The 133,229-nt window shown below is 37.9% G+C and overlaps 1 protein-coding gene and 1 long non-coding RNA gene across 7 annotated transcripts; one reads left to right on the plus strand and one right to left on the minus strand.

Moving 5' to 3' along the window:
- Nucleotides 1-515: 515 nt before the first annotated feature.
- LOC134221059 (peptide transporter family 1-like) lies at nucleotides 516-94,246 on the minus strand. Of its 6 annotated transcripts, none has more exons than XM_062700243.1 (6): nucleotides 94,171-94,246; nucleotides 93,343-93,765; nucleotides 11,083-11,161; nucleotides 10,787-11,015; nucleotides 9,246-10,599; nucleotides 516-1,168 (listed from the first exon to the last, which is right to left on the minus strand). In XM_062700243.1, exons 2-6 carry the CDS (start codon nucleotides 93,376-93,378, stop codon nucleotides 692-694), a joined length of 2,175 nt encoding a protein of 724 aa, XP_062556227.1. In that variant the 5' UTR covers nucleotides 93,379-93,765; nucleotides 94,171-94,246; the 3' UTR covers nucleotides 516-691. The 6 variants fall into 6 exon arrangements, with proteins under 6 accessions (XP_062556227.1, XP_062556225.1, XP_062556223.1 ...); XM_062700241.1 differs by having other exon boundaries at nucleotides 94,013-94,204; XM_062700239.1 differs by having other exon boundaries at nucleotides 93,916-94,204.
- Nucleotides 94,247-95,953: 1,707 nt separating this feature from the next.
- LOC134221061 (uncharacterized) lies at nucleotides 95,954-96,538 on the plus strand. Its single transcript, XR_009982185.1, has 3 exons — nucleotides 95,954-96,106; nucleotides 96,209-96,286; nucleotides 96,362-96,538. It is a non-coding gene; the product is annotated as an uncharacterized LOC134221061 (long non-coding RNA).
- Nucleotides 96,539-133,229: the final 36,691 nt, after the last annotated feature.

A 133,229-nucleotide genomic window follows, 5' to 3' on the forward strand; every position in this document is an offset into this window, starting at 1 on the left:
TCGAAAAGTGGTAAAGTCTCGCTATTGAATTTGATAACGATCGGTCATTGCGTTCAAAAGTAATAAACAAAATAGAAAACCCAACAGAAAAGGTTGGTGTCTTGGCTAAATACGTGAGAGGCCATATTACTACCAGGTGGCTCAATTTGGGTTTTTTATATAAGGAAAGGATACTCAGGGACGAAGTCCGAACACTTACAACTCATACAACACTTTACGGTCTCCGTATAAAAAGTACGTTAGCAGACATAGCCTTTAAGTACATTACCAATACTAAACCGTGCTACCAATACGTCAAACTGGGAAATCAAACTGTAGGAAAATGTGAAACAATTAGGGATTGAAGAGTGAATTAGGACTCTTTTATCATTGTAACATAATCATCTATAAAACTAATGAAAAACTATATTAAATACTTTGTTTCAAATTTAATTAATCTCAGCTACTCAGAGAAAAAATAAAGTACAAATTTTGTTGGGAAAGTGTGATAAAGCTACGATGCAGAAGAGAAAGACTAATTGAGTTTTTATTTATTCGTTTCCTAAACATGTATTTTCTTTAAATTAAAGAAATCCTAATACAAGCAAATTACATCGACAATTGTAATTTAGATATTTTCACATAATTAGACAGGTTAAAATACTGTAAACAAAAAGAGAGAACATTTCCTAGATACTAAATTTCACAGCACTCAGTCTTCCCGGTACGCCTCATTCGTGTAGGCTGCTTTGGGCGGTTCCAAGCCTCTCTCCAGTGGACCTTGGTCGAGCTTCGACGGAACGCCGTCCATCTTATCCAGATCTGGTTTCTTAATATCACCCGTTTCAATATCCTTTGCGTCGTGTTCCGTATACTGATAGCGTGCTGCCAGGATCATAAAGAGCCCCATATCCAGGAACATCAGCACCGCAAACAAGAAGAACTCGACCGATTGAGATTCGACAAATTTCGCTTCGGCAATGAACACGACCAGCATGTTACCGATGGCGACCGTTAACAACCAAAAGGCCTGAATAACGGACTTCATACTTTCTGGCGCTTGCGAGTACGAGAACTGTAGACCAGTGATCGAGAACATCACTTCTCCAGCGGTAATGACCACGTACTGGGGCACCAGCCAGAGCATGTGCAGAGAGTTGGAGGGAGTTACGGTGTGTCTTTGAAGTTTCTGAAATAAAGAATACATGGAATTTATTATTGAATTGAACTCTTGTTTTATTTATAAAAAACGTAAATGCATACGCAGGTCTTCGAGGAACCTAAAAATGTCTCCTAACACTAATATCGATTCAAAATGTATCCACCCATAAAAAAATACCCTTCTTTGTGTGCTACGCTCTTATTCTCGCAGTCTATCAAGTTCTCCAGATAAAAAAAGTATGCGTGATTCCGCTGTCACATGCCAAATTTATTCAGAAATTCGTTACTTAGAAATTCGTGTTTCAATTGTACTTAGGGTCTAGAACCACCATAAGAACCATTCTCGTCTCTCAAAACTCCTACAAAGCAAATTGATTTTTCGACATAACTGGAGTAACAGTGAATGTCGTAGAGAGAGTTTTCTTTACCGACTTCCCCTCTTTTAAATAAAAGTTACAAACAGGAAATTAATTTGAGGTTTATCACCTTAGAACCCCTCAGAGCGATAGAGTACAATTAGAACTTGCATTCTGTGTAGCCCTTAATGGCTGGAACGAAATGATAAGACCGCGACACTCCTTGGATGCGTGTGCACGTCCCCAAGATCTGACTGGAAGAGGCAGAGTCATGGCTTGCTGCTCGCCGATTGACACGCTGAAGTGTGAATTTATGAACACACGCTAAAGGCATTTTATTCAAACTACACATTCCCTTCCTTCTCTCATTAAAACGCAAAAAAAAAACTTCTAGCATAGGATGCAATGCTTGTTTTTCTCCTGGGTTATTTAAATGATACCTACAAAGGTGAACATCTGTTGCATTTGAGAAACCGATTAACTCCTTTGAAAAACTGCACACAAAAATAAACTTGCCTTAATATCATAGTTTAAATACTAGAACAATAATATAAAATATGGGTTCCCAAACTGTGGGTCGCGACATTCGCGGATTCATACTTTCATCCCTATTCTGTCCCACAAATATATACAAGCTTTTAGATTAGGATCTCAGTAATGAATGGATGATTAGAGAACAACAAAGTTTACGAAGTCAATGGCCTTCTTTTGTTATGCGAGATTTTAGCAAATACAATGAAGTCTAATACATTCCAAATCCAATTTAAACCTAAATCTAATCTGAATAAAATTCAAAATTGATGATATTTTGGCAAATACAACGATGGGGTATGAAGCAATTTATTATGATTTGTTCAAACTAACGCGAATTCATTTTTATTCCAATTTCTCAAAATCATTGCATTTGGTACCTGGTGGGTTGCAGGCAATATGGGATTCTGCTAGGTGGGTCGCATATCCAAAAAAAAATTGGGTGCTTCTGAATAGAAGTCAATAACTTTATAGTTCTTGCAGATTACGATATATCGAACAACTGGTAAGCTTTATTTTACACAATCGAGGCCATTCATTCAAATGTTAATCTAAACTTGTGTTCAGTGTTATGTTATTGAAGTCTCGCGAAATACATATTATAGTTTGCTGTAATATTCAGAATATCTGATTCGGTAGATTTAATCCAACCTTAGTACACCATTAACCTGAACTTCAAGATATCGATGGTTACCTTTCGAGCAAACGCCTTGAAAATGTCATTTATCTAAAAATTTCTCAAATTCTGAGATATTATACCCAAATAAGAGACGTGTAAATTAATTCCAAACAGTTACTAAACTTACGCATAATAGCTTTGTGAAATGCGACAACAGATAATATATTTGGCTTTCCGAGCAGTTTTGCAGCATAGAATATTTCTCCATATCTATCAGATTTCGTTATATCTAGCTCAACTGGTAGTCTCATGTACACTAACGCCGCCAAGTGGCTACATGAAATCTAAATTTATTTTCACCAAAATCAATGCTCGCAGGGTTCGGAGACGAGCCAGCCTCGGGCTGAAAGTCTCCTTAATAAAGACAAAACAAAAAAAAAAAAAAAATGCTCGCAGGGCTCCAGGATCTGGCAGGATCGCTAAAATGTGTAGCCCTTAATGGCCAGAACGAAATGATATGACCGCGACTCTCCGTGGATGCCCGTGCACCAACGCCCCCCCCCCCCCCCCCCCCGAGATCTGACTGGGAGAGGGAGAGGCCTGGGTGGGAAGGGGCACTGCTGGGAAAGGGGGACTCTCATAAAAAAGAAGAATACTTTTTCGAATAAATCGAGAACTAATCAGAGAATAAATCAATTTTAGGCGAAACGAAGTCCAAAATTTATCCATACTGAAGCCCAAAATGATCTCGTTCGAAAGCCCGGAAGAATTCCATTAGGGTGCCTAAAAGATATCCGTTATGTGAATTTACTAACGGAATCCATTCGAGTTTCTGAACAAAATTCTTTTGGGCTTTCGAAAGTAATCACTCTGGGCGTCTCAAAGAAATCCTTTTGAACTTCCAAACGGAATTCTGATGGGATTCTGAACATAATCATTCTAGAATCCCGAACGGAATACTTTTGGTCTTCCGAACGGAATCGTTTTGAACTTTCCAAAGAAATACTTTTAGACTTTCGATTGGAGCGTTCTGGGCTTCTGAACGGAATCTTTTTCTGCTTCTGGACAATGGATTCCCATTAGAATACCCTTAAAGGATTTTGTTAGGAACCGCACTATTCTTTCCGAAAACCAAAAAGAAAATCAAAAAATCTCGGTTCGTAAATCCAAACAAGTCCTTTCTCTGGGTTTCCGAACGAAGTTATTTGGAATACTGGAAGGAATTCTTTTATACAGGGGTTAGACAAAAAGGTTGAGATAGGAAAAAAATTGTCGAAGCTAAAATCAGCATAACATTGCGTAGAATGATCCAATTTTGATCAAACTGGGACCATCGGACGCGGAAACTCTTCTAGTATACTGGCCCTATGCGAAACCTCTGATTGGCCCTTGACCACCGGTGGTGTTCCGGGTTTTCCGAGGGTATGTTAAAAATGCATTTTTTCTGCTGCTTGTCATTTTATATGACGTTTGCTGCTATTTTGTTTTATGTTTTCCCCAGAAACTAGAACTAATATGCTGACCAATGCTGGCTGCAGATCGAAAATCCGTTAGGTATACGCAGAGATATGGCCATTTTCGTGAAAACGATACGGGATACACCATACAAATGGCTATACACCCTGAACAAATGTCACTTTCGCAGAACTTCCGGAACCTGTTACAAATTGGCCAAAGAGTCTTACAGTCCTCAAAATATATCTCTAATAAAGATCCTATATTCATCGTCTTAGGAAAACATGAATTTTGACACCCATATATGCATGGTCCAGATGGTGCCAAAACCGGCCCCTCATGGAAAGCCCATGGAACCGGCTATAAGGGTGGCAGTGGACACTATCATTCTGGAAATGTTTCTGTAATCATCGTCTCGCAAATCCATGAAGTTAGATACTCATATTTGCATTATTCCGATCTGCAGAGCCGTAGCGTGGACTCGCAGCGCCCTTGGCGAAACCATTATTGGGCGCCCCTTACTTTCATGCATGTTCAAAACAAATGGCATGATAAGAGCTGGTTTTTATTTCTTAAAAAAATCAACATTTTTTGCGTGGTGGGTTTAATAAATGTTTGCTTTATGAATTCCTTAAGCCTCTATAACTTGCATGTGTCCCAATAGGTAGAAGGATTATAAAAAGGCCAGAACATTTCTAAAAATATCTTTTATAGAAATTTTAACGATTTTCTGAAAGATTAAATAAACCTACGCAAATAAAAAAACTAAATCCAGTAGTGCGTGTGTTACCGACACAAAATCCAGACTTCCATGTTGTGAATTCACGCACTAGTGGATCTAGCTAGGCCAATAAAATCTCAAGTGTGCCGGTTAGTGGTTGGATCACTTTAGGACGTAGTCGAAACAAGAAGAATCCTACTTTGGAGTGGATTGAATGACCTTCGGAATTGCCATTAGACCTTGGTCGGTGGTTTGAAAGAACTACTGGACTTACGGTGTTAGGTTAGGGTATCTTTCGACTGGATAAGATGTAATACTCGAAACTTGGCTTTCTCAGTCTGAAGAACCAGGACGATGTTTTTTTTACTTGCCACACGTTTCGGCCGCCTGGGAAGCAGTGTTACGATAGACGGGGATACCTTCGAGGTGGTCGAGGAATTCGTCTACCTCGGATCCTTGCTAACGGCTGACAACAACGTTAGTCATGAAATACGAAGGCGCATCATCTGTGGAAGTCGGGCCTACTACGGGCTCCAGAAGAAACTGCGGTCGAAAAAGATTCGCCACCGCACCAAATGTGTCATGTACAAGACGCTTATAAGACCGGTTGTCCTCTACGGACATGAAACATGGACAATGCTCGAGGAGGACTTGCAAGCACTCGGAGTATTCGAGAGACGGGTGCTTAAGACCATCTTTGGCGGTGTGCAAGAAGACGGTGTGTGGCGGCGAAGAATGAACCATGAGCTCGCCCAACTCTACGGCGAACCCAGTATCCAGAAGGTAGCTAAAGCCGGAAGGGTACGATGGGCAGGACATGTTGCAAGAATGCCGGACAGCAACCCTGCAAAGATGGTATTCGCTTCCGATCCGGCAGGTACGAGACGGCGTGGAGCGCAGCGAGCGAGATGGGCAGACCAGGTGCAGAACGACTTGGCGAGCGTGGGGCGTATCCGAGGATGGAGAGATGCGGCAGATTCTCGCGAAGAATGAACAATTGAACAAATTATATACTGCTGTGTAGAAGTTTCATAGGTCACTTCACTTTCCATGGTGAATCCCGATCTATGTTACTGATTACCCCACCCAACTAACACTACTTCCTTCCCGTGGTAAATGTGGAGATGCAGAGGTATTCTCGGTCTCTAGTAGCAACAATTACCTTACACTCACATTCCCTCCCTTTCCCAACTGACTGTAAGGACTTGGCCGGCGCCGTTATTGATTTTGCGAGCTTCTGAAACGTGCACTTCGAGAATAGTTGGTAAATCCCAACCACTATTCACTTGAATCGTAGTGCAATTTGCACCAGTTCTGATCAATCACGGAGTAGCAACCATTGATATGTACAGTCAGTCTAAGCTAAGCTAAGCTTAAATCTGAAACACTTTGAACCGATAAATTTGAGAATATGGGGGAACTGTTCCTTTTTCAATCTCACTGAACATCTATTCATCTCATCGCAAAACAGAGAAATACAGCACCAATCTTGTCGCTTCTTTTTGCTAACATGCAAGCTCACTGCTGAAAAAAATGGAAAAGAAATCAAATTCCAATTCATTGCTTTGTTATTGATGGGATGGATGAAGTGCCGAACCGTTCCCCTATCAAGGTTTTCTACACGGTTTGATTTTAGCCTATTGAGACCCTCAACATCAATAAAACAATGAATTAACCTCACCGAAAAATTACAAAAAATCGAAGAAAATTCAAGTGGTATCCATATCCAACGCGTAAAAAACCTTGATGAGATTTGTCATCATTTCGTATAGTTCAATTCGGAATTTCGGCGCCCCCTTTAGCCCTGGCGCCCTTGGCGGGGGCCAACCTAGCCAACCACACGCTACGGCGCTGCCGATCTGTTATCATTTCATCATGTTCCCGGTACCGTTTTTACGGAAATGGCCGTATCTCTGTGTAGTTTAGATGGATTCTCTATATACAGCCACCATTGGCCGGCATATTAGTTCTAGTTTTCGGAGAAAGCATAAAACATGATGAAAGTTAACGTCACATAAAATGACAAGCAGTGGAAAAAATGCATCTTGAACATACCCTCGGAAAACCCGGAACATTTCCGGTGGCCATGGACCAATCTCAGGTTTTGTAGGGGGACAGTATACTAGAAGAGTGTCTGCTTCTTATGGTCCTGGTTTTATCAAAATCGGATTATTATACGCAAAGTTATGCTGACTTGAATTTCGACTTATTTTTACCTATCTCAACCCCTGTATTTCTGAACGAAGCTCTTTTTGAGCTTCCAATATATAATTCTTTTGGGTTTCCTTGGTGAGCAGCTGAACGACATTATTTTGGGCTTCACATTCAAACGGATTCCTTTTAGACTTTCGATAAGAATAATTTTGTAATTCCGAGTGGAGTCGAGATTTTTTCCTCATTCTCTACAAGGGATATCGTTCTGGGATTCCGAAGTCCGAAGTTTGTAAACCCAAAAAATGTCCGTTCCGTTCTTTGGTTATTCAAACGGATTTATTCCTTCTGTGCCTCTCCTTCGAATCAAACTCTTTCAAACTTCCCAACGGATTCAGTTGGGAAATTACGTAAGGGGTCGTACACATATTACGTAAGCATTTTTCCTGGGTTTTTCGACTCCCCTCCCCCCATGTAAGATTTTTTTCATACAAATAATTTTTAATTTATATGGTGCGTAAGAAAAAGACAGGACGAGCTCGGTGGTCTAAAGGCTACCGCTTCTGCCTTATAAGCAATCAATTCCAAGCTCGTTCAATTATAACCTTATAAGTTCAATTCCAGTTTGCATTTATTTCGTTCAAAGTAGGAGTTGACAAAGATTTGAAACAAATGGCCCTCGATCCGAAGGGAGTCTTCTTTATAGAGTTCAAGGACATACAAACTGGCCGGGATTTTTGGGGACCGACGAAAATGCCACGAATCGAAAATGGAACACCATCTACTCCGTTAAGCAACGTACACACCAGTCAAGCAGTTCGACGAACATTGACTCCGCCCCCAAGAAAACGCTTCGGTTGCTGCTTTGTTTGAACGTGTGTGAAGTTGTTCGAACAACCATTTGACAGTTGGTGGCTCGGTTGGAAAAAATTAAAACGTTTTGATTTTGGTTTGAGTTGTGGGGGTGGAGTCAAGGTTCGCCGAACATGTTTGAGCATTTGAAGTTGCACAAACCCCCATATATTTTTTGATGGTTGGTGCTCAAGTTGGCGCTTCGGTCGTTCGTGTGTGATATTGTTGGTCAAATAAATTGATTGTTCGTGCCGCTGTTGGTAAAACTTGATGGATGTTTGAATAAACGAGAGGTGGAGTCAATGTTGGTCAAACTGCTTGACCGTGTGTACGTTCCATTAGTTATCCCATCTACTCCAATCGACGTAACTCCAGTGCTATGATAAACATGAGTCATCGACAGAGTTTGCAGATGACGGAACGCACATCAACAAGCATTTTGGAAGCCCTCAAGTCACCCGTCACAGTCGAGCAATTCAGTTCTACATCATTAGCAGTCTGTTCCAGCCATCCAAGTCGTTCCGTTCCTGTGTACGGCACCGGTGAGGGGGCTTTTCAACTTGCTCACTCAGGCAAGTACGAAAAAACAAGAGTTTCTTCGAGCGTTCAATTCCGTCATATTTGCAGCACTACATCAAATGTTAATCTTTCGACCGCTTCATCTAATCAAAACAAACACGATGCTACGCACACCAACATATCCAATGACAGATGGAACTGAAAATGTTTTTTTATTCAGGGTTCGGGTTGGCACTGACCCAGGTTTAAAAACGAATTCGACATGACAAACGACAACGAAACAAATGTCGTTCCTTGTAGTTGATGTGTTTGTTATTGCCCAAAGATGGTCTAGTAGTCTAGAAATTTGAATAAATCGACTTAGGGAGGTGAATCCTGAGCAAAATATTATTAGAGCACATCGAGAGGGAGGTTATCGAGATGCAGAAAACAAAAATGTACTTGGATTAAAAGGAACCGAGAAAATCATCGAAAAAAGAAATATATCGAGATATGGAACATCGAGATGTAGAGAGTCGACTGTATACAGAAAGGAGAGATTTTAAAGAAGGATTTTTTGTCTTAGACCAGGCGGATGCAAGCTTTTGAGAATAAATAATAACCCTTTGTTTTCCACTAAGAAGACGACAGCTAAAAGTAGGATATTAGGGGAAACTGGGGTAATATGCACCCCCGGGGCAAAACGACCGTTTGGCATTTTTGAGTATATTTTCGGCAGTTTTTCGATAGTATTTACTACGGAGCATGTAGTTCGGATCTCGAACTACCAACTCAGTAGTAAACATTCTTAAAAATATTCCTGGAACACCGCTAAAAAAGCCAAAACTTAAATTATAAAAAATGGCCCAGCATTACCTGAAGCATTATTAGTGATGTCAAGGGTTACAGATGCAATACTTACAAATTCGTTCTCCAAAACTTCATGCAGTAGAACTGTGTAAACTCCTCCTAGTTCAAGCTTCACAGAAGCAATTTTTCTAGTTCCATTATCACTGTACAAGTCGTACTCGCCATCCGCAACTGAAAACTGATCGTAGGTGTTCAGCGAAACGTTGTACTGGAAGTCGTCATTCCAGTTATTCTTCAGCAGCACCTTCCTAGTGGCTTTTATGTTGGCTAAGATTCGCAATCGGGGTAGTCCTCGTTTGTCTTTTTCCGCCGTATCCGCATACTCGACGAGATTAACTTTGTTCGCTTTTTGAGTTATGAAGTAACTGACTGCATTTCCCGGATTCAGATAGAAGGTGCCGGAAATGTTCGACATGTTGGCTTTTACGCAAAAACTCTCAGTTGTTTCCGCCGTGAAGTGGAATGTCGTGTTCTGCATGGTGTTTACGTGAATGGCCTCGAAGGCGCCGATTGATTGCACGGTGAAGTTTTGGAAGTCTGGTATATCGGACTTGAAATGATAATCACACGGTAGACCGTTGTATATTCTAAGTTGAGATTCCATAGGAGTGGGCATAATTGCGTTTGTTTCGTTCAGCGCGATCTCCACAAATCCTGATAAAACAAATGCTGCACCTGCTAAAATTCCTCCGAACGAGAGCTTTTGCAAGGGAGTGCGAATGCCGATTTTTTCTAGGACAGGATAAACTAAGCCTTCAAAGAAGGGAATAAATGCTAGAATCAGCAATGGATTGATGACTTGCATTTGATCGGGTTTAATTGTAAATGCTCCAATTTCACCGTTCATCCTCGTAGCCTGGAATGTCCATCGAGATCCCTGCTGATCAAAAAGTGCCCAAAAAACGGGCAGTGGAATGTACAAAACCAAAATCTTCATGAGTGATTTTATATCTGCCACGATTTGTCTTCCATACTTTGTTTCGGCATAATCCAACCAATGAGACTTTGGATTATCTTCCTGTTCCTTAACTTTCGTTGACAGTGCATTCCCAACACATTTGAATACTAAAACAACCATGTTACCAGCCGGCTTTTTGATGGAGTACATTGATTTACCACTCACAAATATCAAGATGGAGAAGATCATCAGTACCGCCGGTACGCCAAATGCAAGCGAGAAACAATCGGTTTCTTTGAAGCAATGGATGTCTTCTCGAAGAATTGGCGTTAATGTGGTTGATATCAGAGAGCCAGCATTGATGGCGAAGTAGAACAAAGAGAAAAACTTTGCCAGTTGCACTGCCTGCTCAGGAAGTTTGAATTGATCACCTCCGAAAGCCGATACACATGGCTTTATACCGCCGGATCCGACCGCAATGAACAACAAACCCATGACGGTCATCGATCTGGAATGCAATAAAAAAATATAAATAAATTATGCATTAATTTTCAAATAATAACTATTGAGATAGAGAAAAGAACTACACGTTTTTAGAATAAATTGAAATGGCGGAAAAAACTGAAATTAAATTAAGAAATTAAGTTATTTCAAAGGGTTTCGTAGAGTTGGTAAGACTCAAAGTTACTACTTACGTGGCGGGGAGGTTGAGAGGCGGTATTGCTCCCATGGCAATCAGCGTACTTCCTATGCAGTATACGATAGACAGGTACAAGATCGTTTTAAATTTGCCCAGAAAGCTGTCGGCAAGGATGGCTCCCATCAGGGGAAAGAAATAGGCTAAACTGGTAAAAACGTGATATATCACGGTGGCCGTATCGTCGTCGTAGTTGAGCTTTTGGGTGAGGTATAGAGCCAAAACAGCTGGAAGAAAAAAAAAGTTTTAAATTATTTTTAAATTACCACCAATTACACGACTGCTGACACTTACTTCGCATACCATAGTAGTTAAACCGTTCGCTAAATTCATTGCTGATAATGAAAAATATGGATTTTGGGTATCGTATAGGCTGCAAAGAAAATTTACGAAATTAGAATTTATTCAGATAAACAAGGCACCTACACCAATAAGTTTGTATTTTTAGACTAAAATAAAATATTCTTTATTAACTTGGTAGTCATATGGCTACTGCTTCTGTCTCATACGTAGGAGGTCGTGGGTTCAATACCAGGTCCGGTTCCATTCTCCAACTTTGTATCTTTCTCTATATTTCTCATGTTCTCTAGCAATCGTTTCCTACATCCAATAAAAAAATTTACCAGTTGCTTTCTCTTGTCTGTCACATTGCACATTGGTCCAGGGAGGAAACAAAGTGGTAATAAGTTTTTCAAGCCGAACATAGCAGAGATAGAAAAAAACTTTGTTCTACAAAGTTGCTCCTAACGGTAAGGGGCTTATTGCGGTTTTCATAAAAATTTGATTTTTGTCAATTCTTGATTCACCAAAACTATATGTATGTGTTATACAATATCAAAGGCAAAACATAATTATTTTTCGTTTTGTATTAAAATATCTGATAATGTTATGCCTAAAGTATTTATTTTGGATATTAATTTTTGTTATTATTTTTTGTCATGTTACCTCTTATTCATATCAAGTTCATAAGAACTGTTGTTTTCAAGATATTAGCTTCTACTCAGGCTCTTAAGCAAAATGGTGTGGCGTTTACCATATCACGAAGTAAGCCATGGAAGCAAAACACTTAAAAACAGCAAATTAGTCCTTGAAAATGAAAAAACGGTAATTTTTCATTGCAATAATATGGGGTTATTTTCAATTATCCCCACGATTTAAACACCCTGAAATGAAGCCTGAAAGTAGTAGAATAAGGTCGAGAAAACAGATTGAAAAAATGTTTGCGTTTTTTTTTCGAAGAAAAACCTCAATAACTTTTGATCCGCATGAGATATGGCAACGCATAAGTCCATGAAAAGTTGCGCCCTGCAAAGCACAAAAAGTGGTCTGAACATAACATTGCTGAGAAATTTGAAACAAAAAGGTTAAAGTAAAAAAACTGTTTTTTAAGGGTCACCCTAAGTAAACTTGGGAAAATTGCTCTAAATCAGTCAATTTAAGAGCTAGAGAAATAATTTTTTGAGCAAAATTCTTGGAATCTGGCTGAACTACAACTTTGCGGAACATTGTATACTTGTATCTCTGCAAATGAAAAAGTTTAATTTTTAATTTTTTTTTCAAATGAGGCCCACCCTAATTTTTATGAAAACCTCAATAAGCACCTCACCGTTAGGAGCAACTTTGTAGAACAAAGTTTTTTTTTCTATCTCTGCTATTTTCGGCTTGAACAACTTATTACCGCTTTGTATGCTACCTGGACCACTGTGCGTCCTCTAGCACAGCGGTTCTCAACCTTTTTCTTGAGAGGTACTCCTTCGAACTTTTGCATTAATGGAGGTACCCCCTTTCGAAATTAGGCTTTCAATCCTCTTGAAAGAATAACTCCGAGCCCTTTGAAAGGAAGCTCCTTTCAGCTTTTGAATCCGTTTAAAGTATGTTTCCGCGCCTCTTGATTAGAGGCTTTTGAGCCTCTTGTAGAGAGGTTTCCGAGCCTCTTAAAAGGAGTCTTCCTTTGCATCTTAAAAGGACGCTTCCAAGCCTCTTGAAAGAAGAATTCCGAGCCTCTTGAAAGGAGGCTTCCGAACCACTTGAAAGTAGACTTCCGAGCCTCTTGAAAGGAAGCTTCCGAGCCTCTGAAAAGGAGGCTTACGAGCCTCTTGAAAGAAGGCAACCTAACCACTTGAAAGGAGGCTACCTAACCTATTGAAAGGAGGCTTCTGAGCCTTTTGAAAGGGGGCTTCCGAGCCTTTTGAAAGAAGGCTTCCGAGCATCTTGAAAGAAGGCTCCCGTGCCTCTTGAAAGGACGCTTCCGAGCCTTTTAGAAGGAGGCTTTTGAGCCTCTTGAAAGGATGCTTTTGAATCTATTGAAAGGAGGTTTCCGAGCCTCTTGAAGGGAGCCTTCCGAGTCTCTTAAAAGGCTTCTGAGCCTGGGAGGAGATTTTTGAGCCAATTAAAAGGAGTCTTCCTTTGCATCTTAAAAGGAGGCTTTTGAGCCTCTAGAAAAGAAGGCTTTTGAGCTTCTTGAAAGGAGGCTTCCGAGCCTCTTGAAAGGAGGCTTCCTAGCCTCTTAAAAGAAGGCTTTCGAGCCTCTTGAAAGGACGCTTTCGAGCCTTTTAGAAGGAGGCTTTTGAGCCTCTTGAAAGGATGCTTTTGAGTGTCTTGAAAGGAGGCTTCCAAACCTCTTGAAAGGAGCCTTCCGAGCCTCTTAAAAGGAGGCTTTTGATCCTCTTGAAAAGAGGCTTCTGAGCCTGGGAGGACGTTTTTGAGCCACTTAAAAGGAGACTTTTGAGCCTCTGTAAAAGAAGGCTTTTGAGCTCCTTGAATGGAGGCTTCCGAGCTTCTTGAAAGGAGCCTTCCGAGCGTCTTGAAAGGACGCTTTTGAGCTTTTGAGCCTCTTGAAAGGATGCTTTTGAGTCTCTTGAAAGGACGTTTTTGAGCTTTTGAGCCTCTTGAAAGGATGCTTTTGAGTCTCTTGAAAGGAGGCTTCCGAGCTTCTTGAAAGAAGCCTTCTGAGCCTCTTGAAAGTGCGCTTTCGAGCCTTTTAGAAGGAGGCTTTTGAGCCTCTTGAAAGAATGCTTTTGAGTCTCTTGAAAGGAGGCTTCCGAGCCTGGAAGGAGATTTTTGAGTCACTTAAAAGGAGTCTTCCTTTGCACCTTAAAAGAAAGCTTCCAAGCCTCTTGAAAGAAAAACTCTCAGCATCTTGAAAGGAGGCTTCCAAACCACTTGAAAGTAGACTTCCGAGCCTATTGAAAGCAGGCTTCCGAACCTCTTGAAAGGGGGCCTCCGAGCCTCTTGAAAGAAGGCTTCCGAGCCTCTCGAAAAGAGGCTTTTCAGCCTCTTGAAAGGAGGCTTCTTAGCCTCTTGAAAAGTGGCTTCCGCACCTCTTGAAAGGATCTTGAAAGGAGACTTCCGAGCATCTTAAAAGGAAGCTTCCGAGCCTCTTAAAAGGAGGCTTCCGAGCCTCTTGAAAGGAGGCTTACGAGCCTCTTGGAAGAAGGCTTCTGAAGTGCCCAGGAGGCTTCTGAGCCTCTTGAAAGAAGGCATTAGAGCTGCTTGGAAGAAAGAAGAAGGATGCTTCTAATCCTCTTGTAACGAAGCAACCGATCATTAATGTAAAAAAAAAATCATTTTGTTCATTCGACGTTTTGCACGTTTGATCTTTTGTTCCGCAGCCTTTCATACATTGTGCTGGTTGTGGAAGGCAGAATTCAATTGGGATTTATTGATCGCATTGCATATTATGTACAATATAAATTTTTGAAATAAAAATACACTATTATCAAAACTGTATCAATGAGTCGGAAGTCGAGTCAAGTACAAGACACTGAAGACGACCACACAGTTGTGGTCGAAATACGTATCTGCAAAGATAACGAAAATTAACTGGTGGAATTAAATGGACAGTACTTAATTCGTCTTAGACGGTTTTGTATCAATGAGTTTTGATTGGAATTGTAATACGTCCGCCATTACGCATTTTTGTCTGAGGTACCCCCTAGGGCCAGCGAAGGTACCCCCAGGGGTACATGTACCCCAGGTTGAGAACCGCTGCTCTAGCATATTCTTCTGTTGTATCACATTTCAGGCAGGCGTACATTTCTGCCGCTGTAACACCCGGCTCACCGCATGACACCTTCTAGCGCAATGCTGAACAACAGGCACGAAAGTCCATTACCTTGTTTTAATTCCCTGGCGCAATTTGAACGAACTAGAGTTTCGCCCGAAATCTTCACACAATTTTGCACTCCATCCATCGTTGCTTTGATTTGTCTTGTAAGATTCCTGGGAATCGTTCGATGGTGCTATTCGATGGTGTGTTGGGACCTGATATTCGCGACGTTTTTTGAAGGTTTTGGTTATAGTAAAGATCTGGTCCGTCATCGAGCGGCCATCAACGAAGCCGGGTTGATAGCTTCCCACAAACTCATTGGTGACAGACGACGGAAGATAATCAGGGATAGGACTTTGTAGGCGGCATTTACGATAGCAATTGCTCGAAAGTTCTCACACTGCTTTCTTGTAGATGGGGCATATTACCCCTTCCTTCCACTCCTTCAGTAGCTGTTCTGTTACCCAGATTCTGACTATCAGCCTGACACCTCAGTAAAACTAACAATTGAATTAGAGTAAATTCATAACACAGCTGAAGCTTGTTCTCACATGGAAAATGCTACTACCTAGAACTGTGGGACAGTTGTTCTGATACCGAAAATCATTTCAGACTGTATTAACAATTAACATAAAATATCTCAACTGTCTATCGCTTCTCGGCCTAAAGGCTAAGATCAGGGTGTAGTATCTCAACTGTCTAAAACGAGTTTGGTACTTTCCGTTTAATTCCACTACGTTTTGTTATCTTTACAGATACGTATTTCGACCTTAACTGTGAGGCTGTCTTCAGTGTTTCGTACTTGACTCGACTTGGTCTCAGACTCTAGTCGAGTCAAGTACGAGACACTGAAGACGGCCTCACAGTTGAGGTCGAAATACGTATATGTAAAATAACAAAACGTAGTGGTATTAAATGGAAAGTGCTATACTCGTCTTAGACAGTTGAAGACATTCCACTAAAAGAGCTTAAATATTTTTTCTGATAAAATATCTAACAAATCATGATCGTTTTCCAAAAGATAACTAATTTTTATCAGCTGTACTAAGCAAAACCGAACTTAATTCACCGAGTGGTGATATTGCCTTTCTCGCATTTAGCCGAGACACCAACCTTATGTGACGCTAATGTAGTTTAAAGTATAATTTTCTTAATAACTTCTAAACGCAATTGTCGATCAATGCTCGGTAACGCACGAGAGTAAATAACGAAACACATATGGTGTCCTCTTGGTTCCATCACATTCAAATCACTTTTCAAAAATCTGCATGTTCAAAAAAGGTTTGCGTTGTCCTATGAAAAAATGAAATACACAGTACTAACCTTGATTACTCTCCATATCAATTTATTTAAAAATACAATTCGCAACGATTTCTTCTTACTTTGAAATATTAGGTAATTTCACGGAAGAACAGCCCGACAATTTGTTTCGGTTTGCGGCAAAGTTGATGCCCGTTATGGATATTATTGGTTTACATCAAAGTAGGCATACCTACATAAATGTGTACGACTGTTAATTTTACCTCGAACAAAAAAAAGTGAAAATTGAATTTTGTCTAGGTAGGTACTGATCAACGGAACGTGGCTAAACAGGTCTTGATTATTGGAGAGAGCCTTGCACTTGCTAGTATCTAAAATATAGTGATTCATTTCATTTCATTTATTTAGTTAACATCTAAACAGATAACACTGAATCAACAATTTGACGCCACAATGCACGGTTCGAGGCCGCATCTCTCCATCCTCGGATACGCCCCACTCTCGCCAAGTCGTTCTGCACCTGGTCTGCCCATCTCGCTCGCTGCGCTCCACGCCGTCTCGTACCTGCCGGATCGGAAGCGAACACCATCTTTGCAGGGTTGCTGTCCGGCATTCTTGCAACATGTCCTGCCCATCGTACCCTTCCGGCTTTAGCTACCTTCTGGATACTGGGTTCGCCGTAGAGTTGGGCGAGCTCATGGTTCATTCTTCGCCGCCACACACCGTCTTCTTGCACACCGCCAAAGATGGTCCTAAGCACCCGTCTCTCGAATACTCCGAGTGCTTGCAAGTCCTCCTCGAGCATTGTCCATGTTTCATGTCCGTAGAGGACAACCGGTCTTATAAGCGTCTTGTACATGACACATTTGGTGCGGTGGCGAATCTTTTTCGACCGCAGTTTCTTCTGGAGCCCGTAGTAGGCCCGACTTCCACAGATGATGCGCCTTCGTATTTCACGACTAACGTTGTTGTCAGCCGTTAGCAAGGATCCGAGGTAGACGAATTCCTCGACCACCTCGAAGGTATCCCCGTCTATCGTAACACTGCTTCCCAGGCGGGCCCTGTCGCGCTCGGTTCCGCCCACAAGCATGTACTTTGTCTTTGACGCATTCACCACCAGTCCAACTTTTGTTGCTTCACGTTTCAGGCGGGTGTACAGTTCTGCCACCTTTGCAAATGTTCGGCCGACAATGTCCATGTCATCCGCGAAGCAAATAAATTGACTGGATCTGTTGAAAATCGTACCCCGGCTGTTACACCCGGCTCTCCGCATGACACCTTCTAGTGCAATGTTGAACAACAGGCACGAAAGTCCATCACCTTGTCTTAGTCCCCGGCGCGATTCGAACGAACTGGAGTGTTCGCCCGAGATCTTCACACAGTTTTGCACACCATCCACCGTTGCTTTGATCAGTCTGGTAAGCTTCCCAGGGATATAGTGATTAGTCTCAAATTAATATCTGTGGGAACGGATGGAAGTGAAGCTACTCTTATACAACAGTCTAGGCTTGTACCACCTTCGGATTTGTGTGAAGGCTGATGCTTATTCTTTCTCTGACAATTCAAAAGAATTTATCGAGGACACACAGATGATTGTTCTGTGGAAATACGGAGAAATTTCTTGTGTAAACTTCGAAGAAATTATTAAAATAGGTCATCAAGCCATTTGGGCCGTATCCCCTATTCCCGTCCGCAACGTTTACTACTCGGGTGCATCACAACCGAATTACTTGGTACTTGGTAATCCAAATGGTACTTCTTCCTATTGGTGCTTGAAGAAGAAGAAGAAGCCATACGAAGAAGTTTTTAAAATTCTTCTCAAAAATTCTAAAAGCAATTTAATTAAAAACGGTAAGCAGTAAGCAGGGTTGGATTTTTCTTATACTGTGTTTTGCGTGTAATATTACAAAATAAAATTTCGAATAGAAATACAGTCGCCTCTCCACATCTCGATATTGAAGGGACCATCGAGATAGGGAGAGATCGAGGAATGGGAGGAAAATTGGAATGGGTACTAGATCCAAAAAAGCTCGTTGCTATGAAAAACGACAACAAAACAAATGTCATTTCTTGTTGCTGATATGTTTGTTTTTGTCCAAAGATGGTCTAGTAGCCTAAAAATTTGGGGCCGTCCAGAAACCACGTGGTCATATAGGGGGGGAGGGGGGGGTTTGGAAAATGACCACGATAAGCCACATGGGGGGAGGGGGGTGTTGCTCTCGAACCACGTGGTTTTTTTTAACACGAAAATTTTTGGTAAATAACAATAGCGGTGTAAAAAATACAAATCATCAAAATTTAATGATTTAATCATTAAACGCAAAGCGCATCTTAGGGCCGATGCCCACGTAGCGTCTTTTCAACTCAGTGTTAAAAAGAATTTAGCATTAAGCATCGAGAAAACCCGGTAACGCAGCGTCGGTCGCAACGCCGATGCATATCTGAGTTATTTGGCCAACTTAGCTTTAGATCCTTTTTCCATAAAAAAAAAATAAACGAAAAAGCAGGTTGCGTTTCAGTCTCAATTTTCACCAAAAAAAATTGGGAAAGAAAAATGAAAAAATATTTTTGCCTTTCTCGTACAACAAAATTGTACCGAAAGGCTATCATTTCACTCCAAAATCGAACTTGAAGACCCATGTTGTTATATTCCAATCGACTCAGCTCGTCGAGCTGAACAAATGTCTGTCTGTCCGTGTGTATGTGTGTGTGTGTGCACACGAAAACCGAAAAACATTAGCCACTTTTTCATATAGTAATTCTTAACCGATTTTCTCGCAACAAGTTGCATTCGACGGGGGACAAACTCTAGTTGATCACTATTGAATTTGATAACGATCAACCATTGCGTTTAAAAGTTATTAAGAAAATGGTATCGAACTATGTAAGCGCCATATAAGGTTGGTGTCTTGGCTAAATGCGAGAAAGGCAGTGTCACCACTCGGTGAATTAAGTTGTTGTTTTTTTAAATTCCGCCGCAGATGGTTTTTGGCATCACGCCGCCGACACTTTTGCATCAGCGGACTACAGCTACAATTTTGAAAACTGTTCATGTTTTTACAATAATTCAAGAAAAATCTTCAAAAGAATGTCTTGTGGATATTCAGGAAAAATCCAGTAAAAAAATTTCCTGTAAAAACTTTGACCTTACTTCATACAATCCTGATAAAGTGCTAGCATTCAGAATGTTTTTTGAACAATTCTCTCTGGAAAATTTTGCTTGTAAATTTTGCTACAAATTGGTCATGAAAAAAACAAAATATCGCCAGTGTAAATGCCGAAAAAAATTCTATGTGAATTCTGTCTGAAAATTCAAAACAGTCTCGTGGGAAATACATATAATTTTCGGTGGAAAAAAATGTTCATATTTTCATATTTTTTTTACATTCTAATGAATTTCTTCGACAAGTTCTTCCGAATCTTCACCAGAAATTCTATTTCATTTCCAAAATAAGTTTTTCGAACATTTTGGGGAGTGCACTTCAAAATGTTTAGTCTCCAGTTATCCTTACGACCAAAGGCATAGGATTGCCAATCAGGAGATGACGAGTTCGATTCTCGATCCTGTCTAGGATGTTTTCGGGTGTCAAACATTGTCGACATCCTAGGTATAATGTATCCTTCGTACTTGCTACACAAGATATATAATCGTACAATTGCTGGCATTTAAAACTTTCAATTTATAACTGAGGAAATGCTAAAAGAATAAACTAAGTTGAAAAGCAGACCAACTTCTAGTTGGAATATGGAGCCATAGAAGAAGAAGAAGACTTCTAAATTTTTCAAGAAAAATCTTCTGAATTTTCATGAGAAATTAAATAGCCAATGCCACATGAAACACTTTGATACTACCGTTGATTTTTGTTTTTGGATTTTTGTTTTCAAATTTGGAATTTTGAAATGAAATTTTTACGCTCTTTGTGAATTCTATCACATTTTTTAAATTTTCCAAATATTTTTTATTCGAGGCATTATTTAGAATTTCCACGGAAGAGTCTATGGATTATCTTCAACAAATACTTTGGATTTTCAAAGAATAAATATTTAGAATTCACAAGGTTCGTGTTTTTTTAATTTGCACCATAAATTCTTCCAAAATTTCATGGGAAATTCATTCTTCTTCGGAAAGTCATTTTGATTTCTTTGTAGGTTCAGCTAAACATTGCTTTAAATCTTTACCATGCAAAGAAGCACAAGAAATGATTTAAAAATTTTAAGGAATTTTCATATCAGAAAATCTTTAAAATTTTGATTTAATTTTCTAAGGAATTCCTATTGGAATTGCTTCTAAAGTACAACCTTCACAAGTACTACAAAAGTGCAATTTTTTCGTTATTTCCACTTGTAAAAACATCGGAATATCCTCGAAATTCATTATTGGTGTTTTAGATGAACTTTTCATCGATTTTCTACTGGAAAATCTTAGGAATTTCCATCGGAAATATTTTGGTATACTCCAAATAATTTCTTTTGGAAATTAAAAAACTGCTGAAAATTTCTAAGATTATTTTTGAAAAACGAAAAAATTCCATTGAAAATTTAGAAGAATTTCCTTTGAAGATTCATTAAATTTGCCCAGGATTTTGAAAAAATCTTTAGAGATACTGTAAAAAAAGTATACCGGAAGTTCTTCGGAATTTGATGTTTATTGAATTTTCATCGTAAATATGCATTTAGGATCCTTCTACGGATTCTTCTAGTTCTTCAAAATTTCTACCGAACCTTTTTAGGAACTTTTCCACAGAATTTCGAAAAAAAAATCGTTGAAATACTGAAGATTTTTCCGTGGAGACTCCGAAGAATTTCTTCTAACTATTCTGAAGGGTTTCCATTGCAACTCCAGAATAATTATTCTTGAAAATTAGGAAGATCTTGGAATTTAAAATTCATCCAAGCAATATATGTAGGCAATTATTTAGGATTAAGAAGCCTAGTTCTTATGATATTGAATAATTAGGCTAATTGATCGTAATGCACCTAATTAGAACATTTAGGTGCATTTTTAAATTTTTCGATCAATAATGCACAAAATTCTAGTAGTGCGTATGAAAAAGGTTATGACATAGAGAAGTTTGCATTTAAAAAATCAACATGAAATTCTAAATAAAATGCTTTTAAATTCATAAAAGGGTCTTAGAACTAAGAAGAGTCCGGCGATATGAAAAAAAGTGGCAGTGTTCCAGAAAAAAACACTCCAATTCCTAAAACAATCTAGGTAATAAATAGTGTTATAATAACGATTGAAATTGAATTCCAAAACAAATCTCAACCCTTTCAGGACGGATGGGTCATATATGCCCAGCGTTTTAGATTGTCTATTAAATCACAAAAGAGAGCTAGACCACCATTTTCTTCAGTAAAATTGTTCATCTAGATATTGGTTTTACAGAAAAAATATGGGAGCTCAAATTTGACTGACCCTGAAAACTCAGTTATCCGAAACTTTGGGAAGATTTTGATTCTAAGAGCATGCAAATGAAGTTGAAATGTTTGAATCATTCTGAACACTCAGATAAGATGGGTCATCCTGAACGTTAAGCCAGTGATTGCTCTCAAGTTCAGCCCACGACTTCTCGGGTGATCAATCATGACATTTGTAATGTCCTCATCATCGGTATGTACCCAATCCGATGAAATAAGCATATGATCCTAATTTCCATTAACATGAGATCTAAGAGACAAGGTACCCAAAATTATCTTGAGTCAACATCAAGCTGCACAATGACTATGCCTTTTTTGTAGGGCCTTAGAAGCACTGGGTTCACGGACTTGATTAAGTAGTTCAAACATTACGACTTCCAGGACGTTTTTTAAAACCTAAAAGTTTTGTATAACCTAAGTCGAGTCAAGTACGAAACACTGAAGACCTTACTGTTGAGGTCGAAATACGTATCTGTCAAGGTACAATCAAGTGGTGGAATTAAATGGGAAGGTACAAACTCGTCTTATGACAAGTAAAGACATTCCATTAAAAAGCTCAACATAATTTTTTTAACTAAAAAGTCTGTAGTAGCTTGTACAAATAACAATTGTCATATCAACCCAATGGACCTAATGGGATATTATATCATACATCATTCATAATTTGGTTAATTGGATAAATCGAATGATCCGAACTCCAAAATGATAATTGATCTATAATAAATTCATTCTTTTATGAGTCGCTTATGAAAAGACCATTGACTGAAGCATATTCGAGATATGGAATAGAAGTTCCTTGGGAAATTATTCGAAAGACATCAGAGTGACCGAGAAAATATGTTTAGTATCAAAATAAAATTTCAATGAAGAATTAGAAATTTTGAGAGATGAGCCAGCTCTAGATTATTTATCAGAGAAAAAATAGAAATTTTCCATAATAGAATTGGAAATTGCCAAAAAAGAAATCAGGGTATGAGTATTAAATAAATATAGAATTACTGCAAATAATGCAAAATTTCCATAAACAGTTGAAAATTTTCCACAAAACAATAATAAATTAGCACTTGTAAAAGCAAAAATTGCAATTATGTATTTAAAAAATCACCAATAAAGAAATTAAAAAAATAGGGATATTTTGGAAAATTCCTAAACCATTACAAATTTTTCTCGAAATTTTTATAACATATTCATGAGTCCGCATTTTTGGTATCCTCCTGATGCATCGAAGGTATGCGAGTTCTAGATAACCTAATACCTGATACACATTACAACATGATAACATCATAAAAATCTTCGAAATAATGAAAATTTATAATTTCCATGCTGGGTTTTAGTTTTATTTTGAATCAGTTGAAATTGTCCATCTTCAAAATTGATCGGATTAACCATATGTTTTAGTTACATAGGTTTTTTTTTTAATTTTTGTGCTTGAAAAAAAAAACCACGTGGTCAAAGGGGGGGGGGAGGGGGGGTCTGCCAAATGACCACGATAGACCACAGGGGGGGAAGGGGGGGGGGGTGAAAATCTTCAAAAATATGACCACGTGGTTTCTGGATGGCCCCTTTGAACATATCGACATAAGGAGAGTGAATCCAGAACAAAATATGATCAGAACACATCGACATAGAGGGATATCGAGATAGGGAGGTTATCGAGATGTAGAATGCCCAAATGTATATAGATTGAAGGGACCGAGGAAACCATCGATATAGGGAGAGATATCGAGATATAGAACATCGAGTTGTAGAGAGTCGACTGTACCATGTTTTACAGTAGAAGAAAAGTCCAACTCCGTACTGCTTACCGTTTTTAATTAAATTGCTTTTAGAATTTTTGAGAAGAGTTTTAATAACTTTTTCGTATGGTTTCCCGTGGAGATTTTTTCGATTATCATCTTTCTGCTTCTTCTTCATGCAACATTAAATCGCCAATCGAAGAAAATAATTTGGAAGATTTTTCAGTGTGTGTGTTTTTTATGAAAAGCAATTTCCGATGTATGCATGTAAAAATGCCGCCGCAAAACTACGAAGTGCCGACTATTTTCGGACGGGTACACATTTCAACTTATATGTCAATCTGTTGGAAATAATTACATTAGGACATCAGTAAGGAACCCGTATATGACTTTTTTTGTTCGGGATGAACCACTGCGTCCATTTCATTGAACTTTTGTAGTACAAGTAATCTGCGATATAACGTACCCCCGATATAACGTACGCTCGATATAACGTCACTCGATATGGCGTATATTTTCCCCGAAATAACGTTCACTTCGAAAAAATATTTCAATTTGGGCAGTTATACCGAAATAATTTACTAAATTGTTATGATTATTAATGTCTAATTATATCACCCAGAGGCATTACTGTATTTATTTTCTTCAGTTCACATGATCCTCAGAATTCTCCCGAGGTATTGGAGAATATTAAGTTAATGAGATTTCATTCAGCATATTCATTGTCGGACAAATGTCTAGTCGATATTGGGCAATAGTTCTCCCGAAAGAATTTCTGGAGGATTTTGTGGAGGAATTCATGTAGGAATTCCTAAAAGAGTTCCAGAATGAATTTCCGAATCAATTCCTGAAAAAAAAAATCAGTTTGAAATTTTCGTAACGAATGCGTAAAGTAATTTCTGGAGGAATATTTTGAAGAATTTCTAATAGACCTTTCGAAGGAATTTCTGAAAGAATTTCCGAAGGAGTTCCTAAATGCATTTTTGAAACAATTCCCTAAGGATTTTGGGAAGAAATTCCAAATAGAATTTCCGTAGAAATACCTATTGGAATTTCCGAAGAACATTCTAGGTTTCTCCAGGAATTCTTCTAGGAACTCCTTCCAGAACTCTTTCTGTAATTCCCCAGGTAGTTGTTCTTCCGGAAATTTCACCAGATGTATTCTAAAATTTATTTATTCTAAAATTCCTTTGAAGATTACTCCAGAAATTGCTTCTGAAATTTCCTGGATATTCCTCCAGAAATGAATCCAGTAATTCTTTCGAAAATTCTTCCAGGAATTCCTTCGAAAATTCCCTTCAGTTCAGTTCGATACTTCCAAATCGAAGTTTTTTCTTTAAGAAAATCCTAAGACCTCTGATAATTCCTGCAAGAATTCCTTTAACAATTTCTTGAAAAAATTCTAAATAGATTCTTCTTTCTTTCAGGAATTCATAACAAATCCTCAAGAATCCTTTAGATTATTCTCCAGCAAATCTTTCAGAGCTTTCTCCAGGAAATCCATTAAGGAATTACTTACCTCAGTATTCTTTAAGCAACCCTTTAGAAATTTCTTTGGGAATTTCTCTTCAAAATTTCCAGAATTCATTTAAACATTTCTTAGGAAATTCCTCTAGATTTTTTTCGGTAGTACCACCGGAAAATCATTCAAAGAATTCTTTTAATTTGATTTAGGAATTCCTTTGGGAAATTCCATTTGATTCGATGAAATCCCTTTAGAAAATCATTGGAAATTCCATTAAAAACCCTTCAAGCGTTCTGTTGGAAATGCCTTCACAAGCTCCTTCCGATAATCCTCCGGAAAGTTCTGTAAATACTCCTTCGGAAATCCCGTAAATATCCCATCAGAAAATATTCCATTCTTCAGTAAATTTCTGGAACAGTTCTTCCAACAAAATATCGGATAGAATTCAGTTTTTTATATGGTTTTACAAAAGAAAGAAAAAGGAAAAGAAATTTCTGAAGAAAAATCCTACATTTATCCAGAATTTCCTTCCTTTCCAAAATACGATTGCTATACAAAAAACACGCTAATATAATGTACGAGAAAGGCACAAACACCGATAGGTGGATGAATCAGGGTTTTTGCCTTTCGCGTATACTAAGTATACTTAAAGGCTAAAGGTTCACTCCAAAACCAAACTTTTGATAGGAGGCTCGGAGACCCATAGTGTTATATGTATACCAATCGACTCAGCTCGACGAATTGAGGTTATGTCTGTATGTGTTGCACCCTCCGGGTGCAAAGAAAACAATTTTGGAGTATATTTCCAATAAACTCAACTGAAATATATTTACTAACATTAATAACACTTAAAATACAAACATAATTAACTTACAATTTAGTTTTCCACTTTCCCAAACACTCCCTAGCTTCGCCTCTGGTGATGAGCAAGAGTCCTAATAATTTATACATTGAAAACATTACAAACATTACTTAAGAGGTACAAACTATCACTTACGGTAAGTATCACTACAAATTCAATCTCCTCCGGAGAACATAAACGGTTAACTTGACTTAATCTGTAATATTCACAATTATACGATCAAAACATTTCTACAAACTCGTTAATAACTTTCCCTTACAGCGCAACAAACTACACATATTCCATGATGGAGACTTTACATCGCTTATGTACTTAGTAAACAAACAACAAATACAACATTACAACGATCATCTGTTTCTTTACTCATATTATTGACACTCACACAAACGCACGCATATCCGTATGTAAATTTATGCTGCAGCAAGAAACGTCAAATATAAGGGTGCGTTCACAGCTTTCTTGTCGGGATGATGCCTTGACCCTTTCGCGACCAGGTATTTATTTACCGGCGGTAACATTCCCCCACCCGTAAACCCTGTGGCTGCTTCAGGCTGTGCAGGGATTACCTTTACTAATCTGCTTTCTAATTAATCAGTTCCGCTCTACTGATACTATTCTGCAACTTGCTTCTTCGTTGGCTGTAGCCTTCTTCCGCTTTGGCCAGGCGTCTTCCCTATACAGGCTGAAGACCCTGTCGAATCAAAATATATTACTGTGCGACATCATCACATTTCCGCTCTCCGAGCGGTCTCTCAGCGCCTACGCTTTTATAGCTTCATACGGGGCCCATATACCGTCCAGCCAAGTTGGGACCGAACAGCTACTGGTTCTCCAGATTCTCCTATTCTAGATTCCAGCGGAGCAATAAGGTGAATGTTGTCGATCCCTATCAACATTTGAGGTGCAACTGAACTGTAACTCGATACATCCAAGCCATTCAAATGATTAAAAACACTCAAGTGCTCCGCATCTATTTTTTGGGCAGGGAGCTCCAACTTCTGAACAGTTCGAGCATCAACAAGATCGAATAGACATGACGAACCTTTGGCAGAAACTTTGATCTTCAAAATCTTCGATTTTCTTTCCTTTTGCTGAACACCATTCGTCCAATACATCTGCAACGGTTGAACCGGTCCATCTGCTCTCAACAATTTTGCCAGCTTCCTATTTATCAAGGTTACCGCAGATCCTTCGTCTATCAATGCTAGGGTATCGACTTTTCTCCATCCGTTGTACAGGGTCACTGGAGCCATTCGAAACAACACCGTTGGATTCAGTTGACGATGACTATGGCATTGAACCTCTAGCGTCGTACATTCTGACCCAGATCCACTGTGCAGCAAAGGATTGTGAAACTCAGGGCAGCCATCCACCGTACAGCGCTTCCTTATACGACATGGCCGATCCCCGTGATCGTACATACAACACGGACACAGATCCAGCCGCTCTACCGTCTTCCATCGTTCTTCCATGCTTTGTGACACGAACTCCGAACAGTTTCGACCAAAATGTCCCAATTTCTGGCATACGGAGCACCTCATGTCCCGATGTTGAGCTTCGGTTGACTGATCCGGATTCTTCGCCACACCCTTCTGACTAGACTGACTGTTCCATAGAGAATTCCCTCCATTCATCGTATGAACGAATCCCTTTGCTTTGAGCTTATCTTTCTTCTTGACCTTCTCATCCACATCCACCTTTTCGAAAGTTGCTTCCAACGCTTTCTCCACAAGACTTTCCATAAAAGCTCCAAACGTTTCCAAATCGACCAACTGTGCACGTCGCTTGAATTCCACCCACTCCATGGCATAGTACGAAGGCAACTTTTGGATCAAACTTTGCATGAGAATGGGATTTTTGAGATGATCGGCTAATCCCGCAGCTTTGAGATGCTGAGTGAATTCCTCAACTGCACTCCCAAACTCGATTACCGACTCGAGGCTCTCTGCCTTGGGTCCTTCCAATTCCTGGATCCGGTTAGCCAATCTTGTCGACAGAATCTCCGGATTCCCGAATCTCTTCCGCAGCTTCTTGATTATCAACGGCACATTTTCAGGTAGTAAGAGGCGATTTCGTACTGCATCCAATGCCTTGCCCTGCAAAGCTTCTTGCAGACGGACCAAGTTCTCAGTTTTAGTAAATCCACATGACTTATTCGCCTGCTCATATGCGCTAATGAATATTGGCCATTCTTCAGCAGCACCGGCAAACTTCGGAAGACTTCTAGGAAACACTTGCCGGGATGCAATCTGCAACTGCGTTGGAGCTTCCTCAAAGCCACTCGAGCTCCGCTCGAAATCCTCTTCATCAAAGTCAACTGTATGGTCGAAATGCGAACTATAGTTTTCTGTATGAGACTCGAATGACGGTCGAGGGAGGCTTGCTCGTCCTACCCTATTCGACGGTCTCAGACTGCTCTGAGACTTTGGTAGACGAATCGAACTGTGATGAGGCAGATTTGCAGTTGACAGCTGCGACCTTTCTTGAACAAATTCTGGAAATTCATCCCCGCTCAATCCCAAATCGTCTTTGACAGTTCCATCTTCTATTATCTGCTTCAATTCCAGACGTCTCTGCATCATTTTTTTCTGCCGAGCAATCCGCTTCTTCTGTAGCTCAAGAATATTTCGTTGATTCTCCTCCTCAAGTTCTTCTAAACGGTTCCATTCGTCTAGTTCCTTCATCTCCTTTAGCGCCCGAGTTCGCGTCGACTCCGCCGACGATACGCTGACTGCTTTCTTCACACGCTCACGAACACAACTAGTTCTCTGAACCGGAACCGACTCGGATCGCTCAACACGCTTACGATAATGACTCAATACTTCTGCCAGTGCATGCAACAAATCTTTCTCTTCGCTTTCTACTTGCTTCTTGTCTGACTCTGTGTACGCCTGATCTCCTGTCTCAATATTGCCATCGTCTTTATTCACGACCTCCTGCGCTTTAGCCCTACTCAGCTGACTTCTTTTGTAAAATTCTCCTTAGCTGACTTACCGACTCCCGAGCTATTACTCTCCATTTTTCCAGCATGCTCAAGTGCCAGTGGATGAATAGCTGTGTTACCTGCAGCACCCAGTGATGTACGGATGGATCTATCCTCTCCCAAACAGGTCGCGCAATACCAGACGACTTCCGCTACGCTCTCGTCTACGCCGACACACTGGAAGTGGTACCACTCCTGACATCTCTCGCACTGAACACTGCCATCGAACTCCTCATCTTTATCACAGCACGGGTACAAGTAGGTCATGGTAATAAATTTTGAGAATGTTGCACCCTCCGGGTGCAAAGAAAACAATTTTGAAGTATATTTCCAATAAACTCAACTGAAATATATTTACTAACATTAATAACACTTAAAATACAAACATAATTAACTTACAATTTAGTTTTCCACTTTCCCAAACACTCCCTAGCTTCGCCTCTGGTGATGAGCAAGAGTCCTAATAATTTATACATTGAAAACATTACAAACATTATTTAAGAGGTACAAACTATCACTTACGGTAAGTATCACTACAAATTCAATCTCCTCCGGAGAACATAAACGGTTAACTTGACTTAATCTGTAATATTCACAATTATACGATCAAAACATTTCTACAAACTCGTTAATAACTTTCCCTTACAGCGCAACAAACTACACATATTCCATGATGGAGACTTTACATCGCTTATGTACTTAGTAAACAAACAACAAATACAACATTACAACGATCATCTGTTTCTTTACTCATATTATTGACACTCACACAAACGCACGCATATCCGTATGTAAATTTATGCTGCAGCAAGAAACGTCAAATATAAGGGTGCGTTCACAGCTTTCTTGTCGGGATGATGCCTTGACCCTTTCGCGACCAGGTAACCTTATCCGAATGCAACAAGTTGCATTCGACGCGGAATTCTTCCTAATTTTTCGCTATTGAAAATTAGTCCAATCGGCCATTGCGTTCCGGAGTTATAAAAAAAAACATTGGAAAAAAAACAAAATCGAACATTTTGTTTTTCAAAAACTGCTGCAATGCATTCAAATAAACGCAAATAAATGTGAATTGATGGAAATAACTGAATCTATCTCCCTAAAGTGAAATTTTGACCTCTCTTATGTGCTTTTCATGTTACGTGTTATAATACACGAGAAAGGCATCATCACCGCTAGGTGGATTATTCTGCGTTTTTAGAATAATCTTGGCGTATATAATCGAATTTCAGTAAACAATATTTTGATGAGTAACGTGCCCCTTCGTGCCCTAGTTTATTCATTGCAAACGGCGTAACGAAAAGCAAGCCCTGTGTTGTCAAACTATTTCCTATTCTTTCCTATTAGTCATCTAAAAGCAAATTACAGTCATTCACACTTACTTAGGAGTGTATCAGACTTACTTAGGAGTGAGTGTTCCACAAAAAAATCCTATTATAATTTCAGAATGAGCAATGCGAATTTGATTCCTAAATATTCCCTATAATATTTTTTTAGAAATCTAGATTGCTTTTGTATTTATTTCGGCTGTTTCCTATATCCACATTGCAGCAAATTCAAAGCTACTTCAACATACACTCGTCATGATTAGGATGATCATAAATTTTCACGTTCTGAAGCAAGACTTGAATTTCAAACAAATCGGTTTGCCTTCACCTTCTTACCAACAGCAAAAAAAAAACTTGCAATAAGTTAGTAGGGTAAGATAGCCCGTTGTGAGTTAGCTGATAAAAGCTATCTGAACTATTCAAATAGCAAGTGGTTGCACATGAGATATTTGTTTGATTGCATGTCTTGTTGTTTTCTTTCCAAATTTATAAGGCATTTTAAAACATTATACTTGAGGGGGTTAGAAGTAGAGGGGTGTAAGTGACATTTTGGTCAAAATTGAGTTAATTAATTGCATATTATTGGGCAGCTCGGCCGTACGAAAATCATTTATTTTTATTAAATATCTTGGCTGTACACAGCCAAGATATTTAACAAAGTTGAGTTGACTGCAGCAAAAATTGCTTTGGTTCTCAAGCTTTGCGGCAGTATGTTGATATAGTTTGTACGATGTTTATAAAAAATGTGAAAATTCACAGAAAATTAATATTTTTTTGAACTTCCATACAACTTGTATGAAACGCAGAAATATGGGAAAACTTTGCACCCATTTTTTTAACTAACTTCTAGTCACTTACACCCCTTTGCGTTTGACCCCTTCACTTCTTTTTTCTACACTATCCTCAATTAAAATTATATCAGATGTCATAGCTATTTACTAATTTGTACACAGTTAAAACAGATAGCGTAACTGATTTAGATAATGTATAGTCACACTGATGCGCGGAGTTGTTTCCCGGAGAGACTTGGAAACTTCACATTTTTTTGAGACTATTCTGTATATTCTACTGCAATTGCCATCCAATACCTATAATATTTTGTTGTATTCTAGATGAATTCATAAAACTAAGTAGAGACTATAGAGTGAGTAAAAAACTTCTAAACAATCAGTATTTTTTTTTAGAAAAAGTGAAACTGTTATGAAAATGTTCTGTTATTTCTGGAAAATAGTGAAAACTTCATTCAAAAACCTTTTATGGTTGAAGTAAAAAATGGTATGCTGGAGATCAGTTTGAAGCTTCATTTGGATATTGAATTTTACACTTTCTATCATCTTTTTTCTGCTTTATTAGAGGGATTTTTTTCGCAAATAGAAGTTCATCCCTTTCTATCATCATTGAATTTGATCACGACGAGTTATTGTATTGTTTAGATATTTTTGCTGAACTTATTACATTTTTGATACATAATTAGTTCTATCACGTAAGGGGTCGTAAACATTTTTTTTAACTTTATTAATGTGTTTTTTAAATTTTAGGATCAAGTTCAACACAGGGATGAAAGGGAACTGGAGGAATTCCCTTTGCGGGCCAACCTTGGGTCCCGCCGATGGTGATGCAACAGTGTTGTAACGTATACTAATTACGTAAGCATATTTTCCGGGTTTTTTGAACCATCCTCCCCCCAAGATTTTTCCCATACAAAATGTGTTTTGTTTATATGGAGCGTAAGACAATGACAGACCCCAACTCCCCTCATAAGGCTGATATTATGCTATACCAAATTATATTCATCTCACGCAAATTTTTCAGCAATACTGTAGAAACGTGTAATTAATAATGAAGCTCATACCCTACACCGGAGAGGTACATATATGTTCCAAGGCAATTAGTTTGATTTTATTTAAATAACAACGTTTTAGAGTGATGATCAAATTGTTCTTGAACTACGGTACATGCATTATAAATTATACTTAAACATGTTATTCGATTAAAATAAATAACACCATGATCCATCAAACTGAGCCGAACCCTATGCAGTATGCAACATAGACATCAAGCTTTAATCGGTGGTTACTGGTTAGTATTTCTCGTATTGACTTTAATCTATTTGTATGTGTAAGGTACACTGGGGGAAGTGGAAAAAGGGGGTAAGTGTAAAAATCGACTCGAAAAATTGGAATTGTACATACTTTACAGTTTTTACCACATCATAGCATCATGCAATGTTATACTTTGATGCTCACACTAATCCTATGTTGAAATTTGTATAACACATACACTAACACGGTTAACGCTTAAACTGTAATTTTAGGTTTCGCGAAAAATTGATATTTGCATTCATAAAATCAATTCTTATTTGCACCAATTGTTCTTTTTACAAGTGAATTTATATCACAGGTGACCATTACAATACAATTAAACTAATCCCATTCAATTGGTAGTGGTTTGTACCAAGAAAGCAAATAATTCAAAGATTTTACACTTACCCCAGGTATCAAACACTGTGGGGAAAGTGGATAATGTTCTAATCACGCAATTTTTTCCTTCCTTCCAGGGTTTATTTCGATAGCTGTGAATCTTAATATGTTCCTTCTTTGTTATCATTGTGATTCCAGTGGTGATTGGACTCATATAAATGAGAAAATGCCTGATTAATCCACCTATCGGTACTGATGCCTTTCACATGTTTTCCATATGAAAAAAATATATAAGAAAGTTAAAAACAGCACTGATAGGTAAATATATTGTATAATTCACATTAATTTTTATTCCTAACAAGTTTCGCCATTGAATGCAATTTTTTTTTGCGAACAAATCGGTTAAGGACAAGTGCTTAAGAATAGCTGATAATTTTGTATGTGCTTTGCGAACACACATACATACAAATACGTACATACAGACATCATCTCAATTCGTTAAACTAAGTTGATTAGTTTATAACCCTGTAAGTCCCATTTTTCCTTTAAAATGTTCATCTTTGGGGCGAACATATAGACTTTACGTACACTTAGTGTCCGAGAAGGCAAAACCAGCCCTCTTCTAGCTATTACGAGAATTCCTTGAGGATCTATTTCGTTAAGGTAATGAAATTATTCCCCCAAAGATACTCAGAGCAATTATCGTATTGATTTTAGTTATATGTAACTACTCATCACTATTGAAGGTCAAGGCAACATGGGTTTTCCACTTACCCCATCCCACTAGGGTAAGTGGAAAAACAACTCCTCATTTTAAAATCTATTTCCATAAGTTTCAAGCGACCAAAATGGTATGAATTACCGCACAGTTGGTGCAAAATTGACTGTTTTTGATAGCCCATTTTGATTGAACGCATTTAAATCATTTAAACTGGTTTTACACTAATTCAAACATGCACTATCGATTTTTCCTTTTCCACTTCCCCCAGTGTACCTTATATGAACCGTATCCGAGGCAGCAGCTGATTTGAAATTTGCCTCGAATGTTGGATGGCGTGCGACGAATAAGCTCAACTGCTATGGTCCGACTCATACTGAGCCACAAGGTGGCGGTCAAGGCGAAAAACAAGTATCCAATCGATTAGTAGTAGGAGATGCGACAAAAACACGACGAAGTGTCTTACTCGGGGATTGAGGTCAATGTCAAGTTCAAATTCGGCAAATGTTACGGAAGTAAGACAACCCACACACAAACACACAAGAGGTCTTCTGCGGTGAATTTGAAATGCTAACCACATAGTGAAAAGATAAACACGAGCCTTGATTTTATAAAACAAACAAACAATTTCAATGACTGGCAAGTGGAGAACCTGTACAGTGCGTGCGCGATGAGTTCTGATCGCATGCCGTGACTTAAGGCAGTTGCGTTTCACAGAAAAGGCAGTCGGCATAAAATAAGTTTCATTACATGATGTTAGGTATTTATACACCTAAAAACCAAATCTTACATTTATTGTAAAAAACTCTGCAGGATTTTAATACAAAAAATGTAAGCTTTTAATACAGATACTGTATTTATATAATATTAATATATATAATTGTATGATTCAAAGGATTATTTAAAATCTTCGCATGGCAGCTTCCACTTGAAGAATAAAGGCTCCCCCAAACACACGCGATGCGACAGTCGCGACGCGATTCTATCGCTTGGCGACTGCGATTCTGTCGCCGTTGGTATGGAAGCGTAAATAGAACATTGCCTGCAACGATCCAACGATAGAATCGCGGCGACTGGTTGTCGCCGTCGCGGCGATGAAATCTCTTAGGTCTGGGGGAACCTTAATGTATGAAGTCTTCGTTCTTCGGTGTCGTCAATCGTCATGGCGATTTGGTTGCACGATGAAAGCAAACGTCGTGCGCGTCATCGACGATGCGTCGAGTAGCAATGCAGACACTACAATTCGTCGCTACTGTGGCATTTCGTGCTGGGACGATTACTATTGTGGGAATTTGGAATAGAATGTAAGAAATTTAGCTGGAGTGTCGACACGTGTCAAATGATGTCTACGTACATATTTTAATAACTACAACTCAAAGCAGTAAAACATTTTACTATTCTAAATTAAATATTTACGCATGTAATAGGAACTTGGTCATATTTGAACATGATGCAATAGTTTTCGGTACGGGGGGACACATTTCTGAATCGTGAAATTTTCCACCAAAATTCATCATTAAAATACATCGTTGAAAAACGTGTTAAGTTGCTCAAATTTGGTTTGTATTGATCATCAATGATCATATTTTGTGTATGGTATACCATTCAGCACAATCCGGATTGTTAAGAGTTTTTTTTTGTCAATGGCTAATATAGGAGTTAGACAAAAAGGTTGAGATAGGATTTTTAAAAAATTCAAATCACAATAACGTTGCTCAAAATACTCCGATTTTGATAAACCGCGACCATTGGACGCAGAAACTATTCTGGTTCTAGTTTTCTGTCCTTATTTTAAATCTGAGATCGGTTCACGGGCACCGTAAATGTTCCGGATTTTCCGGAGGTATGTTAAAAGTGCATTCGTCCCTTATGCTTGACATTTTATTTGACGTTTATTTTGATTACGTTCATGCTTTCTTAGAAACTACAACTAATTTGTTGATCAATGCTGACTGCAGATTGAGAACCCATCAGGAATACGCAGAGATATGGCCATGTCGATTTTCCTAAAGATGCGTACAGTGGCCTCTAACAAATAAGAATAACATAACAGCGACTGCCAAGATAACCCCCACCCCACCCCTTAAACCAGGACTGTAGTCATTCGCAGGGGGATGTCTTCATTAGTCCATTAGCGCCCTGAGTATGTATGTATGAGTATGGGCAAAGCTTGATAAACGTTCACAAGAGCTGTCCTATTCATAGGACGCTGGCATAATATGGGTTAAAGCTCTTCCACATTTCAATACCAAATTTTCAAAACGACTTATCTGCTTTCGTAAACAAAGATTCAAACGTCGATTTGACGAATCTGATAGCACTCCCACGCAAACCAACAACATCAACACGTAGGTGAAGGCTTCAGCTACCTGTTGATGGTATCGGTTTGCGTGGGAGTGCTATCAGACTCGTCAAATCAACGTTTTAATCATTGTTTACAAAAGCAGATAAGTCGTTTTGAAAATTTAGTATTGATTTATTGACTGCGCGGTTTCTAAGCCATTTGTGCATTCGTATATCATGCGTCTAACACGATGATACTTTTACGCCCAGGGAAGTCGAAAAAAAATGCCATAGTGTGGTATGCGACAAAAAACGGAAATAATAAAAATGTTTACGCACGTGCTTAGCTTTACGTGCAAAAACGCACATTTTCTTTAAAAGGAATGTTTTGTCTTAAATATGTAGAACAAACGAATCTGTATGCATCGAATTTTATGTAGAGGTTGAACATGAGCTTCTGATGCGACTACAGTGGAGAGTATACCTATCCAGAAATGGGAACCAATATAGCACTTACTACGTATCACAGAGGGACGAATCCCTACAAAGAGGGTCAAAAGGTCATTTTTCAAAATGAAGTATTTCAGGTAATAAAACAGTGTAAATTACTTTGGTTGAGTCAATTTGACGATATTGGGCCTATTGGGGTACGTTTGAAGTTGGCATAAAACTGTTATCCAATCGAATTTCAAAATTTGGAGTATGATATCTTTGCAATATACTTAAAATTTGTGATTGAATCATTTCAAACTCAACACGTCTTCAAATATAACTTAATCAACTATCAATTGCATACATGTTATCACAATTTCATGAAATGTTCATCATTAGCATGTGGAGTTGAATTTGGGCTTATTTCATAATTTACTCATTTCGTGGGGTTTTCATATGATCAGAAAACAATTTACCCATCCTTACCCAGCGCTGTAAAACGCAAGGCTACTAGTTTACATTATATATTTTTTAAACTGAACCAAATTCAGGGACCGTCAGGCCCCGCCACGGCCCGCAGGTTTTTCCGAGGCATTTGAAAATGACGTGAAATACATGAAAATGGTGCGTCAAAGTATGTACGTATGTATGTATGTATGTATGTATGTATGTATGTATGTACTGAATGCTACAATCACAAAAATCGTTATGAAAGTAGTTGAAAATGATAATATTTCTTTATGATAACTACAATAAACCCATTTGTTCTCATTTTAAACCATGTTTCCCGTAACACGGTAGATCACTTCGACCTAGTGTGTTGCGTTGTAAGATCTACCAAACAGAGCCCTAGCTTAATCCATTTTTCTAGCTAGGGCAATAAGTTGTGGTAATTAAGGACTCATCGTCTTTAGTCCCCGCTACCAACAGCAGTCTCAGAAATAAAACATAATTAATGTTACCATGCAGACAGTGGAAAGACTCGAATTCCTTTTGTTTGAGGCTAAACTGTATGCAGCGGAAACAACTTTTCTAGCAATTAGTTAAAAAACCTCGGTTTAAATACGTACTAACTCTTCTTGAACTGGTGAACAATGGTAGTGAGAGGAACACACGGAAGTTCTTATTACTGAACAAATTCTCTTGCTTGAAATGGTCCTGTAGACAGAGCTAAATCCCGGGTTTCAAGAGTTTTAATGGTGATATTCTAGAAGCAAGGAAGGATGTGGCTAGGGCTCCGATGCATGGCCAAAAACAGTATTACTGTTCTGTTTTCAAGATTGATTTCCTATCTAAATAGCGGGACCTTGTCATGGTGGTCTTGAGAAAACAAAACAACAACTGTATCGAAATCGATACTGCATTGCTTCTTAATAGCACTTGAGTAATTCGACATGCACTTAAACACTTAGGATACGGGTAACGCTACAATACATCTAATAATTGGTTGCAGTGGCACACCCGAACAGGAAAAAAAACATGTTTGTACTTTTGACCGTCTTTTTTTGAATTCGTCCCTCTGTGCTTGTGGGCGATGTGTACACTGAACCAAAGCTTCCTCACATAATCGACTGACAAGTATATTGGTCCAGCCCTTTAACGAATGTCATTTACTTATCGAATGATTTGCATTCGGTCGTTTTCGGTATCGGATGATACGCATCTGAATGAGCATCATCCGATGACTAAATTAATTGCTAGATGCTAAATGAATGAAATGAAAATAAAGAATAAAATGGTAGAAATATAATAAATAAATGCATTTCGTTCATATTTCGAAAAAAATAGCAATGAAGCAGGTGTAAATTTACTGCGAATCCTGGTGGGTTGCAACAATATATAAATAATAGGCTATTTTAGGCACGCATTCATGTGATTTATTCTGTAAATAAGCCTAAATAATTTCACAAAATATTACACAACAAAAGCTTGTCTGACCCCCATCGTCCACCTAGCGGCAGCGGATCCGTATTCCAGCGTCGAATAAGACCTTCTGGCAAACAATGAATGGCACTCGAAACATCCAGGATAAATTCTTGCGGCTACGGATCTGTACATCGCGGACAAGGTTCCGGTTTTCAGCAATGATGAGAATGTGGACAAGATACACTGACAATCATTGTGCGGGACACGGAACATCTGAACGATATTGCTGCGATTCCGGATTATAGACCTTTATGCTATAATAGGTACATAAATTCTGCAGAGTGTGGAGCACGGAACAACCGGAACCTTCGCTACGGAAATTTTATGAATTAACAGTTTTCGTCTGCTATAGAAATGTTTTGCGAGGAAATCGGACTATCCAGCTAAAAAATAAAACGATTCCACAATTAATCAATGGAATGAATCAATAAAATTTGTAGTTTTTATTTATACTCACGAGCACTACTCAAGTATATCTAAAACGCGCAGAAATTCTGAGCCTATAGGCCCTATATTTTCTAATGCAAAAACCTGTTCACTAAATTCTCAACAATTTGTTTTAGAGTCAGATCTGCTCCACAATTAATTCGAAATGGTAAATATCGACTATCACGCTAGCAATAGCACCAACAACATCCGAAAACCATTCAGCAATTGAATGACAATCGTAGTAGGGCAAGCTCGAACCATTTTTCATCCGCGCCTAGATTTATGATCTGATGAATAACGTGCTATTCGAAAAACAAATGAAAATATGTTTTCAAACCAAAACACAGTCATCTCAAAAGGAGATGATTCTCCTTCAGTTCTTCTTCTTCTTTTTGGCATTACATCCCCACATTGGGACATAGCCGCCTCGCAGCTTAGTGTTCATTAAGCACTTCCACAGTTATTAACTGCGAGGTTTCTAAGCCAGGTTACCATTTTTGCATTCGTATATCATGAGGCTAGCACGATGATACTTTTTATGCCCAGGGAAGTCGAGACAATTTCAATCCGAAAACTGCCTAGACCGGCACCGGGAATCGAACCCAGCTACCCTCAGCATGGTCTTGCTTTGTAGCCGCGCGTCTTACCGCACGGCTAAGGAGGGCCCCCTTCAGTTACACGTAAGCAAAACATATGGTGATTTTCATCATTTGAAAATCAGTGGATGCTTTCTGGAGATAGCTTGACAAATCTTTCATTACGAGGATGATGATTGTGTTCAGTGTAGGAAAAGATGTGGTGAAACTGCTCTCGCGTGTCATCAGAAGAAGTGAACTTCTGAGTCGCTGAATAAAAAGTTTCGGTTTCTAGTACAAATGGAGTCAAATAAACGCAAATGATTTTGGAAAAGGTAACATAACATAATATTTTCCAGGCTCGACTCAGTTAGAAGTTTGTTAAGACCATAACGGTAATAATAGCAGGTGGACATCCATATTTTGCAGGGGCTCTACATCTTTCAGTCGCAAAGCTAACAGTGCTCAACATAATTCCACCCGGAGCAGCATTTCAAGTATTGACAGGGTGAAGGACCATTTAGGCCGCATCCCACGTCTGCAACAATTACTCGAGTGTATTACATCCGAATTATTTTAAGTTTTTAGTATATAGGGGAACGGTTCACACTTCATCGCATAGCTCCCATTTCCATCTCATCAAAAACAAAGCAATGAAAAGGAATTTGGTTTGTTTCTCATTTTTGTGATTTTTTTCACCAGTGAGCACGCGTGTTAGACGCGTGTTGTCAGTGAGCGACAAGATTGGTGCTGTATTTCTTTGTTTTACGATGAGACGAATATATGTTCAGTGAGATGGAAAACGGAACAGTTCCCCTAGTTAGTATCTGTAAATTTCCAATGACGTACAAAAAAACCAAGTTATTTGGTTGGAATGCGGCCGCATCGATCAAAAATGTGTTGACCCCCTAAACGGCATTTTTTGTGCCGCGGTGTCTTCCTAGGGTAGTCTTATATTTTTCCCTGCATCAGTAGAGTCTAAAATTCAAGGGTCAATTCACATGGAAACTCGAGCAAAAAAATCGAAGAATTTGGACCGATTTTCAATCTAGTATTATGAAATGAAAGCTTGAGAATGCTTCGTTCAAGAAAAAATATGAGATCCTACTAATTCTTTGATTTTGCTTGGATGATTCACGAAACAGTTTGTTTCCCTTGAGTTTTTGAGACATTTGAAAATAACAATTGAATGAAATGTACCTTATGAGATCCGATAACTCTTTATCTACTACCTTATTCTAGAAATGATAGGCTAACACATTATTCAAAATGTTGGTGCCAAGAAGTCCCAATTGAAAAAGTAAGCATTAAATAAAACAGTACCTATTTAACTTAATAATCATTATATCATCACATATTCCCATTATAACCGTTAGTTTTATCTCAAACAAATTAAAAGAACAAAAGTTGAACTGTTGAGCATCTTTGGAATGCTTCCTAATAGTGGTAAAAACATTGCACCAAGATAAAACGTAACGCCTGCCTGTGAGTAATCCTCGCTGAAACCGGGCCACTATTTGCACGAGGTTCTTAAAAATGCCTAAATTTATATTCTTTCGAAAGCTTTCGGCGAGTATATTAAGGATTCGAGTTAAATTCTTCAGAAAAATGAACCCCTCGTTAGTTATACACGAAATAATTTGAATGGACCCCTCGATTTTTGTCAATTCTTGACTCACCAAAACTGTCATAACTGCAACATTTCTCAGCCTATCATAGAGGTCAGCATATCGTTGGAAAGAGTGTATCCTCAATTTGCAATAATAAAAATATAAGTAGCCATATTGAATTTGGCCGCCATCTTGGATTTCTTTTTAAAAACTATTTTTTCGCCAGGTTCGCAACCACCGATTTTGCATATCAATACATCGATGGAAAGCTTAGCTTATATTGTTCATTGTGTCCGAAAATCTCAGGTGTATGTTTTTCATATCAAAAGTTATGTACGATCGCTCGGCTGCGCGAAACGTTAGCCTAATTTTTGACATTTTGTTATTAGACGAGTTCTCTCTTAATCTCTCAACTGGATGACAAGAATTAGCCAAGAATACTAATTCAGGCCTCTTGCAGTTTGGCACTCGAGATAACAAGGCGTAAAATCAGAATACGAGTGGGAGAAAGTTTTAAGAAATTGGTCACTACCGGGCGAACTGTAGTGATATTAAAGGTAATTAATATGAAATTGTATGGTGTTTCGAGATAACCAACAGTGATTTTATGCCGTTCGAAGGATAAACCTTCGAACGAAGGTTTTTTTTGTTGGGCTAGGAAGACGTCGTGGTTGTGGTCTACATCGATAACCTCAATCTGCCCACCGCACACGTGTAACCGGAGTCGACCACACCAGGGGCCACACCAGCATTAACATCATCGCAGCTTCGAACATCTCGCCGACCCGGTCACGTTCCGTCGTCAACGGAAATTGCCAACCCTGTTCCGGCACCCAGCGGTTGACTGTGCTCCCGCGGCCGGATTGATCGCACGTGAACAGCACAAATCTCAAACCGAATCGTCATCGTGTGCATATAAAGTGGTCGATAGGGGTTCCCACAACGCTTTGCTCGACGGAGCAGCTCACCATACGAAAGCAAGTGAAATCAAGTCCCGTTCCGGCACCCAGCGGTCGACTGTGCTCCCGCTGCCGGTTAGGAAGCTCGTCGTCAACAAAAATCAAATCTCGTTCCGGCACCCAGCGGTCGACTGTGCTCCCGCTGCCGGTCAGTAAGTTCGTCATCAACAAAAAAGCAAAGCCCGTTCCGGCACCCAGCGGTCGACTGTGCTCCCGCTGCCGGTTAGGAAGCTCGTCGTCAACAAAAATCAAATCTCGTTCCGGCACCCAGCGGTCGACGGTGCTCCCGCTGCCGGGTAGAAAGTTCATCACCAGAGTAATCAAGCCTCGTTCCGGCACCCAGCGGTCGACTGCGCTCCCGCTGCCGGATAGAACGTACGCATGCAGACCACTCGAGTGGCGCGCAAGCCGTCATCCGATCGCCGAGTCTTCGCAGCAGCGGTAAGCAACGACGGTTGCCAACGATACAGGTCAGACCTTTTTAGTTTTATTCATTGAATGCGCATATCAATACCTAGGTTAAGAACATTTCTAAAATTAAATCGAAAATGTATGGATCCACACAAACTCAGAATAGCTACTTTTGCTAAACGCAACCGCACACCTAGCCAAACGATGTGAGCGAATGCCAAAACTGCAATATCCACCTGAAGTCTTTTTTTAAATAAATAGTTTGAACATGAAAACTACTTTGTTGTTCCGTTGAGTTATTTTTGGAGATTGGATCGCGATCGATAGACTCGCCCTGAAAGAGTTAGCCGGAACGACTTCACATACGTTTCCGCATCACGCTCTAGGGTGTGTTGGCGCTTAAGCGGAAATTGTTGGTAAATTGTAGGGTATCGGTCGAAGCCGGTCCGAGACAGACAAGTAGTGCGGAACCTTGCGTGCTCCAGGGTACCAAACTTCCGTTTCAAACTTTGCTCCAGTTCCACCTGCTCTCCTTTGATTCGGACCTCATGTTAATGGTTCATAGTTAATCCCAACCTGGTAAAATCTGTTTTGGTTCCGTATTGTTCTGTATCGTATCATATCGGTCAGGCTCGGGGTCGTACGCTAAGTCACCATTACATTTGGCGCCCAACGTGGGGCCCGAACCCACGACCCTGAGATTAAGAGTCTCATGCTCTACCGACTGAGCGCCTCTTTCCGCACGACTAAGGAGGGCCCCATACAAAATAATTGAAAAACCAAAAAATCTGTTTGAAGTTTTCACTTGCCTATTTATTACCCATATTTTTCACTTGCCTTCACTTATTTATTACCACGTATCACTCTAATAACCAAAAGGCTTCGAATAAATTTGAATTGGTATCATTTGTTCATTTACGCCCAATAGAAATTCACCCTTATTCTTGTTTACGTACGAACGCGCTTTCGAACGAAAGCTGATGCGCATTCTCGTTTACGCCAGCAAAATCAAATGGGGAAACGATTCGAACGAACTGCATTCGTTCGAAAGTTTCGTTCGTCCGTAAACAAGAATAGGGGTGATTATTTATGTTTACAAAAAAAACCATTTACCCACTTACCCGACTGTATCTTATTTACTGTAAATATTGTGTGGAGAATCTCCCAGAGTCCGATAAAGCCACCGAAACCTGGATTGTCTTGTTATCTAGTTACTGGTTGAAATATATATACAGATATTCCACTAAATAGCTCCAAATAATTGAATGAATACCCTACTTCCCCGTTACGCTGAGATATGTATACTCTAAAATAGTGCGTAACGATGTAAATCCGGTCATATGGCCAGGCTCGGTACAACATGGAAGCTGACAATATGACGTCCCTAACCCCGAATCCCAGGTTGAGGATCAAAGGCCGGGTGTTCAACTTCAGCATAATCAACGTCCATAGCCCACACTCCGTAAGCACTGATGATGATAAGGACGCATTCTACGCGTAGCTGAAAAGTGAGTACGACAGCTGCCCAAGCCACGACGTCAAAATCATCATATGAGATTTGAACGCTCAGGTTGGCCAAGAGGAGGAGTTTAGACCGACTATTGGGAAGTTCAGCGCTCACCAGCTGACGAACGAAAACGGGCTAAGACTAATTGATTTAGCCGCCTCTAAGAATATGGCCATTAGGGTGGCTCAAATTAGTTTGGCAAAACATTTTCCTCTTATTCGGTTCTGTTTGATGCCTTGATGCTCTGGACAAAATTTCAGCCAAATCGGTCAACGTTTGGGCGGTGCTAAACTCGTTGGAAGTTTATATGCAAAAATGTATGCAGAAACATCCAAAAACAGTGATCTGCAGTTAGACGGCACAATTTACGACGGAGACTAAGACAAGGTGATGGACTTTCGTGCCTGTTGTTTAACATTGCGTTAGAAGGTGTCATGCGGAGAGCCGGCTGTAACAGCCGGGGTACGATTTTCAACAGATCCAGTCAATTTATTTGTTTCGCGAATGACATGGACATTGTCGGCCGAACATTTGCAAAGGTGGCAGAACTGTACACCCGCCTGAAGCGTGAAGAAACAAAAGTTGGACTGGTGGTGAATGCGTCAATGACTTGTGGGCGGAACCGAGCGCGACAGGGCCCGCCTGGGAAGCAGTGTTACGATAGACGGGGATACTTTCGAGGATGTCGAAGAATTTTTCTACCTTGGATCCATGCTAACGGCTGATAACAATGTTAGTCGTGAAATACGAAGGAGCATCATCTGTGGAAGTCGGGCCAGCTATGGGCTCCAAAAGAAACTGTGGTAAAAAAAGATTCGCCACCGCACTAAATGTACATGTACATGGCCTCGAACCGTGTATTGTGGCGTGAAATTGTTGATTCAGTGTTATCTGTTTAGATGTAAACTAAATAAATGAAATGAACCCCGAATCCCAGTTGTCAGGCGACCCATGTCGAGGGGATGAATGGTCTGGAGGTGAAACAAATAGCCAGGAGTTAACGGAGACTGTAATGCTGGGTAAACACTTTTCTTGTGATGCATCACGGAGTAACAGCTGTCACAATATGCTCTAGTTCTAGAAATTCGAAGAGCGGGAAATGTTTGACAGCCGGAGAACTGCAAAATAATTCTGCTTATAGGATTGATCTCAAAATATCCAGCTTCTTGCTTAAGACCAGAAAAGCGGCTCTATCCGCAGCATCCTGGTTCTTACTATTCTTGTGAATACTTATGAGTGATGGTCGGAAGAGAATGGAACGCCTATAATTTGCTTTTAGATTACCCATCGTTTGCACCTTTTGGAAAGGGTCAATGGAGTAAATTATAAAAATGTAACTCAATCTTAGGATGGTTTCGAAGCCGACGACATGAATCTTCAAGCTCCAGAGCGCTGATTAATTAGGTAAGAAGCGGTTGATTCTGCTGAACCCTCTGACTGATTAGAGTTCTGTGTAAAGGTGAGATTCCGAAATGCCAAACGTAATGAAATTAGATCTCTGTATAAAAACGTACCGATTCATGGTCAAAATCAGCATTATCTAACTTATTGTTAAAGCCGAAACTGATTGAGGGACGCGCCTTTGAGAGCTGGTAAAAGCCATTTCTCGAAGGGTGTAAATAGCAGTACCTCAATCAAATGAGGTCTCACGTTAAGTTTGAGGAATATCTGAATAAAAAACGACTGGTTACATGGTTATAGTAGAACGTAGTACTATACAATAAAATATTGATCCAAACTGATAATTAAGGTATTTACTCATCAATTGTATCACGCAAAGCAATTCGACTCATCTATAAATATATAATGCAGGGAGTGATTTATAGATCGCAATAACTCATTATTATACCACTTGTTATCTACTCCAAAAGAGGGTCATATATAGCTTACCGCTACAAAATGATACAATTAATTCATATTTCTAGAAGATGGAAGTTGGTGACTTAACCTTTCTTATAGAAAACAACGTCAACAACTTCCCGACACAACCAAACTTGCAAAAATAACAACTTTTGCTCAGAATTCATGAAGGTTGCCTCATGAAAATTCTCCCGGGTTATACAGTAAAATACTTGAGGAGGGATAAGTTAAAATTATTATTGATTCAGTAAAATAAAAAAAGCGGAACATCCAAAACATCGAGCGTACTCGAGTGCTGAATGATGGGATCTTCTCATAAAGTGAGTATTTTCGAAAAGGAAGACAGGCATCTTGAAATTCCTAATCCTCGAAATGGTTATAGTTCCTTTAAAAACAAATTAAAAGAAGAGAAGAATGATTCACGTGCCACTTTTTCTGGAAACAGTTGCACAGTAGTTGTATTAAGAATTCGCGACTCATAGTTCTCACGAGACATTGCTACATTTACAAACTAACAAGACAGGTAAATTGGTTCTGCTGGATATAATTGTCTGGACTAATGAATGCTGACATCAGTTTATTGAAATTGACATTCTACAATCATTACTGAAACAATTATTTAGCATTTGGCACAAAAGACTTGCATAGATTATCTTTACCCTCGAGTAATGTTGCACAACACTTGACTGATAGGGTTACTTATTGACAAGAGAAATGCCATCAAGATGAATACCCGAACAACCTGTTACCGTCGGTGTCGCATATGAACACATATATATATGGGCAGATTGAAATCAAAGTTAAACTTCTAAATGAACATATGGAGTAAATGCAACTGTTAAATTTTCGAACTCTAAAATGTCCGATGCAATTCGATGGAAAGTTTGCCCATAGCCTGTACATTTTTTGAATCTTTATTATGATGATTTTTAATTTTGTATGAAGTTCATCACTCAAAGTCTGCACGTGTTATAGCATTCAAAAACGAAAATCCTAAAACATCACGTAGGTGCATTATTTTCGGATATTTCCAACCACGGCGAAAATATTCAGATTAAAATTTCCCTGCAATTTACACACCCTATGGCTCACAGTTTAATTTTGCCAGACATCAGACAGGTTGGCTACGCTACGGCCTTCACAAGGTGGCTATAGGCCGGTTGGACAGTGCGGGTTTATTATTATTGAACGGGGTCAATGTTACAACGCACAAGCTCACCATTTCGATCGATTGCTGATGCAGTCAGCGTGGGTTGGTTTGGTGGTTGAAATGGCAAGAAGTGTGTGTGTGTCTGCGATTCAACAGCCATTACTGAACTATTCGGAACCGATCGTACAATTCAGGGACAAGTTTGTTTTTATTTAATCCTGAGATTTTGCTGAATGAATCCTCGCACGTTGAATATTAATGAAAGTGAATGCAACGAAGGTTAGCCAAAGTGGAGGCGGTGGAGTGGCATTACATTTTACGATCAAACATTGACAAGTCCATAAAAGTAGACACGTTATGCATTTCGAACAAAATACTGTGGCATTAAATGGATGACTCTTGCAATGATGACACATCGTATTGGCATTATATCCCCCACTGGGACATTGCCGCCTTGCAACTTAGTGTTCATTCAGTACTTCCACAGTTATTAACTGCGAGGTTTCTAAGACATGTTACCATTTTTGCATTCGTATATCATGAGGCTAGCACGATGATACTTTTATACCCGTGGAAGTCGAAAAAACTTCCAACCCGAAAGTTTCCAAGACCGGACCGGGAATCGAACCCAGCCACCTTCAGCACGGTCTTGCTTTTTAGCCGTCCATCATACCACACGGCTAAGGAAGGCCCCTAATGATGCCACATACACAGCAAAAAAAATATTAATATGCCGTGACGGAACTTTGCAAGACGTACCCAATAATTCGATGTAAACACAGATTTTACGTATTTTTATGTCATATCGATGGGTTTGTACAACGCTCAACGTAAAATCTAATTGGCGAAAATAATTTTATGTCTGCGTTAAACTAGCATGAAATTACCTCTTTACTTATGTATTTTATTACATTAAAAAGGCTGCACATCATTATTGTTCAGAACAAACAGAATATTACATTGAAATATGTTAATATTGCGCTAAACCTATGTAATATTACGAAACGGAATCAGAACTGTCATCTCCGCCAGGCGATGAGTTTCCATTTTGCTTCCATTTTGATTTTATTTCATTCCGAGTTATGTTGTTCGAGAGAAAAAGTAATTTGGGACAGCGAAAAATCTTGAAGATGACTATTCGTCATGTAGACATCTTACGGACACTCGACACACGGACTCTGTTTTGTGAGGTATCGGAATTCTACCAGAATTAAGGAATCCAGAGCAACAGGTAAGATTATCTCCGATGCACGAAAGCTTCAGCACATTTTCAACTTTTGTTCCTTCTTGTGGCAGAACAAATCCGGCAGAACCATTCGTGATTTATTTTATTAACGGGATCAACAACAATCATGATGGAGCAGGAGACGCATCGACGAGCCTGGGCCTGGGGAAAATGTGAAACGGAAAATGTAAACGGACGGAAAATGTAAACGAAAAATGTAAAAATGTGAAGTGCAGCGTGAAAGAGAAATCAAAGCGGTTAGTCAATGTCGACCAGTTTCAATCCGAGAAAAAAGGTAACACCCTCAAAAAACAAACATTTAAATTTACCTGGAAAATGTTCGCTAGATATACTTGTTATTATCACATTTTTTTTCTGGCTCTGTGGAAAAATAGTAAGTACCGGATTGTAAACGATTTGCCGGTAAAAAAAGCCAAAATCTTACATTTTATTTGTATAGCCAGCCAAATTCGCATATACGAGAAAAAAATACCGTTCGCCGTCTTATTTTACTTAATACATAACATTATCATGAAACATATTTATTGATAATTATAAATTACAAAATGAGATTTTGAGAAAATTGTAAAATGTAAAATTTAGGAATTTAAAAGTTTTAAAATTTAAGAATTTAAAAGTTTTAAAATTTAAGAATTTAAAAGTTTTAAAATTTAAGAATTTAAAAAATTTAAAATTAAAAAAATTAAAAAACTAGAAAATTAAAAAATTAAGAACTTAAAAAATTAAAAATTTAAAGATCTTAAAATTTAAAAATTTAAAAATTTAAAGATTTAAAAATTTAAAAATTTAATAGTTTAAAAATTTAAAAATTTAAAAATTTAAAAATTAAAAAACTTAAAAATTAAAAAATTTAAGAATTTAAAAATGAAAAAATTTAAAAATTTTAAAATTTAGGAATTTAATTTAAAAATTCGAAAATTTAAAAATTTAAAAATTTAAAAATTTAAAAACTTAAAAATTTAAAAATTTTAAAATTTTAAAATATTGTTTAATTTAAATCAAAATTTAAAATTTTGAAAATTCAAAAGTTTAAAAGTTTTAAAATTTTAAAATTTTAAAATTTTAAAATTTTAAAACTTAAAAATTTTAAAGTTTTAAAATTTAGAAACTTAAAAATTTGAAAATTTAATATTTTAAAAATATTTTTTTTATATTTATAAATTTCAAAGTTAAAAAATTTAAAAATTTAAAAATTTTAAAAATTTATAAATTTCAAAGTTTAAAAATTTAAAAATTTAAAAACTTGAAAATTTATAAATTTATAAATTTAAAAATTTAAAAATTTAAAAATTTAAAAATTTAAAAATTTAAAAATTTAAAATTTAAAAATTTAAAAATTTAAAAATTTAAAAATTTAAAAATTTAAAAATTTAAAAATTTAAAAATTTAAAAATTTAAAAATTTAAAAATTTAAAAATTTAAAAATTTGAGGCATTTAAAAATGTTGAAATTTAAATTCAAAAATGTTAAGATTGAGAAACTTAAATATTTTAAAACTAAAAATTTCAAAAATTTGTTCCTAGGAACGTGTCCTGTGGAATTAAAACAAAAAACGGGGAAACAAGCTTTCGGGAGGAATAACCGGATAAATTTCTAGAGGAATTTCCTTAGGAATATCCAGAGAAATTCCCAAAGATTCCTAAACGATTTTCTCAGAGAATTTTAGAGGAATATTGAAGAGAATACAATTGTGGAATTTTCTGGAGGAATTCGTAATCTAGCTTCTTTTTACGAGAATTTATTGAAGAATTCTCGGAGTTGAGTGGGAGGTGGATTTATAGGTATTCCATGTAACTTTCCAAGATCCGGATGAAATCCTGGAAGAACTTGTAGGAACTTCAGAAGGAATTTCTGGAGGAACTTCCGGAAGAATTGTTGGAGGTACTTCCGGGGGAAAACCTTGAGGAGCTGCTGGAGGAATCATTGGAAGATTTTCTGCAGCAATTCCTGGAGAAACTTCGGGAGCAATTCCTGTTGGAACTTCCAAGGTAATTGCTGGATGAGTATCACAGGAATTCCTAAAGGAACTTCCACATGTTTTTCTGAAAGAATATCCGAAGGAACCTAGGGCTGAAAGTCTCCTTAATAAAGATAATAATAGAAAAAAAAACTTCCACAGGAATTCTTGGAGGAAATTCCGCAGGAATTCGTGGAAGAACATTCGCAGGAATTCCTGTAAGAACTTCCGCAGAAATTACTGAAGGAACTTCGGGGGGAATTCCAGCTAAAACTTCAGGAGCAATTCCTAGAGGAACTTTCGCAAGAATTTTTGGAGAAACTTCCGCAGAAATTCCTGAAGGAACTTCCGCAGAAATTCCTGGAGGAACTTCCGGAAAAATTCCTGAAGGAACTTCCGGAGCAATTCCTGGAGGAGCTTCTAGAGAAATTCCTGGAAAAACTGCAGTAGGAGCTCTTAAAGGAACTTCCGCAGAAACTCCTGGAGAAAATTCCGCATGAATTCCTGGACGAACTTCCGCAGGGATTCCTGAAAGAACTTCCGCAGAAATTCGGGAGGAATTTTCTGGAGGAGCTTCCGGAGGGATTCTTGGAGGAACTTCAGGTGGTATTCATGGTATTCTGTAGGAACATACGGGGGAAGTCCTATAAAAATATCCCAAAAAAAAACCTGGAGAAACTTCCGGAGCAATTCCTGAAGGATTATCCGCAGAAATTCCTGGACCAACTTCGGAAGGAATTCTTGGAGGAACTATTGGAGGTATTCATAGAGAAAGTTCTGCAGCAAATGCTAACGGAACTTCTATGGGAATACCTGGAGGATTTTTCGCTGGAACTCCTGAAGGATCTTCCGAAGGAATTCCTGGAGGAACTTCCAAAGGAACTCCTGGAGAAACATACGGAGGAATTCCTAGAGAAACATCCTAAAAAAAATCCTGAGCGAACTTCCAGAGCAATTCCTGAAAGAACTTCAGCAAGAATTCCTGAAGGAACGTCCGCAGAAATTTTTGAAGGAACTTTCTGAGGAATTCTTGGGGGATTTTCCGGAGAAATTCCTGGTGGATCTTCTTCTGGAACTCCTGGAGGATCTTCCGATAGATTCCTGGAGGAACTTCCGAAGAAACTTCTAGAGGAACATACGGAAGAATTCGTAGACGAGCTTCATGAAAAAATCCAGAGCGAACTTCCAGAGAAATTATTGGGGGAATTTCCGGAGGTATTCCTGGCGAAGTTTCCGTAGGAATTCTTGGATGAACTGTCGCAGGAGTTCTTGGAGGAACTTCCGCACAAATTCCTGGAGAATCTTTCGCAGGAATTCCTGAAGGGACTTCCGGAGGAACTTCTGCAGGTACATACGGAGGAATTCCTTGAGGAATTTCCTGAAAAATTCCTGAACGAAATTTCGGAGCAATTCCTGGAAGAACTTCCGCAGGAATCACTGGAGGAACTTCCGCAGGAATTCCTGGAGGACCTGCTGCAGGATTTTCTGGAGGAACTTCCTGAGGAATTCTTGGAGGATCTACCGGAGGAATTCCTGGAGGAACTTCCGGAGGAATTCCTGGAGAAACTTCGAGAAAAGATCATGAAGAAACTTCGGGAGCAGTTTCTGGAAGAACTGCCGCAAGAATTCTTGGAGGAACTTCCGCACGAACTCCTGAAGGATGTTCCGCAGTAATTCCTGGAGGAACTTCCTCCTGCAGGAACATACGGAGGAATTCCTAGAGGAAATTTCTGAAAAATTCCTGAACGAATTTCCAGAGCAATCCCTGAAAGAACTTTAGCAGGAATTCCTCGAATTCCTGGAATTTCTGAAGGAACTTTCGCTGAAATTTCCAACTGGAAATCACTGGAGGACCTGCCGCAGGAATTTCTGGAGGAACTTCCTGAGGAATTCTTGAAGGATCTACTGGAGGAATTCCTGTAGGAACTTCCGGAGGAACTTTAAGAGCAATTCCTGGAGAAACTTCTGGAGCAATTCCTGGAGGAGCTTCGGGAGGAATTTCTGTCGAAACTTCCTCGAGGATTTTCCGCAGGAGTTCCTTGAGGAACTTTTACAGGAATGCAGGAACTTCCGCAAAAATTTCTGGAGGAACTTCCGCAGGAATTTCTGGAGGAGCTTCCACAAGACTTCCTGACGCAATGTCCGCAGGTATTTTGGTGAAATTTCCGAAGGAATTCATGAATAAACTTTTGCAGAAATTACTGGAGGAACTTCCTGGAGAACTCGTGGAGGAATTACCGGAAGAATTCTTGGAGAAACTTCCTCAAAATACCCTGGAGGAATTTCCGGAGTAATTCCTGGAGGAACTTTTGGAGCAATTCCTGGAGGAACTTCCACAGGAGTCCGTGAAGAAACTTCTGCAGGAACTCTTGGAGGAACTTCCGCAGAAATTTCTTAAGAAACTTCCGCAGGAGTTCCTTGAGGAACTTCTACAAGTTTTCTTTGATGAACTTCCGCAGGAATTCCTGCCACACTGACCACACTGACCACACTATTGACGAGCTCGGTGGTCTAGTGGCTACCGCTTCTAGCTTACAACGGACGTGGGTTCAATTCCAGGCTTGTCCCTTTCCTACTTTGTTTTTCCATCTTAGTCCTTTCGGTATTTCACGTTATACCAAAACGATTCCAACTTGTTATAACTTATGTTCGATCAAAGTTAATTGCCTATTTCCGGGGATTAAACCACCCGACTTGGACGACAATGTTATGAACCTTCCATACTAACAATTCCAAAACCTCTCGTGGCATCTATGAGAGGTCTCAGATACCTCTGCATCTTACTTAAATAAGTGTCCAACTAGTCATCCTATTGGACAGTGCATTGCTTCCATCTGAGAGATAGTGATTAGTTCCAAATTAATATCTATGGTAACGGATGGAGCCGTTGCTACTCACATACAATAGTCCAGGCTTATACCACCTTCGAAATGCTCAATGTTAATGCTAATGCTAGTGCTAATACTGACCTCACTATTTTCTTTTTGCTCGAAAAAATCTACAGAAATTTCGAGAAATTTGCTGAAATTCCACTGGCATTTTTTTCTGCAGTTCCCCTCGGGTTATTCTGATTCTTAACAATTGAAAATTCTCTCTTCAGAATTTCTACGGAAGTTTTTTTTAAATTTAATTTTCAAAGAAAAAACTAATTCTTAAATAAAAAAAAATTTCTGATGAAACTTCCGGAGGGATTCTTGGAAGGAACTTCCGGAGGGATTCATAAAGGAACTTCCGGAAGAACTTCTGGAGAACACACGGAGGAACTTCCGCAGAAATTCCTGGAGGAGCTTCCGAATGAAATCCTGGTGAAACTTCGGAAGCAATTTCTGGAGGAGCTTCGGGAGGAATTCCTGTCAATACTTCGGGAGGAATTCCTTGAGGATTTTCTGCAAGAATTCCAAGAGGAACTTTCTCAGGAATTACTAGAGGATCTTCCACATGAATTCCTGACGAAACTTTCGCAGGAAATCTTGGAGAAATTTTAGAAGAAATTCCTGGAGAATCCTCCGCAGGAATTTCTGGAGGATTTTCCGTAGAAATTACTGGAGGAAGTCCCTGAGGAACTTACTCAAAAAAAACCTGGAGGAACTTCTGGAGCAATTCCTGGTGGAACTTCCAGAGGAATTCCTGGAGAAAATCCTGGATAAACTTTGGAAGAAATTATTTGAGGAACTTTCGCAGGAATTCTTCAAGGAACTTCCAAAACTTCCGCTGGAATTCCACGAGGATCTTCCGAGGGTACTTTCTGGAGAAACTTCCGGAGGGATTTTCTGGAGGGACTTTCAGAGGGATTCGTGAACTTCCGGAGGGATTCATGGAGGAACTTCCGGAAGAACTCTTGAAGGAACATTAAAAGGAATTCCTATAGGAAGTTCATTAAAAAACCTGGAGAAACTTCCGGAGCAATTGCTGAAGGAAGAGGAATTCGCAGGAATTCCTGGAGCAACTTCGAAAGGAATTATTGGAGGAACTCCCGCAGGATTTCCAGTAAGAACTGCTGCAGGAATTTTTGGAAGAACTTCCGCGGAAATTCCTGGAGGATCTTTCGGAGGGATTTTCTGGATGAACTTCCAAAGGGATTATTGGAGGAACTTCCGGAGGAACTCTTAGAGGAACATACGGAGGAATTTCCATAGGAACTTCTTAAATAACCTGGAGCCACTTCCGGAGCAATTCCAGAAAGATTTTGCGCAGTAGTTCATGGAGCAATTTTGGAAAGAATTATTGGATCAATTCCTGGAAAAACTGCTCCAGGAATTCTTGGAGGAATTTCCATAGGAATTTCTGGAGGACTTTTCGCACGAATTTCTGGAGGAACTTCCACAGGAATTTCTGGAAGAATTCTTAGAGATCCTTCCGGGAGACTTCCTGGTGGAACTCCTGGAGGAATTTCCGAAAGAACTCTTGGAGAAATTACTTTAGGATTTCTTTGCGGAATTTCAGAACAAACTTTTGAAGGAATTTACGAAGATAGTTTTGTGCAGAATTCCTAAGGGTCTTTCCTTGAGAACTATTGGAAGAATTTCCGAAAAAAACTCCTGGAGGACTTTTCAGAGGAGCTTCTGGAGTAGTTTCAGAAGGAATTTCTGGTAGACTTTCCAGAGAAATTCTTGAAAGAATTGCCGAAGATATTCATTAAGAAATTTATGAAGGTACTCCTGGAGAAATTTCCGAAGGAATTCCTGTAGGAATTTCAGAAGGAATTTTTGGAATAATTTCCTGAAGAACTTTTGGAGAAATTTCCGGAGGAACTCCTGGAGATTCCGGTACTGCTCTTGGAGGCATTTGCGGAGGTATATCCGAAGCAGTTTTAGTGTAATTTCTAGTGGAACTCCTGAATTAATTTCGGGAAGAATTGCCTGGCAGACATGTCGTAGAAACTGTGCATGTATTTCCACAGGAACTTCTCGGAGATGTGATTCTTAAGTGTAATAAATCAAATATCGACAAAAAATGTTTAATGTATAAAATATGTCCACACCAACCCACGCCGTCATCACCGGCTGGAAATGCACGCCGCTGCCGACAAAATTTCTATTGGCGCAAAATCCATAAATCTTAAAAAACTATTCTTTAAGCATGAACACTGAAAATCTAAAAATAAAAAAATTGAAAAACCGATAACTAAAAAAATATACCCGAAAGGCAATATTGTATAGAGGACTTTTACTACTTCCAGAAATTCTTTGTTATATTGATACAAATTCAATTATTCATTTTGTTATATTGCCGAGAAAATTATAAAAAATAAATAAAGCTTAACTTTTTTTAAAAAGTATTTTGGAATCATGAAAGAAAATTCCCGACACCCCTAATCCAGCCGCCGAATGCGAGGTTTCTGCTGGCTGGTTATTACGTCGTTTTTCCCATTACGTCGAATATATTACGTCTTACATCGTTTCATTTTGGCTTCAAAATACCAATTACGTCATTTTTTGTTACATCAAACAGATGTAATAATACACGCGATTTACGACGGCGATGATGTGCATCTAATCTGATGCGATATTACAAAATTTTTTTTACTGTGTACGTTCGTTTTGACAATCTAAACATGGTTACAGAAAACGTGGGAATAATGTACAAGTAGGTATTAAAACTACACGCTAATGTACTTCGTGCATTTCCTTTTGATGGCACAAGGCGTTTGCGAGTAAGGCTTTCCGCCCCATAAATACCTGGCAGCCTTTACGATTGTCCTTAGCGATAGTTACGTGGGGTTGAACTCAGATGTGACTCCCTGGTTGCGCTGATCTGGTTCTGAACACGAATGTGTCAGCCCTAGCCTGGACTCCTTGCATGCTTCCCGAGCATTAAACATGTTGCTGCAACCAAATCTGTCTGGTAACACTCATTCCACTCATGAGAATGTACTCCTGTGGGTACATAAGGCCAACGTAAAGGATCTCCATCCTCGGCAGCTGCTTGTTCCAGCCTTGACCTGGGCCCAGTTCAGGTTCCTATCGGGTTTATTTATGCTTCGTCGCCATGAAACCCTGGGCCTGCTTCTGTTGTGATGTTCTGCCAGAATTCAGACCAGCGCTTGTTTGAAGATTTCGTTCTCCGTTCGTAATGTGTGGCCGGCCCATCTCAATTTACGCTTTCGATTTTCTGTTGATATCGCTTTTTGAACGGATGATGAATGAACTTGTAGCTTCTATGTAGTCTCTGTGGATTTCACGTTTCACTTAAATATTTTAAATTTGATGCGTTGACTAATCTGATTAGATTTCTAAATATTTCGTGAACTTGCTAAAGCAGCCCTAGCCTTAGTAATCTGCACTCCTACATCGATCTTGTTCCGCCGTTCGACACTATAACCGGCTTCCAAGATATTGGAAGCGTTCGACCGTCTTCACTGCTTGCCCGTCTACCGTACAGTTGGACGTGTTGTTCGTGTTGACATTTAACAATATGGTCTTGCTGACATTGATGGTGAGACCTGTCACAGAGAAGCTTTCGAAGATCGATGAGCTAATTTAGCCGCGGTAAGGGGGACCCGAATGAAACCATGTTGCCCGATGGGGGTGATGAGATCTCCTCATCCCAAGAAAACGTAGTTGAAAAGGGCATAGTGCTCAGAATATTAGCATTACTGCAGAAGCCTTGCTTGCGAAGGCGTATAGGATTGCAAATCCGGAGATGGCGAGTTCGATTATTTGTTCGGTCTAGGATGTTTTCGAAAATATCTTCGTGAAAATTAAGAAAATCTTCGAGTGTAAATTTCGAAGGATTTCCCGTTGCAATCCAAAAAAAATGTGCTGTTGAAATAGAATTTTTGAACGGAGAAGAATCGTTTGGCAGAAAGCCATTTTGCCGAAGGCCACAACCCAACAAACATTGGAGGTGACTAAAGCGCTTATATGACCAAAAATAGTCCTCTATAGCTTATATAGCTAAAATTGTTTGTTGGTAAGGCTGAAAGTTGTTTGGCCTAATATGTCGTTTGACCAAACAAACCATTTGGCTGAAGCCCATCTAGTCTAAAATTATTTTGCCGAAAATGTCGTTTGTTCGATCAGCTCCTTTGGCAAAATAAAAGTTGGCCGAATAGCTCAATTGGCCGAAATGGTCGTGTGGCAGAAAGAGTCACTTGGCCGAAAGTATCGTTCGGCTGAATTGGTCATTTTGCCAAAAAAGCCGTTTAGTCGAATCGTTTGGTCATTTGGCAGAAAATACCATTTAGTCTAAATGGTTGTTTTGCAGAAAGGACATTTTCGGGCCAAATGGCTCTTTCTGCCAAACGACCATTTCTATCAAATGGCATTTTCAGCCAAATAATTTATTTGGTTAAATGGCTTTTTCGGCCCAACGACCATTTCGGCCAAAGGACATTTTTAATCCGACCATTTCGGCCAAATGACATTTTTAATCAAATGAACTGTTAGGGCCAACAACTGGTCAAATTACCAATTCGGCCGAATATACCTTTCGGCTGCCAAAAATTGTATTTAGCCGAAAATGTCGTTGTTTGCCAGACGTTTGGCCAAAAAGGTTATTTGGCCGAAATGGCCGTTTGGCAGAAAGCAGGGTTTGAATCCAAAGGAGAATGAGAGAATCTCTCACTTATCATGTCTGTATACACTCTCGATAGGTAGCATACCGTGAGAGACTTTTTTCGGTAGCTGTTACGATAATGAACTGATTCGGGGGGCTACAACCCATGATAAATTTCTTTTAATAAGCCCCAAATGCGGGGGGCACCGTGGTCCCCAACATAAAATGAGCGAGAGGGGGGGGGGGGGGCACCTATCCGAATAAGTTTTTTTTCAACTTGTTTACAAGTGCGATAGATTAGTTTTCATGGCTTCCCAAGCAACCAAAAGTTTAGATTAGACTTGAGGATTGAACTAAAGAGTTCACATTTAGTTCACACATTGTTCATAAACCGAATTTAACTCTCAATTAATACTATTAAAGAACTTGAAAGATAAAAAAGTAGCTTATTCCTCTTCATCTGAACTTTAAAGTTCACGTCATGCTACTCAAATTATTGTTCCGAACTTCTAACAAGATTTTTTTTTCTTTTTCATCGAGACTTTCAGCAAAACTTCTAACAAGAAGTTCGGTTCAAGTACTAACCGTAGAAGTTCGGTAGCTTGAAAAATCAATATTATTCCGAACTATAAAGTTCACATCACGCTACTTTGGAACTTGTTCCGAACTTATAATATCAAGTTCCACGATAGCACAAATCTTCTCACAGAACTTGTTGTCAGCACAAAAAGTTCACAAAATATTTTTTTCACTTCACAAGTACCTACAAAAAAGTTCTGAATAATACCTTGTATGAACTTGAGCATAGGCACACTGCTACAAAAAACAAAACAAAGTGAAACGTCAAACTGTTCAAAGCCACCAATCAGGACCACATGAACTTTTTATAAACTTTGTGAACTTCCAAATTCAGAATCAGTTCGGTATGAACTTTTTGTGACCTAAAGTTCCCATTTAGTGCCACCTTGTGTAGAGATGTGATGAGCCTATCACATTACCACTCAGTTCAGCCACGAACTTTCTAGTTCACATTTTATCCTAATTGAACTTATGGTGAACTTTGACACAAGTGTCATATATGAAATCAACTCATGAAGTAAAATTTTGCCACTTTACATGTCGGTCGTATGGAGCAGTGGTACGCATCCCGGATTATAAGAGGAGGACTGGAGTTCAATACTTGTGGTAGGCGCATCGTCACGTGGAGTTTCGCATCCTAAATAAGAACATCTTCTACGTTCTAGCGAACAATCATTAAAAAAATTGAAAATAGTTCTTACAGTACATCGCCTTGTGTTTTTTTGTAAAGTACACTTTAAGTTCAATGTTTAGCATGTTATACAGGACTTTTACAGAACTTTTTGTGAACTTTGATGTCCACTTTAGAAGCTGGAAGGTAACTTAATGTGAACTTGATAGTTCGGTTAACTACTTAAAAAGTGAGTTGAATAGAATTCTATTCAGGATCCCTCTTGGAGCTGATTAAGCCAGAAATGTACTGTTATCCGAACTTTTGGTTGCTTGGGTGGTTATGATTCGAAGAGGTTTTTGCCTCTCTTTTATCGTTGTTCGTTATCTATCTAGAGCGATTTCTGCAGAAAGACTATTTGGCTGAAAATGTTATATGACCAAACGGGTGGGTTCAGTATTCAGTTCAGTATTCAACATTTTACCGTTCGACCAAATTCCACTTTTAGCCAAATGGTTCTTTCTGTCAAACAACCATTTCGACCCAAAGACATTTTCGGCCTTATATCGTATTCTGCCAAACAACCACCTCCGCCAAACGACGTGTTACACTCTAACTTTCACCTACTCAGTGTCTGAGTAGGTCACCTACTCAGTGACTTGTATTGTCATCTCTTTTCTTCCCACGGCAATTTTACTCAATTTCCGTCAAAAGCAGGATTACTCAATACTCATAGCTCTGAGTTGTCCTGCTTTTGAAGGAAATAGAGTAAAATTTTCGTGTGATAGAAAAAGAAAGCAGTAAAATTTTTATCAGTCACTGAGTAGGTGATAGGTAGTGTGTAGGGAAGATTGCTTTTTCGGCCAAATTATTAATAATTTTCCATTGAATTTCCGAAGCATTTCTTATGGAAAATACAAATAATTAACTGTATAAATCCATAGAAATTCCATCAAAATTCGATAAAATCCACATTTTGAACAGCCTGAAAAACCTGAAAAATTTTCTGTTTACATTTCGAAGAGTATTCAACAGACACTTTCCGTTTTCCCTAACATTCTCCTGTAGAAACTTGGAACAATTTTCTTGAAAATTATGAAGAATTTTTCATGTAATGTCTATAGAATTTCCCACGGAAATACTTTACATTTTTTCTTATTCCAAAGTGATTCCTTCAAAATTTCAAAGAATTCTCAAAACTTCAAAGTAAATGAAAATCCAAAAATATTTTTCAAATGAATATTTTGGAGAAGCTCAAAGAATTTTCTGGAGAAGTTCATAGTTTTTTTTTTCCGACGAAATTTAAAAGTTTCTCCATTTGAAGTTTCGAAAACATCCTGGAAAAATCTTCAAGAAACGAACGTAGCAACATCTCCACGCCGCCGCCGCCAACCAAAATTGTGACAAACGCCGCCGCAACCGTTGTTGTTCGGACCGGCGCACACCTCTAGACTGGGTGTTATCGTTGCGCAACGAGGCGGCTGAGATTATCCTGTTGCTCAAGGAAGGACATTGTCAATAGTGGAGCATATAAGGAGCGTGCACAATGTCTTAGGGGCTGTCCATATACCACGTGGACAGGTTTTGGTCAGTTTTAGATACCCCGCTCCCCCCACGTGCAATTGTTTTTTAAAATAAATTTTCAAAAATTTGTATGAACCATGGACATTTGTAGACGATTCCATAGTGTGGTACCAACGACAAATGCGTGATATGTGCTAAGGTACCCCGGGGCAAGTGGGACCTAAAAAAACGCTAGTTCAGTAAAATTGGAAACGCATACTTAGAAAACAGGTTATTTCAGAACCTTTACCACTGATACATCATTATATGCTTCCATTGTTGAAGTGTAGAGGTGTTGGAAACCATTTACTCAATTACAAAAATATTGGTAGTGCAAGAAATAAATTTACCTTCAGTTTCCACTTACCCCTTCAAACGGGGCAAGTGGGACCTATTCTGTTTTATACTGTCGAACGAATCTAATTTGAGGAATGTAGATATACTGTTCATATTATTTCTGAGTATTAGTATTTTCAGATCATGGATAGAGATTGGTTGCATGTCGGACTTAATTTTTGCAACAAGAAAGGGATTATAATGTTAGCAGATATGAAAACAAGTCAATAGCCGATTTACTGTTTATTTGGCTGTTGTCTTGTTTTCTATGAGCTTAATTTTGTACCAAATGTTTTAGGTGGCAAGGATAGGCAAATCTTTATTCACTTTTCGTATGAATAAATATTTCTCTTTTTAGAACACAAATTATTACATAAATCAATACTTCAGAAGAAACATTTTTATCCATGCAATGCGCAGTATTTTTAATTTATAACTCAACAATTTATGTGTTAAGCTCTTTATTTATCTGAACATCTGATGCGTTTAAAAATAACAAAACACAAGACAAATCCTGTTGACCTAATGTAGAATAAATAGATTATTTGCACTGTAAACTGAAGAATATCGCATAGTTATAGCCATTGCTCTTTTTCATGCGGGAGATAATTTTCAGAATGTAATACACATTTGGTAAATAACTTTAAAATTCACTAGATTTTATATTTCTACATCAATGGAGTCAGGCTTCTGTATGGGTTGATTTGGGCTTTAATTAACGGATTTAGATTAGAACATGCGGGTAAGTTGATTCACGTACGAGACACTGCAGACTGCCTTACTGTTGAGGTCGAAATACGCATCTGTTAAAGTTTTAATCAAGTGGTAGAATTAAATGGGATAGTACGAACTCGTCTTATGACAAGTGAAGACATTCCACTAAAAGCTCAAAATAATTGTCTTATCATGTGTGTAAGCTAAGTTTGCTTTTCGATAACGATGATGTAAGGATCCATGTATCGGGAGTCTAGTGATCTGCATTGTATGATTACCTAAGGTCCTAAGACTACCTTGTCGAACACTACAGCTATTGAAACTGTATAGAGAATCAAAGCCAGTAGTAATGCTTGTTATTAGCTTTTTGTTATTTTTTAATGCTTTAGACATTCTATTGGATTTTGTCATTTTAACGATATAATTGAATGATGTCATCAACTAGGCTGATTCGTATATTTTGCTATAGAACAACATTATAACATAAAATACAATCTGCGAAAAATGATGTTAGCGTTCGTCGTCACATAACTACTATCGATGATCAGTGATCACCTTTGTGACACCCAAACGACACACTAAACTGGTATACAGCAACACGGGCCAAGAAATCGAAATGTATGAATGAACGAAAGAGATTTTTTATATTTATTTATGGCCTGCCTGCCTGGCTTCCTAAGAGGTTCAACGTTTCCCTGAGTGCCGGTAGAGGCCAACTTTTGCGTGATCGCGCATAACTTAATCGGTCTGCGACACTTTCGTGTGAAGGCCGTACAAATTGATATTGATTGATTCGGAAGTGATATTTTGACGTGGGCGCATTTGTCATCGTTAGTAGAAACGGGAAGCATCCCAATTTTTTATGCAAATCACTTTGTATGCAGTGGGGACGGAAAGCGTTGATAGTACTTTGCTGTATTGTTTGTTCTATATAAAATGGGTTTTACGTACCATATGACGTAATAAACATTTGAAATTCTGAATTTTACAGAAAGTCAAAGGGTTTTCTGAGATCAATTAATTCATTAAATCAATGTTGGCAGTACCCTCTCAGATTTCAATGAAGTTTTCTGGACATTAAACCTTGTCACGATAGTAGCTCTATAAAGGGCTACGTCATAGCCGCTACAATACTTTTATCTTTCCTGATAATGACAAGAGAGTTTATTCACAGCTGTAATTATTGATGATCACTATGTTTAATATGATGGCTACTGCCAGATTGTCTGCCGGAAAATATGCAAAAATTGTAAAAAATCGTTTGCCAGCGGCTGCTAAGTGGATGATTTTTTTTGCGAAAATTCTCACGAATCCCTATCATTATGTGAATCCTCAAAAAAGCTTGCTTATAGTGATGTGGCATCTATCCCTTACAATCGATTTAGATGCCGCAAAACAATCAGGGTCGTACGCCATACCTACCTACTATCAGCACTTCAATGAGATATTGAAAATCATTCAAAATACGAAGACCAAGATATTGCAAGGTATTGGGAGGAGAACAGGCCTGCCGTCCTGCTTGGTCACGATAAGTCGACAACTCAGAAGCTTTTACCAAATGCAAAAAAAATATTTTCATCTATCTGAGCGATATGTGTGAATGTGAGAATAAAAAATAGTTTACCACACGGCCGAACACCTCTACAGTGTCTTTAAAATCTCCCGCAGTTACTATCAACTCCCCCAAAACCAGCATTCTTCACACATCTCACAGCACACCATCTCTTCTAGTTTCTGGACATAACAAAATATTGTATTTAGGGGTGTTCAATTTTTCACTAGAGCTGTGGGAGTAAAGCAACGGATTTAAAAAAAAAAGCGATTTTGAAGATATACTTATATTTCATTACCAAAAATGATATCTATTCATATAGTGATGATGGAAATGATAAAATAACACATAAAAGATATCACCTGGAACATAAGAACACATTTTGAGCATCCCTACTATGCATACGATGATGATAGGAACAACTTTATACTACAGGATGTATGAAGCTTCAAAAAATGTTTTCAAGCATGTTCTCTACTGTAAACTTGTTAAAATAAATGTAAACTATGTACGAAATATGTGTGATAATAAATTATGATGTTCTAGGATCTCCGAACTGTACTGGAATTTGTATCAAATGGTCTACCGAATCAACCAAGGCTTCCATGATGCCCCCAACCCAATTATGTCCTCCGAGTATTTGTCTTTCACTTGCGTCTCAAATCCAAACATATGAGATGTTGTAAGATCTCCAAATTGTCCTGGAGTTTGAATCAAATGGTCTCCCGAATCAACTAAGGCTTCCATGATGTCCCATACCGCGGTATTAACCCATTTATGTCCTCCGAGTATTTATCTTTCTTTTGCGTCTCAAATCCAGGCATTTGAGATGTTGTAAGATCTCCAAATTGAACTGGAGTTTGAGTAAAATGGTCTATCGTATCAACTAAGGCTTCCATGATGTCCTCTGCCGTAGTATAAACCCTATTATGTCCTCCGAGTATTTGTCTTTCACTTGCATTTCAAATCCAGGCATTTGAGATGTTGTAAGATCTCCAAATTGTCCTGGAGTTTGAATTAAATGGTCTACCGAATCAACCAAGGCTTCCATGATGTCCTATACCGCGGTTTCAACCCAATTATGTCTTCCGAGTATTTATCTTTCACTTGCGTCTCAAATCCAGGCATTTAAAATGTTGTAAGATCTCCAAATTGTCCTGGAGTTTGAGTAAAATGGTCCACCTGAATGGCGATGTGGCAGACAACGGTGGTAATGAACCTGAAAGCCCGCACGCAGGACATACGACTTTCGGCTCCAAATCTCCAGGAAATCCGGGAGGGGATCGACCGGCTGAAAAACAACAAAGCCTTTGGATCGATCGGCTGAAAAACAACAAAGCCTTTGAGTTGACCAACTACCAGGAGAGCTGTTTAAACACGATGGTGAGGCGCTGGCTTGAGCGCTGCACGAAGTAATTACTAAGATTTGGGAGGATGAGGCTCTGCCGCAGGAGTGGATGGAAGGTGTGGTGTGTCCCATCTACAAAACAGAGCGATAAGCTGGATTGTAGGTTGATCATCGTCGTCGCGATAAATCGGTTGATGTGCGTAGTTCGAGTTTCAGGGGCATTCGAGAATCGACACGCGTGGTACGATTTTCACGAAGTCCGTGCAGTCATTTCGCCGACGACATTGATATTATGGCAACTTTATGGTAACTTTGAGAAGATGGAGGAAGCCTACATCAGACAGAAAAGGGAAGGTAACCGGTTTGGACTAGTCATCAACACGTCGAAGATAGGAAGAGGCTCAAGAGAGGACAATGTAAGCCACCCACCACGAGTTTGTATCGGTGGTGACGAAATCGAGATGGTCGAAGTATTCGTGTACCTGGGCTCGCTGATGACCTCCGATAACGAATAATTTGATCCAATGGTAGCATGTGAAGCAAAGCGCCGAGAGCTTTGTTCGGCGTGCTTCCCATTGCACCAGTTATTGAAAGAGTAGCTAATCTCTGAAGTATTTCCAACATCGTCTGCACCACCCTTTCGTTTGTTTTTGGCCACCATACTAATGCAGTGTGGTTGCTAATATTATTCTGTTTTTAACCACAACTAATCCTAATACTTAAGACCTTTTACAATGATACGGAAATGCTAATATCATATTCCAAACTTGTACTGTACTTAAGGCTTGTTCGCGACAAAATCTGGACACCTCAAAACACGTATAACATTTTAAATACCTCATCAACGAGTGAAATATTTCGTAGATTAATGAACGTATGTCTGTACTATCACAACATATTTTATTTATTAGTATTACAGGCACTTAATGGATCATGGTGTCGAAGAAAGAGCAGGTTCAAAAATCAATTGCGTGCAGCCGCCATTAAGGTCTAGTTCTTTCGATTAGAAATCTTGCCAAAAAACTATTGTTTTCATGTAAGCGCTGTTTATAGAGTCTTGAGATAGTTTGATGCTTCTTTGACACCAATGAGGATGCCAAGGAGTTGAACAAGAACGGATTTAGGGAACCGCCAGTAGAACCACTCAGTGTACCGAAAGGCTATATGTTCGCTCCAAAAACAAACTTTTTATAGAAAGCCCGGATACCCATAGTGTTAAATACCAATCCACTCAGCTCGACAAACTGAGGTTATATCTGTCTGCGTGTGTATGTGCGCAAAAAAACTCACTCGTTTTTATGCACTTACCCTTAATCGATTTGCTCGCAACAAGTTGCATTCGAACAAGCATTCGACGGAGAATTCTGTTCCTTTATTTCCTATTGAAAACCGGCCTGATCGCACTATGTGGTCAAAAGTTATGGCCAAAATAATTTTTTTTATACGTGAAACCGCGCAAAAGCTCACTTATTTTTCAGATACTAAATATTAACCGGTTTGTTCGCGATAAATTGTATTCGATGGAGAATGTTATCCCGTTGTTTCCTATCGAAAACCGGCCCAATCGAACTATGGTTATGGCCAAAATACAATTTTAATACGTAAAAACCGTGAAACCGTGCCAAAAGCTCACTTGTTTTTCGGGCACTTAACAAATTTGCTCGCGACAAGTTGCATTCGACGGATCCTATTTCGTTGCTTCCTATTAAAAATCGGCTCAATCGCACTGTGGGCTCAAATATTGTGGCCAAATTACATTTTTTTTTATACGCCAAACCCATGCAAAAAGCTCCCTAATTTTTCGGGCAACTTACCTTAACCGATTTGCTCGGGACACGTTGCATTCGACGGGGAATCGTATTCCTTTGTTGTCTATTTAAAATCGGACCGATTGTGCAATTTACTCATTTTTCGGACACTTAGGCTAATCGATTTGCTTGCGGCAAATTGAATTCGACAGAGATTCCTGTCTTGTTGTTGCCTATTGAAAATCGACCTGATCGCACTACGGGCTTGATTTTCCACCTTTCTCGTACACTAAATGTACCGAAAGGCTATAATTCAGAAAGCCCCTTCCAATTGATTTTATTTATTTTGATTTTTCCAATAGTTATTATTCGTAAGTCTTGTTGAATTTTAATTCTGTGGACATGCTTAAAACGTCGAAGTATTATTCTAGCAGTGACAATTTCGATTGATTTTGGTTATTGCGTACCAGGGTTGTAGACGTTAATCAACGATTAACTCCGTTAGCGTTAACTTTTCAAAGATTCAATGTCGACGGCCTTGTGATGAACTTTTGACAAATCAACGTCAACGTAAACGAAGAACGTTGAATCCACGTTGACGCCAACGCTGATCGCATCGTTCATTTTCACCCAGGAGTGAAACATTTTCTATTCTTGTCTCTTTTCGTTTAAACATTTTTGGTTTTCTAATAGGTGAGGATGGTAATAATGATGGTAATCAGATTACAAGCTTTATGACTAAATATAATATAAAACAATAATATTGTATATAAATCTTTGACATCAGTATACTGCTTATCAATTGATTAAGCACTTGATATATCACTTCTATTTGATTATTTGTTCAAATAAAAATGCCTAAAATCGTATAATATTTCACATGGTATTATTCTAAAAAAGAATATTTACGAATAATGAATAAAAGGTAAAAATGAATATTTAAGTTACAGTGATGACTCGTTTTTTATCATGCCTCAATTTGGTCTGTCTTAGATTTGCTGACAGTTACGCCTGAATTTTGCAACATTTTCAACAGAATTTTATACTTATTGTATTGTTGATCAAATTTTCTCTGCACCAAGCCATTAGTTGATTTACATATCTGAAAATCAGGAAGAATCATTTTATCGACAAGTTATCGTTATTTGCACAGATATATTAAAACTATTTAGAAATTGAGATTTCAAAACAAAGCAACATTCCCATCATGACTGCTTGTAATGTGACAGGTGACCGGGAGCCCGCTACATTTTCATTTGGTCTCTTGAAAACGAAAATGCAACTGTTTTCGCTTTCACATGACGATCACGAAAACTACCAGTACTGGTTTTAACGGAAAGTACAGCATTTGCATAGTAATTTTCATACAAAATTCTAAAAGCGTGTGCTCAGTCAAATTTCAACCAAATTCTTTCGAAATTTTGGAGGTCTCCAAAACTGACAAATTTGATCGTTTAAGCATTATGATAGGGGAAGGAAAAGTCAAAATTTGAATCACTCTAGTTGTCATTGTCTGGAAACGATTTCAATCGGCAGTTAATTGATATATCTAGACCAACATTTGAAAAGGGCGTAACAGCCAAAATTTATTCCTTCGGATTCCTTATCTACATACAAAGCTATATACATAGACAAAATACTGGAGAGATCAAATTTTGGTTGTTACGCCCTTTTCAAATGTTGGTCTAGATATCTAAACAATCGGGGATGGAAAATATTCAACAAAAGCTTTTTAATTACAGCTGTCGTCATTAATTGGACGTAGCGTGCGCTATAGTCCTAATGAGAAAAGCTGTTGAACATCGTCGGGTTAATTTGCCACTTTGCATTCACATCGCATCTACTCATAATGAACCAGCGTAAACCTACGTTTAGCCTATCCATATAGCTCTATCAAAGGACCATTAAATGGTTTTGCACTATAAATTTGGTACTGCTACCTAATAAGGAACTAGAACTTATTTATTGGTTGTTTATTGGTGATGATGTGCGTTTCATCTACAGCTCCCAAATATCGAAGAAATCTACACTTCTTTTCAACGAATGGGAAAATTAGCAAAAACCTTCATTGCGAGCAAAATCAATGGAGCGTGAAACGATGAAGTGAGGGTTTAGTTTTTCTACCAATAGTAATCAACAATGCATAGCTGGTGAGTATGTACACAAAATGGTCATTTTCTAATGTTATTTAAAAAAATGTTTTGATATTTGGAATTCTTATAGACTACGGAGTGAATACAACGTTGTTCACATCATCGACAAAGAAAAGAATACCAAAATGGTACAATCAATTATTCGTACTACATATGAAACTCTTTAGAATTAAAAATCCAGGGAGAAGTTTATTTCCTAGAGTAAACATGATACTTGGTATCCACTGGTCACAATCCTGAAATCTTATATTCTTTATCAAGAAATGGCAAAACTTAAAAGAAAATTTTACGAGACGACCCTCGTCTCGATAATAACAAAAAACAAAATTAATAGTAATTAAAAGTTTAATCCGACTTTTAAAATTCTTCAGATTTTAATCAGAACCCCAGATAGTCTCATTGGTAATTCGGAGGTCACGAAACTGTTTCCAGAACTCCTGAAAATGAATACCGTATACGATAATTGAGAGAAATTATTTGCCCGACATCTCAAACTTTACGCCAGTGCATGGTACGATTCACACACATAATTTAAATTCAACCATCCAAAAAGTGCTTCTGGAATGCGGTAGGGGATTCAAAAATACTTATTTCAGCGTTATGAATTTTGCGATAGGATTTTTTTTAGAAATCTATGCCCCATCCAGGAAGATTATTAGTTTCTAGGTTTATACAGGTTTTGTACAGCAGTTTGTAGTCTGTAGCATCGATAAAAACCAAAAATGTTACTGTGGAGCACGTTGATGAATAGAAAGGAATTCAAATTATTAGGTGTCGTAACTGGACCAGTTGTAATAATGCCCACTGTGCAATTTTCAGGGGCTTATTTTTTTTTGCTGCACGGCTTTGTACCACTTTGGATGGGCACGTTTCGTGCGCACCAGCACCAGGCAAAATTTGGTTGTCCGTCTGCGCGGATTATACCGCGCTAATTAAATGAGTAATTACCCCAGAAGCGCACTCGCACACGCACGTTTCGTCGCTGTTGCAGCGAGTTATTCGTGGACTGCCTTATTATGAAAGCATTGGACTGTAGGAAAACAATCATCGGCATCTTTTCAAGAGCAAATATGCGCACACGGACTCGCGATCCACGATGAAGGCAAATCTGCGCCTCCAGCGGCCAATTTGATGATGATGGACATGATAATAAAGCATCAAAATATGCAACAATTGCCAATGCTCCGGTTTTATATCTATAATTTGGTGGACCTTCGGATCCTAAATTTGCTTCGCGATCATTTGCTATTGGTTCCAACATTACGTTTTCATGTGGGAAAACCTATTTCTTATTGGATATCGCCACAACATCAATTGTGGAGTCAGCGTGAATGCCCGAACTGAACCAGTCTAGGGCTGGAAATGCTTTAACCTTCCGGGACCGTAGTAAAAAGTACTACACTTTCGAAAAAAGCTCGCTTGTCGTTCACAACAAGGGCGAGATTGCTAGTTCCGGAAGGTTAATAACAACATAGACAAAGACAGAGATAAACAAAGAAAATAAATAGAGATTATGATGTACAAACTGTAAATTGAAAAGGGCGTAACAGCCAAAATTGATTATTTCCGGTTCCTTGTCTACATACATAGCCATATACAATACATACATAAAGAACTGGAAAGAATAAACTTTGGCTGTAACGTCCTTTTCAAATGTAGGTCTAGATTTACAAGACAAGCCTCGGTGGTGCATGAAAGTACACTAAATATTACGAAATATTTGAAAATAAAATTGGTCTGCTGCCGGTATTTGAGAATATAAGACCCTAATAGAGCAGAAGCACTAATCCTGGCCCCAGACCGCATCGTGCTTTCGTGCTGTGCGGTTCTTTCTCTCTTTGCGGAAGGAAGTTTTTAATACTACCCGAAGCTATTTTAATTTCAACGGTGCTTCTTAGCGCTATTTGTACCCACTGATCCCGTTACGATCTTTGCAAGGACCCGTGCCTTCGTTTTACGTTGGACCCGTTTGCGGAAGTAAAATTCCGACAAGCGGTGGTAATCCTGCAGGGACACCGTTCTGGGAAAAAACCTCTTAGAAGGTCACGTCTCCACGCTCAGCAATGAGCATTAATAAAAACAAGAGGAAGGGGAGTCTCTGAATTCTCCACTTCCTTCAAAGAAACAAGGTTTCAAGACCGTCCTGCCAAAGCGCGGAAAAAATAGAAGGAAGCTGGAGAATTCAGATATTCCTTCTAACTCTAATATCGGAAATAATTCTTCTCCAATCGAACTGAGCAATCAGTTCGATTTGATGAATGATGAAATTGAGCAAATCGAATATACCTCTAGCCCAGGTGATTCGATTCATGCGAAAAAGCAAAGGATTCCGCCAATTGTGGTATCTGTTGCCGAGTTTTCTGGCTTCCGGAATGAGATTTTGAGTAACCTTCAGGGTTTCATTTCAGATTGCTAGAAAGGGTGACTGCCGCGTTTTGCCGGGATCCTTTGACGATCGCAAACGTCTTCTTCAGTATTTAACTGAGAAGCGCCATAAATTCTTCACATACGACGACAAAACTGAGCGATTGTTCAAAGTCGTCTTGAAAGGTCTCCCCAGTGATGATAAATCACTGGATGAGATTAAAATTGAAATTTCTCAATTACTTGGATTTTCACCAGTCCAAGTAATTAAGATGAAAAAGAAATCCCACTCTGGTACTTCCCAGAGGGGCATTTCTCAAGAATTTTATTTAGTTCATTTTAACAAAAGTGAACTAAATAATATGAAAAGTTTAGAAAAGGCCTGTATTATGTCTCATGTCCGTGTTACATGGGAACATTTCCGCAGGCCTGGGGGAAATTCAAACCCCACCCAGTGCCGTAAATGCCAAAAGTGGGGTCATGGAACCAAACATTGTCACATGGATGCTAAATGCATGATTTGTGGTGGAACCTCTCACGCCAAGGACGCATGTCCTGTGAGAGAAGATTCCAATAAATTTAAATGTGCAAATTGTGGGGCAATCATAAATCCAATTTCTGGGAATGCCCTTCACGCAAAAGTTTTGAATTCCCGTGCAAAATTGATGACGGAAATTCCAATCGGATCCCAGATTCGACGGGTAGAAATTTTTCAAACGCTCAAATTTCGAAACCAGTTACCGGTCGAGCAATTCATACCCACCACAATTCACAAACAAATTTTGCCGCTCGTCAACGGGTAGCAAGCACTTCAGTAAATTCCAATTTTTCCAATGTACCTACGTATGCAAACATCGCTGCTGGTAAAATTTCTCTTCTCAAAATGAGGTTTATACCCATGTCCCAACGGAAAATAATGGTCATGTTGCCGATTCAGGTAGCATGACTGCTTCCGACTTTGATTTTTTAACTGAACAATTGCATCACATGATTGATGCAATGTTCAAAGCAAATACCATACCAGAAGCAGTTCAGGTTGGTATAAAGTACACACAAAAAATTGTTATCGGACTCCGTTTTAATGGATCTAAATAATTGTGTGAAAGTTCTAAATTGGAATGCCCGCTCTCTAAAGGGTAAGGAAGATGAATTATTCAACTTCCTAACAGTTCATAATGTGCATATTGCCATTATAACTGAAACCTATTTAAAACCAGGACTCTCCATTAAAAGAGATCCAAATTATTTCATCTACAGAAATGATCGTCTTGACAGCGCCTGTGGTGGGGTCGCCATTGTCATTAATAGACGTATCAAACATAAATTATTTTCTTCGTTTGAAACCAAAGTTTTTGAAACCTTGGGAGTTTCTGTTGAAACAAATTTTGGTCAATTTTCCTTCATTGCAGCCTACTTGCCTTTTCAATGCAATGGGCAGCAAAAGAATTTGTTGAAAGCTGATCTTCAAATTCTGACTCGCAACAAATCAAAATTCTTCGTAATTGGTGACTTCAATGCCAAACACCGTTCATGGAATAATGCTCAAAGCAATTCCAATGGCAAAATTTTATTTGAAGATTGTTCTGCGGGATATTATACTATTCAATATCCCAATGGCCCTACTTGTTTTTCTTCCAGTCGAAATCCTTCTACAATTGATTTACGGATTCAAGTCAGCTGTGTGGCCAATTGGTAACTCATGCTGACTTTGACTCTGATCACCTTCCTGTGACATTTGAAATCTCACAAGAAGCCATTTATAATCCAATCAGCTCTACTTTTAATTATCATAGAGCTGATTGGGATTTATATAAAACATATATCGATAGGAATTTTGATGTTGATATTCCTCTCGATACCAAAAGTGATATTGACAATGCGCTCGTATCTTTGACAAATTTAATTATCGAAGCCAGAGGCATTGCAATTCCGAAATGTGAAGTTAAATTCAACTCCATTATTATTGACGACGATCTTCAGCTACTGATCCGTCTTAAAAATGTGAGAAGAAGGCAATACCAAAGAACTCGCGATCCCGCGTTGAAAGTTATTTGGCGAGATTTGCAAAATGAAATTAAAAAACGTTTCGCTATTCTGAGAAATACCAACTTTGAGAATAATGTCTCGAAGTTGGATCCCGGTTCGAAACCCTTTTGGAAATTAACGAAAATTCTCAAAAAACCTCAAAAGCCAATTCCAGCGCTTAAAGAGGGAAATAAAATTTTATTAACAAATGGCGAAAAGGCTCAAAAACTTGCTCAGCAGTTCGAGAGTGCCCATAATTTTAGTCTAGGTCTCACTAGTCCAATTGAGGATCAGGTTACACGAAGCTTCGAAGACATTCTCAACCAAGATAATGTTTTTGACACTTCGTTGGGAACTAATTTGGATGAAGTGAGATCTATTACTAGAAAATTTAAAAATATGAAAGCCCCGGGTGATGATGGTATTTTCTACATACTTATCAAAAACTTCCCGAGAGCTCTTTATCCTTTTTGGTTAATTTATTTAACAAATGTTTTCAATTGGCATACTTCCCAGATAAATGGAAAAACGCTAAAGTTGTTCCAATTTTGAAGCCGGACAAAAATCCAGCTGAGGCTTCTAGTTATCGCCCTATCAGTTTGCTTTCTTCAATAAGCAAACTGTTTGAAAAGATTATTTTAAATAGAATGATGGTTCATATTAATGACAATTCTATTTTTGCTGATGAGCAATTTGGTTTTCGCCATGGGCATTCTACCACTCATCAGCTATTAAGAGTTACGAACTTAATTCGGCTCAACAAATCTGAAGGATATTCGACTGGAGTTGCTCTTCTTGATATAGAGAAAGCATTTGACAGTGTTTGGCATGAAGGTTTGATTGTAAAATTGATGAATTTTAATTTTCCTCTGTACATTATTAAACTGATCCAAAATTATTTATCAGATCGCTCACTGCAGGTAAACTATCAGAATTCTAAATCTGATAGATTACATGTAAGAGCTGGTGTTCCCCAAGGCAGCATACTGGGGCCCATTTTGTATAACATTTTTACTTCTGACTTACCTGATTTACCACCAGGGTGTCAAAAATCTTTGTTTGCAGATGACACAGGTCTCTCAGCCAAAGGGCGTAGCCTTCGTGTCATTTGTAGTAGATTGCAAAAAAGTTTGGATATTTTCTCCACTTACTTGCAAAAATGGAAAATTTCCCCGAATGCTTCCAAAACTCAGCTTATAATTTTCCCACATAAGCCGAGAGCTTCTTATTTGAAACCTTCTAGCAGACATATTGTCACTATGAATGGGGTTCCAATTAATTGGTCTAGCGAAGCTAAATATTTAGGACTTCTGCTAGATCAAAATTAACTTTTAAAAATCACATTGAAGGCCTTCAAGCCAAATGTAACAAATATATTAAGTGTCTATATCCACTTATAAACAGAAAATCAAAACTTTGTCTTAAGAACAAACTTTTGATTTACAAACAAAATTTTAGACCAGCCATGTTGTATGCTGTGCCAATATGGACTAGTTGCTGCAATACCAGAAAGAAGGCACTTCAGAGGATTCAAAATAAAATTCTGAAAATGATTCTGAAGTTGCCTCCGTGGTATAGTACCAATGAACTTCATAGAATTTCTAATATTGAGACATTGCAACAAATGTCCAACAAAATAATTTCCAATTTTAGACAAAAATCGTTGCAATCTTCTATTGCAACGATTAACTCCTTGTACCCTTAGTATAAAATAGGTTAAGATTAGTTTAAGTTGAAAACATTGTAATTCCTACATGGCTCAATTCAACCAGAGGAAAATTCTAACTGCCAGAGGCAATTGAAATGTATTAATAATAACTAGAAATATAACATTCCAAATAAGGATGATAGTGTTAAGAAAACACGGAACACCTAGTCTAAGAGATGAATGCATGTATTAAAAAATTAGCAAATAAAATTAGTTAAAAAAAAAAAAAAAAAAAAACTAATCCTGGCCCCTTACCTTTATTCGTCTTGTTTTGAATGCTTTTTTTCTTATTTAGTTCACGTGTATCCCGCAGCTCTCGACTTCCTGGGCATAATAGTATCGTCGGATTAGAGTCATGATATACGCATGCAAAAATGATAACTCGACTTAGAAACCTCGCAGTTAATAACTGTGGAATTGCTGAGGCGGCAATGCCCCAGTGGGGGATATAATCCCAATGAAGAAGAAGAAAGTGCTCAATGTTTGCAAAGCTTTTTGATTTTGTTCACCCGCAAACGTTATGTGATCAGCTATGACCACAAAATCAGCTCCACTAGTCTTCGGAGGGAATCTTTTGTCAAGAATCTCAGGGTATTGTTGGATTCTAAGCGAATATTTATATATCAAGTTGTGTGCGTCTCCGTCACCTGAATAGTATTGCTAAAATTGAATCAGTTCAACACAAAGTCCTACGCTTTGCTTTACACCGGCTTCCATGGAGATACCCTTCCAACTTAAGATCGTTTTAAGCTCATAGATCAGTGTTTCCCAGCTGGTGGTGGTCCGCGACCCCCTAGGGGGCTGCGAGACCGCGCCGAAGGTGCCATGAGACCTTTGCAAAGAATTCACCCTTTTGTGGTTCGACTATCATGTTTTCATGGTATAATTTTATAGTTTCTTATTTGTTCAAATATCCATTTATTAGGTTTATTTAGAATCAGTAGATTTGAAAAAAAAAATGTTTTTTTTCTGTAGTGATTTGAATGTATGTGTAGTGAATAACACTTTTGAAAAATTTGGTAGAGTTCGTACTGATGGTGCACAATGCTTGGAACAAAATCAGGATTTCAGAGAAGAGAAAATAGCTTGCCCGACATACCAAAGGTGTTCATTGCATGATTCATCGATATGTCCTTGCTTGTAAGACACTTCTGCAACGATTACAACGATTAGCTAAATACTGTTATCTAATTATAAATCAAATCTGTTTGTAAGAAAAACCCTGCAAACAAATGAATACAGATCACGAAATACTTCTTTTCTACACTGCTGTTTTGTTGATAATCTTAACATTTTTTAATTGAAGGATGAAATTAATTTTCTTGAAAAGCCTGGATAGACATTTTTTGCTCAGTGAAGAACAATGGCAGAAACGTCTCGCTCATCCTTCAGACAGCTTTGGAGAGTCTAAAAACATTTGCTTCTGCTTACTTATGCGGGAGTGGATTTTCAAAACGTCTTCAGATGAAGACCAAAGCGAGAAGCAGATTGAACATTGATTACAATTTGAGATCGGCTTCATCAGACACGCAAACTTGTATACCGAAGCTAATATCACAGATGCAGGTACAAAGATCACACTGAATGAATTACTGCAATTAAAAATGTCATATTAGAATGGTAGAAGATGTTGAAATAAAATGACTTGAAAATATAGGGTTGTTCTTGGTTTCAGCATGATATATCCAGGAAGCCGTGGGTCATTTGGCTAATCATAGAAAGGGTCGCGAACTCGAACAGGTTGGGAACCACTATAATAGATATATAGCTGTTAACAGTCCGTTGCAATACTTCGCGGGCTCTATTTGTTGCAGATATCGAAAATCGACTGTCCTCAACTGCTTTCCATACTAAATTTAAATGCTAGCCATAGGAACCTTCGCTTTCGTACTTTCTTTTTCTTCCATGGTGCACGAACTTACGGTCGCAATGAGCAATGAGTGGGATCGATTTTCATTTTTCTCACTTCGCAAAAACTTTCCACAGGTATTAAATAACTATCAGTAGTAGTTGGACCTTTTAGCTAGGACTAGATTTAAAAAAAATCATTTTGTAAAATGTAGTTTTAACATAAATCGTATCATTTGGATAAAATTGTCGTTCGCCTCTTAATAAATGGATTCAAAGGTGAACCAGATTTACGGTCAACAAAAGAGGCAACTTATCTAAATGCTGTTAATTTCGGAGACTTAAAATCTATGCCCAGAACCAAAGGCGCATCCACGTTCCAAATTGTTCCACAAAAAAAGCAAATTCAAAGAACAGTTCTGCTGTTAGAAATAAATGCACATTTTGAAGAATGCCTACCAAATAAACCAAGGATTAAAACAAATCTAAAAATCTGGACTTCCGGACAAAATCCGCATATTATTTGTGAGTTTTTTTATGGATTTTCAGAACAAATATTGCTTTTTCAATTAGCATATTTGTCAGTTTCGGAATTTTAATTGCTCTTTTAATCAAAACGATAGTCGATGTAGGATAAGGAGAGGAAATCTAATTTGACAATTTTTGCTAGAAGAAGGATGGTAATGTACAGACTTTGGATAGCAACTGAATATTTAATTTTACAGCGCTACTTCAAGACCTATAGACAAAAACTTTCTCGCATTTAGCCAAAACACATACCTTATATACACAATTCGAAACCTACACAGCAAAAATTAATTAAATTTACACGACATGTAAATTAGAAATATGATGTAATAATAAATTGATTGAATCAGGAATTTGATTGAAAATTAAGAAGATTTTAAAATTGCTGTAATAATAAATTAATTGAAACTTGAATTCGATTGAAAATTACGTGTATTTTAATGCACATAATAAGAGCATCGAAAAACACATAATTTTAAATTTTCTTTAACATGTTTTTACAGAACAGAGTATTTTTCAACTGCTACTTGAAAAATCAATGTACGTTGGATTTTCAATCAATTTTGATTTAATTTTGAATCGTCGTGTAAAAGTACAGTAACATAAGAAAACAGAAATATAGTGGATGCCACAAGTGCACTTCAGCTTTTTCCACTTAGTGAGGTGGTGGTACATTTTACTTGTTCTGTTACTGTAAGTTTTACAAAGCTTTTGTACAATTCTTGAGTGTGGATTTTACTCGTACACGGTGCAAATTTTTCGAGTAATATAAAAGGCATCTGCTTTTCAGCGACACTTCTAGTTGAAGTCAAGCCGTACTTTCTGTTGTTCTATTTTTATTTGCGATTCGTTGGTTTGCTTTGAATCAAAATGATAAGTCGATGGCAAAACATATGTCCACACACTTGCATTCCGGATATCCAGTATTCTGCATATTCTGCGTTGTCGAATTTTAAAGTTATAGGAGACTGATACTTCTGTTATTATTTAGATTGCTACATGTCTAATTGTATGAATAAATAAATAAAATTTATGAAGCTTGTCATTTTATTTAAATAACACTATCACAAATATTTAAAGTTACCATCAGGGCCGGATTTAGCCGGAAGGGGGCCCCGGGGCCAATAGCTTGTGGGGGCCCCAAAATGTACAAAAAAGGGTGGTTTTTGTACATAAGAATTGTGGGGGCCCGGGGCCACGGCTCCCCCGGCCCCCCCATAAATCCGGCCCTGGTTACCATTAAATTGAATGAATGCGTATCAATTTTTTTTCTCTTCCACGAATATTCTCAAAAACAACTATATACAGCATTGGGTTCTGAAATTGTGGCTTAGATCGTTCCTTTAAGTCAATATTTTTTTTTCTGCTAAAAGCTCAAAATCTAAAAAAACGAAATGTTAAATTGAATCATTGTTTAAATTTACATGATCGTGTAAAATTAAACGATTGGATAGATTCAATTAAAAATACATGTAATGTAATTACGCATGACTACGTTTTCAATCCGTGTAAATTTAATATCTGACTCATTTTGCCTTTATTTTTATGCTCCAAATATGTGCATGAAAATAAACGTAAATTTACACAAAAATTAATACTGTGTATCAGCACGCTCGGCGGGCCACTACCCGGGATGCGGGTGGTCGCCGAGCAACTCGATGATATCATCGAGTTCGCGAACGCAAGTGAGAACATCAGTAAGGAACTGAAACAGAACCTTCGGATGCTTCGCCAGGCTGTTCGAGTCGCAAGACTAGAACAGGATGCGTTATTAGGCGGGTGGTGGGGAGAGAGAAGACCGACAAAGGTGCTCAAACCGATGCCTTCTCCTTCCTTGGAGGAGCAATCATGGCCCAAGAGGCGATTGACTAACCCGAAACGAATCAGGCAGCAATCCGGCGAAGGCGCTCAGAGCAAAGCCAAACGACGTGCAACCATAAAGGCCAAACGTTGTCTGGGCGGAGCAGATCGGGGTGCAGAGGATCCCGAAGGGCGTCGACTCGAGAAGGTGACTTCTCGGCCCAAAAAGGCGAACCAGGCGCAAGTCGCCGGGCCGCAAGAGGGTACCAGCCAGCCTGTGCCATCGGGGACCGAAAATCCCTGGCAGCTGGTCAGTAGGGCAAAGCGGAAGTCGAACGTATCTCGACCCGCAAAGAAAGCTAAAGACAGAGCCGAGGCCTTGTTAGTGAAAACTGATAAAGCAAAGTACGCTGAAGTCCCTAAATCGATGCGGGCGGCCGAAAAGCTTTCGGCACTGGGTCAGGACGTGCGAAGTTTCAGGCGCATCAAGACCGGTGAAATGATCTTGGTTCTGAAACGCGGAGCGCAGGCTAGTGGGACTGACTACAGGAAGCTGGCCCAAGAAGTCTTGGGTGACGACGCCGAGGTGAGGTCGTTGGGGGCGGAAGTGACCCTCCTGTGCAAGCAACTGGACGAGGTTACGAACGCAGACGCAGACTGTAAGGGCCCAGACCATAGCAACCTGTGTCGTCGCTTTGGTGAGGAAGGGTACAAGGCACATGAATGTGATAAGGCACCAAAGTGCCTTATTTGCGCCAGCAAAAACCAAGCCTGTAACCACGTTATGGGTAGGTCTTCGTGTCTCATCGGAGAGAAAAATAAGAATAAGCCGTGCAAGTAACACAGCTGAATCCTAACCACTGTGCAACTGCCCAGCAGCTGTTGTGGCAGTCGGTCTCGGAGTCGAGGACTGATGTCGCCCTCCTGTCCGACCCGTACAACGTCCCTGTCGGTAACGGCAATTGGGAGGCGGACGGGTCTAGGATGGCGGCTATTTGCACGACGGGACGGTACCCGATCCAAGAGGTGGTACACTCCTCTGCTGAGGGTGTCGCGATAGCTAAGATCGATGGTGTGTTCTATTGTAGCTGCTATGCCCCACCAAGGTGGCCATTAGAACAGTTCAATCAGATGATAGATAGGCAGGAGATTTCAACGCTTGGGCAGTGGAGTGGGGCAACCGCTGCACCAATCGAAGAGGCCAAGCGTTACTAGAGGCGCAAGCGAAGCTCGACGAAGTGCTAGTCAATGATGGTTCGGCTAGCACGTTCAGAAGGAACGGGGTCGAGTTATGGATTGACGTAACGTTTGTCAGTCCTGGTCTGGCACCAGACTTGGACTGGAGGGTGGGCGAGGGTTACGTGGGTTACGGTTATCAACGTGTTTCGCTTGTTAAGCAAAAGCACATTCCATCACGCACGCTGCAGTCCACAATGGAACAACTCTGAAAAAAAAAGACGGTCAAAACTTCGTTGAGACGTTTGATACAGATTAAGGTCACTCCTGACGGAATCCAAGTTACAAAGTGCTCGCGTTTTCGGGGGAACACCACTCGATACGGAAGCAACGCACAACTGTCATTTTGACGTAGGACTTACGTCTTTCTTTACTATACTGGGTGTCATTTAGATTTTTGGAAATCGAGAGCGTTACGCTGGAAGGGAAGATTTCGAACGTTACTAGCGCCTTTATCATTCGATGGATTTTTAAGATTTATATATCAATCCACTCGGACTCTCTCCACCATTTTGCCTATTTCATTGATACTTAAGATTATTAATGATAAGCTATTGAAAATTTTAATTCTTGTCAGAGCCAGTAAAAATTTCATATGTAGCCAATCCCGTGCATTCCTTACACGGACATCAAAATGCGGTATGTTACGGGCCTTATGGTCTACCGGAAGATTTTCTTTGTGTATGAAAGAAGCAGCGACTGTCGTGTGCGAGTCATTACAATTTGTGACAGCAGCGCGTACTGACGTGCTTTTTGCTTCCGCATGTTTCGTTCGTTCGTTCGCCGTTTACCTACACAGCGACAGCATGCAGTCACCAGCGGTAGAACTGCCGGTGGGTCTGCGAATATGCATGAAAGAAGTGGGCGCATTTTTTTGTCATTCTGTGCTTGATGATGGTCGGATGCAGTGGTGTTGGTTGCGATGGATGCAATCGCCCATCGCATCACTCGGAGTTCACGTCTAGAGGCCGATGGTGGCTGAGGTAGCGAGGGCAGTAGTGGTGGATGAAGAAGAATAAAATTAGAGAGATTTGGTCTGCTCATCCTGGTGTTTGGTTTCATAATCCACATGATCCCGGGAAGGGTACGAGTCATGGCATATGATTAACCATATGTTAAGTTGTGCTTTACACTAAACGAAACGTACATTAAAACATGGATATACTATAACAGTTCGGATTCCCCAGCAAAAAAAAATCAACTGCACTGATGAAAATAAAAATTTGAGTAAAATAATAATTACTTTCATTACTCAAAATAGTACATTTTACCCAAGTTTGAAAATTTTATAAATACACCCAAAAAACAAATTTGGCAATCATTGTATAAAATCTTGGCATATACAATTATGTACGCTTTTTATACAAATATTGTATTGAAATAATACAAATCTGTATTATTTCAATACAAAAATTGTATTAAAATCTTCCGAAATTGTGTATGCCAAATTATGATACAGTTTCTGTAAGGTTCTTATGCAGAATTTTATTAAAATCTGCCATCCGCTGGTTGGGTGTAAAATTTTTAAACTTCGAATACTATCATCAATAAGAAATCTATAAATGCCCCACATTTGCTTGAGTAAATAAGGGCTTAACAGCTAGAAACAAAGCGATTCTAATTATGTATTTAATTATTACTTTTATTCCAGAAGTTTTGAATAAACAAATTGCTAATAATTCTACACAGCATGGAAGTTGTCGTTTCCAATATCAATACTATAATCAAACTCCATAGATCCAAAAATTAGAAGTTAAATGTAAATACGTTACGTTTATACAAGTCCTACGTTTACTCGCGGTTATGTTGAAAACATTACCCATTGCCCGTTTTTGTTGATTTAGTTTTGCTGCATCGCAGCATGCGTGAAAAAATAAAAATGAATGTTCGTAGAATGTGTGCACAAAGTTGCCCATCAACATCTGGAGCATAAAATCCACTATTGTGTTAGAATGAGGCACCCGAGCAAAAATTATTTATTAGGATTTACGCGGATTTTTCACTATTTTTACGCGGTTTAACAAAAGGGCACATAGAAACCGCAAAAATCTTGTCTGATTTTCGAAGAAGTCGTTTTTTAAGCGGTTTTGTGCGTTAAGAGTTTTTACGCGACATTAATGTACTTCACACAATCCAGCGACATGACAGAAGTGCACGACTCATCAACTTCATTGCCTCGCAACTAGAGAAAAAATAACCCACATATTAGTCACCCGGTGGATGCTGCACACTGTCTTTAGATAGGTTATAGAACTGCCCGTGAAATAAAGAAGGAGAAACTCTGGTCAATTACCGTGCACGCACCTAACTTTGCGCATTTTGCGGTTATTTTTGTTATAGAATGCGCTTAAATTAAATTTCGAATTATAAGTACAACTTGTCAGTACAATATACATGTTATTATAACAGTGCATGCATTTTGCCGCTGTTAAATGACACATTTTTCATTTTATCATTCGAAATTTGTACTGAAAACAGTGAAAATGACCAAAATGGCGTGTTCTAAGCACACATGATAAGTGACGGTCGACCCGAAAAACTGTATTTTTTGTAAACTTTTACATTCGATGAGAACTGATTACACATGGATCCAATAATTATAATATTGTTGAAGCCATCTCATGAGAATTTGGTTTGTTATTTACATTTTTCGTTAAAATATATTATGCGCAATGTTCGGAACTTGTTTTCAATACAGTGTACCTAATTTTGCGCACAAGTCGTATTTCTTCGATATTTTCAATATTTATGATATACCTCGTCGGAAAAGGGTTTGCGCAAAAAAGAACTTTTGTTGGCTGTGGTCAATGTACATAAATGAGGATGTACATACACCAACAGACGTGAAAACATACTAAGTATGTCGAATCGTAAGAAAATAATGGCGGGGATCCCCATATTCTCAATTATGCTTATATATCCCTACAAACGGAATGAACATGACTTGTAATAGTAGTTTTAGTTGAAAAAATATAATTTGGATGAAAAATTGTATGATATACGCTGGCTTCGTGTTAGAAATTTTTCAAGTTATGTGCGCAAAGTTAGGCATATAATAAGGGTTCTGCTTTGAAGTTCAATTTACTATTTATTTCAATTTTTTGTACCAAATTTAGTTCTCAAACAATCATATGATAATAATACTACAGCATAGAAACTATTTCAGGCAGATATCTACTTTCTGTAAGTTGTACAAGCTGATTCAATTTTGCATTTCCTTAACTGCGCAAAGTATGGTGCGTGCACGGTATAAGCTAGATTTTATTTTGAAACTATATTTCTAAATTATTGTTGTAAGCTTTGTTTCAAGCAACATGTAGATAAACATAAAGATTTTTATATTTATTCATTTGAACTCTTGTCCTCTTTACTTCAGAAACTCTCAGACATTTATATGAATAGTGGCGATCCACTGCCAGATAATCGTATAATTGTCAATTAATACTTTGGGGACTTCAGAACCCCTCGCGGACCAGATTTAATACTGGTTTAATGATGTTTGTGATTTCTGATTTCTACAAACCTTTTTTCGTAGACTTCTAATAATTCATTTAAATAAATAAAACGTTAATCTGCTTAATTTGTTAATATTTTTGTAGAGTTAGTAATCAGACCTACTAGATAGTATTGCAACCAGGGCCAGACAATTTCATTTTCAATTGAAATTCGTCAGTCGAAAATGAATTCAGTATTCATCCCTTTCAATTGAAGCACGTCCTTTCATCTTCATAGTCATTTTCCTTTCAATATTAGAAAATCCATCTTCGTGCAAGTTCATTTGAAAAAGGTTGCCTTTCAATTGTGTTCATTTTTGAATTCACTAACATATTGACTTGAAGGACAGCAGTTCAATTCGTGTTGATTCTATGTTCAATGTCTGTACAAATAGAGCGGAACATACTGGAACGGCTCGATTCACAAAGATTCACGTTTTAGTTAATATTTTTTTTTCATATTCTATTTATTTTCTAATTGCTTAAAATTAATTCTGTCGAATGATAATTCTATCATAGTAGTGGAAATGTGAAGATGTCTTATTTGATAAACGAAATGGAAACATATCAGGTAATCAATATTTGAGCAACGCCTAACAATATATTCTTTGTCGTAAATAGAGTTTGTTACTGACAAACGCACCTCGCAACAAGCCTTTATCAGAAGCCAAACACAATATGACAAAAATTGTTTGCCTTGCATGCTCTGATATTTCCTAGAATACGATGCTAATTTTTAAATCATAGTCAGATTCTCGAATATTCTCATAAAAGCTGACACTATGATAGCATAAAATCGAAATTTGCTGCTATCGGGATGAAAAGTTAGCAACAAAATTGTCTTTTTTTGTTGCAGACAATTTTTTTTTCGGATCGTGTCATTATTATCTCAGACAAAAGCAAAGCTTTGTCGTTGGTTTTCTTTTGTTGCTTATTTCGCATGCGCATCCAAGAAAAATTGATTCCCTGAAACATATATACCATCGTTTTTATTATAGGCTATTACGGAATATTCCGCTTTCAAGTTTATTCATTTTTGTTGCTGATCAGTGCTGCCATATGCAAGAAATATACCTATAACATGTACCTATACGCGGTTTTTTTTTCATTGGTAAATAAACGGCATTACAATGGTGATGAAATTGATTTCCGGTTTGGTCAATGGATTTTTTGTATGACATTTTGCCACGTAATACCAATGACACACTGATGGTATAAGTACCATGGTGCAAGTATCTTGAAATGAGTACCATACCAATTATTGTCTTTATCAAAGATATTCTTGGAATAATTTTCTTGTCCTCTTGTACAATGGTACAAGTACCACAGGTGTGTCCTTAGTATAAGACAAGATTTAATGTATCTGAGTGGAATCGACACATTTCAATTATTTACTTTTTACTGCCAGTAATGGAGAGGTGAGATTGCAGCGTTTCCTACACTACTAAAAATCCACACATTATTACTGACAAAAATCGATAGATTTTATCAATAATATTTACAAGCGCACACATAATTATTCTCCACGCGAAGAAGAAATACAATTTATTTTCAAATAAAAAAGCAATAATTCAGTTTGGACTATGTTAGCAATAATAATATGTGGACTATATTGATTATATTTGCGTGGTATTATTGCAAAAATGTAGGTATAATATATACTACAGGGCCGGATGTATGGGGGGGCCGTGGCCCCGGGCCCCCACAAATCTTATGTACCAAAACCAACCTTTTTTGTACATTTTGGGGCCTCCACATACCGTCGGCCCCGGGGCCCCTTCCGGCTAAATCCGGCCCTGACACAGCAAATTGTTTCGAAAATTCAACAACATGAAAAATTGTAGCTCATCCCAACAAACTAAATAACATTTGATATTCAATTAAATTTGACTGAGTTTTACAACCAAGCACATTTTAAATTTATTTCGCTTTGGAAGATCAGTAAGATCGATTGAATATTGCGTTTATTTGCATGCTCCAAATATGTGCATAAAAATACATTTTAAATCCCAACATATTTTTATCTGTGTATATTATACATCAAAATTTACTCATAATTTTGTGCAAATGCGCATTTGGAAATATTACAACAGCCGCGCAGTGTATTGGATACAAATCACCCTTTAACAAAAAAAATAATCATTTGTTTGAGGAACTGTATAGAACATGCATTTCACACAACTCGGAGAAAACAACAAAATATTCAGTTCAATAAAAGTTAATTGCCTATGTTGCGGGTATTAAACCACCCGGCTTGGACATCAATTTACAATGTTCTCAGTAGGGTCGTGGGTTCGAGTCGCCCAATTGCGGAGCTCGCAAAGAAAGAAGTTAAATTCGAATTTTGTTACTGCTGATTTTCATTTTCTATTCAAATCATATTACTTAAAATATAATAGTACCATGAGTTGGAATCCTAATAAATAGTTGCCAGGTGTTAATATCCCATTGGGGATGGAATGCCAACAAGAAATAGGTTATAATGATCAATAGTGTAATTTAATTGAGTTTTTATCACCATTATATCAGCATTAAGGCTCCCCCAGACCTAAGGCAATGTTGTATCGCTTCCATATTAAAGACGACAGAATCGCTGTCGCCAAGCGATAGAACCGCGTCGTGACTGTCGCATCGCGTGTGTTTGGGGGAACCTTTATATATAGCATATATCAGGCATTATATCCATTATATAGATTAATTTTTATCGGCAACACTGGTACGCGGAATGAACTTTTCGTGTGACAGGTAGAATGAAATAAACAGACCAAAACAAAACTTAATCGAGTGGCTTCGGTGTTTTCCAGGGGGAGAAGGCGGATCACTGAATTCCTACCCCAACATGTGCGACATCGGGATTTGGTTCTAAACTGTAAACAACAGTGTTAATTCTCTACCACCTTTTTGTTATGGCGAGGCAATTTTTATGCACACTTTTGTTTTCGATATTTTATCAAAATTAAACACACATTCATGCAGCAATATAACGATGTGGTATGCTTGAGATACGTGCTTGATTATAGGGACTCGAAAAAGAATTTATTTGCAGTAACTAACCGAATATAAAAATGTTCGCAATATCGATTGTGCCCTAACACCGGTTCTAAGCTTCGATGCAGAGTACACGAGCTTTGTTCGCCAGTGACAAGCGTATGAGGCCCTTGGTGTTTTCCAGCAATTAGCACGAGAATAAAAGACGCAAAGACCGGGTTGTTTCCTTCGCACAGCCCTCAGAATACGAAATGTGCACCGCTGCCGATATTATTGTAGCGCCACTGTTTAAAATCTGTCATGCATCTGAACTTTAATTTCCAGGGAAAGAAAATGTTTGGAGTTAAAATTAGTCTCCCAAAGAAATTTCGAAGATTTTTATTTTGGAAAATCATAAGAGTTTCCATTGGAATTTCCCAAATGTTAACATTACAAACGCAGAAGACTCTGGATCTAGAATTCCGAACAATTTTTATTGGAAATTCCAATTTGCAACAATAACTATTGCGATTTTTTTGCTAGCAAATCAGTAACTGTTAAGCACGAAGAAGTACGTCTACACTATTTGAAAACCATACATACAGGCTATCCTCAAGCTGAGTCGATTGGTATGTAACACTGTGGGTCTCCGGGCCTCGTATCAAAACTACGATTTTAGAACGATGCCATTTTTAATAGCCTGAAATCAGCATAATATTAACGCGTATTAGCAGGTGACAATTCCTATTTTCATTGTGCTAATTTGCCGCTTGCGTTGTTGGGAGGGTAAAAACTTGCATCGTCCCACAGGGAAATCACTCCTTCACTTGAAGTAAATTTCATCTCATTTGAACGAAGATATGCTTACCTTCGATGAATCAGGTCTAGAATCATTCACGCTTTCATTTGAAGTATTATTCCATTTCAATTGAAAGAGTTTAGATGAAAATGAATTCTGAAATGATTTCCGGAGGATTCACCTCAGACAAGAAGTGGCGTATAGTGAATTCATTAGCAAAGAATGAATCGACTGCACGAAAGCAACACCAGCTAGAGTGTAATGAAGTTTGGCAAGAATCATTTTCCTTTTATCGCTTCGACGATATAGAACCCTGATTGCAACTAAAATAATTATCCAGACGATATGTTTTCATCAGAATCATGAGTAGGACAATGCCTTGACTGTCCCACACAGGAACATTCGTGCATGTGTAAGGCATGTCCCACTTGTTCTACGTCTACCCACTCCCATCGCCACTGCACAATGGTCCACAAAGCCAAATTAAGTGGAAATAGTTATTTTGAGCTTTTAATAGCAGAGTTAGAAAAAAACTTTGTTCTACAAAGTTGTTTCTAATAATAAGGACGTTTTTCGGTTGTTGATGAAAATTAGGGTTGTCCTTATTTCCAAGAAATAGGAAAAATAACTTTTTGATCTACAAAAATAAAGGTAAATATTGTTCTTCAAAGTTATAGCTCTATTAATTCCAATAATTTTGCTGATAAAAATGTCGTCTGTAGCTCTTAAATTGACGGAACTAGAGCGTTTTTCACATTTCAACTTAGGGTAGTCCCATAAAAAATAGTTTTTTCCGTTCCAACTTTTTTATTTCAAATTTCTCAGTAAAGTCGTCTTCAGTCGACTTTTAGAGCTCATCAAGATGCAATTTTTCGTGATAGTAGCTTGATATCTGTTGCAGATCAAAAGCTATTTACATTTTACTTAGAAAAATTAGTATTTTTTTTAAAAAGGTTATATCTCTGGATAGCGCGGACATAAATCACATATTTTCCCATCATTTTAAAGAGTAAGCTGTAAAGTATATCATATCAGACAGGTGTTTTTCTTGTATCTCGAGTAACACCGGTCTAAGGTGTGTCGAAAATACTCTAAGTTCATTCCAATGTTGTTTTTATGATAGAACCCCAGAGACCCCTTGTGTCACATACCAAACGACAATGCTCGAGAAGTTAAAGTGATGTCTGTGTGTGGGTATGAGTGTGCATGTATGTATGTGCACGAAAAAACTCACTCATCTTTCGGGAACTTATCTTTAACATGTTCGCCGACAACAAGTTTCGACGAGGAATTCTGTCCCATTTCATTGAAAATAGATCTATATTGGACATTGGGGAAATATTATTTTCTCATAATGTATGATAATGTTCTCCAATACCGCTTGTTTTTTTTTCATAATTTTGTGTATGATTACACAATAAATACAGACAAAATTTATATAACAAATAATGAGTCTGAAAACGCTTCACAAGTTTCTCGAAGGCGATATTTATAACAAACCTGATTTGAAAAAGTTATGGCAAACAAAACTCTGTTATAACAGGCAATGATCTTTTCGATCATTTAGTAATTTGGGTTCGATCATTTAGTAGTTTGTCAATAACTGATTCCAGAGGCTGAATTTCAAATGTTTTGCATGATGGACTTCTACTGTGACGCTTTCCCTACAACTCTGCCTAGCAGGTCGTTATTTGAATTACATTTAGCTTGAGGTTGAGCTTGATGACCATATATTTGGTAGTGGCTACCCCGCCCATACTCCGATCTGGCCAATTTTCAATAGGAAACAATTGTAGAGTATTCTGCGTCGAATGCAACTTGTTGCGTGTAAATCGGTTAAGGATAAGTGCCTGAAAAATGAGTGAATTTTTTTTACTCAATTTTTCTATAAAAATAAGTGGTATTTTGGCCATAACTTCCGAGCCCATAGTCCGATCTGGCCAATTTTCAATAGGAAACATTGGTAGAGTATCCTGCGTCGAATGCGAACACATACACACAGACATCACTTCAATTCGTCGAGGTGAGTCGATCGGTATATACTATGGGTCTCCGGGCCTTCTATAAAAAGTTTGTTTTTGGAGCGATCATATAGCCTTTACGTATACTTAGTATACGAGAAAGGCAAAAATGTCTACTTATTCAGTATAGATGCTATAAATAGATTCAATCATATTCCTTCCCATTCCATGACATGCATGACAAAAGCATTCCTTATGATGTCACGGACTCCAGAATTCATAACCAATAGGGGAAATCGCCAAATGTTGAACGGCTAATTTTTTCGCCTATTGTTGAACGCACGTGCATTTCTTATGGGCGTTCAACAATAGGCGAAAAAATTAGCCGTTCAACATTTGGCGATTTCCCCTACTAGAGCATTAGCCTTGCGGACAATGGCGAAGGATTGTCAATCCGAATATGGCGACAACTTTCCTGGGCATTGCGTAACCAATTTACTTGCCAATTGCCATACAAGATACATGCTCATCCACATGCTTTTTGGAATTATTCTTTGAAAGTTTCTGCAGAATAAACATATTTCCACAATAAAAGTCTTCCCTGTACTCCACTATTTTATGGATATTTCAAATTTCACCATAGTACTCCTAAAATTTCAAAATTATTCTTGGAACTATTCCATTTTTTGTTCGATCTTTGTCGAAGTTAATTTAGGATGTCTTCCATTCATTTCGATATGGTTGTCTTCAAACTTTTTCAGAAAGGTAATTGTAAAATACCTATATAGTAAAAGTTTATATCACCACATTTTTGTAATGTTAGTAAAAATAAGAAAAGTTAATAAAAAAATCACTTAATTATTTTCAAAAAAAAAAGAAAAAAACTGGGAGAAACGTCAAAATAAATAAACATATTGTTAAATCAACTAACAGGTGTATCGACGTAGCAAAATTGATAGTTGAAATCACAACCATTTTGATCGCTGGCGATAACAATCACGATTGTTGAATGAACACAAAAAATTGGAAAAATATATAAATGTATTCAACAGTCTAAGACGAGTTAAGTACTCTCCATTTAATTCCACCAATTATTTTCGATATCTTTGCAGATACGTATTTCGACAACAACTGTGTGGTCGAAATACGTATCTGCAAAGATATCGAAAATAATTGGTGGAATTAAATGGAGAGTACTTAACTCGTCTTAGACGGTTGACAAAAAATAGGTTGAATTCAACAACAATGTTTGTAAGCCCTCAGATAACAAACATTTTTGTCGAGTTAGACCCTTTTTTTGCGAACAAACGATTTTTTGCGTGATGTAAACATTGCGTCTTATTGTTGTTTTTGTAGATTCATTGTTTAGTTACTTCTGCCTTATAAATGGCTGAAACATTTGAACATTTTTTTGAAGAGATTTCATGAAATTCTGTTCAGGTACATTTACACTTCAGGTATCCAAAAGTCAAAACGAACTTTTATCAAGATGGGGTTAATTTTCCTAAATATCCAATTGTGATTAAGAACTGCATTTATTATGACGATAGACTTCGCTCGAATTTATGCATTTCGTACGTATTAGGGGCTGCCCATATATCACGTAAACAGGCTTTGTTCAGTTTTATATAGCTCATCCCGCATCGTGGACTTTTGCTCATATAAGTTATCAAAAATTTGTTATAAATTCATAAATTCAATATCTCGGTTCGGTATGGACGGGTTGCGCTGAAATATTCACACAAATCGTAGAACTCTCTGGGGAATCGTGCAAATCTGGTTCACAAGTTCACTGCACAAAGCTGCCAGACCTCGTTTTACCCTAATGCCTCTTGTTTGATTTACAGTAAAGAGATTGAGAAAAAACAGGCACCGTACTGCTACACTCCACCGGTGATTGTTAGATTTTCTAAAACTTCTGCATAAGAACCTACCAAAACCTGTATAAGAATTGCAGGGTTGTTACGGAGATCCTGAAATATTTTCCGCGCCAAATCCGCGCTGACTGAAATCAAATCCGCGCCATTTCCGCGCTAAAGAAACTAATCTAAATTCCCAGAACTAAATTTTAAGCAAATACGTGAAATATCAATTTTGGTTACCACAATTTGCTAAACGTCTTCTATTCGAGGTCGTTTTTTAATATTCCTGATTTTAAATATGATTAAAAGCTTCAATTTTGCACATGTTTGTACCAAATTGAAAATAGGACTAAGAAAATCGCAGTTAATTTAACAATCTAAGTTTTCGCTACTAGAAATACTGAAGTAAACAAGAACTAAACAGCCAAAACTATTTCAATACGGTGCGCTTTTTCAATGAGATGATGATTTTGACATTTTTTGTTCCATTATTGTCAGTGGATGTCGGCACAAAGATGCATTGATATACAAGAAATGTTTAGGCAAGATTTGATCATAATTGATGAATAGATGAACTTGGCAAATCACAAATAATTTGTCGAAAACGGTAATTTCTTCTGAAGCAACTTTGCAACTTTGTTGTAATTATAAACCTGCGTAGAGCTTCGAAATTTCCCGAGAATATCTGTCGAAATTCATCCTGGTTTTCTTGCAAAAGTTCCCCAGATAACTTATGCGGAAATTAATTCTGGAATTTTGTTATAAATTGAATATAATAATTTGTTGAAAATTCCAGCAAATTATTCAAAAACAACCTGCGGGAAATATTTAGAGACCACATGCGGACATCCCTTCATTAATTCCTGCGGAAAAAGGTTTGGAAATTCATACAGAAATTGACTGTGGGTGACTTGCTGCGTAAAATTCGTCAAAATTGCGTAAAATTTGTCAAATTCGAGGTGCAATTTGTAAGTTTTTTCTAGAGATATTCCTGTGATTACCGCTAACAAAATGTTTGAGAAAATCGCAACGTAATTTCTTGCGGAAATTTCTCTGGGACTCTGGGAAAAAAATCTGCCGGAAATACATTCGGAGTTTCCTTCATGAATTCCTGTGGAAATCGGTTTGGAAATTTCTGAAGACTTCCTTTGGTGAATGCCGGTGAACAACATTCCGAGAATTCTTTCGTAAATTCAAGACAACATTACTGCAAACTTTTTTACAGTAATTGCTGCGGTTCAAGAAACCACCCCATTATTTTAAAAATTTAACGGATTCTAAATGCTGCATTAAATTCTTCATAGAATCCTTGTCAAAATTTCTTAGGAGGCTTCGTAATTTTTCTGTGTGTATTCCTGTGAAAATATCATCGGAGTTATCCGAAAATATTGCAAAAAATACTCATGAAATTACCACGTTTTTACAGGAATATCTTTTGAAGATCACCTTTTAATATTTGAACAAATTTCTGCGGAAGCACTTACCGTTTTGACTCAAATGCCGAACGTGACTCATATTCCAAACACTCGTTTTAAAAAGGCCATTTAGGCTTTTTTCGTGTATTTTTATCCATAGGAGCTTGAATTCGTTTGTAATCCTCATGCTCAGTTCGGAAAACAGATGAAAATTATAGTGTTAGGGCGCTAAAACGCCAGTGTTCTGAATATGAGTCATGTTCGGGATTTAAGTCAAAACGGTATTAAAATGAGGCATCTGCATAACATCAAGGAACATTTTTGTTAAGAAAATTATTTTGAGCTTTTTAGTGGAATGTTTTCACCTGTCATAAGACGAGTTTAAACAATCCCATTGAATTCCACCACTTAATTGTATCCTGACAGATACGTATTTCGACCTCAACAGTAAGGTAAGTCGAGTCAAGTACGAGACACCGAAGACGGCCTTACTGTTGAGGTCGAAATATGTATCTGTCAGGATACAATTAAGTGGTGGAATTCAATGGGATTGTTTAAACTCGTCTTATGACAGGTGAACATTTTTGTGTTTTCAATTGTTGCATATTCTTTTTGGCTATGGATGAATGCTATGAAAGTAATATAAAATGTTCTACACTATGGGAGAAATCCTGAAGAAAAATGATATATCATGCTATGTGATTCATCGTGAAAGGAATAATCAATAAGAAACCGACAAATATCCTGGAATTACGACGAAATTGGTGAGATAAAAAATGAGGGTTCATGTCCTTGAACAGACATGTTTTGAATGCGTCATTTTTAGAATGCATTAAAAATGACAAGTAGAGCCACTCTCTTCATAACATTTGTTTAATGAATGCTCAAGTGCGTCAGTGATGAACTTAATCAAATATTAAAAATTCACTCTAATAAAGAAATAAAAACAAAATAAGTGTGTAATCATGGCATTCAATAAAAGCTTGTAAACATCCGAAAAATAATGTGAGTAATTGACTGCAAACGTAAATTTTGTTTTCAATAACTATTGCTAACGAAGATAAAGCCCATCTAGATAGATCATAAAACTAATTTTCAAATAAACGTCCAGAAAATCCTGAGATCTAGCATTTTATTTATTAAATTTTCACCTTAAACTAAATCCGCGCCAAATCCGCGCGAAGTCCTAAAATCGTTATGTAAATCCGCGCCAAATCCGCGAAAATCGCGAAATCCGCGTAGTCGTAACAACCCTGGAATTGGGCATTACGAAAATGCTAGATTCTTGTATAAATATTGTATGAGACCTTACAATTTTGCAAGCTTTTCTTACAATAATTGTTTGTGAGTTTACATTTTTTGTATGAGAATCTAACAATTTCTCATATGCCCATTTCTTATACAGGTTAAGGTAGGTTCTTATACAGAACAGTCGCTGGTTGGGTGTACAAAAACGTAATAGTTTTGAACTTACAACCTATTAAAAAACATGCTAGAAACTATTAGGGTAAGTCTACCGGTTTTGGCCACCTTAGTGCGATATTTAACCAACTCTGAAAAATGCATATTTTCCAAAAACTATAGATCAGTTTAAATGGCGAAAAAGCATAAGCAATATATCTCCTGTTAAAGCTAATAAAATTCTCGAAAATTGTTTTATTTTTGAAGTTATGTGAGAAACTGGCCCAATTAGGAACATGTCCAAAACTGGTACAGTTACCCTAAATAGGACGCAAACTGTAACCAATAACAACGGTAATGCTCAAGTTCTGGGTACACTTCTGTTACAGCGTTGCTATTCATTACGATCGCCAATGCAATAAAAAATAATTAGTTACGGGAGAAGGAATTTCATAATTACCGGTGAGCTCGATACCTCGAACCGCGTTGAAACCATTTTGGCTTATCGCTAAATGTTGGCTGCCGTTGTTTCACTATCTAATGTGGTCTGCAAACTGCTTTCTGCTGGATGTGTAGCTCCGAGCAAATTGAAATTTACCCTCGCACTATCAATCCGTTTTACATGCAACGACCGGACGGTCAGGATAGGTGATCTCCGCTTATCTGCAGTGGGTAATGCACTCTGTTTGAACAACTAAATCGAACGTCTACAGACAATGGGTTGTTACTTCACACTAATAACTTTCTGATGTAATCTTTCTGATTCACCATGAACCATACCGGACTCATTGGTAACCAAATTACAATTAGTTTACACGAATACAAATACAGTTTGCAATTAAAACTTGCACATTGTGTTTCCCCTATTTATCTTTCTCGAATGCTGTGGTGTTCGAATTGATTTTTTTGGAAAGCACCATAATTTGATAACGATTCACTTGCTCGGTTTATTGATCCAATGCACGATCGACGGCCACAGACATTTGCACGTTTTCCGTTAAATTTCCATGCGTAAATATAAAAAAAGATCAACCTTTTTCTTCAATATCCAATCAAAACATGCACACCACACACAATATCTTCTATTGGTCCAGTGTCTCTGTTGACATGCTGAGCTGCCGTGATATAACCTTGTAGCTGCGCCGGCCGAGTTTCGTGCTTTTGAGAACAAACTATCGTACACTATCGAAAAGTGAAACCACAGTCTACCACGCGAGATTGCGTAAAGTAAGCGGGCAAACAAGTGTGATCGTTGGCGAACAATGATATCAACTGAAGGAGAACGAACCTCGCTGCTGTTCGGCTACTGGGAGACTGAGCCCGCGGCCGAAATGTTGAACCATAATAAATGTAGAAAATGAGTTTTTAATAACTTCGCTGCACATAAGCCACCTAGACCGACGCGAGACGGAACCGGCGCCGGAACAAGTATTGGAATTTAGCCTAGAGAATACTAGTTTTCTATAACGATAGTGCTACAATAGTTGAAATTAACTGATTTATTTCAAAGTTTACTCAAAATGTTTTTCCTATAGTAAGGAAATTGGTAACTACACTTTGTTTTCAAGCAAAGGTAGAGCCCTTACATGGCTTTTCAATTTTCACCCTAATCTTTTGTGCGCCGTTAATTATGAGAAATGTCAAAAAAATGTCATGGCATTGCTATTACTAATTTCTTAATAACTTTTTTCATAATTCATTTACAGTTCGATTAACATGTAGTACTTAAAGGGTCCTAGAACTTTGTCGAACAGATCATCGTTCTAAATACAAAGTGTAAGCCATGGGAGCGAGATTTAAAAAATGTCACGAAATGTCATGACATTAATGTCATTTGATACTAATTCGGCTCTCACGCCGCCAATATCGTATTTAGAGAAATTACCTGTAAAAACAAATTTTCGGGTCCTTTAAGAGCTACATGTTTATATGGAAAAAATAATTGTAAATTACTTGTGAGAAAAGTTATTAGCAAGTTAGTCCCATGACATCGATATGACATTTCCCGTCACATGATGTGGTACGGCGTGGTTTTGAGCTTAATGGTCCAATGCACCGAAATGAACACTTGCATGAACTCGATGAATGAAAAAGTATTCATTCTAAGTAAACAGCGCCCGTCTCAAACGTCAATGATGAACTCGGTGCATTGGACCATGGTGAATTTAAATACTCCAGTTGACAGATACCCGAGCAAACGGAAATAGCTAAATAATATCAAACTGTGATTAAATAGCAAAATGAGATATGGGCTTGATTGGTATAAGAGATAAAAGATCAGACAATTTCGATATCTTGCACAAAAATATCATAAGGAGATCAAGTTATGCTGCAGACACCTTCGATTTTGGCAACAAAGTTATTCATTTTTTGCAAAACAAAATTTATTTTTATTTTGGGAGTTTCCGGCACATTGAAATTGACGATCGTTTGTTGATCTACAGCAGCCAAACAAAAACTCTCCAGATCTTCGCTGTACGTTTCAAGATTTCTGATAATAAACTGAATGCTTGCGCATCAGAGATCAAGGCGAGTGCTTATCTGAAGAGAACAACTCTGACAAGAATAACGGTCGAGCTGGATAAATTGAAATCGTTTGGAGGTAGGACGAAAAAGATTGAAACTATTTTTAAGAAACGAAGGCATCAAAATTACTCCGACACGTGTCAAATGCAGCCCGAATACCAGTCGCCGTCGCCGTTTTCTCTCGAAACTGTCGACGACGGGTGGTGCTTTTCGCAGATACACAGCAAAAAATATATTAATTTGCAGCGACGGAATTCCCTAAAACGTACCTAATAATTCGATGTAATTAATGATTAACCGTACTTTCACATCACATCAACGCATTATTACATCGATCGCCATGAGATTCAGTCGATAAAAATCATGATCAAGCTACACGAACAAAACTTAAAATTCATCATCTTCTCCTATGATAATACATTCAAAATGCTGTACGTGCACAATAAAATATAATATTACCGAAATTGACGTAATATTGCCTCAAAAAATATGGGACGAGCGCGTCACAGTAACAGCGGCTTCTGACAGTCAGCCATGTTTTCATTTTCTACTTCCATAAAAGGACACGGTGGTGGAGCATTTTTTGTTATTTTAATAATGAATTGCTCATCCTAGTTGCTGTTAGGATCCTATAACACGGGGATTATTAAAGTACACATCGATCAATTTTCATCGGAGAGAGAAAAACGGCTCTGCAGGTAAGTTATTCACAAATTTTATTCTCAGCAGCGGAAGGGTAAAATATGGTCTCCAGAGCGCTGATCGAAAATTTGTTCTTCATTTGATTTTTCGAGTTTCAGGTAGAATAACCAGGACTCGCTTCAATGGCCCATCAAAAAATCTGTCATCGATAGGAAACAAAACATGTATTTTCGCAGGTATGTAACTAAATCGTTTTATTATCCGCCCAGCCAGATTAAATGGTAAAAATGTTGTTCCTGGTATACTTGCAGAATCGAAAGCCACTGCCTACCAACAAGGCAAAGGATCACCGGATATAAAAACTTACTTTTCGCGGTGTTGCGAAGATCACTCAGGAATGCTGAAATGAAAAAAATGAGCGGAAAACGGAGACTCCGTCCGGTGTATACGGATGATTCGCCTTGAAGGTTTGGATAAAAGGTGAAGAAAGCAAATGACTCAGAAATATTGATTAAAAATTATATTTTAAGAGTGGATATTGGAAATGAAACATTTCAAGTTAAAAACATGAAATTTAAAATTTTTGTTTAAAAATTTAAAACCTAAAAATTTCAAATTTCTTTAAATTTTGAATTTCAAATGTTCTATTTTTAATTTTAACTTACAATTTTAAATTTAAATTTGAAATTTTAAATTTTATTTTGAATTCAAAATCTTAAATCGGAAACCTTAATTTTAAAATTTGAACTTTAAATTTAAATTTATCAGTCCTACATTAAGATTATTAAGTCATTTTTTCTTTTCGAATTTTCAAGGCGCCAAACTCTTAGTAGGGTAAATCACTACTTGGGCCTATGGACCCGATTCCCGGCTCACTGCACAGAAAACTAATGATTTATACTGTTTGGGAGCCGTAGGTTTATGATTGATAATTTTTAAAAAGTCTCCTATTTATTTCGCACAATACTCAATATTCTTCAACCATTTATTTTACTCCTAATCGATCCAATCCAAATAGAAAATAAAAATGTTGATATCAAACTTTCGCTCCTCGTTGCAACACCACTGAGCCGGAGTGAATCTTTTCACTTTTACAAAACGGTATCATCAAATAAACACCTACCTGAAAATCGTCACAGTGGTCGATCAAAAAATCACCTCGGCCCGAGAACTTCTAGCCGTACAATGCTGCCAAAAGGCCTGGAGTTTTATTTTAGTATGAAGATAATCCTTCATCGTTAATAGGAAACTGTCTAATACGTTGACGCTTTCATGTTATTTTTTTTATCTCGATTTCAAAAATTTAATTCATGTTTTTGAAAGGATTTTGCATGAATGAATATACCTTCTCAAACAAATATAAATTATCAATAATACCATCTGTCATCACGTTGTCGTGGAACGTGCATATTTTTGTTTACGTCGCATTTTCTACCGTCCCGAAAGAGAGAATGAGAGTAGGGTGTTGAGAGATTGAGTAAAATATTGCGCATGCCGAAGAGCCTTGAGGTATGCCGGAAAAGCTATCGCTGTGACTGAAATGAGTGCTGCACCACGTTAATTTAAATCAAATAAAAGCTTTTTCAAACGGCGTTTAGCAAGTATAGCTAATTTTTAGGCATAGATGAACCCCATTGCAGTATTACACGGCCCACAAAATTCAGGAAAAGTTGTTCCTTGTCATACATTTCAATTAAATAATGCAGCCGTACGCATGTTAGGCCGGGAATGGGGTATGAAGTTTCTTTTAAAAATTACTCCAAAAATCCCTGAACGAGTTTCTTCGGTAATTCCTCCGGAACATCCTACAGGAGTTCCTCCTGAAATTCATCTAAGAATTCCTTCGAAGATGTCCCCGGATAAACCTGCTAAAGTTCCTTAGGAAATTCTTCTCAAAACTCCTGTGCAAATTCGTTCAGGAATTTCTTCAGATAATCACCCAGGAGTCCCAAAAACACCTTCAAAATTCCTTCACATATTTCTCTAAAATTTTTAAAGGTTCTAAATTCTAAAAATTCTAATTGCTTCAAGAGTTCCTCTGAAAATTCCTCCAGAAGATCCTCCGGAAACTCCTTAGGGAAGCATCAACAGAAATTCCTTCAGGAAATTCTTCGGATATTCATCTAAGAATTCCTTCGGAATTTCTTCAATAGTTCCTACGAAAAGTCCGAAAGGAGTTACTCCAACAATTGCTCTCAAAATTCCTTCAGAAGATCATCCGAAAAATCCTTTGGGGTTTTCTCTGGAAATTTCTCCTGGAATTCCGCCGATAACTCCTTCAAAGATTCTTCCGGATTTATCCAAAAAATCTTCCAAGATTTCCTCCAGAAATTTCTCCGGACATTCCTTCAGAAATTCTTACAGGAGTTCCTTTGAAAATCTCTAAAGTGGTGTAAGTAAATGGAATTGTACGTACTTTTCTTACCAGGAGTTTCTTCGGCAAATCCTTCACGAGTTTCCTTGAAAATTCTTCCAGGAGCTCCATTGAAAATTTCTCTAGAAGTACATCTGAAAAAAAAATTTGAGGATATTTTGGGAGAAATTACGAAAGAAAGAACTTCTGGAGAGAGTCCTAAAGGCATTTCTTCAGGAAATTTGGGACAAATTACCAATCAGAGGGAGGGTAGAGAGAGTGGAGGTCCACTGGAGGAATTTTCAAAGAAACTCCTGGGGGAACTTTCGGAGAAATTACTTAAGGAACTCCTGAAGGACTTTTTGGAGGAACCGAAGAACTACCGAAGGATTCCTTTAGGATTTTTTAAGAGTAAATCATAGAAGAGCTCTCATTGAAATTTACGACAATAACTTCGAAGCAGTTTTTGTAGTAACTTCTGGAAGAACTCTTGAAATAATTTCTGAAGAATCTCCTGGCGGAATTTCAACGGAATTTCATGCAGGAGTTCCTGCGAAAATTCATCCAGGAATTCTTCAGGAATTTCCCCAAATAGTTCCTTCAGAAAGACCGAAAGAAATTCCTCCAAAAATTACTCTCGAAATTCCTTCAGAAGATCCTCCGAAAAATCCTTTAGGATTTTTTCTGGAAATGGCTCCAGGAATTCCTCCGGAAATTTCTCCGATATCTCCTTCGAAGATTCTTTCGGGAATTTCTTCAAGAGTTTATCCAAAACGTCTTACAAGATTTCCTCCAGAAATTCTCCCAGGAGTTCCTTTGGAAATCAATACGGAAGTACCTCCAAGAGTTACTCCGAAAATTAATCAAAATAATTTTCTTACCCTCCAGGGGTTTCTCCGGCAATTCTTCCACGAGTTCCCCTGAAAATTGTACCAGGAGCTCCTCCGGGAATTTCTCCAGGAGTTCCTCCGAAAAAAATTTGAGGCTTTTTATGAAAAAATTTCCGAAGCAACTCCTGGACGATTTTCCGAAAGAATTTCGGAGAAAGTCCTAAAGTCATTTCTTCAGGAATTTTGGGACAAGTTTCCGCAGGTACTCCTGGTGGTTTCACTTGAGGAATTTTTGGAGGAACTCCTGGAATTTCAGGAAATTCCTTCAACAGATTCTTCAGAAATGTTTCTAGCAGTTTCTACAAAATTTTCCATAAGAGTTCCTTGAGAAATTCATCCATGAATTCTTTAGGAATTTCGCTCAAGAGTTCCTTCGAAAGGTCCACCAGGAGTTCCACCACATGTTCCTTTCGAAATTCCTTCCGGAGATACTACGAGAATGCCTTAGAAAATTCTTCCGTAAATTACTTCAATAATACCTCCAGGGGTACCCCAAAAAATCACTCAAGAAGTTCTCCAGAAGAGTCCTCAAAGAGTTCTTTCGAGAATTCTTTCAGTGATCATTCGGAAAATCCTTCAGGAAATCTCTCGATTTTTTTTAAAGCTGTTCTGGGTGAAAATTCCGGTGAAACTCTTGGAGAACTCGAAAGAACCCGAAAGAACTCGAATTTTCGAAAGAACTACCTGTATTTACGCAAGAATTTTGGGAGGAATTTCTGGAGGAACTCCTGGAGGTTTTTTCGAAGGAACTTGTTGAATTTTCAAAGGAAACACTGGAAGTTTTGCGAAGGATTCCTTTCAAAAAGTTCGTTGGTATTTCTGGAGAAACTCCTGGGTAATTTTTGAATGGTTTTCCTGAAGTAAATCATGACGAAAATTTCGGAAGAATTTGTGTAGCTACTCCTGTAGGAATTTATGAAGACATTTTTGAAGAAAATCCTGGAGGAATTTACGGAAGTATTTTCAAGCAGTTTTTGTAGTATTTTTTGGAAGAACTGCTGGAGCGATTTCTGGAAGAACTGCAATGGACTTTCCGTAGGAACTCTCGAGGATTTTCCGAAACTCCTGGAGAATTATGTCGGAACTATTTCCAGCCTTTCCAGAGAACCTCTGGCTCTGCCCCTCTGCTCTTGGAATTGCCGGGGAAATAGTTTCCAACGGAGTTTGTGGAGGAATGAAAATTGCTCCTGGAGGAATTTTGGGAGAAATTTCTAGAAGATCTCTAGCAGACTTTCCGTAGGAACCCTTAGAGAAATTTCAGGAAGAATTCCTAAATAAATATCCGAAGGAGTTGGAGGAATTTCCGAAGGAACTCCTGAAAGAATTACCGCAGAAGCCTTTGAAGTAATTTTCGGATCAGTTTTCAAAGAATTTCCGGAAAAAAACTATTTTGGAGGAATTCCTGAAGAAATTTAAAGAAAAAACTCCTGGAGAAGTTCCTGTAAGTATTTGCGAAAGTATTTTCGAATAAAAATTTGGAATAATTTACGGAGAAATTTCGGGCGGGGTTCCGAGAGGAGCTCCTGACAGACTTTTCGGTGCAATCTTTGGATGAATTTAGGAAGGATTTTCGGATGAATGTCCGTAGGAGCTCCTTGAGGAATTCCCGAAAAAAAAACTCCTGTAGGAATTTCGAGAAAAATATCACTCCTGGTTGGCTACTCACAAATACTCATGAAGGAATTTCTTAGGGAATACGTGGATGAATTTGGAAATCTTAAAATTTGCGGAAGAACTTCTGATGGTATTTACGGAGGAACTCCTAGAGCTGTTTATGTAGTAATTTTCGGAAGAACTCATGGAGGAACCTTTGAAAAAACTCTTGGCAGACTTTCCGTCGAATTTCCGGAGAAATTCCTGGATCAATATCTGAAGAAACTCCTGGGAAAATATCCGTAAGATTTCCTCGATGAATTTCCGGATGAAATACTTGCTGAATTTCCGTTGGGGCTCCTTGGGAAATATCCGGAGGATATATTGACGAATTCTCCGGCGCATTTTTCGAAGGAACTTCTGAGAGAGTTTCCCGAAGAACTCATGCAATAATCCCCGGAAGAACTCCTGGATGAATTTCGGGATAAATTTCTGGACTTTTAGTCGGACTTTCGGCAGAAGGAGGAATTTGAATTCCAGGGGAAACTTTCGGAGGAATTTGAATTCCAGGGGAAACTTTCGGAGGAATTGCTGGATGTACACCAAATGATATCCTGCAGGAACTTTTAAGGGATTCCTGAAGTTATTTTCAGAGGAACTCCTTGAGAAATTTCCGGAAAACTATGGAGGAGTTTCCGAAAGAAATTTACGGAGGAATTTCCGATGGTGTTTTTGGAGGAACTCTTCAAGGAATTTCCAAAAGAATTCTTCGTTAAGTAGAATATATATCAAATATTAACAAAAATATGTTTTATGTAAGGTACACTGGGGGAAGTGGAAAAGGAAAAATCGATAGTGCATGTTTGAATTAGTGTAAAACCAGTTTAAATGATTTAAATGCGTTCATTCAAAATGGGCTATTAAAAACAGTCAATTTTGCACCAACTGTGCGGTAATTCATACCATTTTGGTCGCTTGAAATTTATGGAAATAGATTTTAAAATTAGGAGTTGTTTTTCCACTTACCCTAGTGGGATGGGGTAAGTGGAAAACCCATGTTGCCTTGACCTTCAATAGTGATGAGTAGCTACATATAACTAAAATCAATACTATAATTGCTCTGAGTATCTTTTGTGGAATAATTGCATTACCTTAACGGAAAAGATCCTCAAGGAATTCTCGTAATAGCTAGGGGAGGGCTGGTTTTGCCTTCTCGGACACTTAGTGTACGTAAAGTCTATATGTTCGCCCCAAAGATGAACATTTTAAAGGAAAACTGGGACTTACAGGGTTATAAACTAATAAACTTAGTTTAACGAATTGAGATGATGTCTGTATGTGCGTATTTGTATACGTACAAAATTATCAGCTATTCTTAAGCACTTGTCCTTAACCGATTTGTTCGCAAAAAAATTGCGTTCAACGGCGAAACTTGTTAGGAATAAAAATCAATGTGAATTATAGAATATATTTACCTATCAGTGCTATTTTTAACTTTCTTATATATTTTTTTTCATATGTAAAACATGTGAAAGGAATCAGTACCGATAGGTGGATTAATCAGGCATTTTCTCATTTATATGAGTTCAAGCACCACTGGAATCACAATGATAACAAAGAAGGAACATATCAAGATTCACAGCTATCGAAATAAACCCTGGAGGGAAGAAAAAATTGCGTAATTAGAACATTATCCACTTCCCCCGCAGTGTTTGATACCTGGGGTAAGTGTAAAATCTTTGAATTATTTGCTTTCTTGGTACAAACCACTACCAATTGAATGGGATTAGTTTAATTGTATTATAATGGTCACCTGTGATATAAATTCACTTGAAAAAGGAACAATTGGAGCAAATAAGAATTAATTTTATGAATGCAAATATCAATTTTTCGCGAAACCTAAAATTACAGTTCAAGCGAAAACCGTGTTAGTGTATGTGTTATACAAATATCAGCATAGTATTAGTGTGAGCATCAAAGTATAACATTGTATGATGCTATGATGTGGTAAAAACTGTAAAGTATGTACAATTCCAATTTTTCGAGTCGATTTTTACACTTACCCCCTTTTTCCACTTCCCCCAGTGTACCTTATAAAATATATTCATGCCGAACCTCGTTGTCTCCGCCTATTGGGAATGATCTATTACGCCGTTGCCGACAATATGTTTAACGGCGAACAAATCACCATAAAATTTTAAAAAAAACAAATCACCATAAAATTTTGAAAAAACCTTGAAATATGTACTTATTTTTAAGCCTGAAAAACTGAAAAACTACGAATAAAAGATCTTGAAAATCCGATAACCACAAAAAAACGAAGAATTGCCACAGTTTTCATAGGTTCATTAATTACAATCATTCCTTATTTCAAAATACTATTATTTGAAACGGAAATCAATAATTTGTTATAATATTATATACCAATAAGCAAATGTATGAGAATAAACAATTTATGATTTTTTTTTATTGAAAATGTATTTTTGAATTATAAAAGAAAATTCCCGAACACCCCTAACCCAGCTGCCGAAAGCTAGATTTCTGCTGGCTAGTTATTACGTCATTTTATTCATTACGTCGTGCATATTACGTCTTACATCATATCATTTTGGCGACAAAATGCAAATTACGTCACTTTTTGTAACACAAAACAAATGTAATATTACATGTGATTTACGACGGCGATGATGTGCATCTAATCCGATGTGATATTACAATTTTTTTTTTGCTGTGTAGCTAGTAGGTTGGTTTCCAGATATAATTCTACTGGATCTGGTATGTATGGAACGCAAAATTGCATATTACGGAAAAGGTAAGCAAAAGTAATTGCGTTTTTACAAACTTATCATCACTATGATAACATCAAGCTGTCTTTTTGTACATATTTTGTCACTTCTTTTATTGATCAAATTAACCAACAACAATGATGACAGTTATTGATTTGAATGGTTTCTGCATTATTTTTATTAAACGTTCTTGTTACAAAAATATTATTTGCTTTACCCTCGGTCAAGAGGTAAGATAGGTCAGTGTCGTTTTTGAGTAGCGAATACAATTTAACGCAGAGATCGTCACCCGATTGGAGGATAACATTTCATTTTGGTAAAGTATGGCAAAGTTAAATATTTTTTAGCTATGTTTTTATGCGAAAAACACTCCCTACAAAACGTGTAATCTCGTTGAGCAATGTAAAATTTGCATTTTAAAGTGATAAAATGCAACCATCAGCTTTTCACCTTTATATGAAGAGGTTGCGACATGCACTTTGTCTCCACATAGAGCTTGATATATTTATTAAATATATTGATATATATTATTTCAGCGGAACTGGTTGAACAAATACATTTCAACATGATTTGAGAGTGAGAGTTTCCTTTCATTCTTCATGTTAATCTGCTAGTGTTTATGCACACATAATCATTAGCATTTGCATATTAAACATAAACAGTGAATAATATGCTTTCGTTTGTAGGTTTCACGAAGAATATCGAGCCTAATCTTTTTTTTCTGTTTATTTTTTTCATATTACAGAAAATTGATTCAATTTTAAGCTAAAAATTTCCTTTATCGATCCAATTGAATTATTCACCATCAACTAAGTAGGATAAATTTTAAACTGCTTTGAGATATTCTTTATTATTTATTTAATTGAATAATTTGTTATGAAGTAAGTTTGATGAATTACATTCATTATTTAATGTTCAATATCACCCCTGGAAGTTAATGTGGGGCATTCGCTGTTTTTCATACAGGATGGTCATGTTTGGGGACCGGGATGTCGATTTCTAGCGATTGGATTGGGGACGTCCGACCCTAGGATGACTTAGGTTTCCAGTTGATGATGGTTTTTGTATGCATCTTTACTCAGGGGGCGCGTTTCGGTTGGAGGTATATGGAGTATATTGTATGGAGCTCCATATAAAGGTGGTGGTTTTGTAGTTGTTTCCAACTGAGACGTGCCTTTTCAGTGAGCGTGCATGCAGGGAACCACCATTGATTGAGGGTTTGGATCGTTCGGGGCCGGGATGCCGAATGTGTGCTTAGTCTGGTCGCTGGAGGTCGAGATTTTGGTCCTCAGACGTGGCAGTTTTGAGTGGTATTACCAATTATACAACGGCTGCCCTTGCGAGAAAGCTGTCCCATAACCAGCTAATAACGGTGGCATATGAGTCAATTCCCCGTATCCATCGAATCCTACTTTAGCAATACTTCACATCTTTTCTCTCTACCCAACTATGTGTATCGAAATTGAACAACAGTCGATCGCGTTTGAATCACAAACATGTGCTTCTGCCTGTCGTATTGAAGCGGGTTTGCTTCTGCTACGACAATAGAGGCTTGTTTGCAGCCATTTGATCATTTATTCATCCACTTAGAATTCATTTGTTGTGCAAAATCATTATCATATCAGGGGGGAAGGGAAATTTAATTTCTTTTTGCTCTTTTTTCGTTTCAGAGAGCGAACAAAGGCGCTTAAACCTAGGCTATTAGCCAGGGCAAGGCTAATACCTTCGCCCCATCCGAGGAAAATCATCGGCAAGGATAATGGAGTGACATAAATTTCTTAGCAATGTCACTCCCAACGTATTTCCACAAAATTTCTATCATTTGCTTATAATGATACTCCTAAACCACATACCCTACCCACCATCAAATTCCTTGACATCTATGAGGGCGTCGGTGAGTCGCTGGCCTCTCGTTAAGTAGATGTCATATCATCATTTCCTTCCCTTTCCTAGTAACGGAGAAGATGGGCGTGGCCGGCAATGATAGCTTTCATGTTTTATCATTTTGGACCCCAATTGGATTTCCATTGAATCCCAAATGGAAATCCATAAGCAATTGGGGTAAGAAAGGTAAAGAATATACATGACAACTATCAGTATGCAATCTACGAAATACTCCGTTACAACGCAACGCAACGCAACGCAACGCAACGCAACAAAATTTATTTTTATTTTTTAATATTTGATATAATTTAATATTTGTAAACCACATAAAACTTATAATCCACAAAAAAAGCTGGTTAGACCCCTAAGCCGACGTGAAAAATCGTTAAAAATCGGGAAAAAATGTCTAAAAAATACGTTTAGACAAAATTTACGTAAAAACTACAATTAGACCCAGAAATCGACTTAATAAATGTTCTTAAAACCCAAATTAATCCACCTAGCGGTGATGATGCCTTTCTCGGGCATCGTGTATTGAAAAATCACATAAGAAAGGTCAAAAAAGCACTTCAGGAAGATAGGTCTCATTTTTTCTATCATTTTGCATTAATTACTATGAATTGCAACCAATTTCAAAAAAAAATTAGGAGTTGAAAATTTTTTCGAAGGCAAAATTTTTCCCTTGGGGCAATTTAATAATTCCGAAGTGCAATGTCCGATCTTCAATAGCAAATTGATCTTCAATAGCAAACAATAAGACCGCATTCCCCGTCGAATGCAACTTGTTGCAAGTAAATCGAATAATTCTTAGTATCAAAAAGAGTGTCTACAAAATGTGTACACATACATACATACACAAACATGCACACACATCCCCAGAAGTAGAACTGGGAGGTAGTTCCTGGGGGAAACGATGGTGGAGCCCAAGGGAGTTTAGTCGGTATTACCGGTATGGTCGAGTCCGACACTCCAGTACACTTCCGTGTGGTAGTTTGGCAACTACAATGCACGTGTACTGGGTTAGTGTGTAAATGCATTCTCCCTTGTAAAAAAAAAGAAAAAAAAAACACACATACAATCGAAAACCGTCACGAAAATATAATAGACTTTGAACGTGTAGAAGATAATGATCTTAGACGTTTTTTGATGGATTTTCAATTTTCTTGGACCATTCGATCAAGGAATAATTTGTTCGCAAGCATAGACGTCAAATTAATGCAACTTAGGGTCTGTCTCATTTGGAAAATTAAATTTAAAATTGACAGTTCGAAAATTAAAAAAATAACCCAGTCATAAGAATGGCTGGTGCTACCGCTCTGCGAGCAGGGTTATTCAATAACGGTCCGAAAAGGTTCATTCATGTCATACAGTCGAGAGTCAGTTTCGCCAGTTACGAGTTTGGCCATGAAGGCAGCTTGCGATTTATTCCTTCTCATTCGGAGAGTGTCGATACTAAGTAATCTACAACGGTCTTCATATGCGGGAAGATGAACGGGGTTCCTCCATGGTAAGTGCCATGGTAAGTTCCAGTGCAACTCCTAAATCACTCTCTCGAGGATAGTACCAGAGATACAGTAGTCAAAAACTATCGGCTTGTACCTCCGATGAAAGAGAATAACATTACATTTTCGAATACTGAGCGTCAAAAGATTCCAGTCAAAAGACCAGTTCGCGGTTCTATCCACACACAATTGCAGTTCTTCGCAGTCCTCGATGCTGTTGCTGCCTAATCCTGGAGTTGGGTGGGACTTTAAACAAATTTGACCCGACTGATCGAGCGTCTGTTCACCAAGGAGGTGCGGCTCCAACAGCGTCTGTTCTGGCATCCAGCGGCTGAGTATGAAATGCTATTCCCCGGAAGCTATACCTAAGATGACAGCCCCATCTCGATGGATAGGGAACCTTGGGCCAACAACCTACTGTTCCCGAAACATCAATTTGTTCGAGAATCCGATAATGAAAGAATACGGACTGATTTTACGGCGCCGACTCTTAGCGCGAAACAACGGACACGAATAGGAACATGGAACGTTTTAACCCTAGCCCAGCAGGGTAAATTGGCACAACTTGCCAATGAGGCACGCCGCGTGAAGCTTGAGCCTGGAACTGAGTGAAGTCCGTTGGCCAAACTTTGGAGAACACAGAACGTCGTCGTGACAAGTTCTGCTATACTCTGGTGTACTAGGTGAACACGCTCCCCGACATCGTGGAGTTGGCTTCGTACTAAGTGCTCAGGCACACAGCCAAGTCAATGCCGTCGTAGATAGAAATCCGAAGGGTGATATCAAGATCTGTTTGGGCGACTTCAATGCGAAGATCGGATTACTCGAACCATGAGCGCATTATGGGACGCCATAGTATCGGAGAAATGAGCGAAAACGGAGATCTGCTCGCAGAATTTTGTAGTAATAACGACATGGTGATCGGGGGATCGCTCTTCCCTCATCGACCGGTTCACAAGGTCACGTGGATCTTCCGTGACGGCTTTACTCTTAAAGAATGGCAAAACGAGCAAGTCTTGCCAAAGATTATGGAAATATTATCCTCGAGGGTTGTACGAATGGGTAGTTACACAAACAGACAAAATATCACTAAGTTACATTTCTGTTATATCTCGAATGAGCAATACTTAACAATGGCAAGAGTTTGATGAACTTTTCAAAAAAGCAAGAACCCAATATACCAATCGCTCATAATAAAATCCTGGCTAAAAATATTGGAACTCAGATGAAGACTCAGATGAAAGTTTTCAAATTGTTCGAGTAAATAACCAAATTAATGATTATTCTTTGCAAGGACCCGTGCCTTCGTTTTACGTTGGACCCGTTTGCGGAAGTAAAATTCCGACAAGCGGTGGTAATCCTGCAGGGACACCGTTCTGGGAAAAAACCTCTTAGAAGGTCACGTCTCCACGCTCAGCAATGAGCATTAATAAAAACAAGAGGAAGGGGGAGTCTCTGAATTCTCCACTTCCTTCAAAGAAACAAGGTTTCAAGACCGTCCTGCCAAAGCGCGGAAAAATAGAAGGAAGCTGGAGAATTCAGATATTCCTTCTAACTCTAATATCGGAAATAATTCTTCTCCAATCGAACTGAGCAATCAGTTCGATTTGATTAATGATGAAATTGAGCAAATCGAATATACCTCTAGCCCAGGTGATTCGATTCATGCGAAAAGCAAAGGATTCCGCCAGTTGTGGTATCTGTTGCCGAGTTTTCTGGCTTCCGGAATGAGATTTTGAGTAACCTTCAGGGGATTAAGGTTTCATTTCAGATTGCTAGGAAGGGTGACTGCCGCGTTTTGCCTGGATCCTTTGACGATCGCAAACGTCTTCTTCAGTATTTAACTGAGAAGCGCCATAAATTCTTCACATACGACGACAAAACTGAGCGATTCTTCAAAGTCGTCTTGAAGGTCTCCCAGTGATGATAAATCACTGGATGAGATTAAATTGAAATTTCTCAATTACTTGGATTTTCACCAGTCCAAGTAATTAAGATGAAAAAGAAATCCCACCCTGGTACTTCCCAGAGGGGCATTTCTCAAGAATTTTATTTAGTTCATTTTAACAAAAGTGAACTAAATAATATGAAAAGTTTGGAAAAGGCCTGTATTATGTCCCATGTCCGTGTTACATGGGAACATTTCCGCAGGCCTGGGGGAAATTTCCAAAACCCCACCCAGTGCCGTAAGTGCCAAAAGTGGGGTCATGGAACCAAACATTGCCCTTCACGCAAAAAAGTTTTGAATTCCCGTGCAAAATTGATGACGGGAAATTCCAATCGGATCCCAGATTCGACGGGTAGAAATTTTTCAAACGCTCAAATTTCGAAACCAGTTACCGGTCGAGCAATTCATACCCACCACAATTCACAAATTTTGCCGCTCGTCAACGGGTAGCAAGCACTTCAGTAAATTCCAATTTATCGAATGTACCTACGTATGCAAACATCGCTGCTGGTAGACAAAATTTCTCTTCTCAACATGAGGTTTATACCCATGTCCCAACGGAAAATAATGGTCATGTTGCCGATTCAGGTAGCATGACTGCTTCCGATTTTGATTTTTTAACTGAACAATTGCATCACATGATTGATGCAATGTTCAATGCAAATACCATACCAGAAGCTGTTCAGGTTGGTATAAAGTACACACAAAAAACTCCGTTTTAATGGATCTAAATAATTGTGTGAAAGTTCTAAATTGGAATGCCCGCTCTCTAAAGGGTAAGGAAGATGAATTATTCAACTTCCTAACAGTTCATAATGTGCATATTGCCATTATAACTGAAACCTATTTAAAACCAGAACTCTCCATTAAACGAGATCCAAATTATTTTATCTACAGAAATGATCGTCTTGACAGCGCCTGTGGTGGGGTCGCCATTGTCATCAATAGACGTATCAAACATAAATTATTTTCTTCGTTTGAAACCAAAGTTTTTGAAACCTTGGGAGTTTCTGTTGAAACAAATTTTGGTCAATTTTCCTTCATTGCAGCCTATTTGCCTTTTCAATGCAATGGGCAGCAAAAGAATTTGTTGAAAGCTGATCTTCAAATTCTGACTCGCAACAAATCAAAATTCTTCGTAATTGGTGACTTCAATGCCAAACACCGTTCATGGAATAATGCTCAAAGCAATTCCAACGGCAACATTTTATTTGAAGATTGTTCTGCGGGATATTATACTATTCAATATCCCAATGGCCCAACTTGTTTTTCATCCACTCGAAATCCTTCGACAATTGATTTGGTTTTAATGGATTCAAGTCAGCTGTGTGGCCAATTGGTAACTCATGCTGACTTTGACTCTGATCACCTTCCTGTGACATTTGAAATCTCACAAGAAGCCATTTATAATCCAATCAGCTCTATTTTCAATTATCATAGAGCTGATTGGGATTTATATAAAACGTATATCGATAGGAATTTTGATGTTGATATTCCTCTCGATACCAAAAGTGATATTGATAATGCTCTCGTATCTTTGACAAATTTAATTGTCGAAGCCAGAGGCATTGCAATTCCTAAATGTGAAATTAAATTCAACTCCATTATTATTGACGACGATCTTCAGCTACTGATCCGTCTTAAAAATGTGAGGCGAAGGCAATACCAAAGAACTCGCGATTTCGCGTTGAAAGTTATTTGGCGAGATTTGCAAAATGAAATTAAAAAACCCATATTAATCCACCCACAGTGAGATTTTGACCCTTCCTTGGTTAAAAGGAAATATATCCAGACTCCAGTATTTAAAACGAGATAAAACTGCTTAGCTTCCCACGGTGATTCATCGTGAAGCTGACCAAATAATTGCCTACCCAAAGGCGGATGTCATGGGTTGAGTGACAACACAACGAATGATAACGTACTGTACGTCATGCTGCCTATCCATAAGGCGCTCTTCAGATCGAATAACTATTGTGATATGGTTAGTAACAATCGTAACGCTGGTAGCATATATTGTACCCGTAATTTACAGAGACCTCGATATTAATTAATCCAGAACTAACTAAATCAGTCATTGATCTGAACGAAACTCAATAGCGTTCAATAATAACATATATTTCGCCACATGGATGCTTAATTTTGTAAAACTAATCTTGTTTAATACCTTAAAAATGAGCTAAATTTTTATGGTAGTAAATTTCAGAATTTTCACACATACGCACACATACATGCATACAAGTGGTCTATTAGTGCCTCAAAACATGCTCACATTTGCTATCTAGCTTCCACTGAAGAAATTTTTGAAATCCCTTCAAATTTTTACGTTTTTGCTTTTCTGGGAAGATTTTTTGGTACATGCTTCTATATGTTCCTCAAATAAAATCATTTGTTTCTTTGAAACAAATAAGCAAATTAAGCATATTTTCATATCATATCATTTGTTATAATTATATTTTTAATATTAAAGTGAATTTGTTTAAATACTATATATTTTATTCCATAATTCAAGAGATTTATTGATAGATTAATACATAACACGCCTGCGTAACGCATACAAAGTGAAATTATAGACACTTCCGAAGGAAGGGTCAAAACGTTTCGCTATTCTGAGAAATACCAACTTTGAGAATAATGTCTCGAAGTTGGATCCCAGTTCGAAACCCTTTTGGAAATTAACGAAAATTCTTAAAAAACCTCAAAAGCCAATTCCAGCGCTTAAAGAGGGAAATAAAATTTTATTAACAAATGGCGAAAAGGCTCAAAAACTTGCTCAGCAGTTCGAGAGTGCCCATAATTTTAGTCTAGGTCTCACTAGTCCAATTGAGGATCAGGTTACACGAAGCTTCGAAGACTTTCTCAACCAAGATAATGTTTTTGACCCTTCGTTGGGAACTAATTTGGATAAAGTGAGATCTATTACTAGAAAATTTGAAAATATGAAATCCCCGGGTGATGATGGTATTTTCTACATACTTATAAAAACAACTTCCTGAGAGATCCTTATCTTTTTTGGTTAAATTATTTAACAAATGTTTTCAATTGGCATACTTCCCAGATAAATGGAAAAACGCCAAAGTTGTTCCAATTTTGAAGCCGGACAAAAATCCAGCTGAGGCTTCTAGTTATCGCCCAATCAGTTTGCTTTCTTCAATAAGCAAAATGTATGAAAAGATTATGGTTCATATTAATGACAATTCTATTTTTGCTTATTTGCTGATTTTTGCAATTTGGTTTTCGCCATGGGCATTCAACCACTCATCAGTTTTCAAGAGTAACGAACTTAATTCGGCTCAACAAATCTGAAGGATATTCGACTGGAGTTGCTCTTCTTGATATAGAGAAAGCATTTGACAGTGTGTGGCATGAAGGTTTGATTGTAAAATTGATGAATTTTAATTTTCCTCTGTACATTATTAAACTGATCCAAAATTATTTATCAGATCGCTCACTGCAGGTAAACTATCAGAATTCTAAATCTGATAGATTACCTGTAAGGGCTGGTGTCCCCCAAGGCAGCATACTGGGGCCCATATTGTATAACATTTTTACTTCTGACTTACCTGATTTACCACCAGGGTGTCAAAAATCTTTGTTTGCAGATGACACGGGCCTTTCAGCCAAAGGGCGAAGCCTTCGTGTCATTTGTAGTAGATTGCAAAAAAGTTTGGATATTTTCTCCACTTACTTGCAAAATGGAAAATTTCCCGAATGCTTCCAAAACTCAGCTTATAATTTTCCCACATAAGCCGAGAGCTTCTTATTTGAAACCTTCTAGCAGACATATTGTCACTATGAATGGGGTTCCAATTAATTGGTCTAGCGAAGCTAAATATTTAGGACTTCTGCTAGAAAAAAATTAACTTTTAAAAACCACATTGAAGGCATTCAAGCCAAATGTAACAATATATTTTAAGTGTCTATATCCACTTATAAAAAGAAAATCAAAACTTTGTCTTAAGAACAAACTTTTGATTTACAAACAAATTTTTAGACCTGCCATGTTGTATGCTGTGCCAATATGGACTAGTTGCTGCAATACCAGAAAGAAGGCACTTCAGAGGATTCAAAATAAAATTCTGAAAATGATTCTGTAGTTGCCTCCGTGGTTTAGTACCAATGAACTTCATAGAATTTCTAATATTGAGACATTGCAACAAATGTCCAACAAAATAATTTCCAATTTTAGACAAAAATCGTTGCAATCTTCTATTGCAACGATTAGCTCCTTGTACCCTTAGTATAAATTAGGTTAAGTTTAGTTTAAGTTGAAAACATTGTAATTCCTACATGGTTCAATTCAACCAGAGGAAAAATTCTAACTGCCAGAGGCAATTGAAATGTATTAATAATAACTAAAAATATAACATAGCAAATAAGGATGATAGTGTTAAGAAAACACGGAACACCTAGTCTAAGAGATGAATGCATGTATTAGATAATTAGCAAATAAAATTAGTTAAAAAAAAAAAAATGATTATTCAAGCAGAAATAAGAGTTAAATGTAGTAATAAATAATATTGAAGAAAAGAAAATGCGATAAAGTTATTATTTTTTGAATGTGCGTTTATCCGAAATCCACATAATGAAATTATCTACCGAGCTTCATCATTTGGAATCGACCTCCATTTTTTTTTGCTAAACCGATTTTAATCTTTACATTCATTGATTTATTTCCTAGATAAACGAAACGTTCTTTTATGTTTCAGATTTTACAAATTTAGATAAATTCACAATAGTGCATCAAACATCACAATTTTGTAAATCTGGTCATTTATGTGTAACATTGATATAAGAAATCTAGGAAAATATACGCCCTCTTCAAATGTTGGTCCACATTAATGTTAGATTATGCTAAATTGCTTCCTAAACAAATTTTTATACGTCCAAAATGTGCCGTTTGTTGATGATAGGCTGCTGAATCTATATTTGGAGCTGTATGCATAAAACACGCTGATAAATTTTCACTCAACATAGACATGAAAAAAGTTTCTGTTAGAATTTTTTTTCCTTATATATGTCACAGGAACATTATGCCCAGAAAAGTTAGATAATTGAAATACCTATCTCGATCCTGAGATGAGGGTTTTTTTTGTAATATCGATTTTAATTTTTAGTTTTGTTTTAATTTTTATTACTTAAAACTTTTTTTTTTATTATTTGGATGTTTCCAAAAAACTTTTGTGAATTTCACGACATTCCGCAATAAAACACTTTTTTGTAGGTCTTGTCATGTTAGACTTCCTCGATTTAAAAAAAAATGATTAAATTAGGCCCTCATCAAAGTAAGTAATAATCGAGGGTTACGGCAAGGTGATGGTCTTTCGTGTCTGCTATTCAACAACGTTTTGAAGAGAGTAATACGAAGGGCAGGAATTGACACGAGTGGTACGATTTTCACGAAGTCCGTCCAGTTATTTGGTTTGGCACGTAACTTTCAGAAGATCATCGTCTACTTCAGACTAAAGAGGGAAGCTAACCGGTTTGGACTAGTCATCAACACATAAGATGGCAGACGAGTCATCAACACTTAAGGCAACGGAACCAACAAATAGGACACCACCAACGCGCATGCGAGAGCTATTTAGTATATTGCGGTTGACTCTTAAAATGGCGAAATTGTCACCAGTATTTTGTTAATACATTCATAGACTCCTAGTGATAGTGGTGTCCATGTCAGAAGTCGAAACTCAACTGAAAAGCGGAGAAGTTTCAGGCAGCGGCATATCAAATGTAATTATACTCGCCTGGTGGAGTAAATCGGAAGTCCCGTATACCATCACCGACAGGCGACAACAGCCTAAAAACAGTTACTACGTCGCACTTTAAAAAACAGTACTTACATCCAAGCATTCACATTCAGTCCATAAAGTGTTTTGTATCAAACCACGCATGCAGACCAATCAGAGAATGTCATAATTTTTATGTTAGCTCATAGCATTGAGGTGATTTATTAAGTTTTTATCAACACATTTAAATTGCTCTCGTTGATCCCTTCAGTGACCAGTAAAATATGAAACGTGCGCAGCAATTTGACTTTGACTCAAACAAGCTTCCAGATTCCGTTTAGCTCGATGACAAAAAGCGCATATAATAATGGTGCCAATTTCACTTACTTCACCCATTCCTATCTCTGTAATCCCTCAACTTGCGATTATTTGACAAATATATCTCTTATTCACGCTCCTTGGACTTCATTGGTGCAGCATACTGCGATTCATTCTTTGATGGATGTGTGAAAAACAGATCAGAGGACAATGCAATTGAACGAAATGCACTTTATTCAATCACAGATAACGGCAAACTGACCGCGAAATTAATGCAACATTGTAGCAATATCTTGCACTCTCAGGTTGGGTGTAGGTGAAAAACCAAAATAATATCCAAAAATACAATGTTTTTTTTTTGGTTTTTAAATGGATATAAAATTATTAAGACATGTACAGCAATGATAAAAATTGTTAATTTGATAATACTGTTTCTGTATTATTTATTTCATTATCTAAAATTAATTCCAAGAACTTTGATTGAAAGTTTATTTCATGCGAAATCTAACTTTTAAACAATTCATCTGATTGACTTGAAAATTAAGAGCAAATTGTTGGCAATTGGGTTAGATAGAACATCTGAACCACAACATTTTTTTCATACTCATAGACACTAAATTTGATGTTTAAAATCTATTTTAAAGGATTTTGGAAATTTGACTGCTTGGCAGTTAGCTCACAGATTGACAGCTCAGCCCATAGTGAAATCAAGTTAGGGGGGTGTTCAATACGCGAAATTATTAGGTTTTTCGAAATTGATTTAAAATAATTTTCGTGCACCAATATTCATAAAATTTTGGATTTAGGTTCGGTTTTTATAATAGATTCAAGATATGTAATAATGTAAATTTCCCTAAAAACCCAATTCCTTGTACAATTCGGAGAAGCTACTGTTGCTGATGGAGAATCAGGAGTGAGTTTTGAACATACCAGGACGAGTCATACCAAATTTTTATGAGTGTAATACAAAAAGTGTGAAGAAGGGGGGAGGGGATCAAAAATCGCTATTTTTGTGTGACGTACTTAATGAATCTTCCCTTAGGAGAAGTAAGAACTGAAAAGTGAAAAATGGGAAGTGAGTAGTCAGAAGTGAGAAGTGAGTTATGAGATGTGAATAGTGAGAAGTGATAAGTGCGCTGTGAGAAGTGAAAAGTGATAAGTGCGATGTGAGAAGTGAGAAATTAGTAGTGAGGAGTGAAAACTGTGTAGTGAAATGAGAAGTGGAAAAGGGAGAAGTGCGAAATGATAAGTGAAAAGTGTGATGTGAGAAGTGAAATGGAAGAAGTAAAACTGAAGGAGGAAAAAGGAATAAAGAAGAAGGAAGAATAAAAAAGGAACAAAAATACAAAGGAAGAAAGATAACCGAAGATGGAAAATGGAAGAAGGAGGTAGCAAGAAGCAAGAGGAAAGCAGAAAGAAGGAAGGAGCAAGAAAGAAGAAGGAAGAAATAATAACGAAGAAGGACCGCACGCTTGTAGATATATTGTACGGATTTAAATACGGGAGATGCGGTTAACATGCGCCCCCTAAGCTAATCTCTTAATTTAATGGTGATTTTCATCCGAAATAGTGTAATTTAGAAGTCATTATATGGTTCAACAATTTTTAAGAAAAACCACAATATTACAAGAAAACGATTTTATTCCAAAATGAACAACGCTGGGCAATATGCGCCACCCAAAAATGATAATTAAAATATTCCAATATTTTTTACTGAAATAGTCTCACTATTTTGCAAAAGATTAGTGTAAGTCTTATGCTTTAAGGTAGTCAATATTTTAAACTAATAAAAACAAGGAGAAAATATTTTATGTATGTGAAGAAAAAGCATTGTTGACGTAAACACCGAAATTGCATCGAAAAGAACCAAAACAACATTTTATTTTTAAACATTTAAACACAGAGTTTTTGACAAAGTTTTTTTTGTGTAACGGCTTACAATCGTTTTTTGGCTTCAGCCGCTCACGATTTTGAGACAAAATTTGGGTTAATAACCAAGAAAATGTGGTGGAGCATTTTACCCAACCGGCGCATTTCATACGTATCTCCCCTACTAGCATCCACTCATTTGAATGATCCTATTCATAAATCCGCAAATGTGCACCACGTTCAGAACTATAGAGCAATCTCTGTTCTTAGCTGCCTCGCAAAACTTTTCAAAGGCAGATGTTTGATTTTATTTATCCAGCCGTATAATTGCCGTTTAACATGGATTTGTTAAGAAACGTGCGACTACTGCGAATATTATGCACGGAAACAAATCCCTTACCGCATTCATGATTTGAAAATCATGAATTCATGATCCTTCTTATTTCATGAAATCATGATTATGACTCATGATTTCATGATCAAATTGTCTAAAATCATGAGTCACAATAACCGCAGCCATGACCGTGAATCATGATTGCGACAAGCGTTACGTGTATCTGTCAGATCATAATTATAATGTTTAGTCGTCCATTACGTGCAAAAAAGAGTTTTCCCAAAAAATTGATTTGTAAGTAATACAATTATTTTTTAAATGTATAGGAATGATAATATTTTAGTAACCAGTATTAAACTTGCTATTGCAGAAGAAAACGGACTACCGAGAAAGGCGTTTGCGTCGAACCAAGAGACCCGCAATTCGTGCTTCCAGTTGTCGGTGGTTGGAAAAAAAATAATTTAAAATGCTTAACTGGATTCCATCTTTCCTGGAGAATCTTGTTTTATCTACAATTATCGACACTAAGTAATATGTACGAGCTACTAAAATTGTCAGTCAGAAGTGTCAACCCTGGAAAACGCTCATTTTCCATGCTATCTCTGCATAATGCGAATTTGGTGGGTATCATTTCATTTTTCATCCAATTAAAAGCATTTAGATCAAGAAAGCTTAAACAACAGCAAAAAGACGGTTGGAAAATACGAACTCTAGCTGTATAATCTTGTTAGGTATACGCGTTGAACGAAAGAATGTCTCTGATTTAGTTTGGACTGGGAACATAAAAAAAATTGAATCATTGATGGCCCCAAAAGGCTTATATTTACATTCATAAATTGAATATCGATTTGATGGCAGATTTATCCCACCTTCATAAAAAAGCTCCCATTTTCATGAGTTAGATTCATGATTTCAGGTTAAAAGACTCATGATTTCAGATTTGATGACTCATGATTTCATGAGCCCAAAAACGTCGATAGTACAAATCGTAACGCATCAACGCGTTAGGGTTGCACAAATCATAAAATGAATAATGAATTCATGATCCAAAATCATGGTGTATTTTCATAACATGAAAATGTGCTATAATCATGAAATCATGAGTCAGTTTTATCATTTTCGGGAATGGAATTTTTCCCGTGTGAGTTACGTGTCTACGCTAATCGATAATATAGAAAGACGACAACAATTCGATTCTTTATCGGGTTCCTTATTAACTTGCGGTGGAGAAATGCAGAAGAATCGGTTTCCTTGACTGGCTAGCCACTCGGATCGTTTCATATCTCGACGATCGGTGGACATCCGTAAAACTTGGAACAGTTAGGTCGGTTCCTTTCCATAATATACCCGGGGTTCCCCAAGGCAGCCTTTTTGGACCCCTACTTTTTGTGCTTTTTGTGAACGATATATGCAGCGAATTGAAATCTTTAAAAATTATGTATGCCGACGAATTGCAACTTTTTGGAGCCGTAACGTCGCTGGTGGATTGTTCTGCATTGCAAACAGATGTTGATAGACATTTAGACTGGTGGGACACTAAACTTCGGTTTAGTGAACACATCTCAACCACGACTGTTAAAGTTTTTGCTATATTGGGAGTTCTGAAGCACAGAACCTGAGAGTTCAGTGATATTTACTGCCTCAAGATGCTGAATACATCATGTTGGTTCGTAGCATTCTGGAGTATGGCATAGTTGTATGGGCTCCGTATCACGGCTTCCCAGGCGTAATCAACGTGAACCGTTGCGAACTCGTGAGTCTTCCTACGCTAAGGAGTAGGAGAATGCTTCTTCAGAGGCTCTTCGTATTTAACCTGCTGCAGAACTACATTGACTGCTCTGATTTCTTGGCAAGATTTAGTTTCAAAGCCCCCGAAAGACTTTTTCAGACGCCCAGCATACCGTGCATTATACAGGCAAGAAAATCCGTTTGACGTTTGTTGTGGATGTTTTAATGTCGTCAATCATACACATTTTGTATGATTTTATGTTAAGTAAACGGATGTTTATGTCACGTATTAGTTTTTAAGCTTTTTAGCCTGTACGGTTCACAACATAGTCATAGGCTGTAAATAAATAAATAAATAAAAGAATACATTTTTCCATGTTGTTCTCAATGAACGAGCCATGTACTGGTTTGTACAAACTACATACCAGCAGCTTTTGCTTCGGAAATATAATTGTTTGAACACTATACCAATCCGCTGGCGACGAATAGCAGCATTCGCATCTGTACGTTCGCTGTTGCGGCGTTACTTCGCCCCTCGGAGGAGACCACCGTCAGCATTGTTGTTACAAACTTTGGGCGAGAAACAACACACTACACAAGGCTCACCAGCAGTTGCTGCTTCAGACTCAGTGTGGTTTTGACCGATTGAATCTTCTTATGGACGTGTAGATCACACTGTAGACACGGTTCGTCAACACTTGATCTCCTATGCGGTGATAAACGGCTTGAATCTCGATACAGCCAATTAACCAGTCAAAGATTGCGCGATACGAAGCTCGACTCATGTGGGCATTCAATTATTTTTATATAATTATGCGTGCACGAGTTATCGGTGAACCATCACCATGTTGGATGATATTTTTGTAGGCTATGTTCATGAATGTGTAATAAAATAAAAGCTCTGACCCTTGGTATGGAAAAGAATATGCAAATTTTACCTGATACAAATGCGTAACATGTGTGAACTAGTTCTAAAACTGATAAAACAATGGTACTACGACGTGCCAAATGCAAGCCTAACATGGCGGTACATTTCCAGCATGTATTATAAAGTAGCTACCGATCTATCGTGTTTCCAGGACATAGACTATAGACATAGATAATCAGAAATCAGATTTAGAACTAGTAGTCTGGATCGGTATTCTGTCAGCACTTTGTGCTGTGGGAAGTAATTTACGGTAGATCAAATGTGAGAAGAAATCATTCCACAATGATCGCATCTTATTGTTATTTCTCATGACTCGTGTGCATCAATCAAGCAGGTGAAAATGTGGTAATTAGTTATTTGTACAGCTGCCTCGAATGTAAATGTGCAGGTGATTTTGATTTGTTGTTAAAAAGTACATCCCCATAACAAAAAATATGAGCGATTGTCATTATTAGTGGAATCACATGGGAAATAGTTGAAGACAGAATTCAGCAGCTGTATAGAACATTTTTCTTAATCAAACAAAACTGAACGTCGGGAGAACCCTGATTAATCCATCCAGCGATAATGATGCCTTTTTGACAAAAAAAAATGCAAGGAACTCTAAAATAGTACTGATAGGAGGATTGGTCCCATTAGCCGTATTTACGCCATATTTACGCCAAAACTATATTTTTTAGAAAAAACTGTTGTTCTACAAAATTGCAACAAAAAAATAGGGTGGCCCATCATATAAAAAAAAAATAGAAAATATTTTTTTATTTTTTGGAATATTGACATGTTATGTTCTACAAAGTTGTAGCGCAGCTTATTCCAATCAATTTAGCTAAAAAAAACTTTTTCTGTGGCTTTTAAGCTGGCTGATTAAGAGCAATTTTACCTAATTGGATTAGGGTGTACCTCATAAAAACAGTATTTTTGATCTACTTTTTTGTTTTGGATTTCTCGAAAAAGCCGTCTTCAGGTGACTTTTAGAGCTCAAAAAAATGCAACTTTTGATGGGTAAATATGCTCAATATCTTCTACCGATCAAAAGTTATAATCGTTTTTCTGTAAAAATTACATTTTTTTCATAAGTTGATATCTCCGGTTGGGGCAGACCAAAAAAATATGTTCACACGGCATTTGAACGAGAAATTCATATTCTTCATTATGTCAAAAAATTGGGGATATGTTATTTTTTTATCTCAAGTTTTACTAATTTTACTAAAATCATATTTTTTCAAATAAATTGATATAACTCGACAATGGAAGAAGATACAGACGATATTCTTATAGCAAAACACGCGTTTTGGAAAGCCCCAAAAGTCTTCAGAAGGTGACATCCGTGAAAAATAAAAAGTGATATGAGCAGATCATAAATATTGTTTTTTGAGGGACACCCTAATTCTGGTAAGTAAAATTACTCTAAACAAGTGAGCTTAAGAGCTACATAAAAAGTTTATATAGCAAAGTTGATTGGAAAAAGCTGCGCTACAACTTTGTAGAACATTTTATGTCCATATTCCGCAAAATAAAAAAAATAAAAATTTCACATTTTTCTAAAATAGCCCACCCTATTTTTCGGTAACTCTATAATAAGGGCCCGAGTATCCAGAACAACTTTGTAGAACATTTTTTTTTTCTTAAAAGTATGCTTTAGGCCGAAAATGCATCTTTTCTCGTAAATCTTGCAATACGATGATAATGATAAAACTTATAAAAAGTGTTAAACCTGTAGATTTTTTATTTTTCATTTCTCACAAATGTCACCTTCTAAAGACTTTTGGGGCTTTCCAAAACGCGTGTTTTGCTGTACGAATATCATCTGTATCTTCTTCCATTATCGAGTTATATCAATTTATTTGAAAAAACATGATTTTAGTAAAATTAGTAAAACTTGAGATAACAAAATAACATATCCCCAATTTTTTGACATAATAAAGAATATGAATTTCTCTTTCAAATGCCGTGTAAACATATTTTTTTGGTCTGCCCTAACCGGAGATATCAACTTATGAAAAAAAATGTAATTTTGACAGAAAAACGATTATAACTTTTGATCGGTAGAAGATATTGAGCATATTCACCCATCAAAAGTTGCATTTTTTTGGGCTCTAAAAGTTACCTGAAGACGACTTTTTCGAGAAATCCAAAGTTAAAAAAATAGATTAAAAATACTGTTTTTTTTAAGGTACACCCTAATCCAATTAGGTAAAATTGCTCTAAATCAGCCAACTTAAGAGCTACAGAAAAAGTTTTTATAGAAAAATTGATTGGAATAAGCTGCGCTACAACTTTGTAGAACATAACATGTCAATATTCCAAAAAGTGAAAAAATATTTTCAAATTTTTTTTTATATGATGGGCCACCCTATTTTTTGGTTGCACCATAATGATGGTCTTATTATTTCGAACAATTTTGTAGAACAACAGTTTTTTCTAAAAAATATAGTTTTGGCGTAAAATTCATCTTTCCGCGTAAATCTGTATCCTGGACCATAGTGCAGTGGTGCTCAGCACTTTGGGCTTTTTTTTACTCAATTTGCTTCATACACAATAAAAATGAGCTGTGGCCATATAAATTAGCACTTGGTCGAAAGCTTTCAAATATATCTTCCTTTCTTTCTTTTTTAAATTTACTCCGTACGAAACGATCAAGGCAAAACAATGGTGCGGCCCGCGGGCCGCATTGTAATTTTATTTTGATCAAGTCGTACGGAGTGATTTCAATACCAATATTCATTTTAATACCTTCGGCTGATAGCTGTATTTGAAAGCTTTCGTCCAAGTACTAACTTGTTAGAAAAAAGCTATTTTTTATTGTGTAACAAGCAAATAAATGAGAAAAACGAACATAATGCTGAGCACCACTGCACAGACAAACAGACGTAACAGCTTGAACGATTTTCTAAAAAATCCATCGCCCAACTCCTCTACCACCATCTTGCGATCATGTTACACGAAACAATATTTTGTATGACATTGTCACCAGAAGGCGCTGGAGTGAAAAGTCAAAATCGAGGGATTACGACGCAAGCGCCTCTAGTTGTGAAACGCGCAACCAATCAAATTTAAATTGATCGTTGAAGTCATGGTCTATGGTATATTTTCTAGTGTTACGTCTGTTTGTCTGTGACCACTGTGTTAAAAGAACAAAACGAAGTAAAACTGTAAATTGCTTAAAGAACTTAGCTTTGATTGATTGATTGTTACGGAGTTTGGGGAAAGTGAGCCACCCGGCGATTTTTAAGTAAAATATCTATTAAAAGACCCAACAGGTTACTATTATTTGCTCAGACTAAGGCTGGAGTGACCTGTACAGTACATAAGTCTTTTCCATTTAGCTCGGTCCATTGCTGCACGTCGCCAACCACGCAATCTACGCAAATCGTCCTCCACCTGATTGATCCACCTTGCTCGCTGTGTACCTCGCCTTCTTGTTCCCGTCGGATCGTTTTCGAGAACCATTTTCATCGAATTACATCCGTGCTACAAAATTTTCAATTGAAAAATAAAAAAAAAATCATGAATAAATTAGGCAATTACATTATTTTACATTTTAAATTTATAAACAATTACAAAATTTCCCACAAAATGAATACTTTTTCAAAATCATTAAAAAAAGGGGGAATATCCAGATAAATTTGCAGACGATTTTTTCTAGGAGTTTCTGGGGGAAATCCTGTAGAAGTATAATCGTAAACGATTTTCCGGGAGTTCTTGAAGAAATTAGTAATGGGCTATCTAGTAGAGTTTTGTTTCCGCGGTTGATACCGATTTTTTTTATATCGACGGAGCGGTAACACAAGTTTTGATTTTGACGACATAGTTTATTAGATTATTATTGATGCTTTCGAGTGGCTAACATTACTTGTAATAACATGAAACGCGATTCTTGGTGGAACTTTTGAAATCTGTGCGAGATGAGGTATCACAAGATTTGCATTTTTAAGACTCGAAGCATCGCTACTGATACCTTTGAGAATCTGTGGAATCTGCTCCTAGTGGAATTTATGGATTCAAGATAAACTTCTTTTTTTGGAGAAACTTCTGGAAGAACTTCCGGATGAACTCTTGCGGAAAATTTCCGGAAGAACTACTACAGGAACTTCCAAAGGAATTCCTGGAGGAACTTCCGGAGAAACTCCTAATGAAGCTTAAGGAGGACCTTCTCCAGGAAATCCTGTAATAATTTACGGAGCAATTGCTGGAAAAACTTTCGGAGAAACTCCTGCAAAAACTTCCGGAGGAACCGGAGAACTCCTGGAGGAGCTTCCGAAGGAACTACTAGAGGAACATCAGGAGAAACTCCAGAAGAAACTTCCGGAGAAACTCCTGGAGGAACTTCTGGAGGAGCTCCTGGTGGAACATCCGGAAGAACATCTGCAGGAACTCCTAAATGAACTACTGGAGGAACTTCTGGAGAAACTTCCGGTAAAATTCTTGGAGGAATTTATTTTATTTATCATCAGACTAAGGCCGGAGTGGCCTGTGCTGCACATAAAAGACTTCTCCATTCAGCTCGGTTCATGGCTGCATTTCGCCAACCACGCAGTCTGCGGAGGGTCCGCAAGTCGTCCTCCAACTTGATCGATCCACCTTGCCCGCTGTGCACCTCGCCTTCTTGTTCCCGTCGGATCGTTGTCGAGAACCATTTTCACCGGATTACTGTCCGACATTCTGGCTACGTGCCCGGCCCACCGCAGTCTTCCGATTTTCGCGGTGTGAACGATGGATGGTTCTCCCAACAGCTGGTGCAACTCGTGGTTCATTCGCCTCCTCCACGTACCGTCCGCCATCTGCACCCCACCATAGATGGTACGCAACACTTTCCTTTCGAAAACTCCCAGTGCGCGTTGGTCCAGCATATTTGTTGCTCTATGGATAATAGTGTTGTAGTGGTCAGTAAAGGTTAGCTTAGCATCTAAGATTACACCCAAATCTCTAACCCTTTCACATTTTTGTACTGGTTGATTTCCTAGAGTTACAGTTATCGATGGTGTGCTCCGTTTTCTACTGAAAGTGATCAAATTACATTTCTTGACATTAAGTTGTAGTAAGCTTTTGTTACACCAGTTATCAAATATGCGTATTTCGTTCAAGTAGATGTCATTGTCAACAGTATTTTTGATTTCCATAAATAGTTTCATATCGTCCGCATAAATAAGGATTTTAAGATGCTTAAGAATGAGTGATATATCGTTTACAAACAATATGAATAGAAGAGGTCCTATATGCGAGCCTTGGGGAACTCCAGATGTTACATTGACTGGAAGCGACTGTTTCCCTTCAAATCGTACTATTTGTTGGCGGTCAGTTAAATACGATTTAATCCATTTAAGGAGTCTCATCCGAATTCCCAATTTCTCAAGCTTGAAAATCATCATAGGAATATCGAGTCTATCAAATGCTTTGCTAAAGTCTGTGTAAAGCGCCTCAACATGACTACCTTTGTCCATAGCATTCAATGAGTAATTTACAAATTCTAAAAGATTGGTTGTAGTCGAACGTCCTTTAAAGAACCCGTGTTGTGCATCTGTTATTATATGTTTTATTTGGTTGAACATCCTTCTATTGATGATTGATTCAAAAAGTTTAGGAATACATGAAATAATGGCCACTCCACGATAATTTCTAATATCAGATTTTTCCCTGATTTAAAAATTGGTATTAGAAAAGACTTCTTCCATTCTTTTGGAAAGCTACTGGTTTCTAAAGATAACTTGAATAACCAAAATAAAGGTGTCGTAAATTCGCTTGCCAACTTTTTCAAAAACATAGGTGGAATTCCATCTGGTCCGGATCCTTTTGAGACATCTAAATTCTGTAGAGCTGCCAAAATCTCCGTTGCATTAATTTGGTTTACACCAACACTGCTTAAATAGTCAGGAAAATGTGAAAAATATTCATAATCACGATCACTTTCGGAAAATTCGGTATATGTCTCTTGAAAAAAGGTTGCAAAAGAGTACAAATTTCATCAGCATTATCTCCTAATTTTTCATCTAAAGTCATTTTCGATGGAAAATTGCTGGATTTTAGCTTGGTTTTGGCATACTTGAAAAGTTTTTGGACATGATTTGATTTCATTTTCGGTTTTAGCATTATACTCCTTAAGAGCCGAAGACATGGCTAAACTAAGTTGATCGCAAATATTCAAATAGTTTTCTAAATTTTCTTGACTTGTGTATTGTTTATAAAGTTTATGAGCCTTTTGCTTTCGGTTTTTCAAATTTTTGATTTGTTTGTTGAACCATATTGGGTTTTTGAGTTATAATTGCGACGTTTCCTCACGAATGGTACTTCATTCCGAACAATGTCTAATAAAATTGCATAAAAGTCTGTAACAGCACATTCAATGTCAGTTTGATTTTGTAAAATTTGTTGCCAATTAGCTCTGTTCAATTTTTGTTTAATGTTGTCAAAATTTGCATTTTTATAATCGAGAATATTTTCGAAATCATAGCCATAAGGATCATGGTTCCGATGCACAAATACAGAGTATTCTATTGCTGTGTGAAATGCTTCATTTTTCCATAACGGCGATAGAGACTCATTTACACAGAAATCATCGAGAGTGTTTGTGAATAAAAAGTCCAAATAGCAATTTTGTCGATTTTTCACATGATTGATTTGATTCAAGCCTAAACATGCAGTTTTTCAAAATAAATTGTAAAGTCTCATTTTCACCGACAACTGGCAGCAAAATACTTTCATTCTCAGAATCTGGAATGAAGTCTGCATTACGTTGGTTGAAATCGCCGTAAATGTGAACTTTGAATTCAGGAGGAAAATGGGAAATAATTTCATCGGCATTATGGAAGAACTTTTCATATGAGGATTTACAAGCTTGATCTGGAGGAAAGTACACTGTTGCAAAATGTGAGTTTCACCATCAATATGCGTTTTACCCACACATGCTCAAATTCATTAAATTTGGTAGAATCAATGAGCTCCGAATTATGTTTTGAGGAAATTGCGATGAGAACACCTCCGCCAGACATTCTTTGCGCTAAGACGAGATCTCGGTCATCTCTAAAAACATTATAATCACTACCAAAAACTTCCTCGCTTTTAACGCTTTCTGACCAACTTGTTTCAGTTCCTAAAATAACCGAGAAAGAGGAACTCAAAATTTGTTTATGTATTTCGTTCATTTTGATAGCACTTTTCATACGATTGAAGTTCTGACAGTATACAAGTAGTTCTGTTGCCTGTGCGTTTGATGAAGTTTTTGGTAGTTCGTCAATACCATTACAATTTTCTACGACTTCCTCCAATGAGTGCGTTAAGTTGATCGGAAGTACTATTTGTTGGTACTCTGCTGGTATCGTTATCGGCGGTCACCAGTGAGCCCAAGTACACGAATTCTTCAACCACCTCGATTTCGTCAACACCGATAGAAACTCGTGCTGGGTGGCTCACATTGACCTCTCTTGAGCCTCTTCCTATCATGTACATCGTCTTCGACGTGTTGATGACTAGTGCAATCCGTTTAGCTTCGCTTTTCAGTCTGATGTAGGCTTCCTCCATCCTCTCAAAGTTACGTGCCATGATATCAATGTCGTCGGCGAAACCAAATAACTGGACGGACTTCGTGAAAATCGTACCACTCGTGTCAATCCCTGCCCTTCGTATTACTCCCTCCAAAGCGATGTTGAATAGCAGACACGAAAGACCATCACCTTGCCGTAACCCTCTACGGGTTTCGAAGGGACTCGAGAATGCCCCTGAAACTTGAACTACGCACATCACCCGATCCATCGTCGCCTTGATCAACCGTATCAGTTTATTCGGAAATCCGTTTTCGTGCATTAGCTGCCATAGCTGGTCCCGATCGATTGTATCATATGCGGCTTTGAAGTCGATAAATAGATGATGTGTGGGCACGTTGTATTCGCGGCATTTCTGCAGTACCTGACGTATGGCGAACACCTGGTCTGTGGTAGAGCGTTCACCCATAAATCCCGCCTGGTAATGCCCCACGAACTCTCTTGCAATTGGTGTTAGTCGACGGCATAAAATTTGGGAGAGTACCTTGTAGGCGGCGTTCAGCAATGTGATTGCGCGGTAGTTGCTACAATCCAGCTTATCGCCCTTTTTGTAGATGGGACACACGACACCTTCCATCCACTCCTGTGGCAGAACCTCATCCTCTCAAACCTTGGTAATCACCCAGCTCTAGCCAGTGCTTCACCACCGTGTTTAAACAGCTCTCCTGGTAGTTGGTCAACTCCAGGGGCTTTGTTGTTTTTCAGCCGGCCGATCTCCTCCTGGATTTCCTGGAGATTCGGAGCCGGCAGTCGCATGTCCTGCGCGCGTGCTCCTAGGTTCATTACCATACCGCCACCGTTGTCTGCCATATCGCCATTCAGGTGCTCTTCGTAGTGCTGCCGCCACCTTTGGATCACCTCACGCTCGTTCGTAAGAAGGTTCCCGTTTATGTCCTTACACATATCGGGCTGTGGCACGTGCCCCTTACGTGAACGGTTCAACTTCTCATAGAACTTTCGTGCGTTATTAGCGCGGTACAGTTCTTCCGTCTCTTCACGGTCTCGATCTTCCTGCTAGCGCTTTTTCCTCCGGAAAATCGAGTTTTGTCTGTTCCGCGCCCGTTTGTATCGTGCCTCGTTCGCCCTCGTGCGGTGTTGCAGCAATCTCGCCCATGCTGCATTCTCCTCCTCAACTAACTGCTCACATTCGCCGTCATACCAGTCGTTTCTCTGATCCGGAGCCACCGTGCCTAGTGCAGCGGTTGCGGTGCTTCCAATGGCGGATCGAATATCTCTCCAGCCATCTTCAAAAGATGCTGCGCCTAGCTGCTCTTCCGTTGGGAGTGCCACTTCCAGCTGCTGCGCGTAGTCTTGGGCTAGTCTATCGTCTTGTAGCCGCCCAATGTTTAGCCGCGGCGGACGACTCCGACGCGTGTTGATCACCGTCGAGAGTTTTGAGCGCAGACATACTGCGACGAGGTAGTGGTCGGATTCAATATTCTTGGAGGAACTTCCGGATAAATTCCTGGAGGAACTCCTGGAGAAACTTCCGGAGGAACTCCTGCAGAAACTTCCGGAGGAACATCTGGAGGAGCTCCTGGAGGAACATTCGTAGGAATTCCTGGAGGAACATCCGGAGGAATTACTGGAGGAACTATCGGAAGAATACCTGGATGAACTATCCAAGGAATATTTGGAGGAACTTTCGGAGGAATTCCTGCAGGAACTTGCGGAGGAATTCCTGGAGGAACTTTCGGAGGAATTCCTGGAGGACCTCCCAAAAGAACTCCTGGAGGAACTTCTGGAGGGAATTCTGGAGCAACTTCCGGAGGGATTCTTAAAAGAATTTCCGAAGAAAATCCGGAAAATGTCTATTTCATGTAATTGGTTCACGTCGATCAACGCCGCCGCGCTGCCACTGCCGATCATCAAAAGATATGACAATTTTAATAGACTTTTTCTTATTCTTCTTTATTGGCATTACATCTCTCACTGGGATATTGCCGCCTCGTAGTCAAGTGTTCATTGAGCACTTCCACAGTTATTAACTGCGAGGTTTCCAAGCCAAGGTACCATTTTTGCATTCGTATATAGCCTCATGATACTTTCATGCCCTGGGTAGTCGAGACAATTTTCAACCCGAAAATTTCCTAGACCGAATCGGGAATCGAGCCCAGCCACCCTCAACATGGTCTTGCTTTGTAGCCGCGCATCTTAACGCACGGCTAAGGAGGGCCCCACTTGATAGACATTTATACCAATTACTGAATGCACTTCACTAGAGACGAATTGGTTAAAAAAGAATGTCGGTCTAAATAAACGAATAGGCAGAACTCTGGTATCTTAAATTTATCGATAACATTTATAATGGCTTCATGCATTACTTAAAATAATTATTACAACGACTTAAACAATCTTCGAACAACGGTTTAACAAATCATCACGACGATTTGGGTGCACGGTGAAAGTGCATAACGTACGAGCTATTGATAATGCGACGAGAACCAATGAAGACACCGCAACTCGTCGCTACTGTGGTATTCCGAGCTGCAACGATGACTTTGTCAGAACTGATCGTGACAACAAATATAGGTACAAAGCTCACCAATTGAATAGGTTGCTTGCCACTTTCACTATACATGTTTTGAAGTTGGCCACGACCTAACGATAAATTGAGGATAAGGGGAGAAAATTTTGGAGGACGCACATTGTTACAAAATATCGAGAAATCCTCTGTGTCTCCGTGAAAGCCACTGAAAACACATAGTGCGTTAATTGAAAGGGTATTGTACATAAAGGTAGTTGCTATTCTACGCGGCTATTTTTTTAATGATGCTACTTCAAAGATACAAAGACGAAAACTGTGTTTCACTCTAACCTAACGCGCATTAAAAAAAAAGGAAATAAAGCGCACTATGGTCCAGGATACAGATTTAGGCGGAAAGATGAATTTTAAACCAACACTATATTGTACTACATTCTACAAAATTGTTCGGAAAAGCAAGGCCATCATTATGGTGCTATCAAAAAATAGGGTGGTCCATTATATTTTTTTTTATTCCACGAAATACTGACATGTAATATTCTTTTCAATGTTCTGAAAACTCAGATGTGAATATCTACATTATGTCGGCCTTCGTAGCTTAGTTGGTTAAAGCACCAGTCACCATCGAAGGAAAGTAGTTACCTCCAATACATTTTTCAAATCATAATCTTCCACATAATGTACATATTCACATTTGAGTTTTCAGAACATTGTAAATTTATGTCCAAGTCGGGTGGTCTAACACACAGAAAAAACTACGTTAAAAACAAACATATTCTAGGTAAATCCAAACCTAAATTCAGTTTGTTCTGGCATCAAAAATAAATATGTTTGAATCAAACATATTGTTGCATTTGAAGCGAACGAAAACTTTTTTGAATTAAATGTGCGTTTCAAGTTGTTTCAACCAGCAAACGTTCATACTTCATTTACTTACCTTTCTGAACCTGAAAACATCCTTATCATCAATTTGGAAGCATGAAAACATATGTTTCTAGTCTTGCTACTGGTCCTCTGTTGACTTCCGATCGGATCCAATCCGAACTCGAGTTTTATTTACATATGTAAGAGCGTGCGAGGGGCTGCCCACTAGTGTATGTATAAAACAAACAGGGATTTAATTTGGTTTTAAAAATAAATATGTTTGATTTAAACATATAACCGTTTTGGAAATAAACATGTATAGCAAATGGGTGAAATTTGTATCCGTGAATGCCCGGAAAATATGCAATGAACTTTAATTGGAAGGAAAATATATTGAGCTCTTTTAGTGGAATGTATTCAACCGTCTAAGACGAATTAAATACTCTCCATTTAATTCCACCAATTATTTTCGATATCTTTGCAGATACGTATTTCGACCACAATTGGAATTTAATGTTGTACAAAATTGTAGCGCAGCTTATTCCAATAAATTTTGCTAAAAAAACTTATCCGTAGCTCTTAAGTTGGTTTAGGGTGTCCCTCAATAAAAGTATTTTTGATGTACTTTTTTGTTTTTCATTTTTCAGAAATGCAACTTTTGAAGTATAAATATGGAATATCTTTTGCCGATCAAAAGTTATAATCGTTTTTCTGTCAAAATTACTTTTTTTCGAAAGTTGATTTTTTTATATTTTACGAATGTCACCTTCTGAAGACTTTTGGGGCTTTCCGTTTTCGAGTTGCATCAATATATTCTTTTAAATATGACATAAGTGAGATTGATAAAACTTGAGATAAAAAAAATAACATTTCTTCTAGGGAAGTAGGGAAAAGCTCATGGGAGTGTAACTACTTTTAAGTTACTTCTCCCACAGGCATAAAACCTGCTCATCTTTTCAACTGTAATATTGACGTTATAAAACAATGTTGCAACTTCCAGTGACCTATGCTCTAACTTAAGGCTATGCATATAACTTAAAAAACAGATTTATCGGTTGTGATGATTGGCTGCTGTTGCGTGGTTGACTGGTTGGGGGGTTTGGGGAGCGGTGATTGGCTGGTGGTGGTGGGCCGATGGAGGCGTGAAACGATAGGAGCATAATATGCATTTCATTAAGCATATGGAATAAAGCATAAGAGTCAGATTGATCTACCTAGCAGTGATTGTGCCTTTCTCGTGCATTATTATAAAACTCAATCAAATGCATTATCGGGGAATTCGTTGAAATGCTGAATAATTTGTGATATTCATTTTAAAATCACTAAGTAAAGTATTATTAGCGTGCGCGTTTTGAGCGAGCTTTTTTATTTTACCAGAAAGCTGCAGAAACGTTACGGCGTTATGCGTCGTAACTTGCATGCAATCAAAGCTTGCGTTTCATTTGTTGCGCTAAAGTCGTGTACTAAATCGAGTAGAAGAGCTTGCAAGGGTTGATACTTCAAGGCATTTTATGGCATGCTATAACTTAATTACTATGTTTCATAACTATTTTAATATTTGGATTTTGTTCCAGCCTCGGGCTGAAAGTCTCGATAATAAAGAATAAAAAATTGGATTTTTTTTTTGGAATGCGCAATCATCATGAAATTCAATAGTGATTAACTACGCTTTATTCTCTTTCGAATGTAACTTGTTGTGAGAGAATCGGTTTAGAATGATGTGAAAAATTGGCTAATGTTTTTATGGCACACGTGCACGCACACACACACATACACACCCCAAGCAACACTCGTAATCATACATAGGTTTACTAGATCTATTTATTACAAACCTGAATGTCTGAAGATTGACTTAGGCACTTCTGTATAACTTTTTTAAAACGAAAAAAGCGCAAGAGGTGGAGTCTATATAAAACATATTAAAGTTTTATTTGGTTAATTTTTGAAACATATGTGTAACCAATATAAAACAATCATCGAAATGGATCTTAATCTGCAGTAACACACAACATCGAAACATTGAAAACAATGTCTGTTTTGAATTATTCATGAAAATAACTACAAACAATATACATGTTTATGATTTAAATTCTGTGTTTCTATAATATAGTTTTGTTCTGCGGTTTTTAATTTATGACAAACTTGAACATTCTAGACCTGTATTTTTCAAGCGCTACTTGGAAATCATAATACTGACGCATTGAATTTTATAATTTTGATTCAAATCGTAAAGCCATATTGGCTCCCAGTCTCCATGTCTAGGGTTGCCAAATACACGATAGAAAATGTTTGAGTGATCTAGCTGGATTCAAAGGTGGTCCTTATAAACAATTTTAATACTGCAAAGGAGCTATTTGAAACTTGAAAAATAAGAATACGATAATTCAAACATGCTATGCCATATGCAAACTATCAGTCTATAATAGTAAATATATA

This window comes from Armigeres subalbatus, chromosome 3, assembly GCF_024139115.2.
Source record: "Armigeres subalbatus isolate Guangzhou_Male chromosome 3, GZ_Asu_2, whole genome shotgun sequence".
In the NCBI taxonomy this organism is placed as follows: domain Eukaryota; kingdom Metazoa; phylum Arthropoda; class Insecta; order Diptera; family Culicidae; genus Armigeres; species Armigeres subalbatus.

Bases quoted from the DNA above. Each gene is read 5' to 3' on its own strand.
- LOC134221059 (XM_062700243.1), bottom strand. From the start codon at position 93,378: ATGGTTTCAACGCGGTTCGAGGTATCGAGCTCACCG. The intron at 11,016-11,082 runs GTAAGTGTCAGC...TTTTTCTTCCAG, and splicing joins TAACTACTATGGTATGCGAA to CTGTTTTGGCTCTATACCTC. The intron at 1,169-9,245 runs GTAAGTATTGCA...TCTTTATTTCAG, and splicing joins AAGTTTTGGAGAACGAATTT to AAACTTCAAAGACACACCGT.